At 42.9% G+C, this 144,179-nt stretch overlaps 1 protein-coding gene across 2 annotated transcripts; it reads left to right on the forward strand.

The window, feature by feature from the left end:
• Nucleotides 1–55,113: 55,113 nt before the first annotated feature.
• LOC140494079 (ATP-sensitive inward rectifier potassium channel 1-like) lies at nucleotides 55,114–114,326 on the forward strand. 2 transcript variants are annotated; one of them, XM_072593016.1, is made up of 2 exons: nucleotides 55,114–55,126; nucleotides 112,525–114,326. In XM_072593016.1, exon 2 carries the CDS (start codon nucleotides 112,549–112,551, stop codon nucleotides 113,656–113,658), a length of 1,110 nt encoding a protein of 369 aa, XP_072449117.1. In that variant the 5' UTR covers nucleotides 55,114–55,126; nucleotides 112,525–112,548; the 3' UTR covers nucleotides 113,659–114,326. The 2 variants fall into 2 exon arrangements, with proteins under 2 accessions (XP_072449117.1, XP_072449116.1); XM_072593015.1 differs by lacking the exon at nucleotides 55,114–55,126 and adding an exon at nucleotides 83,947–83,988.
• The last annotated feature ends 29,853 nt before the right edge of the window (nucleotides 114,327–144,179 follow it).

The raw sequence follows: 144,179 nt of genomic DNA on the forward strand, positions 1-144,179 counted from the left end.
ACTGATTTGGCCAATGGGTGGAGCTCATGAGTCAAGTGACTGACTTCTGACGATCAGTGCAAATGATAGAGAGGGAAACTATACAGGAGAAAGTGAGGACTGCAGATGCTGGAGATCAGAGCTGAAAATGTGTTGCTGGAAAAGCGCAGCAGGTCAGGCAGCATCCAGCATCCAGGGAAACTATACAATTTGCTTTGAAGTCCAAGATGTTTTAAGTCATGTGCATAAACTGGTTGAATTTAGAACTCTCTCTGTATGACTCTGAGCTAAATAAGATATACAGAAACACACTTTAAGCACTTCATACCATCATCACTGGCCAAGTGTCCTATTCAATGGGCAAAGTAAAAGCAGATTGGGAGCACTTTGTGGATGGCTCTATTCAATGAACGATATTGTCCACCATGCTACTGCTGCTCTGACACTGCTGTTAGACCACTGTTCCGATGAGGTGGAAGTGGGTACTGCAGATGCTGGAGATTAGAGTCAAGGTTAGAATGGTGCTGGAAAAGCACAGCAGATCAGGCAGCAGCAATAGATCAGGAAAATCAACGATTCGGGCAAAAACCCTTACCGATGAGTCTCAGCTGACACTTGAGAAGCAGGAATTGAGCTGTCAGCTGGGAATGTTGCTACCTTCAGAACTTAACATGGAAAGTAATAATTCCAAATCATAACCACTGCTTCAACTATTGACAAATAATGATGACAAGTGATGATGTCTTTTATACTTCTTCTAGATCCATTTTTTGTTTCTTTAAAGCTTTTTTTAAAGATTTTAAAGGTTTTGGGGATATGGTGTGAAAGGGAGAATATCAACTTGAGATAGAGAATCAGCCATAATGAACAACAGAGGAGGCTTGAAGGGACGAATGGTGTTCCAAGTTTTTATCTTTTTCTTTACTTGGTCCATATCCACTGCTTTTGCCTTGCACCATCATCTTGCTGCTGTTTTACCTCTTCTGCCTTTCATTCCATCATAGACATTAGCTCCACTCCTCCCCTTCTATGGAGTTGCTAAAAACCTGCTCATTACTACTTTTCCCAATTCTGATGAAACGTTATCGACTTAAGATATTAATTTTGTTTCTCTCTTCAAAGATTCTGTCAAAACCTGCTGAGGACTTCCAGTATTTTCCATTTCTATTTCAGTTAGCCAGCACCACTGTATTTTGTTTTATCCTATAATCTCTTGTTCCTGATTAGCGATTGCTCTGATGCTCACAATGAGCCTGAATGATGAATGCCCCCTGAACTGAACAAATATTTAATTCTGAGTCCTCCACTAAACTATGATAAACTGCTGCAACTTTAACTTCAAAAGGTTACAATGTATTGGATTATGAGGGGAATCTATAGGGTAAACAAGACATTGAACAATTGAAACTTTTCTGATCTCTTTGACTTGTGTCCAATATGGTCTTCACCTGTCTTCAATGGATTGAGGCAAAACACCTCCAAAAGAATAGCAGCCCCCAAGAAAATCCAAAGGAATTGCTCCAGAGTTAGACCAAGCCCTCAGCAAGTGTCATTGTTCTGAGTAGTTCTCCCTCCTTCTCCTTGAAACAGGAGAATACAGGAACAGCATGTCCGGAACACAATATTGCTGGAATTTCTTCAGGGTCCCACCTCTGTTCCAGCACAATTGAAATGCCTGAAATCTAGTCCTGGATTAATAGGCCTATAATTCCAGCTTTATCTCTCTTAGCTTTCTGATACAACACCGTGATACTGGAAATTTTCCAATCCAAGGGCACATTTCCTGAATCTAAGGCATTCTAGAACATCCTGCTGAAAACATTTGCAATTCCTTTACCCACTGTCACATCCAGGAGACTTGTCTATCTTTAATCTCACTTCTCCACATTGCATTTTCAAACTTATATTAAATATAGCTTTAATTTATTTCCCCTCTTTTCTCTGGTACCAATAATCCTTTCCTCTATTATAAGGCTTTGTATAGTGAGTCGGAGGTTACCATGAAGGACTCTCCATCTCAACCTCATCCATCACCACAGGTTATATCACCATCAGTCACCTCTCACTAATGAGAGAGCAGCCACTGGTCCAGTAGGACTATGATGACTTTACCATTATTTAGTAAAGTCTGTCACTTTTGAGCGTCTACTCACATTTTTATTCAAACAGTGCTGGTGATTGACAATTATTCTGCCTTCTCTGGACCTTAGCTAAATTTAAAACCTAGCTTCATGAATTATCCTTGTCAAAGTGTAGTGTGTACATGTCATAAAGGCAGGAAGTATTGTGACAGTGGAGGTTTGACGTGAACCTGAGGACGCTGTGGGAAATCGAGGGCTATGTGGTGCAGGATGGGACGAGGGACAAGTGGGAGAATCCTCATGTGGAACACATATCCAACTTGGACCAAATGGCCTATTTCTGAGCTGCAGATGCTGTGCAATTATAATTCCAAGTTTAGCACAGCTGGGGGCAGGGAGGTTTAATTTAAATGTTACACACACTTTACATTCTCAAATACCACAGAGTCTACATTCCACCCAGATAATTGCATTTGCACCAGTTGCATAGATTGACCGGCTTAATCCAGTTAAAAATTTTGCCAAGCAGCTGTTTGATTATAAAGGTGGACATCGTGTCAATTAGACTTTTTGAAGCACATTTTTCAGAATTAAAACTTGCGATTTAATTGAATCAAAATGCCTCACTGCTACATAAAGGCACTGGGGAAGCTTCTTTGTTGTTTAGTAACCAAATGAAGTGCAGGCTGATAATCTGTGAATATGAGGAACATTGTTACGTACTAGGTACCAATGTTCTGACCCCCTGAAATGATAATTCAATGAAGCTGATTATTCACCCACACTATCACTGCTTTCCTGATAGAACTCACAACCCTCCAGCCATTTCAATCTGACTCGTTTAATTACATTGAAATTAAACTCAGTGCTCACTGTATTTTGACAATTAACCAAGAATAACCTCTGTAAGTTCAGAAATTGTAGAGCGACTTCAAGTTCAAACACAGGCGTAATGGGCACCCCACTGCAATCTGGGTACTGTTAGCTGATCTTGACAGCTGTCAGAACCTCTCAACCCTACAAACAAGAAACAAAGCTTCGGCCTTTGAGCCTACTCCCCCATTCAATAAGGTAGAGGCTGATCTGATTTTAACCTCAATGCGACATAACTGTTTATCCTCAGTAATATTTTATCCCCCTGGTCATCACAAATCTCTGCCTTAGAGATATTTAAGGTTCCGCATCCACTACCTTTTGAAGAAAGAGATTCCAGTCCTCTCAACCATTAGAGAAAATATATTCCCTCACCTCTGTTTTAAATGGGGATCTTTTGTTTTTAAACTCTGACCCCAAGTTCTAAATTCTTCCACAAGAAGAAATATCCTTTCCACATCTACCCGGTGAAGTCCTCTCAGGATCTTATGTTTTGATTAAGCTGGCACGGTGGCTCAGTGGTTAGCACGGCTGCCTCACAGCACCAGGCTCCCAGGCTCGATTCCAGCCTCGGGCAACTGTCTGTGTGGAGTTTGCACATTCTCCCTGTGTCTGTGCGGGTGTCCTCCGGGTGCTCTGGTTTCCTCCCACAGTCCAAAGATGTGCAGGTCAGGTGGATTGACCATACTGTTAGGTGCATTAGTCAGCTGGAAATGGGTTTGGGTGGATTACTCTTTGGAGGTGTCGGTGTGGACTGGTTGGGCCAAAGGGCTGTTTCCACACTGTAGGGAATCTAGTCATCTAAGTCACTTATGACTCTTCTAAACTCCAGAGATACAGACCTAGCCCTGTCTAGCCTTTCCTCACAAGGCAACCCTCTCATTCCAGGTGTTAGTCTAGTAAACCACCTCTGAACTGCTTTTACCCTGTGGTAAGTACTGTGACCTGCACTGTACACTGTACTCCAGATGTGGTCTCACCAATCCCTGTGTTACTGAAGAATAACTCTCTACTCTTGCACTCAATTCCCTTTTCAGTAAACCATAATATTCTATACCTATCTTTATGTAATCAACAGATTTCATTTTTGTATCTTTAGTTTCTTCATTCAGATCATGTATATGTATTCATGGATCTCCTGTGAGGTTGCCCTATGTGTTAGTCTGCAGCGCACACAGTTACTATTCCAGTTTCTTAGGATGCTCGGCTTCTATGGTAGTCTCACTGTTTAAATATGGCTGGGTTGGAGTGTCAGTGTTCACCTCTACTTGTAATGTTATCATTTGAGTAGAAGCAAAATAGGTTTTGAACATTCTTCTGAACTTACATTCTTTCAGACAATTCAGAGAGTTAGGTAGAGAGCTAAAAAGCAGGACTAGCAGGGCAGTAAACTCAGGATTACCTAGCGGTGCCACGGGCTACTGAGGCTAGGAGCAAAGAGAGAGTACAGTTGAACATAGGCCACGGATCTGGTGTAGGAGGGAGACCTTTAGATATATGGATCATTGGGATACCTTCTGGGGGGGGGGACACCAATATCCTGGGCAGGAGGTTTGCTAGAGCTCTATGGGAGGGTTTAAACCAGTGTGGCAGGGCGTGGGAACCAGAACAACAGGTCATTAACTTCAGTGACTGGGGACAAACGTGAGATTGAGATATTCATAACACAGAGTAAAAGCAGACAGAGAGAAGTCACGGGGTTCAGAGGGACTGGAGGTCTGGGGAGCATTTACTTCAATGCAAGAACTTGTAAGAAAGATGAACGAAGAGCATGGGTTGCTGCATGGAATGATGATGTTATTGCCGTTACGGAGTCATGCTTAACAGAGGGACAGGACTGGCAGCTTAACATTTCAGGATATCAATGTTTTAGGTGGGACAGAAACAGAAACAGAAACAAAAGGGGAGGGGGAGTTACTTTGCTGGTTAGGGATCACATCACAGCTGTGTTGAGGGAGGACACATTGGAGGGATCTTACAGTGATGGTGGAGCTCAGGAATAGGAAGGGTAAAATCACAATATTAGGAGTTTTCTGTTGACCTCCCAACAGCCCGCGGGAGATAGAGGGCAGATAATGTAGTCTGATACTGGAAAGATATGAAAAAAGTAGGGTAGTTATGGTGGGTGACATCAAGTTTCCTCTTATTGACCGAGACTCAAATAGAGCCAGGGGCTCGGATGGAGAACAATTTGTTAGATATGTCTAGGAGGGCTTTTTAAGACAGTACGTTGACAATACAACCAGAGAAGAGGCCATTCTAGACTTGGTATTAGGGAATGAGGCAGGACAGGTGATGTTTCAATAAGAGAGAATTTTAGGCTTAGTCTCCATAACTCCATTAGATTTTGAGTAGTCGTGGACAAGAACAAGAGTGGCCCTTGGGTGAGGGTAGTTAAATGGGCAAAGGGCCAATTACATCCAAATTAGACAGGAACTGGGGGAAGTTGATTGGGAGCAGTTATTTGAGGTCAATTTTATGTCTAGCATGTGGGAGGCTTTTAAAGACCAGTTAATTAAAGTGCAGGACATCCATATCTATGCAAAACTGTAGGACAGGAATCGCAGGATTCAGGAACCATGGATGACAAGGGAAATTGTAAGCTTAATGAAAAGGGAAAAGGAAGCATAAGATAGGTCTAAGCAGCTGTAAAATGATGAAGCCCTTAAGGAAAATAGAGAAAATAGGAAGGAGCTTAATTGTGGAATTAGGAAGACTACAGGGGCCATGAAATGTCTTTAGCAAACAGGGTCAAGGAGAATCCCAAAATGTTTTATGCATATATTAGAAGAACAAGGATAGCAAGGGAAAGATTATGCCCTGTCATGGACAAAGGAGGGAAGTTCTGCGTGGAGCAACAGGAAGTGAGAGAGATCCTTCGTGAGTGTTTTGTATTGGTACTCACCAAGGAGAAGGACATGACTGATTATGAAATCAGCGATGAGTGTGTGTAAATACTCTAGAGAATGTCAATATATTAAAGGAGGAAGTTTTAGATATCCTAAATTGCATTAAGCTAGACAAGTCCCCAGGACCAGATGAGATCCATCCCAAGTTACTGAGAGAGGCAAGGGAAGAAGTACCTGGGGCATTAGCAGGTAGCTTCACATCCTCTTTGACCACAGGCAATGTTCCAGATTAACCAGTGTTGTTCCCTTGTTTAAGAGAGGAAGCAGGGATAATCCAGAAAATTATAGGCCAGTGAGTGTGATGTCTGTGCTGGGAAAGCTTTGGAGAAGCGATTCGGTGAATTCTTATTTGCAGATTTGTATTTGCAGATATAATCTGTAGGCAAACAGTCCGTGTGACATTTTATAAATTCCTACTTTGGAAATAGAACCAGTCTGACTCAAGGTTGGGATACAGACTGACTCTCACCTCACACCTTTAATCCATTGTCTGAGCTGAGATGTCACTTTGTTTTTATACTGATAAAACCTTAAGTTACCTCAGGCCTGAGACTTGAAAGAAGTTCTGGGATTTACGCATTAATCAATCAAAACCTGCAACCTAATTCTATGATCTTTTTATGACCCTGCTCCACTAGTTACCTGATGAAGGAGTAGCGCTCCAAAGGCTTGTACTTTGAAGTAAACCTATTGGACTGTAACCTGGTGTTGTGTGATTTTTAACTTTGTCCACCCCAATCCAACACCTTCATATCTTGGTCAGGAAGGGTGTTTTTCAGATTGGAGACTGGTACAAAATGGTCTTCCACAGAGTCTTAGGTCCTCTGTTGTTTGTAGTATATATAAATGATCTGGAGGAAAATGTGGGTGGTCTGATTAGTAAGGTTGCAGATGACACAAAGTTTGGTGGTGTTGCTGATAGTGCTGACAATTGTGAAAGAATATAACAAAACATAGAAAGAGTCATAGAGTCATGGAGTAATACAGCATGTAATACAGCTTTTGTACCCTTTGGCTTAAACTGGTTCATGCTGATCACTTAGCTAGTTGCAGTTGTCCACATTTGGTTCATACCCCTGTGAACTCTTCCCAACCATGTACCCATCCAAGTATTTTTAAAATGTTGCTGTCATACTTGCCTAAATTACTTTCTCTGGCAGCCCAATCCATATGTGCACCACTCTCTGCATGAAAAAGTTGCCCCTCAAGTCCTTCTTAAATCTTTCCCTCACCTGAAACCTATGTCCTCTAGTTTTCAATTCTCTATCCCTGGAAAAAAAAACCTATGTACATCCATCTTATCTATGTCCATTATGATTTTATACACCTCAATAAGGTCATCCCTCATTCTCCTATGTTCCAAGGAATAAAGTCCTAACTTGCCCAACCTCTCTCTGTAACTCAGGCCTACTAGTCCTGGCAACATCCTCATAAATCTTCTTTGCACTCTTTCGAGCTTAACTATGTCTTTCCTATAACATGGTGGCGAAAACTGTTCACAATACTCAAAGTGCAGCCTCACCAATGACATATACAACTGTAATATAACATCCTAACTCCTATACCCAATGCCTTGATCGATGAAGGCTAGCATACTAAATGCCTTCTTCACCAGCCTGTCTACCTGTGATGCTGCTTTCAACGAACTATGTATTTGTACTCCTCGGTCCCTCTGTTCCTCAACACTGCTCAGGAACTTACCATTTACTATATAGGTCCTTTCAATACTTTCTAAAGTGCAACACCTCACACCTATCTGTATTGAATTGCTGACTTGGGCTCAGAAATGGCAGATGGAGTTTAATCCAGACAAATGTGAGGTGATGCATTTTGCAGGATCACATTTAGGTGTAAGTTATACTGTAAATGGCAGAACCCTTAGGAACATCATCATAGACATGGATCTGTGCATGCAGGTTCACAGTTCCATAAAGCAACACAGATGGCCAAGGTGATTAAGCAAGCAGATGGCATGCTTACTTTCGTCGGCCAGAGCATGGAGTACAAGAGTTGGCAAACCATATTGCAGCTATATAAAACCCTTGTTAGCCTGCATTTGGGGTACTGTGTGCTGTTGTGGTCAACACACTATCAGAAAGATGTGGAAGCTTTGGAGAGAGTGCAGAGAAGTTTCACAGGATGTTGCCTGGTCTCGAGGGCATTGGCTATGAGGAAAGATTAAAAAGACTAGGATTGTTTTCACTGGAAAGACGGTGGCTGAGGGGAGAGTTGATAGAGGTCTACAAAATTATAAAAAGTCAGAGGCTTTTTCCCAGGGCTGAAGTTTAATTTACAAGAGGGCACAGGTTCAAGGTGAAAAGGGGGAAAGTTGAAGGGAGATGTGTGAGGAATGTTTTCCACTTAGAGAGTGGTAGGAGCCTGGGACACACTGCCAGAAGAGATGGTGGAAGCAGGCATCTGAATGGTTACATGAATAGGGAGGGAATAGAGGGATATGGACTGAACGAGGGCAGAAGGTTTGTTTTTTAGTTTAGTTAGGGCATAATGATCAACAGAGGCTTGGAGGGCCGAAGGGCCTGTTTCTGTCTGTACTTCTCTTTTGCTTTTTCTGTTCTTCTTTTTCCTTTTAAAAAAAGGAGATAGTTACTAAGAGTTGTGAGGGAAATAGAAAATGCTGGAAGCAGACAATAAGTGAGTCAGTATCCATGCAGAGATAAACAGAGATACTCATTCAGGTTGGTGACCTGTTAATAGTAAAGGGCATTCTACCTGCCAAGTGTATCCAGCCTTTTAGAGTTCAGCATTGCCAGTTTTTATTTTGCTTGCTGTAAGAGTCAGAGTTAAGAGGTCTTGTTGTGAATTGGGTAACATCCCTGCCTCTGAGCCGAGAGTTCCATGTTCAAATTCCACCACAGGCATTGACTAAAGGAAGGTCCATTCATAATGTGGCCAAGCAAATTGAGGTGGATGTGATTGAGTGGATTGTGAATTCTTCCAATGCACACCAATAGCAGGTGCTAAGAGTAGAAGAGATTCCTGGTCAGTCTCATGATGCACAGAGTATTAGCGTGTCTACCATCACTATTCAAAGCTCCAGGCTACAACATGCATGTATGTTACCACAGCAGCACAGACTCCCTGAGCAACGTTCATCATCAGCCAGTGGAGGGATGCTGTGTGATTCCTAGAGTCCAACCTTGTGCTCCCTCTGTGAAATGGGGTGAAAGTAGGGAAAATGGGAGCAGGTACCCTATTCTCTACCTCTTAGATTATTGAAACTATTTTCAGACTGTCCACCAATGCCCTCCCAGTCATCAGTATGGCTGGATAAATTGGTTATTATCCTGTCTAATCCAATCCTCCTAGTTTCCCACAAGGTGGGATAATTGATGTATGTCTGGGAGCTTCGATTATGTTGATTGAGTTCACATCCACGACAGATGGTCTCTCCTGATATATTGAGGATAACCAGTGGAGATCCTGAAGGGTCCGTGTTTGGTGAACTCACATGGCTGAAAGAAGCCTATTCAGGTCAGTTTTAGTGTTTGAATTTCCAACATCCTGGAAAGAGGAAAGGATTGATTTGTTGTATCAGTTTATCTATCTTTTACAGCATAAAAGACAAATAGGTTTTAAATACCTGACTCAACAGAGATGTCCTATTCCAGGTATCATACAGTTTTTATAGATTGGGGAACAGGTGGGTTTTAATGCTTGCAAAGTAGATGTAATGATATCTTTCAGGAAAACAGGGAAAGAACCTACTTACAATGAAGAGATAACCAGCAACAAAGTGGCACAGCAAAAGGATTTTGTTGTGCAATTACTGAACATTGGGAGTCTGAAGCTATTATTAGCAAAGACCTCACATTCCTGATCATATCTCAAGTAGATGAGGATCAAAATTGAAACAGCTTTAGATTAGATTCCCTACAGTGTGGAAACAGGCCCTTCGACCCAACAAGTCCACACCGACCCTCCGAAGAGTAACCCACCCAGACCCATTCCCCTACGTTTACCCCTGAATAATGCACCTAACACTAAGGACAATTTAGCATGGCCAATTCACCTGACCTGCACATCTTTGGACTGTGGGAGGAAACCAGAACCCCCAGAGGAAACCCACACAGACACAGGGAGAATGTGCAAACTCCACAAAGACAGTTGCCTGAGGATGGAATTGAATCTGGGTACCTGGTGCTGTGAGGCAGCAGTGCTAACCACTGTGCCACCGTGCCACCCATAAAGCTAATTTAGATGTTGATTAGGAAAGTTAAAAACTACAAATATTTCAAACTTGGTTTAATGTAGGACAAAGAGATTCTCAGAGTGGGAGATGGGATGGCAGTCCTGCCATGTTCTAAGTTAAGGTGGTGCTGGAAAAGCACAGCAGTTCAGGCAGCATCCGAGGAGCAGGAAAATTGATGTTTCGAGCAATTGGGAGCAATATCATATCATATCCTATACCAGTATCATTGTATCCGTTGCTCCCGATGCGGTCTCCTCTACATTGGGGAGACTTGACACCTCCTAGTAGAGCGCTTTAGAGAACATCTCTTGGACACCCGCACCAATCAACTACACCACCCTGAGGCCCAACATTTCAACTCCCCCTCCCACTCTGCCGAGGACATGGAGGTCCTGGGCCTCCTTCACCGCCGCTCCCTCACCACCAGACGCCTGGAGGAAAGACGCCTCATCTTCCGCCTCGGAACACTTCAACCCCAGGGCATTCAATGTGGACTTCACCAGTTTCCTCATCTCCCCTTCCCCTACCTCACCCTAGTTCTAAACTTCCAGCTCAGCACTGTCCCCATGACTTGTCCTACCTGCCTATCTCCTTTTCCACCTACCCACTCCACCCTCCTCCCTGACCTATCACCTCCATCCCCACCCCCATTCACCTATTGTACTCTATGCTATTTTCTCCCCACCCCCACCCTCCTCTCATTTATCTCTCCACCCTGCAGGCACTCTGCCTCTATTCCTGATGAAGGGCTTTTGCCTGAAACATCGATTTTCCTGCTCCTCGGATGCTGCCTGAACTGCTGTGCTTTTCCAGCACCACTTTAATCTAGAATCTGGTTTCCAGCATCTGCAGCCCTTGTTTTTGCCTGGTCCTGCTATGTCCCCCAGAAATAGTATGGTCTACTGTCACCCCAGGATCACTCCCCCATCCCACTTTCCCCTAACCTCCACTCCTGCCTCTCACACTCCCAACTTGTCAGAAGCAGCAGCAACTCAATACGTGTCACTCATAATCACACACCTTCCTGTTTATGAGCTTGATGGAGATGTGACCATTATCTCAAATTGCCTCTTAGCATGGATACAGATGATTAACCAGTGATTTTGTACTGGTCAATCTAATTCACTGGTCAGTGTGCTCCACTGGATGCTCTGTATTCTGCACTTGTATTATCATCTCATATGGTCTGGAGGGACACATAAGATGGGATGGAAGGAGGAAATAGGTGATGGATATATGGATGAAGGGTTCATTGGAAGTGAGTTGGTCACATATATACAATGCGTTAGTACTTAGCAGACTGTGAGTTCTTTGGAATCAGGCTAACTGAAAGAAAGATCTCACATAAACATGTGGACTTGAATTCTGTTTAAATACTGTTATCTTTTGGAGTATGACAAATGATTAGCGTAGGCAAAAGTGGGTACTGCAGGCACTGGAGATTAGAACCCAGATTAGAGTGGTGCTGGAAAAGCACAGTGGGTCAGGCAGCATCCGAGGAGCAGGAAAATCGATCTTTTGGGCAAAAGCCCTTCATCATGACCAGTGGCTTCCATTGGTGAATATACTTCAGTGGTCAGTGAATTGCCCTGATGTGCTCCAATGGTCAGTGTGTTTCATGGATGGATATTGTGTGTCAGTGTGTGTGACGATGGCAAATTGATCAGGTTTCATTGTTTTTATTTCTTCTATTGGTCTGGACTTTATGGACACTGGTGTGTATGGGTGGGGGAGGGGACACAGTGGTAGTAATGGGGTGGGCTGTATTGTCCACCACCCCCCACACTTTAAGTTCCAATATAAAGTGATCAATCTTTAAAACTCCTACCCTGTATTGCTATTACACAGAGAGTGGACTTAAAAAGCCAAGAGTGAGACTGCACCTTACAAGCGGAAGCAAATCCAGACCTCAAGAGCTGCTGAACCAACCTGATTAACCGATAGCTCTTGCAGTCACTGTGGTTGATGGCTCAAGTTTCTTATCTGTTAATGTGTGTAATATATACCGCAGCTGAAGGGTTCTGCTGAATCAGCTATCTTGGAGTTTATGTACAAAAACAACTGCAGAATGTTGCATGTCTTGATGCCAACTCACTGTCTCACTGACAGGCCTGTGCGATCTAGAATCTGGAGCATAGTACAACTTTTGTCCCCGTTCTTTAATAAAAATGTCTCCTTTTTTAATAGCTATGCACAAGAATGTACAGTATACAGGTCTCTTGTCTATATTCATTCAGATAATTCCTTGGTGAATGCAAGACGCAATCTGATCTCATTCTCATACAGTTGTCATGACTTGATGGGGTCAGTTCACTCTGTGGTTTGCTGTCTGCCATTGTGATGGAAGTCTATCATTTGTCATAAATGATGTTGAGGTATCTGAGGTTAATGATTTTTCATTTATTTCTGTGCATGGTTTGAGCATTGTTCATTACCATGTCAGGGAGGAAGTGAGGATTGCAGCTGCTATTGTGCTTTCCCAGCAACACACTTTTGATTTTCATTATCAAGTCAGATGACTTCGTCTCGACACAATGACATGTAGTATTTTTTCATGAATCTATGTGCGTGTATGTAAATCTTGAATTTGTATGATTTGTCCTGCATCAGGTTTGGCTAACTGTCTTAGAGACAAAAAAACCCTGCCGATGTTAGAATCCAAAGGAGACAAACAGGAGGCTGGAAGAGCATAGCAAGACAGGCAGCATTGGGAGGTGGAGAAGTCAACATTTTGGGTATTAACTTTTCTTTTAGTTAGGGTGAGCTACAGATAAAGAAAGAGAGGGGAGTAGAATGGTGAGGTAATGATAAGTGGATAGAGGTAGTGAGTACGGCCTGATTGATTAATGGGATGGATGAATCCGGTTGGTAGCTGGAAGGAAGGGTCAGTCAGTGGAATGGAAGGGAAGAGGTGGGGCTGAAAAAGGAGCTGGGGGATGGGTGGGAAGGTTAGCTTTCTGCCTGCTTGTCAATCGTGCTTTTGTACCTCTTTACCAGCAATGAGTTGGGAACATAAAGATGGACTGTGAGAGAGTGGGAGGGAAAACATGTATGGATCTGTCTCTCAAACATCGGAGCAGCTGGTGCGCGCAAAACATTTCCTAAACCATTACTGATATAATACAGCGATCTAAAAAACCCGGCAAGTCATTTTACATTTAAGGATCATTGATTTTACATATGGACAATGCGTTCTCTGACAAAGGCAAAGCACCTATGGGTGATAGAAATCTGAAACAGAGAATGCTGGAGAAACTCAACAGGTCTGGTGACATTAGTGGAGAGAAAAACACTCAACTTTTCCAGCCTGGTATGACTCTTCTTCAGGATATGTTCAGTGACACTGTGCGACTGAGGTTAATGAGAAGAAGAGGTCATTGGTAGAGCACGCAGTTTCCTGCACATATCTTTGTAGGGTGCACTAGTGTACTGAGAATCTTCAATGGCCTCAATTTGTTGAGCTACACCAAGCATTCTGAATATTTCTGTCACCAACTGCTGCATGAGTGAGAACTTTAATTTTCATATCAAAGGGAATTTAGTGAATTAGTCAGTCATGAGAATGTAAACATGGATTTATATGGAAAATATTACTCATAATCTTACACCTTTCTTGAAAATAGCAGCCAGCAGTCCTCAGTCATCTCAAGGGGATGGCCTTTAGTCAGAAGCTCCCAGTACAGTAAGGTAAAGGCAGCCTCTAATGCCAGACTAGGGGCTTAGGCATGATCAATCAAATACTATGCCTTATTGTGGACTGTTTTCTTCCTGCAATAACAGAGCTGCAGGTTTTCAGGCAGATGAAAATGAATGGCACAGCTATTATCTTTGGTGCAGGTGGTAAGGAGACCTGAGTGAGTGAGTAGGCAAGACAGAGGGCAAACAGAGTCACTGGTGTCAGGGGTTTGGATAGATGGAGTGAGTGTGTGAGGGACAATGTTGCAGACAATAGTGAGTTTGTTAGAATAATGAATCTTGGTGGGAGGTAGGAACAGTAGCAGAGACAGAGTAAGTTCAGATCAGTCATTTGTCCAGTCTTGCATCGCAATCCTTTTTCACCAGGAACCACAATACCCAGCAAGTGTTGGTGGGGAGCCTGCAGCTACAAAGACATGAAGAGAATAATTTGAGTACTGCTAAAAAAATATACTCTGTGTTGAACATTTTCATTTTTCACTTATCGGGACAATTCACAAGAATACCAATTCGAGGAGAAAATCAACATTTTGTTCACTGCATAAGAGAGGAGTGCTGATTAGGTAACAATAGATTTCGGGTCATCCAAGATGGAGGATGGAGAAAAAATTGGCTTTAAAAGCTGCTCCTTTTTTGAGGTATTTTCAGTGTTGGATATGATTTCCTCTATTTCTAGCTGCTGCATTATTTTGGAACTTTTGAAAAGAAAAGTGAACAAACGGAGAAGTAAAGCTGCACAGCTGTCTGACCCAACTGTTTGGTTTCAAGTATTCTGGACATAGGAGGTTGTCTAAGCAAACAGCGAAATTCACAGCTTACTTTGGAAAAGCCTACATAGGGGAGCTCATACCTGGGGAGCAGCTAAGTGGCTAGTTTTAAAGTGTAGCCTCACTTTTTTTTGTAAATCTACAATAGTGAGTGGAGTGGGTTCTTTTTAGATTATATGTTCTTACAGACATCTGTCTCTTGATTCAACTTTTTCATAAAGTATAAAACATGCCTACTAAGTAACATGAAGCAATGTTTTTAGAGCATTAAGACTGTGCTATTTTCTGGATCTGTAGATTGTTAAGGTACAAAGATGGCCTTTAATAGAGTGACATGCTGTTCCTGTTGGAGATATAGGGTGAGTTTCTGTGTTACTGATGATTATGTTTGCAGTAAGTGTGTTTGGTAGCGAATCATATCAGATTGCATGGATCAGTTAGAATGACAGTTAGAGACAATGAGGAATTTACAGGAGCTAGAGCGTGTGATGGATGGCAGTTACAGGAAGGGAGAAAAACCGCAGATACAGTCAGGTAGATGGGTTACCTCCAGGAAAGGTAGGAGAGAGAGGCAGGTAGTGCAGGAGTCTCCTGTGGCTATCCCCATCTCAAACAGGTATGCTGTTTTGGAAAAGGTATGTGGTGATGGACTCTCAGGGGAGTGTAGCACTGACAGCCAGGTTTCTGGTACCGAGATTGGGTCTAATGTAATGAGGGGTGCGTCAGATTTCAAGTGATTGTTTGTGACAGAGAACTCTCTCATCAGAGGCACAGACAGACATTTCTGTGGCCGACAGCGAGACATCAGAATGGTGTCAGGATTCTGGTGCCAGAATGGTGCCAGGATCAAGGATACCTCGGAAATGGTGCAGAATATTCTCAAAAGGAAGAGGGATCAGCAGGAGTTTATTGTACACATTGGAACGAATGACATAGGAAGAGAAAAGGACAAGATTCTGAGGAGAGAATATAGGAAGTTAAGCAGGAATTTAAAAAGGAGGTCCTCAAGGGTAGTAATATCTGGATTACTCCCGGTGCCATGAGCTAATAAGGGTAGAAATAGGAAAGACAAATGGATGGCTGAAGATCTGGTTCAGATGAGAAAGATTCACATTTTTGGATTATTGGACTCTCTTCTGAGTAGAAGTGACCTGTATGAGAAAGTCAAGTAATTACAGCTGTACTTGGAGACAATATACCTTTGAATACATCCAGGGAAGGGATTTGGTTGGAACTGAGGAATAAGAAAGGGATCATCACCTTATTGCGATTGTACTACGGACACTCCAATAGTCAGCTGGAAATTGAGAAATTCTGTTAGTTCTATTAATTTTAAAATCTAAAAGTTAAATTTCTAAATTGGAGGAAGGTCAATTTTGAGATTATTGGGCAACAACTTTCAAAAATTGGTGGGGCAGATGTTCGCAGGTAAAGCAACAACTGAATAACGGGCAGCCTTCAAAACTGAGATAACGAGACTGTAGAGGCAGAATGTTAGGGTGAAGGGCAAGGCTGGTAGGTGTAGGGAATGCTGGATGACTAGAGAAGTTGAGGTGTTGGTCAAGAATAAGAAGGAAGCATATGTCAGGTATACATAGCAAAGATCAAGTGAATCCCTAGAAGAGTATAGAGGCAGTAGGAGTGTACTTAAGAAGGAAATCAGGAAGGCAGAAAGGAGACATGAGATAGCTTTGGCAAATAGGGTTAAGGAGAATCCAAAGGGATTCCACAAATACATTGAGGACAAAGAGTATGGAAGATATACAATGTGGGGAAATAAATAGTGACATCCTGAAAAATGTCCATATTGCAGAGGAGGAGGTGCTGGACGTCTTAAAATGCATAAAGTTGGATATGTCCCCAGGACCTGATCAGGTGTACCCTAGAACTCTGTGGGAAGCAAAGGAAAGTGATTGCTGGGCGTTTTGCTGAGATATTTGTTTCATCGGTAGCCACAGGTGAGGTGCGAAAAGACTGGAGGTTGGCTAACATGTTGCTACTATTTAAGAAAGATGGTAAGGAAAAGCCAGGGAACTACAGACTGGTGAGCCTTATATCATGATGGGCAAGTTGTTGGAGGGAATCCTGAGGGGCTGGATTTATATGCATTTGAAAAGGAAAGGACTGATTAGGGATAGTCAACATGGCTTTGCACATGGGAAATCGTGTCTCACAAACTTGATTGAGGTTTTTGAAGAAGTAACAAGGAGGATTGATGAGGGAAGAGTGGTGGATGTGATCTATGTGGATTTCAGTTAGGTGTTTGACAAGGTTTCTCATGATAGACTGGTTGACAAGATTAGATCTCACGGACCACACGGAGAACTAGCCATTTAGATGCAGAACTGGCTTAAAGGTAAAAAATAGAGGGTGGTGGTGGAGGGTTGCTTTTCAAACTGGAGGTCTGTGACCAGCAGTGTGCCATAAGGATCGGTGTTGGGTTCATTGCTTTTTATCATTTATATAAATTATTTGGATGCAAATACAGGAGGTATAGTTAGTAAGTTTTCAGATGATATCAAAATTGGAGGCTAGATTAGATTACATTACAGCATGGAAACAGGCCCTTCGGCCCAACAAGTCCACACCGACCTGCCGAAGCACAACCCACCCATGCCCCTACATTTACCCCTTAGCTAACACTATAGGCAATTTAGCATGGCCGATTCACCTAACCTGCACATCTTTGGACTGTGGGAGGAAACCGGAGCACCCGGAGGAAACCCACGCAGACACACCGGGAGAACGTGGAAACTCCACACAGTCAGTTGCCTGAGGTGGGAATTGAACCCAGGTCTCAGGCACTGTGAGGCAGCAGTGCTAACCACTGTGCGACCGTGCCCCCCACTCTGTAGTGGACAGTGAAGAAGGTTACCTCAAAATACAATGGGACCTTGATCAGATAGGCCAATGGATCGAGGACTGGCAGATGGAATTTAATGTGGACAAATGTGAGGTGGTGCATTTTGGAAAGGCAAATCAGGGCAGGACTTATACACTTCACGCTAAGGTCCTAGGGAGTGTTGCTGAACAAAGAGACCTTGAAATGCAAGTTCATAGTTCCTTTAAAGTCGCAGTTGGACAGGATAGTGAAGAAGGAGTTTGGTATAGAAACATAGAAACATAGAAAATAGGTACAGGAGTAGGCCATTCAGCCCTCTGAGTCTGCATCACCATTCAAAATGATCATGGCTGATCATGCAATCTCAGTATCTCGTGCCCATCCTCTCCCCAGATTCATTGATCCTTTTAGTTACAAGGGTCATATCCAGCTCACCTTTGAATACATCTAACAAATTGGCCCAAACAACTTCCTGTGGGAGAGAATTTCACAGGTTCACAACTCTCTGAGAGAAGAATGCTTCCTCATCTCAGTCCTGAATGGCTTACCCCTTACTATTAGACTGTGACCAATTGTTCTGGACTTCCCCAACATTGGGAACATTCTTCCCTCATCTAGCCTATCCAGTCTCATCAGGATTTTATATGCTTCTATGAGAGCACCCCTCATTCTTCCACATTGCAGCAGATACAAGCCCAGTCAATCCAATCTTTCCTCATTTATCAGTCCTGCTGTCCCCGGAATCAGTCTGGTGAACCTTCACTGGACTCCCTCAATATCAAGAATGTCCTTCCTCAGACTAGGAGACCAAAAATGCACACAGTACTAAGATGTGGCCTCACCAAGGCCCTGTATAACTGCAGTAAGACATCCCTACTCTGAAACTCAAATCCTCTTGCTAAGAAGCAGAACATGCTATTAACTTTCCTCACTGCCTGCTACACCTGCATGCCAGCCTTCAGTGACTGTTCCACCATGACATTCAGGTCATGTTGCACCTCACCTAAACTGCCACCATTCAGATAATAATCTGTCCTCCTGTTTTTGTGACCAAAGTGGATAACCTCACATTTATCCACATTATATTGCATCTGTCAAGTATTTGCCCACTCAGCCAGTCTGTCCAAGTCACCCTGCAGCCTCTTAGCATCCTCCTCACAGCACACACTGCCATCCAGTTTAGTGTCATCTACAAATTTGTAAATATTGCAATCAAATCCTTCGTCCAAATCGTTAATGTACATTGTGAACAGCTGAGATCCCAACACTGAACCCTGCGGCACCCCCCTCGTCACTGCCTGCCACTCCGAAAAAGACCTGTTTATTCCAACTCTCTGCTTTCTGTCTGCCAACCAGTTCTCTATCCATGTCAATACATTACTTCTAATGCCATGTTTAACTACCTTGTTTGTTGGATATGGTACAGGAGATTTTAAGATTAAACCTTCATGTCCAGCTCAAGGCACCATGAGCATTGACAGATTTCTCTAAGGAGTACTTGTCGATCAACTAAGACAGCCTGGTGACAGGGGCACTCTATTCGGCAAAGTTCTCTCAATGGGTTATTTGTGTCTGGAGATACATTTTCTTCATTCACTTGTTGGATGTGGGCTGAACCAATCATCGCACACCCCCAGATGCCCTTGAGAAGGTGGTGAACCGTTTCTGGCCATGAGGCCCAATGCCGTTAGTGATGGAATTCCAGGATTCTGACTCAGTGAATCTGATGGAACAGGAAGAATCAGGAATCGGGATAGGAAATACAGGTTCTGGTGTTCATATGTATCTGCTGCCTTTGTCCTTCTGGATGGAAGTTGTCATGGGTATTGTTTGAGGATCTTTGGTGAGGTTCTGTCGTGCATCTTGTAGATAGTACACACTACTGCTTCTGAGTGTTGGTGGTGGATGAAATGGATGCTTGTGGGTGCGGAACCAATCCAGTGGGCTGTTTTGTCCTGGATGGTGTCAAGTTTCTTGAGTGTTATTGGAGCTGCATCCATGCAGGTACCTAAGGAGTATTCCACCCACATTCCAGAATTGTGCCTTGTGGATGATGGAAGGTTTTGGGGATTTAGGTCATGAGTTATTCGCTGCAGTATTCCTACCCTCTAACCTGTTGTCGTAGCCACTGTGTTTTGTGGTAACTGAGTCCAGTTGTGTATCCAGTCAATGATAGCCCCCAGGAAGTTGCTAAGCAGGGGATTCATAATGGTAACATGATTGAATGTCAAGTGGTGGTGGTTAGATTGTCTCTTGTCCCTACTTCTGATGAGATGGCGGAGGGAAGATTAATTGATCAAGCAGCTGAAGATAGTACAGCCTAGGACAATACCCTGAGGAACTCCTGCAGAGATGCCCTGGCGCTGAAATGACTGACCTCCAATGACCAGAGCCATCTTCATATTTGCCAGGTATGACTTCAACAAGCTTGCCCCTGATTCCCATTGATTCCAGTTCCACTAGGGATCATTGATGCCACGCTTTGGCAAATGTTGCTTTGATGTCGGGGCAGTCACTCTGAACTCACTTCTGGAATTCAGCTCTTTTGTCGATGTTTGAAGCAAGACTGTAATGAAATCAGGAGCTTGTGTGGCCCTGGTGAAATCCAAAATGGGCATCACTGAGCAGGTTATTGCTGAGCAAGTGCTGCTTGATAGCTCTGTTGATGACACCTTCCATCATTTTATTGATAATTGAGAGAAGACTTATGGACAGTAATTAGCTGGGTTGGATTTATCCTGCTTTTCACAGGCAATTTTCCATATTGTTGGGTAGATGCCAGTGTTGTATCTGAACTGGAAGAGCTTGGCTGGAGGATTTCTCAGACACAAGTCTTCAGTACTGTTGCTGGAATATTGTCAGGCCCATTGACTTTGGGTGCCTCCACCCATTTCTTCGAATCATGTTGAATGAATCAAATTGACTGAAAACTGGTCTCTGTAATGCTGGGGACCACTGGAGGCACTTCTGGTTGAAGATCACTACAAATGCTCACCCTTTTCTTTTGCACTGATGTGCTGGGCTCTTGCATCATTGAGAATGGGGATATTTGTGGAGGTCCTCCTCCATTGAGTTATTTAGTTGTCCACCACCAATCATGATTGGATGTGGCAGGACTGCAGAGCTTATATCTGATGTGTTGTTTGTGGAATTGCTGCTTATCTGTTTGGCATGCAAGGGGTCTTATTTGGTAGCTTCAACAGATTAACATCTCATTTGTAGGTTTGCCTGGTGCCAATCCTGACATGCTCTCCTGCACTCTCCATTGAACCATGGTTGATTCTCTGACTTGATGATAGTGGTTGAATGGAGATATATCAGACCATGACATTGTATTGGAATACACTTCAGCACCTCATGGATGCCCAGTCTTGAATTGCTAGATCTGTTTAGTCTGTCCCATTTATCACAACGATAGTACCACGTAACATGATAGAGGGTATTCTCAATATCTCAGAGAAAATCTTGCCTTCAGCATATTGTTTGTGTATATTGATTGCCCAGGCTATCCCAACAGCCTTGATGAGATCTCGGTAAAGTGGCAGGTGATTTTCCCACCAGCCCAACACAATATCATTGGGACAGCCGATGAGTCAGGGAGCAGAAGCAACATTCAAGGCTAACTACACCAACCATACTTTCTCCCAGCTCATCAATGTCACAGATAGTGAGTGAGCCATCAGTCCAAGAAGTTTGGCCTCACTACTATACCTTCAAGAGGATTGACAATGCATACTGATTGATGGGATAAAGTGACATTGATGGGTCTGAATATTATGCGCTGAAGATTGTGGCCCAAGTGTGTCAGTCGAAAGGAAGATCTCTTGACATTGCCTCTCAGGTGCAGCATTGAATCCAGACCTTGGTGAGGGAGGTTGGTTTTGGCGAAGTGAATGAGGCTGAGGTGGTGAAATTGCTTGAATCTCGCAAAGAGGAATTAGCCACGGTAAAAAGTATGCAGCTCAAGAACCAATAAGCTGAAGTGATACAACGTTGAAGCATGACCATCCACTTGTGTTTTGATAAAGAAACATCTGGCAAGAGCTTACCAGCTCATGGATGAGTTGATGTAAATCATCAAGGAGAATAACACAAAGAATGCAGTGTCAGAGTAGAGAGAGAGATCAAAAATACCATTTACTGTTACAAGGTGATCGCCCAGTTAGGGCACAAAAGGATCTGATCAACAGACCTTGGGTACATTTTTCAAGGCTGTTGATGACTCTGGACCTTCATCAGATTAACTCTACCTTGCTGTTGCTAACTGTATTCTATTCAGTTGTATCTTCAAGAGATCTTCAAAATTCAGTAACAAGAATGACAGTGCAACCACAAAATCTCTCTCTCTCAAAGCCACAATGCCCAGTGGCAGGGTGTCTAGATTACTTAAAGCGACCTCTGCTGACATTTTTCACTTAATTCACTCATATGAGGAAAGGCTGAGGCACTTGGGGCTGTTTTCATTGGAGAAAAGAACGTTTGGGGTGACTTGATGGAGGTGTACAAGATGATTAGGGGTTTAGATAGGGTTGACCATGAGAACCTTTTTCCACGTATGGAGTCAGCTATTACAAGGGGGCATAGCTTTAAATTAAGGGGGGGTAGGTCTAGGACAGATGTTAGGGGTAGATTCTTTACTCAGCGAGTCGTGAATTCATGGAATGCCCTGCCAGTAGCAGTGGTGGACTCTCCCTCTTTATGGGCATTTAAACGGGCATTGGATAGGCATATGGAGGATAGTGGGCTAGTGTAGGTTAGGTGGGCTTGGATCGGCGCAACATCGAGGGCCAAAGGGCCTGTACTGCGCTGTATTTTTCTATGTTCTATGTTCTATGTTCTATGGGATATGGGTGTGATTGGCTGGTCAGGATTCATTGCCTGGCCCTACATGTCCTTGAGCAGGTATTGATGAGCTACCTTCTTGAATTGCTGTAGTCCATGTGCTGTAGGTAGACCCACATTGTCATTTGGGGACGGAATGTGGCGTGTTCCAAAATGTCAAGCATGTCTGGAAACTCATGCAGATTTTTCAAAATGGGAATATGTCGATTTGGGAAGGCACCAACTCAGAGTGACAGTGACCTCCCAAGCAACACCTGGCCACATATGGAAACTTACAGGTTGTATGTTGGATTTATTAACTAACTCAGAACCCATCAGCTGGAAAGGAAATGTGTCGTTCTTGAGTAAGGAACTTCTTTAGAGAGACTGGTGAATGTTGTCCAGCTTGAATTTCTACAGTATTTTTATTACATTCATCCGTTTCTTTTCAATTGCAAGTTATTTCGCACAGAAAGCACAGTACTGCACATGCATGGCTGAGTATTTCAAATTGCACATAGTTTTGTTTGGACCAACATTGCTCCTGGGAAACTAACTGTGCCTTTAACATTGGTTGCTATGGAAAATCACATTTTGCTCAAAATCTTTTCACTTAAGTCACAATTTTCAGGAAAACAACCTCAAATGCAAGTGAGGCTACCCTATATGAAAATAGGGAGATTAATCTCTGGTTATGTAGCGCACCAGTGAGATAACATCGGGAGCATTGTGTGTAGTGTCGGTCTCCTTATTTAAGGACAGATGTAAATTTATTGAAAGTTACTCGAGAGTGGGTTTACTCGACTAATACCTGCAATTGGTGAGTTGTTTTAGTTGATATCAAAGCTGAAGATGAGGAAAGCTGACAAGACGGAAGCCCACAATGAGGTGCAGCTATGAACAGAACATCTACGAGAGGGAGTAGCTGTAGATGGAGCACATACATGCAAATACAAGGGAGTTATTCTCAGATTTGGCTGAGGATCCCATAACAGTCCATCATTGACTGAGGTCAGCTCCTGAGGAAGACTCCATCCCACAAAATGGTTGATAAGTAACACTGGTAATTTTAACTGTCACTGATCATAGTTCCTGTTTGACTGCAAACATGACCAGGTACAACCTGTGACTAGTGAAGAAGCAGGTTTCAACATCCCACTGAAGATACGGGCAACCCTCAACCTCTTGATGATGGCTCAAAGCAGATGAGGCCCACCCATTCCACCAGTCGAAAATGAGGAACAACTCAAATTGTAACTGTGGTCATCCCAGTTGGACAATATTCCACAGACAGAGCTTCTATCCTGAGAGAGCCTGTTGTGGTGGCAATACAGCCATTCACAACACATCAGCTGCAACCAAAGAATTGTCATGGAGTTATAACTGCATCTCCAGTTACATGAAATATGCACATCATAATTATGAGCCAGAATATAGTATTGGCAGTAGACCAGAGGTATATCAATACTGAAGTGTAACAAAGTGGAAAAAGAACCAACTTCACTGTTTGTACAAATGGTAAAGTTGCTGTCCTCATTTGACCCACGATATAATCTTACAGGAGCAACACGAAATCGAAGCACTTCTTGAGAAACATCAGAAAATGTAACAGTTGAATATGATCAATAAGAAATCTCTTTATTTTGCCTCAAGGGAAAGAATTTCTATTCAGCTTTATCATGAAATATTTAATGTTTCACCAAACTGAAAATGTTAGAGTGACATTGAAGCAATGGAAAGTGATATAATAACTGCTGTCTTTGACCCTCATGATGAACTCTTCAGAGTGTGAACATACATTGAGGACATGATGGTAATGTAAATTTTGATCCAGAGGATTTTGAGAGAGGCAGTGAAGTTGCACAGAATCAGTGGTAGAAATCAAACGCCCCAAAATTTTCAATCTTATTGAAGTAGAGTCAAGCCGGGTAAAGGAAATCAAATGAAAATAAATTAATTGTGAAAAGAAATATTTTTGACAAATATGATTCATATGTTTAACCATTTTAAGTGAGTTTAGGCATTTTTGTTATACATTTTTTGTATTAAAATTGTTATTCAACATAGCTTTGGAAAAGAAAATAGTGAAGTAAGTTGCTGAAGGAGATAAAAATGCTTTGATTCACCGTACTCTTACCTCTGTTATTTTGGTTGGTATTCTTCTGGGGTGTGTTATTGATTACTTTATGTTACAATCCCAGCTAGCTTTACTATTGTAGAGGTCAGATCACAGATTGAAAGCTGGTTTGATTGATTTTTAAAAAAAATTCACATAGTGCTCTCTCACTGATATGCAAGCTCACAATGAAGGCAATAACAGCACCTCTTCTTCCTCAGGTGGCTTAGGAGGTTTGGCATGTCCATAAGGACCCACACCAACATTTACAGATGCACCATGGAAAACATTCCATCCTGGTGCAAAACAGCTTGGTATGTCAACTGCTCTGTCCAGGACCTTAAGAAACAACATAACAGAAAGTTGTGTGCATAGCCCAGACGAGCACAAAAGCCAACCTCCCACCCATAACATTTCTCATTGCTGCGGAAAGACTACCAACATCACCCTGGTAAGTCTCTCTTCCAACCTCTTCTGTCAGGCAGAAAACACGGAAGCTTGAACAGATGCACCAACAGGTCCAAGAACAGCTTCTTCCCTGCTGTTATTAGACTGCTGAATGGACCTCTTTAACTTCAAATAACATTGATCTTGCTTTGTACACCTCCTGTGCAGTCATAATCTAGTATGCCTCACTTTGTCTACGCTCCCCATGATCTGTGTGTCCTTAATTGCTATGATCTGCCTGTTACTGCTCACAAAACAAATTAAATCAATTCTGCAGATTTCATCTTAACAATAAAAGAAGTACACCACTCAGAAGAAAAGAAGATAAAATAGAATAAAATTATTGCATATAACACAAGTTAAACATTTAAAATACAGTAAAAATACAATTTCACCTATCCCACCACCATCACTTTAGGGACTCTATTGTGTCTCTAGAGGGACTCTAACACTATAAAGAGTTCATTTTCACTCCTATCATTTTAACTTGCTTCTTTCAATTCCTCATCTTGAGAACTTGAAGACCTCCTCCTTGATTAACTACACAAAACAGTTTAGACTTTCTTGGCTTTGAATAATCTCTTTTGGTTTCTAACCCAAATGCTTGTAGTCTGGAACTTTCAACTAAACCGCTTATGCTATTTCCTGCCAGTTATAAACCATTTCCTTTCTTCAGCAGAAACAGCAGCCTCTACAATCTGAAATCAAAGCTTTCCAAACTGTCAACATTTCCTCTTACAAAAAAAACCTGATCCTTTTAAACAAAAAGTAAGTGAATGTTTCTCAATGTTTGCTCTGTCTACTCATAAAATTCTCCCAATACAGACAGTTGCCATGATCATTCCAGGGACTCTCTCTTGCTCATATTGATTTAAAAAAATCATAGCTCCAGAAACAATGTCAGGTTAATCATTGAAGCCCCCCACATACATAGACTAAAATTCACATGGACTACTTTAACACTGAAACTCTAAATATCTTATAAATCATGCACGTTACATCACAAATATTTAAAAACATTTTCTTTGTGATTTTTTTAAAGGTTCATCGCTTGGTTCTATTGGTTTGTGACAGGTTGCTTAAAATAAATTATATGATCAAGCTCGAAGGTCATTTGTTTCATTCATCTGTTTGCTATACCTCATTAAAATCATTGTGATACAATCATGGCATTGTAACCCAAAGATCAGGTGGGTTTGCATCAATTGCAATGAAAAGGTATCGAAGTTTCAAACCTGAAATCAATTTGTCTCAAACTTGTTGACTTACAGTTTTGACCTTCTTCTGGCACAGTGGTAATGTTCCTACCCCCAGATCAGGAGGCCTAGGTTCAAGTCTCACCTGTAACAGGGATACATAATAACATCTCTGAACAGTTTGATTAGAAAAATAGGTTAACTTACAGTTTTAAACAGAGTTGGGATGGATTGGGGGCAATCAACTAATTGCCATGAGTTGGTTACTAACTTAAACATTTTAATGAAGCCATGTGCTTCACATATTAGTTTCAATTTAAAGATTGCTGTGGCCAACCAGTTTTCTGATCTCAGAAATGTGAAGTACTAAAGGGAACGAAGATACACAATGGAGGTGATAAAAGTCTTTACAGCTTATGGACCAGTAGGAGAAGGAATGCTTCTTGCCTTTATCTTGAAGCTCATCTTCTTCCCTCCCCATTATCAGACCTCCTGCCCTGTGACCTATAAACTCTGAGCAGTAATGCCCCACATCACAGTCTCCCACTCTATACCCACCCTGATCCTCGCAATCCTTACTTTAGCCACAGACTATTTACATACCCCTGAGTTAAGACCTTTATACCACATTCCCCATCTGATAGGGAGATATGCCTGTCAATCTGACAGCTGTCCAGATTGAGGAACCTGTTGAAATGGAGTGGAGTCCAAACTTTGGATCAGAGCCTCCCTTCTCTGCCTGGAAATCCCTCCTCAGTAAAGGTTGGGATCGATGTGTGTTATTTCAGGGTCCTCAAAGAGAATTGAACATGGATTTTTGCATACAGGTCGGTCCTTGTTGCTCTATAAGTACTCCATTGCCCCTCCCCCCAATAGAAGGTTATTATGGTTATATTTTGGAGGCTGATCTAGCACCTCCTAAACGTTTGTCATTGTTTGTTGTTTGGCCAATATGGACTTGGAATCCAGCATCACCTCACTCTAAACATTTCTCCTCCTTGTTTTTAAATCCCTCCATGGCCTTATGGCTACCTATTGTTGTCACCTCATTCAGCTTCACAACTCTCTGAGATGATGAATTCCTAAAATCCTGCCTTTTTGAGCATTCCCAATTTTAATCATGACATCAGCAGCAGCTCTGTCTTAAGCTCTGGAATTCCTGACTCGAGCTATCTGCCAGATAACCTATTTTTCCTCCTTTAAGATGGTCCTTCTGTGAAAAAAAGCCTTGACCCAATGATACTGAGGGCCATTCTTCATAGACCCCTTCTAACCCAATTGATATTTGAATCTGTTCATGGGATGTGGGTGTCACTAGCTGAGTCAGCATTTATTGCCCATCCCAAGTCGACATTGAGAAAGTGAGCTGCCTTCTTGAACCTCTGCAGTCCATTTTGTAGACCAACAATGCCACTGGGGAGGAAGTTCCAGGATTTTGACCCAGTAACACTGAAGGAATGGTGATAGTTTTCCACTGTCAGGATGATAAGTGGATTAAAGAGGGAATTTAGAGCTTGGAATAGTTTTCTTATACTTGCTGTATTGCCAACCTACTTCACACAAATTAAATAAGTTAAAATATGAACTGTCACTTTCAATTATTTTGATATGTATATACCCGGTTGAAATTAAACTACTGGGCATCTGTGTAAATGTTGACTATTGTATTCATTTGACAGCTAAAGTTGTGGAACCTTCATGCATGTTTTGGTTGTCCTCAGTCTCCATTATTCAGTGTAGATTATATATTCAGTATTTGCCATTTTTATGGAATCAAATATGTCATATACAATTGCTTCTGACCAAGGCTTTATCCTTGCTTTGCATGGCTTGTTCCTTGCATGGATTGGCCCTCATAAACTGTTGACCAAAATTTTCAGAATTAGCACACCAAATTAGCCCATTCTCCTTCTCTCTATGCTTCTGAAAGCACCATTGTTGTGAATGGCGAATGAATAAATATAAATGAAAGCTGATAATGACCCGGTGGACACTGCCAACTCATGGACTTAAAAAGTGGAGCGAGATTTTCAGACAGGGAGGCAGAGGACAACAGCCAATGATTCACTTCACTTCCTCCTTCCCATGATTCTGAGCTCCACAAGACAGTCACTGTTTGAGAAATATTAGGAAGACCGAAGCATAACTTTTCTGATTGAGCTTGCTAGCTCATCAGTCTCACATTGTATTACTATTGGCCACTAAAATTAGTTTGGAACATTTCTTGGAACTGTTCCCATTTTGCTCCTGTTACCTCTTCTTAAGTTCCGCCATAATCTTCGTTGGCTGACCTTGCTTGATTTTTGGGAGGGGTCAGCTTTATTTACATTATGTGATGAACTCCTGAGGACTGGTTCTAGCATTAATCCTGTGGAGCACTTACACATCAGTCTGGTACAATTAGGAATCACAGATAGGGGTAATATGATGGAAACAGATGCAGAGGAGGTGATGGCATTGTGGTAATGCCTTAGGGCTAACAATCCAGCACCTCATGCTAACGTTCGGGGGACATAGGTTTGAATTTCACCGCAATGATAACATTTGAATTAATTTAAAATGTATTCTAATGGTAGCCATGCAACCCCTGTTAATTACTGTAATACCTTTTAGGGTAAGAAATCTGTGATCCTTAACTGGTTTGGCCTCCATATGACTCCAGACCCACAACAATGTGATTGACACTTAACCACCCTCTGGACAATGTCTGAACTAGCAATACTGATATCCCATGGAGAACTATAAAAAAAACTCAAAGGTCGTGATTATTTCTAAAGTATATTTCATTGTTTGCAAATGCAGGTTGACGAACAAGGAGATTGGGAAGAAAGTGTAAGGGCTAGAAACCAAAAAATGAGTAAAAGAGACAAAGGTTCAGAGATTGTCTGACGTCTGACTGAGGTACAGCATACTCTGAACACACTTAGCGATGTCAGTGCCAGCACTTCTGCATATTGCTCTGAAGCTGTATCATACCAGACAGCACTCCCAACCCTGGCTTGGGAAACAGCTGGCTACAGAACAGAGCACAGTTTCAAGGAAGGTGTTGCTGGTGAATTAGGGGATTGGGGTGTTGGTCCAGGAGTTTCTGTGGTTGAGGACTGAGTTTGAGTGTGGGGTTTGAGTTTGACCTAGTACCAAAGGGATCTGATTTTAGTTCTTGGTCCCAGGTTAGTAACAGATGCATTGTATGTTTCAAGTGAGCACCCTGTTGCATTGCACCCTCTCCAAATATGTGTCATACCGCTGATGTGGACAGACTGCATGCAATTTGTGTGTCATGTAGGATCCTTAGTACAAGATAAACGAGCAACTTGGAAAAAGTAGGCTGAACAAGTGTAACTGCAAGACTCAGGACTTGAGCCAATGGAATGATTGCAAAAACCTGCCTCCCTACCATGTAGAGGCAGTTGAAGTGGACAGAGTGAAGGCTGTCACAGGGACAGGTAGATGCCATTCAGCACCTCAAACCTATTCCAGCATTCAGAATATTTCCAATCTGTATCTTAACTCCACTGACCCATCTTGGCTCCAAAAATAGACTTCATACTCAAAGATCTATGAATTTTTGTGTTGTACAGATCCTCTGCAGGGTTCAGGATAATAATTCCTTCAGGATAATAATTCCAGATACTTTGTTTATCCATTCATGGCTGGACCAGCATTTATTGCTTGTCCCTAGTTGGCCTTGAGAAGGTGGTGATGAATTGCCTTCTGGAACCACTGCAGTCCATGTGCTGTAGGTTGACCCACAATGCCCTTTGGGAGGGTATTCCAGGATTTTAATCTAGTGACATTGAAAGAACAGACAATATATTTCCGAGTCAGGATGGTGAATGTCTTAGAGGGGAACTGGCAGTTGGCGGTCTTCCCATGTATCTGTTGCCTTTATGCTTCCAAGGCAGTGTTTGTGGATTTGGAAGGTGCTGTCTGTGGATCTTTGGTGAATTTTCACTGTCCCAAATGTGAAAAAGAGCTTTCTGACATAGTGCTCCTTCATGAATGGGTTTTTTTTTTAATGTCATGCCCAGGAATTCTCCCCAGAGTAAACTCGGCACTTGTTTCATTACAGGTGGGCGTGCTGTAGGTAATTTTCATCGGATGTGTTTAGGCAATTAATGGGGTGCTTAGATTTGAATCTAAAGCTAGAGTTAGAGAACCACTGTATGGTTATAGCATCAAAGAAGGCCATTCAGCTTCTTATGTTCATGTTAGTTTTCCATAAGAGAAAAATATCTGGCAGCACCTCCCTGACTCTTCTGTGTAGAATTGCAAATGTATAGAATCATTGATCATTGGCATCATCTGGGCACAGTACAAAATACCATCCTGAAATTAATGTCAGCACTCAAGATAAAACCCCAAGGCTTGTTTAACAGCTGATTGCCAGTTAACTTACCTGATTTTTTTTAAAAAGAGGCTACATTGCATTTTGTTGGCTAGCACTTGTTACCTAACATTTCACATATTAATCAAAGGGATGCTCACCGTTTCTATGATACTGAGCAACATTTATTCAGAATTATTCATAATCTCTCTGAAGACTGTCTACAAAAATCAGAGTGCTGTGCAACCTAACAGGAATCACAAGGTGAAAGGGAGTGATCAGTCCTCGACATTTCTTGTAAAATGGACCCTTGGTCTGGATGAGGAATGGGAGAAATTAGGTCATTAGTTCATGAGGGCGGTTGCTTTGCTCCTTCTCCAAAATTAGCCCAGAACATCATCCTTCTCAGGACCACTTCTGGTGCTGCGACCAAGAAACTGCTCACCTTGTTACGCAATCCCTGAGGCCTCCTGAAACCTGATGTTGGTTTCATTCTACATTTCCCCAGGAAGATCGGAAATACTGCTCCACAAACATGGACTGAAGCAATATCTGAAAGGTTACCTTACAGGTTTGAATCTTTCAGCAAACTTAAGTAGTGTCAATCTATAACTCTGGTGAATTGTGTGTTAAATTTGGACTTCTATAACCAGGCATACCTTATTAGTACTGACCTAGTTTAGTGATCACAATTTGATCAAAATAAAACATTGCTAAGTCTGAGTGGTGTTGGTGAGGTAATGTAGACACTGTTTTAATTTCAAACTCTCCAGCATATTCTCTCTGGATAACCTACTCAGAGTCGGGAGTGTAAAAACTGCAGTGTTCCTGTTCCCTCATCGAATGTTCGAATCACAACACGAGATGAGACAAGTCAGTTTCCCTCACTGAGCTTTAAGGTGACATTAATCATCCCCTCAGAATGAGCCTGATTAACACATCAGTAAAGTGATAAAATGTAGGATAGAACATTCTTCTGGTGATTTGCAAAGATTATACACTCTATCAACTGTTGGATAATGTAGTGATCTAAAAATGGGTTGAAAAATTGCCAGCATAAGTATCACCAAGCAATGTCATAGAAGAATCCCTATAGTGTGAAAGTAGGCCATTTGGCCCATCAAGTTCACACTAACCCTCCAAACCCAACCCAGACCCATCCCTCTGCCCTATGCCTGCATTTCCCATGGCTAATCCACCTAGCCAACACATCCCTCGACAGTATGGCAATTGTGTATGGCCAACCCACCTAAGCTGGACATCAGTAGACAATGGCAGGAAACCAGAGCACCCAGAGGAAACCCACACAGATACAGAGAGAGCATGCAAACTCCATACAGTCACCAAGAGGGGAATCAAACCCAGGCCCCTGCTGCTGTGAGGCAGTAGGGCTAACCACAGAGCCACCATGACACACTATAATTTATATTGCAGAAAACCATCAAGGTTCCTTTGTGAACCTCACAACCACTTCCATTGGAATACCATTCAGTTGCCCTCAAAGCCAGTCACTATCCTGACGTAAAAGAATGTTGTCATTCATTCGCTGCCATTAGGTCAAAATCCTGGAACTCCCTTCCTATTGGCTTTGGTGACCTACCTACATTAAATTGCCTGCAGTGGTTCAAGAAGCAGTTCCTCACCAGATTCCCAAGGGCAACTAAGGACAGACAATGAATACTGACCCCAGCCGGTAATGACCACATCATATGAATGAATTTAGATGAAAAGTCAAGACAAAATAAAAGAGTACTGGGGATACAGCAGAAGAATGGGGATGGCCAGATTGCTCTGGTGAGAGTAAGCATGGTTTCAGTGGGCTGAATGGCTTCTTTCTACATCCTATAAGCTAGATGTAGGGAGGTGATTGATAAATTAACCAAGCTGAGAAAGGATAAAAAGATGAGTTTCATTTGTGAATAGCAAAAGAAGTTCGGAAAGAGATGCCAGAAGAATTATTACAATTACTCATAAATTCATGAGAAAATGTAATAATTAGTCAGCAGAGTGGCAGGTAGTGAATGTTCATATTTTTTAGATGACAGAGAACAAATCCAGGGAAAGGTTGATCAATTAGTTTATTGTTGGTTGCAGGAATGACAATAGAATGTTTGTCAAAGAAGTGATTGGGAAACATCCAGGAACTGAAAATATAATGAAAAGTTGTTTCACAGATTTCTAAAGTGAATGTTATACATCACTAATGTTATTGAAGTTTTGAAGAAGTAACAGGAAGAGTAGACTCAGATAATATGGATGTTGGATGACTGGAGAACCAAAAGGCCAAGTCCACTGATGTCCACTCAAGGATAGATTTCCTGATTTTCCACAATCAGAGGGGGATTGTTCAGTGGTTAGCACTGCTGCCTCATAGCATCAGGGACCTGGGTTTGATTCCAGCCTCGGGCAACTGTCTGTGTGGAGTTTGCACATTCTCCCTGTGTCTGCGTGGGTTTCCTCCAGGTGCTTCAGTTTCCTCCCACAATCCAAAGATGTGCAGGTTAGGTGAATTGGCCATGCTTAATTGCCCATAGTGTTCAGGGATGTGTAGGCTAGATGCATTAGTCAGGGGAAATAGGGTAGGGGAATCGGTCTGGGTGGGAAACTCTTCGGAGGGTCAGTGTGAACTTGATGGGCCTAATAGCCTGTTTCCACACTGTAGGGATTCTATGATTATGAATAAAGCACTCGAGAGCAAACCGATAATTCAAAACAATGTGGAATCAGTGGAGAAATTACAGGAAGGAAAGGTAAGCAGGTTTCAAAACAATATGAAGTGTAGGGATTAAGAGTTGTTATTCAGACTGACAAAGGTGGGAAGTAGCACAACATCAGAATCAGGGCTAACATTATTATCTATTATTTGTACAAACTCCACATAGACAGTCAACGAAGGGTGAGATTAAACCCAAGTCCCTGGCCCTGAGAGGCAGCAGTGCTAACTACTGAGCCACCATGCTGTCCCCATTGTGGGAAATTAGGAAATCTATCCTTGAGCAGCCATCAGTGGACTTGGCCAACATTAGATCAGCCCTCCTGTTTCAGCAGGCACTTCAGCAGCTGCTAGATATAGTCGAGCTTGTGAGTTCCTGGGCCTTCAATTTGGTCAAGAGGGAGTGATCACCATTCTTTCGGCCGACGTACTCTGCTCCGAGTTGGTAACCATCTCTGAGCTTAAGGATGTGGCAGGTAGGTGCTTCCTCATAGCAGATGTTATGTACAGGAGCGCTCCCCTGAGACTAATTACTGTGTATGGCCCAGTGGTAAACTGTGAGTAATTGGCCGTCCGGTAGCAGCTCCCTCCATGGCTGGCGATATCTAGGCTGGTCATTCTGACCAGAGACTTCAACTGCATCGCCGATTACAGATGGACGATCTGGCGGGGCTGACAGCAAACTGGGCAGCACATCCATATTCCTGTTGGAAACGGCTAAAGTCAGCAAGCTGCATGATGTCTTCAGCACCCCTGCAGATGGACCACAATGTAGATACACCTGGCCATGGTCAGATGGGTCTATCATTCAAGGATAGACTTTCTATTTGTGTCCTGCGAGTTCTTGGTCAGATCCACAAACATTGAATCAGTATTCTTCTCTCACCCACTGCCTCCTGCTGGCCAACTGTCACCAAGAGGATAACCAGCAGGTCAGCAAGGGAAAGTGGAAGCTAAATGTGAAACTATTGACCTCTGAAAACATTGAGGAGCACAAAAGGGATTGTGTAGTGTGGAGAATTGTGAAACTCCTCCTTGAGTGCCTAATGAATTGGTGAGAAGCAGATAATCAAGAGGTTCTTTATTCTCAAAGGTGTTCAGAATGTGAGAGAGAGAGACAGGGAGAGAGAGAGAGAGAGAGGGATGGAGAAAACTGTCAAAACTCCAAAAGACCATACAGAATCTATTCGTGCTGCAGCCGATGGGGGTCAATGTCATGGGAGATCTCCAGGAATTGAAGAGCCAGCAAACCTTGTTGTTTGCTTCGGAGGTCTCCCAAATAATTTCGCCAGAGTCTGGACCATGGATAAGATGTGCTCATGTTTCTTTTTCCAGAAGGTGCAGAAGGAGAGCTCTGATCAGAAACCTGAAGGAGGAACATGGCTCAGTAAAGTCATCTCAGTCTGACATACTGAGCAAATCCTTTTATGCCAGTCAGTATGACAGGAAGCCCACTGACAGCACAACCTCCCAGTTGTTCCTGCCCTCCGTCACGAAGGTCTTAGATGACAGCACATAGGAGAGCCTGGACCAGCTGCTATCTCTGCATGAGCTGACCAAGGTCCTTGAGTCCTTAGAAAAGAATAACATTTTCTAAAGAGATAACTTACCAGCCGAGCTGGATTCTGCTCTGTGAGATTTCATTGGCCAGGACCTGCTGGAGGTGCATGTCAATATGTTTCTGGCAATTACCATGAGCGAATCCATGAGGAAAGACATCATCACCCTCATCTACAAGCAAAAGGGGGAGAGGAAGGAAATAAGAAATTGGTGCCCAATTTCACTGTTGAATGTGGATGACTAAATCCTGTCTAAGGCCAACAGGGTCAGGTCTGCTCTGGGATCAGTGATTCACCTTGACCAAACCTGTGCTGTACCAGACAGGAAAATGTCAGAGAGCCTCACGCTCCTCAGGGATACCATCACCTATGCTTGGACACCTACCTCATCAGCTTGGACCAGCAGAAAGCCTTTGACAGGATATTGCACACCTACATGTGGGATGTGATCTCTAAAATGGGCTTTGGGGAGGGAATCCATAATTGGAACCGACTGTTTTAATCAACATCGTTAGTGCAGTCTCAATCAATGGATGTGAATCAGAAAGCGTCCTATCAGATTCAGAGTCAGGTAGGGCTGCCCAATCTCTGCTGCTTTGTTTGTGTGTTGTACAGAACCTTTTGGTGAGTCCATCAGGAAGGATATGAGCCTGAGAGGAGTGACTATTCCAGGCAACAGAGACCTGCAGGTCACAGCCTCCCTGTACCAGGATGACGTTGCCATTTTCTGCTCTGATCCACGGTCAGTGTATGGTCACGAGCATCTGCAGCCATCTGAACTGACCTCGGGGTGCAAAGTAGATCGAAGCAAGAGTAAGGCCATGTTCTTTGTGAACTGGGCTGACTGATCCTTTACTCCCTTCACCATCAGAACAGATTCCCTGAAGGTGCTGGGAATATGGTTCAGAGGAGCTGGGGTATGCATGAAAACTTGGGAGGAATGTATTGCCAAGGTGAGGCAAAAACTGGGCTGATAGGAGCACTGCTCCCTCTCCATTGCTGGTCATAAATGAGGCACTCTCGGTAATGTTGTATGTGGTTTAGATCTGGTCCATTTCAGGCACCTCCTGCCCTCTGTGTAAAAAAACCTTTTCTTGCACATCTCCTTTAAACTTTTCTCCCTCTCACCTTAAACCTATGCTCCCTAATAATTGACATTTCTACTCTATCCATGCCTCTCATAATTTTGTGTACTTCTGTCAGGTCATCCCTCAGCTTCTGAAGCTCTAATGAATACAATCCAAGTTTGTGAAAACTCGCCTTATAGCTAGTATACCCCAATCCAGACAACATCCTGGTAAACTTCTTCTGCGTCATCTTCAAAGCTTCCACATTGTTCCTATAGTGTGACAATCAGAACTGCATACAAAACTCCAAATGTGGCCTAACTAAAGTTTTATACAGCTGTGACAGGCCTTGCCAACTTTTGTACTGAAGGAGATAAGCAGACTGTATGGGCAGTAATGGGGTTCAGTGGTTAGCACTTTTGCCTCATAGTGCAAGGGCCGATTCCTGCCTCCGGTGACTGTGGAATTCTCACATTCTCCCCATGTCACCATGGGTTTCCTACTACAATCCAAAAGAAGTGCAGGCCAGGTGAATTGGTCCAGCTAAGTTGCCCATAGTGTTAGGTGCATTGGTCAGGAGTAAATATAGGGTAGGGGAATGCATCTGGGTGGGTTACTCTTCGGAGGGTCAGTGTGGACTTGTTGGGCCGCAGGGTCTATTTCCATACTGTAGGGAATCTAATGTAATCATTGCATATCAGCACCACCTCTTGCTTGGGGTCATGCTTGGCCAACACCGTAGTTGATGATAGCTGCTATTTTCACTTCGCTAAAGGCTATATCTTGGCTCCGTGACTGTTTCCAAGGCTGACCCTTTCTCAATAGCAGGTGTAAGGGTACCAAGATGGAGGCCAGGTTGTGGATGGATTTTCTGTAATAATTCAGCAATCCAAGGAAAGACCAAAGCTTTTATACCGTTGATCACCCTCACTTTATTTTCTAATGGGTGTAACATGGTTTTGTGGACTCTGTAGTACAAGTGAGTCACTTGGAGTGCCTAGGACACACATTTCCCCTGTTAAGGCATACGCCTGCCTGGGAAAAACATTTAAATGCTATTTCCAATTTCTCTAAACGCTCTTTCTTGGTCTTCCTAGTAATTAGCATGTCGTCCAGATAAATGGTAACTTGGCGTAGACCTTGTAAAATGTTCTTCATTGCCACTGGAAAAGGACACTGGTTAATGACATCTCAAAAGGCAGTCTTCTATATTGGTACAAGGTCTTGTGTAAACTTAAGAGTTGAAGTTCAAAGCGAATTTTATTAAAGACTGATTCTGCAATCACTAATCATTGACTTATAAGCATTGACTTCCATGAGAACTGGGCGGCCATTTAACCAGACATTTATTTTGATTGGTTCTGATTTGGATGTTGCTAAGCAATTTAACTGTTCCAAACCACATGTAGGTGGACTTTTCAGGGTGTGCACTCTTGTGGATACTGGCCTACGAATTCTCTTACAGCAGTCCTGACTCCGCATATCAGTACCTACCACAATTGCTTCTCTGAATCCTAAAGAACATTTTAGCCCTTTGGTCAAGGCTTGGCTTTATTTTGGGGTTTTGCCGTGGGTTGACTGATGGTGCCTCTGCTCAAGAAATGTCCTCTGTGAAGCTCTGTGATTGCCTACACCCAAGTAGTGTTCCCCAAGTTCAATTGGACAGGTGAGGGCATTTACTTCCACTGGGGTGCCCTGTAGCTCACATGTTCCACTTGCCACATTTTCTAATGACAAAGGTAGCCATGGTGCCTGCTTGAAGTCCAGTTGGGCTTCAGCTAGTAGGTACTTTTGCATGGTTATGCTATTAATCCCACTCTTGTCACCATTGAAATAACTGCACAGAGGTCATATCCTGTCACCAAGTTACCTTTATTTACACAAGCACAGTCTATGGACTCTGACTAGCTAGCTCAGTGCCAGGCCCAAGAGTGAGGAGAATCTCTGAGACTCTTGTTCATATCAGTCAGCCAGGGCTTCCTGAATGGCCCAGGTTAACAGCCCCAATCAGGGAACTCAGACTCAATGAGATCCACCTCGCCAACCTCTTCCCAGTCACTTGCCATGCGCTTATAAAATGGCATGTTGCTTTCAATATTCTGGCTTCATTTCATGTCATCCTGCAGCTACATCTTTGTCATGGCTATCTGATCAATCTTAGGTATTTCTACTGGCTTTATCACTGCAGCCTGTCTATTTCATGTATTATGCAACTCACATGAACACCAATGTCAGCATGGTTCAGGTAGCGACAATCCCAATGGATAGAGATCCTACTTTCCCCAGTACTTTTCCCAGGCTTCCTGTACAATTGTGCCACAGTCTGTTGCGTTATCTTCCCTCCAGCACTCAACTTCAAACCTGGTGGACAATTGTAAAGGTTGAGACTGCTACCATATGGGTTCCCTTAATTGTCTGACTTGCGGTTACATTCACCTGTACACATCCATTGACCACACTAGCAGATCCCACCCTAAGGGGTGTTATTGCGCCTATACAGAGCATCCTGGCACATGTTCCCCACCCTGCTGAGTCACAAGCTTAGACTCTAGCTCATTAACTTTAAGTTAAAGCTCTTCTAGCTGCAAACACTTACTGCAGATACTTGTGCCCTGACTCACACTCGTATCCAAGAGCTCCCATTTGCTGCAGCCGTGACACATCATCTGTTTCATCTTTACATTTTAAAATGAACTATTTAGTTCTTTTATACAACTTTTGAAATATGTCTATTTACTTTGCTGCTAGTATCTATAGAAATTTAAAATTTAGGTACATGTAGAGAACAAACCAGATACCAATAGCTTCTTCCATTGCAGCGGAGTGAGATTTAATTTACTCCAGCAGCACGGTGGTTTAATGGTGAGCACAGCTGCCTCACAGGGCCAGCAAATAAGGTTCAAATCCACCCTCAGGTGACTGTCTGTGTAGAGTTTGCACATTCTCCCTGTGACTGCATGGATTTCATTTGGGTGCTCTGGTTTTCTTCTAAGTCCAAAGATGAGCAGGTTAGATGGATTGGTCATGCTGAATTGCCCATTGTGTCCAGGAATGTCCAGGCTAGATGGATTAGCCATGGAAAAATTCAGAGTTATGGGGATAAGGTAGAGGGTGTAGGTCTGAGTGGGATGCTCTTTGGATGGTTGGTGTGACTAGATGAGCCAAATGGCCTGCTTCTGCAGTGTAAAGATTCTGTGAATTTTTAGAGGGTGCAAAAGTTTGGGAAAAACACAAGCAAAGAGGAAAAATGTTGCCACAGCTCATCTAATTCCTCTCATGACCAAAGACCCAGCACTCAGTTCAAAACCACACTGTGTACTAAGTCACACTGCAATGGCTGCCTTTGTATGCATCCAAAACAAAAGAGCTAGCTGACACTAGTTACAGAAGAAATGGTTGTTTTCTTCAATTATCTAACTTAAACTTGCTCTTCCAGCAGAAACCTTGAAATTTAAATTGAGATCGTAGATTTCAGTTGAGTGTTAAACACAAACAAAAATTAGATTTTTACAAGGAATTTTTCTTTACAAAAGAGTATATCTTGAACAAAAATTCTATTGCTCACCAGTTGATAGCAATCAGATATTCATGGCTTCTCTACTATCATCTCAATCACAGATAAGGCTATCTCTGATCAATTCCCTGTATCCTTCTCCACTCATGGTCCCTAACTACTCCCAACTCTTTCATTCTAAATCCATTCAGGAAAGTCTCCTCCCCACTGCTTGTATGTGTTTTTATACGCCTTAGGTCTAATAGCTGATGATATTCTGTTAAGACAAAACATAGAAGAAGGTATATGAGAGTATGAAGCACTGATTAAAGCACTTGAAATGTATTTTAGTTCAAAACATCCTGTAAACCATATAGCTGTGGAGAGACTGGGAGGGAAATTGTTACGTGCTACATCACAGGACACTTGACTTTGGCCTGGTTCTTGGGTTTTTGTCACTGTGATATTATTATAGGTTAGCATTTAGCTAACTAAGCTGTGGAATCCTTCGCACAACCTCTCTGCATTCTTGCCTTTTTCCTCTCTTAAGCTTTCTTTTCTTGATATGGAAAGATGGTACAGAACTACTTTAGTTCCTGTACATGTAAATAAAAAAAATGAAGTATATTTCTGGAATAAAATGCATTGTTTTTTAACACCATTCCCCAAGTTTTGATTTAATCGTATTTTCAAATGTGGCTTGTCTGATAGCACTCCTGTACATTACCTTGTAATGCTTTACCATGTTAAAAGGGTTATATATAAATGTATGAACAAATGAATTAGATACAGGAGTAGGCCATTTGATCACTGACGCCTGCTCCATAATTGAATAAAATCACAACTAATTATTCGCAGCCTTGACTCCATTTTCCTGCCAATCTTTGGATCCTTTGTTTTCATGAATCTCTTCAAAATGTGCCTTAAAAACATTTCCCCAGTTGGATTCTGGGGAAGAGCATTCCACGTGATTCTCTCAGAGGGAAAAAAAACTACTCAACTTTATTTTAAATTGTAAGCCAATCATGTTCAAATTGTGTTCCCGGGTTCTAGTCCCTCTCTCAGAGGCAAACTTCTTTTCACTACACACACTGTCAAGTCCTCTCGGGATCTTGTGTATTTCAATAGAATTGCGCCACATTCTTTGAAACCTCAACCAATGCAGGCCCAGCCTATCTAACCTTTCATCATTTGATAACTGCCCCAACTCAGAAATCAGGGTGAACATTTTTTGAATAGTTTCTCACTGTTTCTTAAGAAGTTCCTTTCTTAACTGAGGAGACCAAAACTGGACAGAGTACTCCCAGATATAGAGGTTACAATGAAGGTTCCATCTTTCAACCTCACCCCTTGCCTGAGGCATGGTGACCCTCAGATTAATGTCACCTCCAGTCGTCTCTCTCTTGTCAGAGAGCAGCCTATGGTCCTCTGTGTCTCTGCTAACTTTCACATGCAACAGTAGCAAAGCATCCCATACTTTTACAAATTGAGGTTTCTGATTTGGCATTGGTTATTTCCATCCAGGCTGTGGTTAATATTTCAACTTGTAAACTGCATTGCAGATTTAAGGTTTGGAGGGGAATTATAGTGTGCCAAATCTCGGAGGTGCCTAGCTCCTGTGTGGTTCTCATCACTTTGGTATTATTATAGTTGTCTAGTTAATCTTGTGGTTAATGGTGATTCAATGATAGTTAAATGAATGGGTTTTTCTTGTCTCAAATGATAATTACTCAGACCCACGTGATAGACAAGAATCTGTAACTTGTCATGTTGGCTTGGATGTTTTCCAGAACCTTCCAGAGCCTAGAATGTGTACCTCATCATCAGAATCTTCACAAATGGAGCTAAGTACAGTGGTCTCATTACTGAAGCATCCACTCTGAGCTTATAACTAAGGGAAGGTCTCAGATGAAGCAACCAAAATTGTTCATCCCAATTAATCTGCTCCAAAGAACTCCAATATTATTGATTTATGATGAGTGACAAGTGGACTCCAATCATCAATCCCAACATCAAGTAAGACTGAGCTGCATCCCACTTGGCTCAGTGTTGCTCTGTTCCAGAGATCAGCAGCAATCTTTTCTGGGTTTCTACTCTTGTGCTCAAGTTTAAAAATCTATTCATCCATTCTCTTCAAAGAAAGGAATGGAAGTTTGATGGAATTGCACATTTTTAAAAAATAATGCCTCATTATTGGCAGAGATGCCGCTTTGCTAATTAGCCTCTAGCACAGATCTTTCTTATATACTGTTCTTCCCTTTCAGTAAGTTTACACAGTCAGTGCTGACCCTAATTAGACCTTAGATCCGTAACATTGCCGGACACTGGATTTGGAAGCTATTTAGTATACTGGAATGTCCTTGGACTAAGCAAATGACCAGGTTATTGCAAAAGTATTTCCAGTCTTCAAAATGCAAATACCATCATTGTGAAAATGAAGTGTGGCTTTGAATGCTTTCTACTCACTGCTCCACACGTTCTGTGAGCAAATGTAGCAATCAAATTAAATTAAATCCTGTTAACCTTCACCCCTGATGGTGTTAACTAAACAACGGCCATACCTGGCACTGATTCAGGAACAAATTCGTGGAAAAACTTTATTTTCATAACAGGTACCACTTAGAGAGCACCACAGGACGTTGGTAAAGAGACATTGGTTTAGTTAAAAGATTAATAAGATGGTAATGTGCAAATTCTTGTTGTTGATTTAACAACATTGTTTTCAAATGTTTTTTGATTAATTTGCATATAAACTTAGAACTAGCCAGTTGAGACCAAACCCAGATATATAAAAGGTGAATGCTTGAGTCTAATTCTGGGTGTTCCTAGCAACCCAGCATGCAAGACATTTGCAGAAGTAACATGTGAAGGTGCCCTTTCATTGCTGGTTATCAGAGACTCCTCAATTCTTTCATTTCACAGAGGTAAGAAATGCTTTAACCATGAAAACCGATTGCTGGTAAGTTGAAAAAAATGTTGCTGTTTACTTACCTTGAAATAAAGGGTTGAAGAAAGTTCAATTAAAATAGATTAGAAGAAATCTCTGTGAGTGACTTATACGACATTGGTGACAATAGGCTGGGTAAGATTCCAAAAAGAAAGTGGGAACATAATTCTTTGAAGGGCTGCCTGTGACAGGAGTCTCTACACTGAATCCATCAGCTCTTAGAATGATTAGAATGAAACACTTGCAAAGGTTGCTTGGTGCAGAGATTTAAACCTTGCTGACTTTATATTTCCAGAGCTGCTCCCTCCTGTTATATATTTATTTGAGTTTATCTGGAGTGTGGGAGCAGGTGGGGGTTGGGCTGGGTCGAAGCAGCATCAACATCCGTTGGGATTTGAGTCAGAGTCCCTGCAGACCTTATCTCCTTATTGCTATGAGGGAAACCTAGGCTGCTATCTAGGGAGCATGATTGATCCCTTCCCCAGCTCCTGGCTGTGTGCTGTTCCCAGTGAGATATTGCTTTTCCAGGAGGTAACGCTGCATAGTGCTGATGCACACATAACGACGAAGGTATGTAATACTTCACAGTTGCTGGCATAGCAACATGGCATGAATTCAGGCCAAGCTACTCCTCATCCTGCTGCAATTGTGCTTTTCAAAAAAAATGACTTTTTCTCCCCCCTCAAATTATTTCAGTCAAGAGTGTGGTTAATCACTCAGCTAGAATCGGTTTACATTCGTTCTGCTTTCCTTTGGCACATTTTCTGTTAGTCCTGAATGGCTTGTCACTTTTCAAACATTTAGATTTATAAGCTATTTTTCTGATGTTGTAACCCTGTCAAAATGCACATGGGTTTGGATAGTGAGTGATTTCCTGACCATTGTAAACTATCCTTCAATCGTGGGGTCTACACTCCGACTGCATTTCAGACCGTAGTTAAGGTGTGCAAAAGCTCCCAGTTGTAAAGTGTAATGTCAGACTTCATTAGAGAATTTTCCTTATGTTCCCCTGGCTTTGTGGTCATTTTTAGCAGAATTTGCTTTTCTGAGACAGGGGTTCAGATTGGGATGTTCAGCCAGACAGCCTGCTCCTCTGGCTGCGCTGACGGCATTGGGATAGGACTGGGCTAGCCTGTGAAACTTGCTCCATTCCCCACCAAGGCTTTGGCAAAAGTCTTACCCTATACATGAGCACCAGCCACTGGGTGAATGCTCAGTGGTTTTGCAGCACTGGGATGTATCAGCAAGTAACGGGGTTAGTCATCAAACTAGAACCAGCAACGATGATGCATTGTATTTCAGGAAGTGACTCTAAACATATGAACATATCGTGTTCATGAACAACGGACCTTCATATTGACTACACTCCATAAAGGAGGAGAAAGGGCGGACTGCAGATGCTGGAGATCAGAGTCGGGAGTGTGGTGCAGGAAAAGCACAGCAGGTCAGGCAGCATCCAATGAGCCCTTCACTATCTTTGAGAGCTCTATCCAACTCTTTCTTAAATGAATCCAGAGACTGGGCCTCCACTGCCCTCTGGGGCAGAGCATTCCACACAGCCACCACTCTCTAGGTGAAGATGTTTCTCCTCATCTCTGACCTAAATGGTCTACCCCGTATTTTTAAGCTGTGTCCTCTGGTTTGGCACTCACCTATCAGCGGAAACATGTTTCCTGCCTCCAGAGTGTCCAATCCTTTCATAATCTTATATGTCTCAATCAGATCCCCTCTTAGTCTTCTAAACTCAAGGGTATACAAGCCCAGTCGCTTCAGTCTTTCAGTGTAAGGTAATCCCGCCATTCCAGGAATTGACCTCGTGAACCTCCGCTGCACTCCCTCAATAGCCAGAATGTCTTTCCTCAAATTTGGAGACCAGAACTGCACACAGTACTCCAGGTGTGGTCTCACCAGGGCCCTCTACAGCTGCAGAAGCACCTCTTTGCTTCTATACTCAATTCCTCTTGTTATGAAGGCCAGCATGCTATTAGCCTTCTTCACTACCTGCTGTACCTGCATGCTTACCTTCATTGACTGGTGTACAAGAACACTCAGATCTCTCTGTCCTGCCCCTTTACCTAAATTGATTCCATTGAGGTAGTAATCTGCCTTCCTGTTCTTGCCACCAAAGTGGATAACCATTCATTTATCCACATTAAACTGCATCTGCCATGCATCTGACCACTCACCTAACTTGTCCAGGTCACCCTGTAATCTCCTAACATCCTCATCACATTTCACCCTGCCACCCAGCTTCGTATCATCGGCAAATTTGCTAATGTTATTGCTGTTACTATATTCTATATCATTAACATATATTGTAAGAAGCTGCGGTCCCAGTACTGATCCCTGCAGTACCCCACACTGGTCACTGCCTGCCCTTCCGAAATGGAGCCGTTTGCCACTACCCTTTGTTTCCTTTCAGCCAACCAATTTTCAATCCAATCTAGTACTTTGCCCTTAATACCATGCGCCCCAATTTTACTCACTAACCTCCTATGTGGGACTTTATCAAGAGCTTTCTGTAAGTCCAGGTACACTACATCTACTGGATCTCCCTCATCCATCTTCAGAGTTACATCCTCAAAAAATTCAAGAAGATTAGTCAAGCATGATTTCCCCTTCATAAATCCATGCTGACTCTGTCAAATCCTGTTACTACTATCCAGATGTGCCGTAATTTCATCCTTTATAATCGACTCCAGCATCTTTCTCAGCATGTTCTCTCAAATCTCCCCCCTCACCTCCATCCAAGGCCCCAAAAGATCTTTCCACATCTGACAGAAATTTATCTGTACTTCCACGCATGTTTTCTACTGTATCTGTTGCACCCGCTGTGGTCTCCACTGCATCAAAGAGATAGGATGCCAACTTGTGGATCGTTTCAGAGAACATCTCTGAGATACCCACACCAATCAACCCCACCATCCCTTGGCTGAACACTTTAACTCCCCTCTCATTCCACTAAGGACATGCAGGTCCTGGACCACCTCAATCGCCAAACCCTAACCATCCAACGCCTGGAAGAAGAATGCCTCATCTTCTGCCTTGGGACCCTACAACCGCAAGAATCAATGTGGATTTCACCAGTTTCCTCATTTCCCCTCCCCTCCTTATCCTAGTCCCAAGCCTCCAACTTGGCACCGCCCCCTTGAATGGTCCAGTATGTCCAACTTCTTTCCTTTCCACCCATCCGCTCCACCCTCCCATCCGACCTATCACTTCCACCAGCACTTTCATATACCTATGATATTCCCAACTACCTTCCCCCAACCCCACCCTCCTCCCATTTGTCTCTCAGTCCCCCAGCCCACAAGCCTCATTCCTGATGAAGGACTAATGCCTGAAATGTCGATTTTCCTGCTCCTCGGATATTGCCTGACCTCCTGTGCTTTTCCAGCACTACACTACACACCATAAGGAACTGAATAGATCAACAAAAAGGCTTTTTTTCAAGACAAATTGTAGATATATTGCAGAGAAAGAAGAAAATTGCATTTATTTTGCATATTCCATGACCCTGGGGTATCCCAGAAGACCATAAGATTTAGGAGAAGAATTAGCTTATTTCACCCATCAAATCTGGTCTACCATAGATCACAGCTGATATGTTTCTCAACCTCATTCTCCTGCCTTTTCCCAGAAATTCTCTTACCATCAAATAAATTATCTATCTCTGTTTTAAATGCACGGAATGACTTGGCCTCCACAGACTTCTGCAGCAATGAGTTCCACAGATTCTAGCATTTCTCCTCATCTCAGTTATAAAACGTTGTCATTTCACTCTGAATCTGTGCCCTCGGGTCCAAGTCTCTCCCATTAGTGGAAACATTTTCCCCATAGCCACTCTATCCAGGCCTCTCAGTATTCTGTAAAAGTTTCGATCAGATATGCCCTCATCCTTCCAAACTCCATTGAGTACAGACCCAGAATCCTGACCTACTCCTTATATGACAAACCCATTCATTCTCAGTATCATTCTTGTGAACCTCCTCCAGATTCCCTCCAATGCCAGTCCATCATTCCTTACATACGGGTCCCAAAACTGCTTACAATATTCCATACGTGGTCAGACAAGAGACTTATACAACCTCAGCAATATACCTCTTCCCTTAAATTCCAGCCTAGAACATCCCAAAGCATCTTGCAACCCATGAAGTATTTTTTTGAGGTGTACCCATTGTTATAATGTTGGAAACACAGTAATCAATTTGTGCACAGCAAGCTCCCACAAAAGTAATGTGACAATGATCAATGATCTCTGTGTTTTTGTGATCATGGTTCAAGGATGAATATCATCCAGGACACTGGGGAGAAATTTGTTCATTCCTTTTGAATATTGCTTTGGGACCTTTCAGCCTTCCAAAAGATCAGCATTCTCTTTACCCTTTTCAACAAGAACTGAGGCCGTTGTCTAAAAACAAGCTTAATTGTTATCAAGACTCACTTGAGATTTTAAGAACAAAGGCACTCACCCTTTCCAATCCTCGACTTTGCCTATCCCTTTACTCCATGACTTAGAGGAGAAAGTGAGGACTGCAGATGCTGGAGATGCAGAGCTGAAAATGTGTTGCTGGAAAAGCGCAGCAGGTCAGGCAGCATCCAAGGAGCAGGAGAATCGACGTTTCGGGCATCAGCCCTTCTTCAATAACTTAGATTAAGGATTGCTGATATGAGTGAGCAAGTCTGTCAAGAAGCATTGTTTTAAAGTTGGGAAATAATCCCAATATTTAGTGACTCAACTTTAAGTATCGTAGACTTGGTCACAGCACAAAAGGATACCTTTTGGTCCATTGTGTTTATTTCGGTTTTCAGGAACAGAAACTCAGCTAGTCCTGAGCTTCTGCCTTTTCCCTGTAACCCTGCACTTAGCCTCCCTGTAGGGAATTATTTAATTCTCTTTCATAAACCTGAGTGAATCTACTCCAGCACATTTTCAGGCAGTGCATTTCCGATTTATTTTCACTTAGTACTTTTCCCTTAGATGGTTTTCTCTTTTAGTGTGTGTTCACAGTCTGACTTACATCAGCTACACAACAGAAATGAGATACATAAATTCCGTTGCTTCAGTGAGGACTCAGACCATTGTTGCCTTTGGTTTATTTTTTATTCATTGACAGGATTGAGAGTGTTGTTGGCTGGGCCAGCATTTATTGTCCATCTTTAGTGGTCTTTGAGAAGGTAGTGGTGAGGTGCCTTCTTGATCTAGTGCAATCTGGTGAGCAGAAGCAGCCACAATGCTGTTAGGGAGGGAGTTCCAGAAGGATGACCCAGTAACACTGAATGAAGGGTGATATATTTCCAAATCAGGATGATAAGTTACTTGGAGAAAAATTTGAAAATGGTGGCATACCCATTTATCTGCTGCCCTTGTCCTTCTAGATGGCAGTGCTCATTGTGGGTTTTGAAGGTATCGTCTAAGGAATCATAGTATGTTATTTTGCCATGCCACCTTATACTGGTATTTTCTATTCTTGACCCTTCCACCAATGGGAACAATTCCTCTCAAGCTATTCTATTCAGATTCCTAAAATCATGAGGGGGATAGATAGGATAAATAGACAAGGTCTCTTCCGTGGGGTGGGAGAGTCCAGAACTAGAGGACATAGATTTAGGATGAGAGGGGAAAGATATAAAAGGGACCTAAGGGGCAACTTTTTCACACAGAGGGTGTACGTGTATGGAATGAGCTGCCAGAGAAGTGGTGGAGGCAGGTACAATTGCAACGTTTAAGAGGAATTTGAATGGGTATATGAATAGGAAGGGTTTGTAGGGATATGGGCCGGGTGCTGGCAGGTGGGACTAGATTGGGTTGGGATATCTGGTCGGCATGGACGGGTTGGACTGAAGGGTCTGTTTCCATGCTGCACATCTCCATGACTCTATAAAAGGAATTATCCTATAATCTATTCACATCAGTAGAATTAATCATCCCTGGAACCATTCTCTTCATTTCTGAACCCTCTCTGATGCATTCCCATTCATGTGCAATACTCAAAACTGGAAATAATGCTCCGGTTCAGACCAACATTTCAACATTTACATAACTTCCTCACTTCTCAACTTCTACTGTTAAAGCCAGAAAAAAATCACAATGCCTTATTAACTGCTTTTTCCACCTGTCCCATTAACTTTAATGATTTACGAATGTACTTCCTATATCCCTCTGTTCCTGTGTTCATTTTGCAATTGCAATCTTTCTTTGAGACCAACAATGGTCTGCAAAATATTTCACGTCAAAATACTGTCTGCCTTGCAACAATATTGATTAATTCCAGATTTCTAATTATTTTTTCACCAAAGACTTTAACAGAATCATGCTGGAAAAATGCCGCATAAAGCTGGCCATGTGTAAAAACAGGTCTCGGGTCATAAATATAAATGTTGTCATGAGTCTAATCTTGTGACTTGTTTGTAGTCATAGGTTATGATGGTCTAATTGGGAATTGTTTCTCCCTGAGTTCAAAAGGCAGGTTTACCTCTCGGGCTCAATATTATTTGAGGAATAAACATTCCTTAAAATCTGCCTCTTGTAATTTCAGCATTTATATTGAAGAGAACAGGAGCGCCAGCTTGCTCCATGACAATGTGCCTACTTAGGATTTGAATTTCATAACAACATTCAAACTGCTCCTTTGCTGTGTTTAAGTTTGCATTATGACATATCCATTGGGGTCAGATGGTTCAAAAACTGAATGTTATCATTTTCTCCCTCGTCAACCTCATATTCTTTAATTCACTTGACAGGTCTTCTAAAATCTTTTAATTCCAATCCATTTCAAGCACAAAGAATGTCTTTAAAATTATGATTTATCAAGCAATTGTCCTTGTGCCTATGTGTCATTTTTGCTGCACTTCACCAATTTCATCATCTCATCTCCTCATTCCATGCTAACTCCCTTATGCCATTGAAATCCCCTTTGTTCCATTTCATCCCCCACCCACTCTTGCCATTCCCTTGCCTTGTCTCAAACCCAGCCCATCCCATCCCTCATTGATACAGTTTGCAGAAGGGGTAACATTGTTTTGGGCTCTCCCCACACAATCAACTCCACTGCCAATTGTTGGAAGCCACTGATGCATCATGTGTTCCTGTTCTCAGCATGGCTGTGGTAACCCCGGAGCAACTGCGTGTCTGCATAGCTTAGAGGCAGTGTATGCCAGATACCACCCACAAACAGAGGTGTCTCTTGCAATGATCAATCTGGACCCACAAAACTGAGTATTTATTAGATGTTACCTCCTGTTTTTTCTACTGAAATGAATCACTTCATATTTCTCGGCATTAGATTCCATTGGTTGTATGCCCTGTTTGTTTCACCAGCCTGACTCTGTCCTCTTGAAGTCTATCAGTATCCTGTTCAGAGTTTGCAATACCTCCAAGAATGGTGTCATGTGCCATTTAAAATTGTGCCCTGTAAATGTAAATCACAGCCTAGGTCTATCAATATGGATCAAGAAAAACAGGTGCTAATTCTGAACCCTGGAAAACCCCATTATATACCATCCTATAAAACAACCTTTGCATCCTTTCTGTTTCTGTCACGGAGCTAATTTTGTACTTATGCGGCCACTGTTCCACTTTTCAATCAGCTCTCATTTGCTGACAAGCTTGTGATGAGGCACTTGATTCAATGATTTTTGAAAACAAACATACGTGTTGTACATCTACTGTACATGTTCTCCCAACCAACCCTCTTTATCCTCATTAATAAAAAATATCCAATTAGTAAAACACAATTTGTCCTGAACAAATCAATGCTGACTTTCGATAATAAGACCACATTTGTCCAGGTGATGGTCAACTTTGTCCCTGATTATAATTTCCACAATGTATTGCACACCTGAAGCTGCTGGGATTATTATTGGAAGCACATTAGCTTTCGGAGCAACGCTCCTTCATCAGATGATTGTGACAGTGATTGTGACAATCACCTGATGAAGGAGCATCACTTCCAATTAAACCTGTTGAACTATAACCTGGTGTTGTGTGGTTTTTAACTTTGTACACCCCAGTCCAACACTGGCATCTCCAAATCATGGGTTTATTATTGTTCTTTTTTGAACAAAGATGGAACATTTACAACTTATGAATCCTCTGGTGGTGCATTTGTATCTGAGGAGGATTGGATGAGCAACAGAGCTGTAGAGAGAATGAGCCAGTTGACCACGGCCAGTTGACCCTGAGTGGTACAGGAGGCCATTCAAGAAGTGGGAGCAAAAAGGCAAGTGGTAGTTGTAGGGGATTCTCTAATTAGGGGAACATATAGTATCCTTTGTAAGCAGCATAGAGAGTCCCACATGGTATGTTGCCTGCCCAGTGCAGGATGTGGGACATCTCTGATCTGCTTGAAAGGATATTGGAGAGGGAGGGGGAGAATCCAGTTGTTGTGATCCACATTGAAACAAACAACATAGGCAAGACTAGGAAAGAGGAACTGTTTAGGGATTATCAGGAACTAGGAACTAAATTGAAGAACAGGTCTCAAAGATTATAATCACTGGATTACTGGCCAAGCCATGTGCAAATTGGCATAGGGACATGAGAGTGAGGGAAGTAAGCACATGGCTAAAAGAATGGTGTGGGAAAGAGGTGTTTCTTTTCATGGGGCACTGCCATTAATATTGGAACAAGAGGGATCTTTACCTTTGGGACGGTCTCCATCTGAACCAAGCTGAGGCCAGTGTTCTAATGAAAAGGATAAATAAGGTGGTCAACAGGACTTGAAACTAAGGAGTGTGCGTGCGTGTGTGTGTGTGTGTGGCGGTGGGTGGGTGAGAGGAACGGGGGAGAGGAGGGAAGGGGTAAAACTCCAAAAAACACATCAGTATCCTTTGGCAAAGGGAACTCTGTGATCAGTTTTGGGCCCCGTATCTAAGGAAGGATGTGCTGGCATTGGAGGGGATCCATAGAAAGTTCACAAGAACGATATTGAGAATAAAGGGTTTGTCATGTGAGGAGTGGTTGAGGACTCTGGGTCTGTACTCAATGGAGTTTCGAAGGCATAGCTCATTGAAACTTACAGAATACTGAGAGACCTAGATAGCATGGACATGGAGAATGTGTTTCGACCAGTAGGAGAAACTAGGACCTGAGGGCACACCCTCAGAGTGAAGGGATAACCCTTTCGAACTGAAATGGGGAGGAATTTCTTCAGACAGGGTGTTGTGAATGTGTGGAAGTCATTGCCGCAGAGTGCTGTGGAAATCAATTCACTGAGTGTATTTAAGGCAGACCTACATAGTTTCTTGATGAGCAAGGGGATCACGGGTTATGGAGAGAAGGCAGGAGATTGGGGATGAGAAACATATTGGTCATCATTGAATGACACAGCAGACTCAATGGGCTGATTGGCCTGATTCTGTTCCCTATGTGTTGAGGTTATATGGAACCACCTGTACAAACCTAGTCTAACCAAAGATGTGATTCAAGTCCCAGACAGTATGGCTAATGCTTATACTATCAGGGCAATACAAATTGGGCAATAAATAAATTTTGCCTCAATTTTACTTTGCCCTGCAGGTCCCTTCCTGGTCAATTCCCAACAGCTCCCTGTTTCCCAGCAGAGAGTTTGAGATATTTATTTTGTTTTCAAATAAATCCAGGGTCTATCCTGGCCATCTTCCTAAGCCCCTCACCTCACTCACAATCTCTGTTCCATTGAATTGCTTCATTCCTGTAGATCCATTCCACACACACTGGCTGTCTTAATCACAACTCCCATTCTCTGCCTTGTCACTTTCCTCCTTTTCAACACTTTTAAAATAAAATTAGCAAGCTCATCCAGTGCAGTTTTGGATTTCATCTCCCCTCTCCTTTCTGCTTGACATTGGCTTTCATTTGTGTTATGAAGTGTTTGCAATGTTGTTCAATATGTGAGATGTGTATATGTACATCTGCAGTTTTGATACTTCTGAGTCATCTGCAAATTGGATTTTGTTACAGGAAGAATGATTCTTCATATTATTTATGACTAAAGTGAACAGCAGGGAGCCCGCAGCAGACTCCTCTTCCAGACCAGCCTCATATTTTCCTTATCTCCTACTGTCTATGCTCAAGCCAAGTTCCAAACTAATGTACATATTTGTCACCTGGTCCAAACATTATTGAAGATTACATGCCAAACATCATCAAGTCCCTCTAAAGACTGAATTTGTTTATTCACACCTATTCCTACCATGAGGCGCTCGTGTCTTTGAAGATTTGTCTTTCATAAGTGTTGTTTGGCATCTTCAACACATTTTGTCACTGTTATATTGAAATTGAAAGGGTCATATCTTACTACATTTCTGAATATGTGATTACAAGAACCTTCCTTTAGATCTCAAGTACAGTCGTTGAGTTCCTAAAAAGTGAGAACTGGAGTTTCACTTCATCTCTCAACTCAGTTCCTTGGGGATTCTGTGGGTTGGTCCCATCTGGTGCAGTTGCTTAGTAGACTGTGAAATTATACAGTGTGACTGTTACCATGTGAGCACTTATACCTCCTTCCATAAAGTAATTAACAAAGAAATATAGATGAATATGTTAACCATTAGTGTGCTCAACTTGGAAGCTGTAATGCTCCTGATCATTCTTAATGGTTGACATCATTGTTTGTTATTGGTCTCTGAGTCAGTTTACATTGCATTGACAAAATGATGTTTAAACTCCAAATAAGATCGCAACTGGGCAGCATGGTGGCACAGTGGTTAGCACTGCTGCCTCACAGCACCAGAGACCCGGGTTCAATTCCTGCCTCAGGCGACTGACTGTGTGGAGTTTGCATGTTCTCCCCGTGTCTGTGTGGGTTTGCTCCGGTTTCCTACCACAGTCCAAAAATGTGCAGGTTATGTGAATTGGCTGTGTTAAATTGCCTGTAGTGGTGGGTGTGTTGCAGGACAGTTTGGGCTGAAGGGCCTGTTTCCATGCTGTAAGTAATCTAATCTAAAAACCCTTTGAAAAGTTTTATCGCCATATCATTCTACTCCTTTCTCCTGTTTATCCAGCCTTTCCTTAAATACATCAATGCTATAGGCTTTCACAATTGTTTGTAAACACAAAACCACACTCTCGTCAAAGAACTTTCTTCTGAATTCCTCATTGGATTGGTTTGTGACCTCCTTGTACTCACAGTCCCCACTTCTAACCATCCCACGAATGGAAACATTGTCTCTGCATCTACCCTGTCAAACATTTCCCTCAGTATTAGCACAAGCAAAAACAAAGATTGCTGGAAAAGCTCAGCAGGTCTGGCTGCATTTGTGGAGAGAAATCAGAGTTATTATTCAAGGTCCAGTGACTCTTCCTCAGAATTCCTTCAGTATTCTTTTTTTGGGAGAATAGAACTTTTTTAACCTCTCTGATACACATAACAGCTATGTATTATTGAATTATACAATACAGCTATTGTATTATTCAATGAAAATTCCTCAATGTCTCAAGCTTTTTATACAACTGTGGGAAAACTGTTCACAATACCCAATGGATGGTCTAGCTAAAGTTTGACATAAATTTAAAATAACCTCTCTGCTTTTTAAATTGACTTCACCAGAAGTGAACCTCAAAACTTGGTTTCCATTAGAAATTTCCCAACCAACCTTTGTCATTATTGCCGCTAACTTGGGTATCAGTCCCCTCAGGTTCCTATAGCGATGAGGAGGAGGTCTTTTTTTTCTCTCAGAAGTTGGTGAAACTGTGGAAGTCTTTACTGCAGATTGCTCTTGAGGTTGGGTCATTAAGGATGCCTAAGGATGGCTCAGTGGTTAGCACTGCTGCCTCACAGCACCACGGATGCGGGTTCAATTTCAGCCTTGGGCTGTGTGCAGTTTGCACATTCTCCCCGTGTCTGCATGGGTTTCCTCCCCGTGTCTGCATGGGTTTCCTCCTACTTAGTGGGCGGCACGGTGGCACAGTGGTTAGCACTGCTGCCTCACAGCGCCAGAGATCCGGGTTCAATTCCCGCCTCAGGCGACTGACTGTGTGGAGTTTGCACATTCTCCCCGTGTCTGCGTGGGTTTCCTCCGGGTGCTCCGGTTTCCTCCCACAGTCCAAAGATGTGCAGGTCAGGTGAATTGGCCATACTAAATTGCCCGTAGTGTTAGGTAAGGGGTAGATGTAGATGTAGATGTAGGGGTATGGGTGGGTTACGCTTCGGCGGGGTGGTGTGGACTTGTTGGGCCGAAGGGCCTGTTTCCACACTGTAAGGAATCTAAGTTAAAAGATGTGCAGGTTAGTTGAATTGACCATGCTAAATTGCCCACTGTGTTCAGGAATGTGTAGGTTAAGTGCATTAGTCAGGGTGAATATAGGGTCTGGGTGAGTTACTTTTTGGAGGGTTAGTGTGGATTTGTTGGGCCAAGCTGTCTGTTTCCACACTGTAGGTATTCTATGAACAGAGATAGACAGATTTTTAATCAATAAAGGAATAAAGGGTTATGGGAAAAAGGTAAGAAAGAGTATTATCAGATTAGCCACAAACTCATTGAATTGTGGAAAGGAGTTGATGGGCTGAATGTCCTACTTCAGCTCCTACAGCTTATTATCTTAAAGTTATCTCCTACTCCACTAATTTCCAAGAAGTTTTATTTTCATTTGTCACTGGATGTGGGCTAGGTAAGCATTTATTGCACAGTGTGAATTGCTCTTGAGAAAATGGTACAGAATTATATTTTTGAACTGTTGCAGTCCAGCTGTTGTATGTACACACATAGTGTTATTAGCACCAGGATTTTAACAAGTGACACTGAAGGCATAATGATATTGTTTCAAGTTAGTTTGGAGTGTGACTTGAGCTTGCATTTAATGTTTCTTGCATCTGTTGCCCTTGTTATAGATAAAGATAGAGCTGGCAGGTTTGGTAGTTGTTTTCAAAAGAACTTTGGCAGGCTGCTGTCGTGCAACACATATTGTCACTGTGCACTGCTGATGAGGGCAAGGAATGTTTCAGTTAGTGGATGAATTGCCGAGGTGGACTGCATTGTTGTATGTGGTGTCAAACGTCTTGAATATTTTGGAGCTACACTCATCTAGTGAAGTGTACAGCACTGTATCACAGTTATGATGTGACCCTTCTAGATGGTGGACAGGGGCTGTGGCAGTTAGAGGTGAGTTAATTTCACAAGAATATCCAGCCTCAGGTCTGTCCTTGTTGCCACAGTGTTTACATGGCTAGTCCAGTTTAGTTTCTGTTCAATGGCAACCTTGATTTCTTGTTAGTGGGGCATTCAGCAACGATCATGTGTTTCAATACAAAGGAAATGATTGGATTCTGTCTTATTGGAGATGGTCATTGCCGAGCAGATATGCAAGTCATTTGTCAGCTCAAGTTTGAATATTACCTGTTATAGACATAGCTAGCCTTAGCATCTAATGTGTTGCAAATATATTGCACACTGTCAGTCTAAGTTGGTGGGATGGAGAGTGCTATGGGAATTAAGAGGAAGGATGGAAAGTGAATGGATGGTGTAAATGGGAGAAAATGATGAGGGGGGTCGAGAGAAAAATTAAGAAATATGAGCCTTAGTCTTTCACAAAAAATTCATGCATTTGAATTTTTGATACGTTTTGAAATATATTTACAAAATGAATTGTACTAAGTCACAGAATACGTGTTAGGCACTTCTGATGAACACCTAAACATTTCTTAACAGAGGTTTAATAATGAAAGGCATGCAATATTTGACTGACATGTTTTTACTTGATAGCTGTAGTATAGAACACAGTACCTGATTCAGTCCCTGATTCCTGTTCCACTGTAGTTGTTCCAAGTAGATCATAGTTGATCAACGCCTTCTATATGCCCGAGTTCTGTAAACTTTAATATTACTGCGTAACCAAATCTACCCTCTTGCTGTCTAATTAATAAATGCAAGAGCATCATTTGTAACAGCTACAGTTAGAGTGTTCTGGAGTTAAAAGGCTTGGTTTGCAATGTCCCAACACAAAGAATATCTAATAATGTGTGTTACATCTCTCGGTAAATGTAATGCATGAGGTGAGCTGAGCTTACAATGTCCCTTATGGTTAAATCTGGCTGTTATTCAAGCCTAGGCTCCAATTTTAGTGGACTGACCTTGTTTGCGTTGTGCATGTGATACTTGGTGAAACAGGTTTGGGGCTGAATATTGATTTTCAGATTTTGCTGACCGGCAGTGGGTGTGGCCTAGCAGGATATAATATTGTATTTACAGGATTTCATCTTTGGGAGCCAGTGTTTAAGGAAACAATTGCACTACGGCCAAGTGACACTTCCTGAAATTGTCTTAGGTTAAAAATCACACAAAATCAGGTTATAGTCCAACAGGTTTATTTGGAAGCACTAGCTTTCGGAACACTGCTCCTCCATCTGGTGGTTGTGAAGTATAAAGATTGTAGGACACAGAATTTGTAGCAAAAGTTTACAGTGTGATGTAATTAAAATTATATATTGATAAAGACCTGGGTTGTTTGTTAAGTCTCTCATCTTTTAGAATGGGCATGTTGGTTTCAGTTCTTTCATATGTAAATTACAAAGCTTAAAGTTACATTCTCAAGTGAACTTTAACAATAGATGAAGGTGTGAGGTGCCCTGTGTGAGACTGTCTGTACCCGTGAGTACACCTGTGAACTAAACACATTGATCAGGACTTTGGATCCAGGCCTTCAGAGCTCCCACCACACCCTCATCCCACGAATTTCTCACATTGGCGACTTCTACTACCTTCTGAAGATACACATAGCCAACACACCAGGATGCCCCATCATATCAAGCAAAGGGACTCTGTGTAAGTCTGGCTATGTTGAAGGAATATTGAAACCCATTGTACAGGGGATCCCCAGCTTCTGTTGTGATACTACAGATTTCTTCCAGAAACTCAATACTCACGGATCAGTCGAACAGGGAACATTCCTCGTCACAATGGACATTTCAGCACTCCACACCAGCATCCCTGACAATGATGACATCACGGCAACAGCCTCAGTACTCAACAACAACAGTTGGAAATCTCTGAGCAATGTCCTACAACTCATCCACTTTATCCTCGAGCACAACATTTTCACCTTTGCCTATCGGACCAACAGATGCCACGTCAGATGCCATATCACTTGCCCTTCGCTCCTCCCTAGAACATCTTGATACCAAGAACATCTATGTAAGAATCCTACTCATTGACTACAGTTCAGCCTTCAACACCATTATCCCCTCGAGACTGATTACTAAAACTTAGTAATCTCGGGCTAAGTCCCACTCTTCTGAAACTGGATCCTCAGTTTCCTGACCCACTGGCCACAATCAGGTCAAAAAAGCCAACCTAAGTTAAAATACTGATGATTTAGAGGTGCTGGTGTTGGACTGGGATGTACAAAGTTAAAAATCACACAACACCAGGTTATCGTCCAACAGGTTTAATTGGAAGCACTAGCTTTCAGAGCACCGCTCCTTCATCAGGTGGTTGTGGAGGACACAGTTGTAAGACACAGAATTTATAGCAAAGGTTTACAGTGTGGTGTAACTGAAATTATACATTGAAAAATACCTTGATTGTTTGTTGAGTCTTTCACCTGTTTGAATATCATGATAGTTTCACTTCTTTCATGTGTAAATCACAAAACATTTTTTTAAAAGTTGCATTCTCAGGTTAACTGTAACAGGATACTGATTAGGAATGATCAGCCATGATCATATTGAATGGCGGTGCAGGCTCGAAGGGCAGAATGGCCTACTCCTGCATCTATTGTCTATTGTCTATTGTCTAATTGGTGCTATCTAGACAATATGTTGAAAATGTTAGCCCCCTGTGTTTTCTGTCTATGCCATGATGTTTAGATTGATTCTAATCTAAAAAGTGAGATAACGGAGTTTTACATGAATTCATGCAGTTTTTGAGTGAAGTACAATGTAACTCTGCAAGTACAAATTCACCCCACAAACGCAAATGTATATGTGTGCATGTGAGTCTTTGGGTGTGTGTGTCTGTCTGTCTGGGTTGGGGGGTTTGGAGTGTGAGAGAGAGTATATATGTGTGTGTATGTGAGTGTAGAGTTTCTAAATCTGTGAGGGGGTGCATGTGTCTGGGTGGGGGGTTGTGGGGGGGTTGTGAGTGTCTGTGAGAGAGAGTGTATATGTGTGTGTGTGAGTGTAGAGTGGTTTAAGTCTCTGAGAGGATACATGTGTAAGGGTGTGTGTGAGTGTCTGTGTGCGTGTCTGTGTATATGTCTGTCTGTGTGTATGTGTGTGTATAAGAGTGTGTGTGTGTGTGTGTGTGTGTGTTTGTGGGGAGGGGAGGAAAGGGAAGGGAAGGCAAAATTCCAAGTAAAACCCCAAATTGCCAGTGGGAAGCAAAGCAGCAGATTAACATCTATGGGAGTGAATTCAACTGCATGGGAAAATTATTTTAAGAATGAAAGGAGAGATTATTAAAGCTTCCAGAACACAAAATAGGACAGAGTATTTGGAAAGAGTTAGGAATCAAACTTTATGCATAATGGGTAAATGAAAGACAATGAGACGAGGGACAGTCAATACAGGACTGAAGGTGTTGTAGCTGAATGCGTGCAGTTTATGAAATAAAGTAAATGAGGTTGTGGTGCAGATCGAAATTGGCAGGTATAACGTGGTGGGCTTCACAGAGACGTGCCTGCAAAGGGATTGCGACTGGAAGCTGAATATCCAAGGATATACATCCTATTGATAAGACAAGCAGGTGGGCAGAGAGGGTGGGGTTGCCTTATTAGTAAGGAATGAAATGAAATTAATAGCAAGGAACAAAGTAGGGTCAGATGATGTAGATTCTGTGTGGATAGAGTTGAGGAATCACAAAGATAAAAAATCCATCATGGGAGTTATGTACAGGCTGCCAAACAGTGGTCAGGATTTGGAAAACAAAATACAGAGATAGAAAAGGAGTGTAAGAAAGGCCAGATTACAGTGCTCATGGGGGATTCCAATATGCAGGTGGACTGGGAAAACCAGGTTGGTAGTGGATCATAGGAAAAGGAATTTGTGGAATGTCTATGAATGACTTTTTGGAGCAGCTTGTGATGGAGCCCATTAGGGAACAGCCAATTCTGGATTTAGTGTTGTGCAATGCGAGAGACTTGATAAGGGAGCTTAAGGTGAAAGAACCCTTCAGAAGCAGTGACCATAATATGATTAATTTACTCTGCAATTTGAGAGGGAGAAGCTGGAATCAATTTAACTGTACTACAACTGAATAAAGGCAGCTACAGAGGCATGAGGGAGGAGTTGACCAGAATTGACTGGGAGAGGAACCCAGCAGAAAAGACAGTGGATCAAGCAACGGCAGGATTTTTTGGAAGTAATTTGAGAGACACAGCAAAACATTATCCCTTGGAAGGGAGGATGAGGCAACAATGGCTGACCAGGGAAGTCTGGAACAGCATAAAAGCAAAAGAGAAACATTTAATGTGGCATAGAGCAGTGGGAAGCTGGAGACTGGGAAGCCTACAAAGACCAATAAAGACAATTAAAAAAAAGGAAGAAGATTAAATATGATGATAAGAAAGTCAATAATATTAAAGAAAAATGCAAGAATTTCTTTCGATATAAAGAACAAAAGAGAGGCAAAAGTGGGCATTGTACTGCTGGAAAATAACACTGGAGAGATAATAATGGGGAACAAGGAAATGGCTGAGGAACTGAATAAGTACTTTGTATCAATCATCACAGTGAAAGACATGAGTAAGATCCCAAAAATTCAAGATAGTTGGGGGGAGAGGGGAGTATGGTGACCATCACCAAGGAGAAGATGCTAGGAAAACCGAAAGATCTGAAGGCAGATACATCACCAGGACCAGATGGTCTACATCCCAGAGTTCTGAAGGAGATAGCTGAAGAAATAATGGAGGTGTTAGTGGTGATCTTTCAGGAATCACTGGAGTCAGGGTGGGACCCAGAGGCCTGGAAAATCACTAATGTAAAGCCCCTGCTTAAGAAGGGAGTAAGACAAAAGATGGGAAATTATAAGCTTATTAACCTGTCATTGGTAAGATTTTGTGAAGGATGAGATTTCTGAATATTTGGTAAATGGTGAAATAAAGCAAAGTCACCATAGTTTTATCAAGGGGAGGTCATGCCTGACAAATCTGTTAGAATTCTTTGAGGAGGTAATGAGCAGGTTAGACCAAAGAGAGCCAATGAATGTTATTTATCTGAACTTCCAGGAGGCTGCTGAACAAGATAAGGGTCCATGGTATCAGAGGCAAGGTGCTAGCATGGCTAGATGTCTGTGTCTGGCTGTCTGGCAGAAAACAGAGAGTGGGGATAAATGGATCCTTCTCAAGATGGCAGCTGGTGACAAGTGGGGTTCTACAATGGTCAATGTCGGGATCACAACTTTTCACCTTATACATTAACGATCTGGCTGAAGAAATGGAGAGCATTCTGACTAAGTTTACAGATGATACAAAGATAGATGGAGGAACAGGTAGCCATGAGGAGGCAGGGAGGCTAAAGAAGGATTTAGATAGGTTAGGAGATTGGGCAAAGAAGTGCAAGACAGAATGCAATGTGGAAATGTGTTAGGTCATGCACTTTGTAGGAATAATAGAGGCATGGACTATTTTCTAAGCAGGGAGAAAATTCAGAAATCAGAGGTGCAAAGGGACTTGGGAGTCCTAGTCTGGCTTTCTCTTAAGGTAAACTTGCAGGTTGATTCAGACATTAAGAATGCAAATACAATGTTGGCATTATTTTGAAAGGACTAGCACATAAAAACAGAGATGTACTTCTGAGGCTTTATAAAGCTCTGGTCAGATCACATTTAGAGTACTGTGAGCAATTTTGGGCTCCATACCTCAGGAAGCATGTACTGGCCCTGTAACAGGTCCAGGGGAGATTCTCAAGAATGATCCCAGGAATGAAAGGCTTATCATGTGAGGACTCTGGGTCTATTCTTGACAGAATTTAGAAAGATGAGGGAGGATCTAATTGCAACATACAGAATACTGAACAGCCTGGACAGAGTGGTCATTGGGAAGATGTTTCCATTGGTAGGAGAGAATAGGACCCAGGGGCACAGCCTTAGAGTAAAGGGAAGACCCTTTAGAATGGAGATAAGGAGAAACATCTTCAGCCAGAAGGTGGGGAATCTATGGAATTCATTGCCACAGAAGGCTGTGAAGGCCAAATATATTTAAGACAGTGATGGATAGGTTCTTGATTGCCAAGGGAATAAGGATTATGGGGAGAAAGTGGGAGAATAGGGTTGAGAAATATATCAGCACATTTGAATGGCGGACCAGACTCAATGGGTCAAAAGGCCTAATTTCTGCTCCTATGTTTGTCACAGTCCTCAGACCTCTACCATGATGGTGACCCCTCAAGCTCACTTCAATAAACACGCCTTGTTGAATGCAATTCTACATAGTACACAAGAAACAATCAAATTCAGACAGACGTCACAAAACCTTTCTGAATTCAGACAAAGTGAATACATCTGAACAATTGTTTCATTGTTCACTCTTACTAACCCTTTCTCTGTTGAGATCTTCACAGCAGGGCAAAATGCTTCCTTGCAGAGTCTTGTCACTTTTATAAGAATGGTTGAGCTGATATTACCTCAGCAAAATCTCAACTCGTCGGACTTAACTTTCTTTAATGAGATGTCAGTGCTTCCCCAATCCTAATAGCCCTTGAGGAGGTGGTGGTATGCTCTACATTGAGCCACAAAGAAACAGAACATGGTGAGGTCTGTTGAGGTGAGGTGGTGAAGGAAGAATAATTCAATATTATGCAGTTGAAGAGAGCTTCTCCACAAGTCTGTTGCTGAGCATCTAAAATACAGACTGGTGTAGTAAATACCATCAAGAATCATCATCCCAGTGGATTATGTTATGCTATTCCCCTAAAACTGTCTATACCCGAGAAGAAAACATTTGCAGATTAATGAGGAATGACTAGAGGAGTGGAATTAATTGTTGGTTTGTTAATTGGTCACTCTTTCAGAAAGCAGCACAGGCAAATGAACTGAATGAAGCCTGTTGTGAGTTGTATTAATTGTTGGAAGGGGCTGTAGGACGTGGTGCAAACACTTTCTCTTGGCCCAATCATCAATTAAGTGACATTTCACACCTATTCATGGGGGATATCTCAGGAATTAACATGCTCCAAGTATACATTTGTACTTTGCTATTTTGCTTTCAGTCTCAAATGACTGTGTGCATTCTCATCCTGTTTAACCTGCTTGAGCTGGAGTCTAGTTCATGTTGTTAGGATCTGTAGAGAAAAAAAACCACTTGAATCTAAGCTTTTAGATTTTTAATTAGTTGGACATGATTGAATGGCTGGTTGTCTCTGTATTACCTGAATTGTGACAATACATATGGGGTCAAGAACGAAAAACATACTTTATTTCAGAGATAGGTATTGGAAGTAAACAGCTTAAATCTTTGAGCTCTTGCTAGACACAGAGTAGACTCAAGTAAGGGGACCATCGTTTGGTAGTCCAACATACAGCATGAAACTGAATATAAAGTACAGTACCTTCAGTAAGACATTATCCTTTATGGATTGAAATGTGATTGACGTGATATCATTTTTGTAAGAAGAAACCCAAGTTACCTTGCATTTATCCTTGCTCTAACTACCGACATCAATTCAGCTCCATTTAAAAAAAAATCTTTTTAACTCTTTAGGAAGTCTGACCAATAGCACCACTGCGTTCACCAAAAGTAGGGCAAGGGGCAGATCCCAAAAGCAATCAAATCCCGTTATTCAAATCTCATTCTGTTGGCAACGACTAGGATCAGACAACCGAGCCAACCTGCCCACCTTATTGAGTTTAAGTTACTATGGTGACATCTGCTTTTGGCTGAAAGTAGGGAATAGTGAAGTGGAGACTCTAACTATATTTCCATCACCCAGGAATCTCTCCCAGTCCTATTGCCAGTCATTGATGTGCTCTGCAAGGATTCGCAGTTAATATTCAATCTGTTTCAGTGCATTTTGAATGCACTTTCCTTAGCCATTAGGTCCTAGAATGGGACTTGAAATGGGGACCACTGATGCAGAAGCACGGATGCTACCCACTACCCTCCCAAATATTTCATTTGTCTTTCATATTATTACTTTTGCTGGGTCATTGTTTAACTGATTAAAGTATGTAGACGCCTAAATCTTTCTTTTCCTCCACAGCTTCATGCCTTTCAAACAATACATATTCAAATTTATCCTCCTTATGTTCAAAATAGATGACATCCCATTTTCCCATACTGAACTACATCTGCTTCAGTTTTTTTAAAATCAAATTCTACCCTTTTGCAGCTACCTGCACTTTGTCAGTTTTACATATTTGTCACCTAACCTGCCATTCATAAATTTCAAACAAGTCACAATTAATTGAGAAAATTGTAACACATTCTACAAAACTGCACCAACATACGATCACCGCCTGGATTTTAGTGTTTTGCAGTTCAGGCTTCATTTCTTAGCATTTATTTATCCAACCAGTTCTGTTTCTGGTTCAGCTTAGTGTTGCTGGTCTATGTTAGCCAGGAGGGAGTGGGGTTCTCCAAATGCATACTGAAGCGCAGGAACTCCCCACCCACTGTGGGGAGCAGAATTCCAATAACCAGAATGATACAAAGGCATATAGACTTGATGTGAGGAAGCACTTCTCAAACAAAGTGCAGTGAAAATCTAAAATTTACTTCTGAAAATTGAGATTAAATGGAATTTTTAGGCTTGTCTTATGCAGAGAGGTTGACTAAGCTCGGACATTCTCTCTAGAGAGAAGGAAACGAGGTGACCTGATCGAGGTATACAAGGTAATGAGAGGCATGGATAGAGTCAATAGCTCGAGACCTTTGCCCAGGGCAGGATTGACTGACAGGAGGGGTCATAGTCTTAAGATATTAGGAGAAAGGTATAGGGGAGACGTCAGAGGAAGGTTCTTTACGCAGAGAGTTGTGAATGCATGGAATGCGTTGCCAGTGGTGGTGGGGGAAGCAAAGTCATTGGGGACATTTAACCGACTGCTGGACATGCACATGGATAGCAGTGAGTTGAGGGGTGCATAGTTTAGGTTATTTTATTTTACATTAGGATTAATCCCCGTGGGCCAAAGGGCCCTGTGCTGTGCTGTACTTTTCTATGTTCGATGTTGTATGAAATTTTATTTGACAAGTGTATCAAGAGATATGAGCTTCACTGGAGACTGACAAACTATAGTTTATAAGCATGAATGACATTCTAAAGGCTAAAGACTGTGAAATTTATTCACAGCAGAAACATTTGCATGAGTAATGGGCAAAATATTGAAATCAAGGACTCGAAATAAAATTATAATAACCCAGTAAGTGTCCAAAATTCACAGCCACAATTTTGGAAGAAGCTAGCTTCAGTCTGCCAAATAATGCTGTAAAGTTCAATGATATTGAGGAGCTTAAAATTCCTGGCTCCACAGTGGAACTGAGAAAGTCTTATTGAGGCAGGAATTCCAGCAAGACACCTGGCACCAGAGTTCCACTTGGATTCTTGTCATAGTCAAGTCATGCAGGCGGAGTACTGTATGCCACAGAAATAGTCGCTGAGGCTATAAGGATGCTGCCTCTGGAAACTCCAGCAGGACTTGGTCAGGGTCTCCCAGTGAGCACAATACAAGGTTGAACCTATGTACAGACCAATTCAATGACAGAAATGGGGACATGCTGAGGCTATTCCAGACGAAACCAAGCAACACCTTTAGCTCTCAAAATATGCCCTCATTGGCATAGTTGTTCAAAACGACCTCTAGATATCCCACAGTGGTCAAGATCCTGGAATCTGCATTTCCACAGTCATATTTAAACAAGAGATACATTTATGTTTGATGGATTGCTTCATAGATTTGGGAGAAGATTTGTAGCTAGGGTGCTCGTTGTTGTGATTCTGTTTGCCGAGCTGGGAATTTGTGTTGCAGACGTTTCGTCCCCTGTCTAGGTGACATCCTCAATGCTTGGGAGCCTCCTCTGAAGCGCTTCTGTGATCTTTCCTCCGGCATTTGTAGTGGTTTGAATCTGCCGCTTCTGGTTGTCAGTTCCAGCTGTCCGTTGCAGTGGCCAGTATATTGGGTCCAGATCGATATGCTTATTGATTTGAATCAGTGGATGAGTGCCATGCCTCTAGGAATTCCCTGGCTGTTCTCTGTTTGGCTTGTCCGATAATAGTAGTGTTGTCCCAGTCAAACTCATGTTGCTTGTCATCTGAGTGCTTCATAGATTTAAGGCTTTCGGACTTGTCTGAGGAGGTGGATAATGAATTGGTTGAAAGAGTAGAAGCCATGGCCATTAGTTAGGGGAGAGGTGGAAGACTTCACTTGAGTGAGTGATCCCAGGGGCATTCATGATTCAGTTCACACCAAAAAAAAAAACAGTACAGGTCTTTGGAAAATGGAAGGTTTGACAAAATGATGGATGGCTGACAACTCTAACGAAAATCTGCTTGTGCTACGGAGCGTATAGAATTATCCTTTGTCTTCTCATTGAAAAGCTAATGGAAACATTGAAAATTTCCATGTTTAAAGTGCAACAAATAATGCTTCAAATGTTTGGATCAATGCCCAGGTTGCAGTGACCAGAAAGGTGACCTCAGAAAGGTCAGAGATATAATTTTACCTCTAATTCCCACGTTCCCTGCCTCTCTCTTTCTCGTTGATCATCCGGAATTTGTCAACAGTAGAGCCCAGAGTTTTTGTACTTCAAATTCAACCAAGACATTGGCCGTTGTGAGAGATCATGGGAACCCACATTCACAAAGGAGATGTCAACAGAGGTAGGTCATGCAGGCCTTTGAACAGCCCCAGTATTCATGGGTGATCCACACTTCAACTCCATTTACCTGCAATTGCTTCATTTCATCAATATCAATTGCTATTTGACTTGAATATCTCCACTGAGATATTAGCCACAGCCTTTTGGGGGACTTCAGTTTTAGATTTCCATTGCATTTTTTTCCCCCAAGACTAAGACAGCCTTTGGGAAGTTTGGTGACTAAGACTGAATTCAGTCCAGATTGTGAGGTCTAAGCAACTGAAGCTGCCTGCTGTTCATATTCCAGTCCTTTGGGATAAGACTCAAGTCTGTACAGGCAAAGAGCTTGTACAGACAATGAGTTTTTACATACACCAAAATCCCTTCGCTCCTTCAGCATAAGGGGAGGAGAGAAACTTCTCAGAAAAGTCGTGAGTTGAATGATCGTTGAGCAGCTGCTGCTTGTGACTGTTTCAACTCAGTAATTCCGAAAAATTTAATTTCTCAACTAGTTTGGATAAAGGAACTATTTCTAGGCAGAGGAGAAGAAATTTGTAAGAGTAAGGAATCTCCAGATTAACTTATTAGTACAAGAATAATATTAATGTAAGTTAAAATAAATGATGTTAAGTAAAGTAACTTAAAACAGTAAGGTAAGGTGAAGCAGGGCTGCTCGGTTAGGCTTGTGGCATGAGCTTCAACAGTGGCTAAAGTGACTGAGGCAAAAAACTATGTGCATAACACATTCAGAAAGTTGGTTGGAACATAGTCAGGGAGATAGGGAATGGTGACTGCCAGGCAGATCAAGAGAAACAGGCATATAGTGCAGAAGTCCCACTGATTAACTGATTTCTGTTCTAGATACCAGTGATGGCAATGGCTACTTGAAGGAATGTACTATGAATCAAATCCATGGCATTATGCGTGGCCCAGCTGTGCAGGTTGGGATAAAGAAGAATGGAAGGGAATTATTAACAGGAGACTCATTTAAATAGGAGTTAGGAGGAATGTTTTTGCAATGGACACTGTGATTCCAGAATGGATTTTGCATCATGGTTCTGGGGTCAGGAATGCCACAGAATGGCTACAGGACATACTTCAAATGATGGTGAATAGCCAGAGGCTGTAGTCCATGATGGCGCTAACAATGTAGATAGGAAAGCAGATGTGGTCCTGCAATTGTGAGAGCAGTATGGTGGCTCAATGGTTAGCACTGCTGTCTCATAGAGCCAGGGAACGGGGTTTGATTTCACCCTTGGGTGATTGTCTACGTGGAGTTTGCGTATGCTCCTTGTCTGCGTGGGTTTGCTCTGGTTTCCTCCCACAGTCTAAAGATATGCAGTTTTGGTGGATTGGCCATGCTAAATTGTCCCACAGCATCCAGGGATGTGCAGACTAGGTGGATTAGCTATGGGGAATGCAGAGTTACAGAGATAGGGTAAGGGTGGTGGGACTGGCTGGGATGCTCTTCAGACTCAATGGGCTGAATGGCCTGCTTCCAAGTGTAGGGATTCTATGATGCAATGTAGGGAGCTAGGTAGAAGATTCACAAACAGGATCTCAAATGTACTAATCTCTAAATGACTCACAGTGCCACTTCTGAGTGCAGAAATATGAGGAAAGGGCAGATCAATATGTGGATGGAACGATGGCACAGGAGGCCTTCTTGTGATGGAATGGTTGTGGCCCTACTCCTGGACCGGGAGGCTCGGATTCAAGTCCCATCTTGAGATGTGTAATAAGATCATTCCAGGGGAGTGTAACAGGATCTCCGAACAGGTTGGTTTGAAAAATTGGTTAGATTCCTGAGACTCTGAGACTGTCTCTGGGGAAGGTGGCACCTGTACAAGCCAGGTGGGATGCAACTGAAATGAGTTGGGACTGAGTTTCGTTTGGTGGGTTTTGCTAGTGCCTTTGGGAGGCCTATAAACAAATTCAGCAGGAGTATCGGAATCAAGTGAGAATATTAGAAAATGATAGATTACTTACAGTGTGGAAACAGGCCCTTCGGCCCAACAAGTCCACACCGCCCCGCCGAAGCGCAACCCACCCATACCCCTACAATCTACCCCTTACCTAACACTACGGGCAATTTAGCATGGCCAATTCACCTGCCCTGCACATCTTTGGACTGTGGGAGGAAACCGGAGCAAACCCACACAGACACGGGGAGAACGTGCAAACTCCACACAATCAGTCACCTGAGGCTGGAATCGAACCCGGGTCTCTGGCGCTGTGAGGCAGCAGTGCTAACCACTGTGCCACCATGCCGCCCACATAGAGGTTGTTGAAAATGCTGGGAGAGGCAGACAGCATGAGAGCGTAAATTGCAAATTCGTAGGTGGTGTTGGAGTGAAAGAGAAAGTACTGATGGTTAAATCATGATTACACTGCATGTCTGTGAATGCATAGAGCATATTTAATAAGACTGGGGAGACATAGGTACAGATCATCTTCTGGGTTTATGATGTGGTAATTCCAGAGACCACAGTCAAGAATGGGTTGGGCTGGATGTTAAGTATTCCTGTCTACAAGGTCTTTATTAAAATTAGGCAAGTAATAAAGAGGAGGAGCAGAGAAAGTTTTGATTAAGGAGAGCACTACAATTCGGGGGAAAGAGGATGTTTCAGAATGTTTAAGGACAGAATTGGTTTAGCTGGAGGAATAAGAAAGGTGTGTTGAGTTGCTGGGCATAATTTTGGACCATCAGCTGGTGGAAAAGAGATACAGGGACAAATCAAAGTTTGGGAGAAGATTTATAGCTCGGGTGCTCGTTGTTGTGGTTCTGTTCGCCGAGCTGGGAATTTGTCTTGCAAACGTTTTGTCCCCTGTCTAGGTGACATCCTCAGTGCTTGGGAGCCTCCTGTGAAGCGCTTCTGTGCTGTTTCCTCCGGCATTTATAGTGGCACTATAAATTTATAGCCACTATAAATGCCGGAGGAAACAGCACAGAAGCGCTTCACAGGAGGCTCCCAAGCACTGAGGATGTCACCTAGACAGGGGACGAAACGTTAGCAAGACAAATTCCCAGCTCGGCGAACAGAACCACAACAACAGGGACAAATCTCAAGGAAATAACAGAGAAATGTAAACATCATAGATTAGTGACAATAGTGGACTTTATTTAACCATATCAAGGAACACTGGAACTGGAGTAGGCCATTCAGCCCTTTGAGTTTGCCCTGTTATTCAATTTATTTTATTTTTCAGGCTGGAAGGAGATTTGTAACGAAGGTCTACAGGGGTCAATTTGGGACCCTTATTTTTCCTGAAACATTTATATATGATCTAGATCTATGGGCAGCACGGTGGCTCGGTGGTTAGCATTGGTTTGATTCCAGCCTCGGGTGACTGACTGTGTGGAGTTTACACATTCTCCCCATGTCTGCATGGGTTTCTTCTGGGTGCTCTGGTTTCCTCCCACATTCCAAAAATGTGCAGGTTAGGCCATACTAAATTGTCCATCATGTTCAGGTTAGGTGCATTACTCAGGGGTAAATGTAGGGTAATAGGGTAGGGAATTGGGTCTGGGTGGGTTACTCTTTGGACTTGATGGCCTATTTCCACACTGTAGGGATTCTATGATCTTGTTGTGCAGGGGTCAATTTTAAAGTTTGTGGATGATGCAAAACTTGGGAGAATTGTAAACTGTGAGGAGGGCAGTGTAAACTTCAAAGTGGAGGGGGTGAACAGGTTTTAGATGAAGCTCAATGTCAAGATGTGTGAAGTGATACACTTTGGCACAAAGAACATGAAGAAACCGTATGAAATAAGGGTTACTGTTCTCAATGTTGTTGTCGGAGCAGAGACCAAGGTGTACTGGTACATCAGTCATTCAAGGTGTCAGGATAACTGAAAGCTGTTAATAAATCATTTTAAGCTTAAACACAGGCAGAACATCCAAGAGCAGAGATGTTATGATGTACCTATACAAGACACTGTTTAGACTTCAGATTAAGTATTGTCCTAGTAATTGGGAATGAAGGGCTCCTTCCTGATGAAGGGCTTCTGCCCACAATGTTGATTTTCCTGCTCCTCGGATGCTGCCTGACCTGCTGTGCATAGAACATAGAACATAGAACATAGAACAATACAGCGCAGTACAGGCCCTTCGGCCCTCGATGTTGCGCCGATCAAAGCCCACCTAACCTACACTAACCCACTATCCTCCATATACCTATCCAATGCCCGCTTAAATACCCATAAAGAGGGAGAGTCCACTACTGCTACTGGCAGGGCATTCCATGATCTTACGACTCGCTGAGTGAAGAACCTACCCCTAACATCAGTCCTATATCTACCCCCCCTTAATTTAAAGCTATGCCCCCTTGTAATAGCTGACTCCATACGCGGAAAAAGGTTCTCACTGTCAACCCTATCTAACCCCCTAATCATCTTGTACACCTCTATCAAATCACCCCTAAACCTTCTTTTCTCCAAAGAAAACAACCCCAAGTGCCTCAGCCTTTCCTCATAGGATCTTCCTACCATACCAGGCAACATCCTGGTAAACCTCCTCTGCACCCGTTCTTGTGCCTCCACATCCTTCCTATAGTATGGCGACCAAAACTGCACACAATATTCCAGAAGCGGCCGCACCAGAGTCTTATACAACTGCAGCATTACCTCAGGACTCCGGAACTCAATTCCTCTACCAATAAAAGCCAGTACGCCATATGCCTTCTTCACTGCACTATTTACCTGGGTGGCAACTTTCAGAGATCTGTGTACATGGACACCAAGATCCCTCTGCTCTTCCACACTACCAAGTAGTCTACCATTAGCCCAGTAATCCATCTTTTTATTACTCTTACCAAAGTGAATCACTTCACACTTAGCTACATTGAACTCCATTTGCCACCTTTCTGCCCAGCTCTGCAGCTTCTCTATATCCCGCTGTAACCTGCCATATCCTTCCTCACTGTCTACAACTCCTCCGACTTTCGTATCATCCGCAAACTTGCTCACCCAACCTTCTAACCCTTCCTCCAGGTCATTTATAAAAATGACAAACAGCAATGGTCCCAAAACAGATCCTTGCGGAACACCACTAGTGACGGCACTCCAAGATGAATCTTTGCCATCAACTACTACCCTCTGTCTTCTTCCAGAGAGCCAATTCCTAATCCAAACCTCCAACTCACCCTCAATGCCATATCTCTGTATTTTCTGCAGTAGCCTACCATGGGGGACCTTATCAAACGCCTTACTAAAATCCATATATACTACATCTACCGCTTTCCCCTCATCTACCTCCTTCGTCACCTTCTCAAAGAATTCAATAAGGTTTGTGAGGCACGACCTGCCCTTCACAAAACCATGCTGACTATCCTTGATCACATCATTCTTATCCAGATGTGCATAAATCCTATCCCTTATAATTCTCTCTAAGACTTTGCCCACAACAGAAGTGAGACTCACTGGCCTATAGTTACTAGGATTATCCCTACTCCCCTTCTTGAACAAGGGAACCACGTTTGCTAGCCTCCAGTCCTCTGGCACTACTCCTGTAGACAAAGAGGACACAAAAATCAAGGCCAATGGCTCTGCAATCTCCTCCCTTGCTTCCCAGAGAATCCTAGGATAAATGCAATCAGGCCCAGGGGACTTATCTATTTTCACCCTTGCCAGAATTTCCAACACCTCTTCTCCATCTGTGCATTTCTAGCGCCACTCTAATCTCCAGCATCTAGAGTCATAGAGTCATAGAGATGTACAGCATGGAAAAAGACCCTTCGGTCCAACCCGTCCATGCCGACCAGATATCCCAACCCAATCTAGTCCCACCTGCCAGCACCCGGCCCATATGCCTCCAAAGCCTTCCTATTCATATACCCATCCAAATGCCTCTTAAATGTTTCAATTGTACCAGCATCCACCACTTCCTCTGGCAGCTCATTCCATACATGTACCACCCTCTGTGTTAAAAAGTTGCCCCTTAGGTCTCTTTTATATTTTTCCCCTCACACCCTAAACCTATGCCCTCTAGTTCTGGACTCCCCAACCAGTGCTACACTACAGGAAGGATGTAAATGCATTGAAGAGAGTATGGAGAAAGCTTTTAAGAATATCCCAAAGATGAGACATCACAATTATAAGGCTGCAGTGGAGAGGTTGAGAACAACAATGACATCCAGGGAGAGTGACAATATTTGAGCTCTAGCACTAATCCTGTGCGTGATTTTGGAGAACCATTGATAGTTTTACATTCATAGGTTCATCAAGGCTTCCCATGTCTGTGGATGCATTTACTTTTAAAATTCACCGTGTTAGTATTTTGGTACTTGCCATTTAGTCAATATTATCGGAGGTTCTAGTGATTGCTTCAACCATTGCATTTGTACCGAAGGCTTTATCAACCTGTCAGGAATGCTTCATACTTGCATTCAACCTCCTGTAGCTTTCTGACACTAGAAGTCTTCAGTTTGTCCAGCAATGTTTTTCCATGGGGTGAATGCGATCACCAAAATCAACAATTCCATTTGCTAGCATCCCATTTAAAAATCACAGAAGGAGCCCTTTTCTTTGTATCTGCTCTCAAAGTGGTCTATAGTTTCTGTAGACTTTTGTTTATTTGAATTCTGCTCAATGAATATGGAAGTTTAAATTGACCTTGAATTGGTTTTCTAATGTATCCCATGCTCTTCAAACATTTTTAATTCTTCTGTTACAATTCCCTATGTGTTGACTCTGTGTAGGCCTTCATTCTCAATTAGGCGAAAGTGAGGACTGCAGATGCTGGAGATTAGAGTGGCGCTAGAAATGCACAGCAGGTCAGGCAGCATCCGAGGACCAGGAAAATCGACGTTGTGGGCAGGACCCCTTCATCAGGAAGGAGCCCTTCATTCCCAATTGCTAAGCAACCATTAATGTCTTGGTTTTCTGCATCAGGCACACCTGAATCTGTTTGGAGCACCATCTCTGTTCACTATGTCATGCTAATGGCTTAATAGTCACCGTTCAGACTGTAGCATTGCAACATTGCATACACACAACACACGGAATCCTTAATTTTTAAAGGAAGTGATGCAGTGGTAGTGCCCCTATCCCTTGACCAGAGAGGTTAGACTAGATTACTTACAGTGTGGAAACAGGCCCTTCGGCCCAACAAGTCCACACCGACCCTCCGAAAAGCAACCTACCCAGACACCTCACCTAACACTACGGGCAATTTAGCATGGCCAATTCACCTAACCTGCACATCTTTGGACTGTGGGAGGCAACCGGAGGAAACCCACGCAGACACTGGGAGAATGCGCAAACTCCACACAGACAGTTGCCTGAGGCAGGAATTGAACCCAGGTCTCTGGCACTGTGAGGCAGCAGTGCTAACCACTGTGCCACCACGCCGCCCACAGTTTTCTTTGAATTGGTTTTCTAATGTGTCCACGTTTTTCGAGCCTTTTTAATTCATCAATTACAAATCCCTATGTGTTGACTCTGTGTATAGACCTTCATTCCCAATTAGGCGAAAGTAAGGACTGCAGAGGCCTGGGTTCAAGTCCCACCTGATCCAGAGGTGTGTAATAACTTCTCAGAACAGGTTGATTACAAAGAACAAAGAAAATTACGCTACAGGAACAGGCCCATCGGCCCTCCAAGCCTGCACCGATCCAGACCCTCTAATCTAAACCTGTCGCCTATTTTCTAATGATCTGTATCCCTCTGCTCCCTTGTCTAGGTACATCTTAAATGACACTACTGTGCCTGCCTCTAGCATCTCCTCTGGCAACACATTCCAGGCACCCACCACTCTCTGTGTAAAGAACTTTCCCTTAAACCTTTCCCTTCTCACGTGACCCATAGTAATTGAGTCACCCACTTTGGGGAAACTCCTTCCAGCTATCCACCCTGTCTGCACCCTTCATGATTTTGTAGGCCTCAATCAGGTTCCCCCCTCAAGCTCTGTTTTTCAAATGAAAATAATCCTAATCTACTCAACCTCTCTGCATATCTAATGCCCTCCATACCAGGCAACATCCTGGTGAACCTCTTCTGCTCCCTCTCCAAAGCGTCCACATCCTTTTAGTAATGTGGCGAACAGATCTGTACGCAGTATTCCAAATGTGGCTGAACCAAAGTCCTATAAAACTGTAAGATGACCTGCCAACTCTTGTACTCAATACCCCGCCCGATGAAGAAAGCATGCCGTATAACTTCTTGACCACTGTATCGGCCTGCATTGCCACCTGCACAATACAATGGACCGAAACACCCAGATCTCTCTGTACATCAGTTTTTCCCGGGGCTTTTCCATTTACTGTATAGTTCGCTCTGAACAGGATCTTCCAAAATGTATCACCTCACATTTGCCCAGATTGAATTCCACCTGCTATTTCTCCATCCAATTCTCCAATTTATCTATATTCAACTGCATTCTCTGACAATCCCTTTCACTATCTGCAATTCACTACTCTTAAGCTTATCCATAAGTAAATTAAAACTTATAGAATTATGGTAATTGGAGGCCACCTTTGATACAAATTTGTGAGGCGGAATCTCTATCGGTAAATATGGCTTTGGGTCATGCTTTTCATCACAATTGAGAGATACATGGTAAAATTCAGACCATGTTCCAGTTCCAGGAGCAGCACATAGCTGTTCAGAACTGTAACATCACCCTTCCTTATCCAACACAGCCATATTTGCTTTCTTTATCATTTCTTAATATTGGGTAATTAAGAATTGCAAAATCTCACTCAGGCCTTGTTTGTCATAAAGCCTGAAATACCCTAGTTTTCTGCCTTGGAAAAGAAATACTCCAAGTATCATCATTCTGAGAGAGTGTGGGGTGGAAGTGGGGAGGAGGAGGAATTCGCATGGCTGACCTTGGAAGTCATTTGAACTGCTACAAGGGAGTACCACAACAGTTGGCTAAATGACCTGCCTTGGTGTTTTTGTACATTGACTTTTGTTCTTGTGTTTGATGTTAGTGTCTCCAGCATATACCTCTCAAATACCCTCAACCACAACACCACTTCTCTATACACCATCTATGCCAGCTCATGCCCCAAACACTCACATCCCTGTGGTCCTCCTCATTCTCTAGGCCTACCCTTGCCTTGCCTGCTACAAGCCTGACCTCACAGACTCTCATTCCAACCCAGCCGCTCTGCCCTAAACCATGACCATTCCTAACCCTTTTGCTAACTTTGTGCCAACTCTGCACTGATACAAACATGGTACTGCCCTTTCTGTAGTGAATGTAATGAGATCAGCCAGCTGGAAATCATAGAATATGAGTTCAATGATTGGGGCTGTTAATCTGGTCCAATCAGGAACATCTGGCTGATATGAAAGGATGAATGTCAGAGATAGAACATAGAACATTACAGTGCAGTACAGGCCCTTCGGCCCTCGATGTTGCGCCGACCTGTCATACCAATCTGAAGCCCATCTAACCTACACTATTCCATGTACGTCCATATGCTTGTAATATGATGACTTAAATGTACTTAAAGTTGGCGAATCTACTATCGTTGCAGGCAAAGCGTTCCATACCCTTGCTACTCTCTGAGTAAAGAAACTACCTCTGACATCTGTCCTATATCTATCACCCCTCAATTTAAAGCTATGCCCCCTCGTGCTCACTGTCACCATACTTGGAAAAAGGTTCTCCCTGTCCACCCTATCTAACCCTCTGATTATCTTATATGTCTCTATTAAGTCACCTCTCAACCTTCTTCTCTCTAATGAAAACAGCCTCAGTCCCTCAGCCTTTCTTCGTAAGACCTTCCCTCCATACCAGGCAACATCCTAATAAATCTCCTCTGCATCCTTCTTATAATGCGGTGACCAGAACTGTACACAATACTCCAAGTGCGGCCGCACCAGAGTTTTGTACAGCTGTAGCATAACCCGTGCAATGAAGGAAAGTGATCACTCTATTGACCTGCGTTGCCATATCCAGGGTACAATGGACCTGAACACCCATATCTCTCTGTACATCAATTTTCCCCAGGGCTTTTCCATTTACTGTATAGTTTGCTCTGGATCTTCCAAAACGTATCACCTCACATTTGCCCGGGCTGAACTCGATCTGCTATTTCTCGGCCCAACACTCCAATTTATCTCTATTCTGCCGTATTCTCTGGCAGTCTCCTTCACTATCTGCTACTCCAACAATCTTAGTGTCATCTGCAAACTTGCTAATCAGACCACCTATACCTTCCTCCAGATCATTTATGTATATCACAAACAATAGTGGTCCCAACACGGATCCCTGTGGAATACCACTGGTCACAATTCTCAATTTTGAGAAACTTCCTTCCACTACTACTCTGTCCCCTGCTGCCCAGCCAGTTCTCTATGCATCTAACTAGTACACCCTGGACCCCATGTGACTTCAGTTTCTCCATCAGCCTACCACAGGCAACCTTATCAAAGAGCTGATTGAAGTCCATGTATATGTCATCTATAGAGACCTTCCCTCAACAATCAACTTTGTCACTTCCTTAAAGTATTCCATTAAGTTGGTAAGACATGACCTTCCCGGCACAAAACCATGTTGCCTATCACTGATAAGCCCATTTTCTTCCAAATGGGAATAGAACCCATCCCTCAGTTTCTTCCCCAGCAGCTTCCCTACCACTGAACTCAGGCTCACCGGTCTATAATTACCTGGAATATCCCTGCTACCCTTCTTAAACAAGGGACAATTCTCTAGTCCTCCAGGACCTCACTTATGTTCAAGGATGCTGCAAAGATACCTGTTAAAGAGTCAGCTATTTCCTCTCTCGTTTCCCTCAGTAACCTGGGGTAGATCCCATCCGGACCTGGGGACTTGTCTACCGTAATAATTTTTAGAATACTCAACACTTCCTCCCTCCTTCTGCCGACTTGACCTAGAGTAATCGAACATCTATTCCTAACCTCAACGTCCATCATGTCCCTCTCCTTGGTGAATACCAATGCAAAGTACTCAGTAAGAATCTCACCCATTTTCTCTGACTCCACGCATAACTTTCCTCCTTTGTCCTTGAGGGGTATTTAGTTGCCAATCCTTTCTCTAGTTACCTTCTTGCTCCTTATATACGAATAAAAGGCTTTGGGGTTTTCTTTAACCCTGTTTGGTAAAGATATTTCATGACTCCTTTTAGCCCTCTTAATTTCTCGTTTCAGATTGGCCCTACTTTCCTGATATTCTTCCAAAGCTTTGTCTGTTTTCAGTTGCCTAGACCATACGTATGCTTCCTTTTTCCTTTTAGCTAGTTTCACAATTTCACCTGTCATCCATGGTACCCTAATCTTTCCATTTCTAACCCTCATTTTCACAGGGACATATCTCTCCTGCACTCTAATCAACTTCTCTTTAAAAACCTTCTACATATCAAATGTGGATTTATGTTCAAACAGCTGCTCCCAATTTACATTCCCCAGCTCCTGCTGAATTTTACTATCGTTGGTCTTCCTCCAAATTAGCACTCTTCCTTTCTGACCACTCTCCTCTTTGTCCACGAGTATTCTAAAACTTACGGAATTGTGATCAGTATTCCCAAAGTAATCCCCTATTGAAATTTCACCCACCTGACCGGGCTCATTTCCCAACACCAGGGCCAGTATGGCCCCTTCCCAAGTTGGAGTATTTACATACTGCTCTAGAAAACCCTACTGGATGCTCCTCACAAATTTTGTTTCATCTAGACATCTAACACAAAGTGAATCCCAGTTGGGAAAATTAAAATCTCCTATCACGACCACCCTGTTGCTCCTACATCTTTCTATGATCTCTCTACATATTTGTACCCCTTTCTCACATTGGCCTGTAGTACAGCCCCAACATTGTTACTGCACCCTTCCTATTTCTGAGCTATGCCCATATTGTCTCATTGCCCAAGTCCTCCATAGTGCCCTCCTTCAGCACAGCTGAGATATTCTCTCTGACCAGTAATGCAACTCCTCCCTCCCTTTTACCTCCCTCTCTAACCTGCCTGAAGCATCAATATCCTGGGCGGCACGGTGGCACAGTGGTTAGCACTGCTGCCTCACAGCCCCGGAGACCCGGGTTCAATTCCCGCCTCAGGCGACTGACTGTGTGGAGTTTGCACGTTCTCCCCGTGTCTGCGTGGGTTTCCTCCGGGTGCTCCGGTTTCCTCCCACAGTCCAAAGATGTGCAGGTCAGGTGAATTGGCCATGCTAAATTGCCCGTAGTGTTAGGTAAGGGGTAGATGTAGATCTCGATGTAGATGTAGGGGTATGGGTGGGTTACGCTTCGGCGGGGCGGTGTGGACTTGTTGGGCCGAAGGGCCTGTTTCCACACTGTAGGTAATCTAATCTAATCTAATCCTGGGCGATTTAGTTGTCAATCATGCCCTTCCCTCGACCGAGTCTCAGTAATAGCAAAATTAGGAACAGCAAGTAAGAGCAAGATTAGGAACAAGGTTAAAAAAAAGGCAATGTAAACATACAATAGCAGAGCAGCATCTCTGAGAGAAGAAAGGGACAGAAGGATGGAAGGGTAAGGTAGGGGCTTTGAGGGAGTTTCAGGGGGTGATGATGATGAGGAAGGGGTCAAGGGGAAAGAGGGATGAAGAGGGTGAGGATTGGAGAGTGTTAGCAAAATGAGGGGTGAGGAGAGTGAGAGCAATATGGAGCATGAGTGTTGTGCAGTGTGAGGAAAGTGAGGGCTTGAGGAAAGTGAGGGAGTGAGGGGTATGAAGACAATGAGGTATCATGGAGAATGAAGGTGTGTGAGAGTGTGAGACAAGGAGGTGTACGGAGGGTGGGGATGATGTGGGGTGTGAAGAGAGTGAGGAGGGTGGGCGCATATGGGAAGGGTGAAGAGGCTGTGAAGAGATTGTTCAGGATGTGTGTGGAGGGTCAGTGGATGTAAGGACAGTGAGGGAGGTGTGGGTGGTGTGGAGATGACGAGGTGGGAATGGTGAAGGGGGTGAGAACAGTGATAATGGTGAGGGAGGTGTGAGGATGACAGGATGGGGCTGGTGGAGGGGTTGAGGACAGCGAGGAGGATGAGGGAGGTGAGGGAAGTGAGGGGATAGGAATGATTGAAGAGGTGAAGACAGTGAGGGAAGTTAGGGGAATGAGGGAGGTATGAAGATGAGGGGCTGGGGCTGGGGATGGTGGAGGACAGTGTGGACAGTGAGGAGAGTGAGGGAGGTGTGAAGATGAGGAGGTGAGATGGGTGAGGGAATGAGGACAGTGAGGAGGATTAGGGAGGTGAGGAGATGAGGGACTGGGGATGGTGGAGGGATGAGGACAATGAAGAGAGTGAGGGAAGTGAGGAAATGAGGGAATGAGATGACAGAGTGGGTCAGGAGAGTAAGGACAGTGAGGAGAGTGAGGGATGTGTAAAGACGAGGGGGTGGGTTGGTCAAGGGGGTAAGGAGAAGGAGGTGCGAAGATGAAGGGGTGAGGAGAAGGAGGTGTGAAAATGAGCGGTTGAAGAGAGGGAGGTGTGAAGATGAGGGGGTGGGATGGTGGAGGGGGGGTGTTGAGGTGGACGGAGTGGCTTTGGGGAGAGCTGTCACTCAGCAGGATGCCCTCTCCCCCAGTGTCATGGAGCTGCGAGCTGTGTATGGGAAGCCAGTGCTGAATCAGTGAGCTGGTGCTAATGACGCATGGCCTTGTAGAAGGCAGTCTCAGATCTCACAGCACAGCTACGTCTGCATTGCCTGTAGCAGCCAAGGTCACATTAACTTCATCTTTATGTTTCTGAAACTTTCCAGGTTTCCACAGGTAATGTCAGCCACATGACAAATTTCTCTTGTGCGCTCCTACAAAAGCGAGGTCACTGAAGTGAAATACATTCCGAAGAATGATTAAGCTTTTTATATAAAATCTGAACAGAAATGCTGGAAAACTCATCAGGTTCCCAGTGCCTGTGGAGAAGGAAACAGAGTTAATGTTTTGAATCCAATCTCCTATTTCCGATCTCCAACATCCTCAGTAGTTTAATTATAGTTTTTTTTACATAATTCTGTCCTGTCAGAGAATAGCAGGATAAGAGGGAATTGCTGGATTTTCCACAGTCCAGGGAGTCAGCAGCGTGTCTATGTGAAAACAACAGTTACAGATCACGGCGTGTCAGACAGTATCATGGAGGGAGAGCAAGCCCAACGTTTCGAGTCTAGATGACTCTTTGTCGGAGCTGAAGTGAAATGTGCAGGGACAGCATTTACGCAATAGTTTGGGGGAGGGGTGGAGGTACTGGGTCTAGGGTGCTGGTGGAGAAAACATGTTAGAAGCTTCCATGAAGTGATCAGAATGTGAGAATGGCAGAGCAATGGTGTGTCTCCTGCCAGACAAGAAATGACAGTAACTGGGATGGGGGGAGGGGAGGACATTATAACAAGTTAGAAGAAAGGGAAGAAGTGGTTCACAATTTAAGGGTGTTAAACTTAATATTAAATCCAGAAGGCTACAAAGTGCCTAGCCTGAAGATGAGATGTTGTTTCTCCAGGCTGTGCTATGGTTCACTGGAGCATTATAGCATGTCGAGGACAGACGGGTGGGCATGTGAGCAGGACGCTGTGTTCAAACGACCAGCTATGGGAAGGTCAGGGTCATGCTTGCAGATGGACAGGAGGTGTTCTGCAAAGCAGTCACCCAGTCTGCATTTGGTTTCTCCAATGTAGAGTAGGCCATATTGGGTGCAGTGAATGCGATACACAAGATTGGAGGAGAGACAGGTGAAATGCTGCTTCACCTGGAAAGCCTGTTCAGGCCCTTGGATGGTGAGCAGGGAGGAGGTAAGCAGGAGAAGGACTTGTACCTTCTGCGGTTACATGTGAAGGTGCTGTGGGAAGGGCCCTGTCAAACGCAGTGGCTGGGAAACCATAGTCAGAGAAGAAGCAACCATGTTAGCAGCTCTGTTTGGAAGGTGGCATCATCTGAACAAATGTGACATAGGTAAAAGAACTGGGAGAATGAGATGGAATCTTTGCAGGATATGGGGTGTTACAAGCTATAATGAAGGTAGCTGTGGGAGTCAGTGACTTTGTAGTGGATGGCAGTGGGTGGTTTATTCCTGAAACGGAGACATAGATATCAAAGAAAGGAAGGGAAGTGTCGGAAATGGATGATGTGAAAATTATAGTCTATGTGAGACCCTTATTGAAACTCGAAGATATTCAGGGATAGGAGAGGATTCCATTCCTTCAGAATCCAGCTTGTGTTGGACCACCCACAGAATATCGTGAATGCTGCAGTCCAGGGAACTTCCCATAGCTCTCTTCCTCCTCTCAACCAAACAAAATCTGCCTACCCCTTCACTGTCGATCTATAATCAACCTGTGTCATTAGGTTAGTCTCAATTCCATATGTTTTCATTTTTACAAATTACGTTTCGTTCAGTAACTTCTGAAAACATTAACACAATCTTTTGACAGTCTCTTGCCCACTATATTAATGGCTCTGTCAAGTAAGAGATTCAATAATCAGTCAGATTTGACCTATCTTTACAAATCCTTGCTGACCCAAATAACTTATATTTGGGCTAGGTACTGAATCACTGTGCCTCTGAAAGTAATTTTCCAGCAATTGTCCTATCATTGTCATTAAACTGACAAGTCTGTACTTTTCCTATTTCTGATTTCTTAAAAAAGTTGAGGTGACATTTTCAATTCTCTCATTCACATTAACATTTCTGTATCTAGGAGCTTCGAAAAAGTCTGGCTAACAAACCAGCATTTCTTTAGCTGCTTCTTTTAGTATTCTGTGGTTTGAAGCCATTAACTTCAAGAGGTTTCCTTATCTTAAGTTCCATTATACATTTCATTACTATTTTTTCTTATTTCAAATCTATTAAGTTCTCTCTCTCAAGTCTCATCTCCAGAAAGAATCTCAGACTTCACCTGCCAAACTAATTTTCTGAGTATGGGAAATGTTATTGTGTCTTTGACTGCCTTTTATCTGCATTCCAGCTCTCAGGAACAGAATTACTACAAGATCAACAAACCCAGTTTAAATATTGACCTACGAGATGATAAGTAATGCAATCTAGTGCCAACATCTTTGACTTTTAAGCAACTCATAATTGTTAATTTCCTTCCTTCCCTTTCTCTTAACTTCTACTTTGTATGCTTGAGTCTATAATAGGTTTGAGCAGCAATTCGCCCGTAGTTGAGGATTTTGTTAATAAACCTTTGATGGTACCTTAAAGACTTTTTACTGTGGGCTCATTTCTAGGATTAAAACTCAAAAACGTAGGCTTTGGGGAATATGTCTTGGCCTACTTCAGTAAGTAATGGGATAAAAAGGGAAATTGTTACATCAAGCAATATCTCATTATATTGGGCATAAGGAGAGTAAAGCAATCCTAATGTAAATTTGCCCCATTCCTCTATTGTCTGCGACATCAGGAAGCAGTTTTCCTGAATCACATTCAGGCCTATGGGTTCCGATACTTAAAGAGAATAATGGGAGTATTCTCTGTTATGAGCAAAAGCTCATATTGTGGAGTAGTACAGCTGGCTTTTACCACTTTCAGTGTTTCAGTTTCTTTATTTACTTACTTTAACCCCCATTTACTGCTGAGCCCGACAATCTCTACAAATGAATACCTTTTCTTTTGCTTTAATACCTTACAGTTTCTTCCTTTCTGTTCACTATGTCCTGGTGCATAACGTGGCTCAGTGGTTTATTCAGTCCCATTCCAGAGACTTAAGCACATAGTGTAGTCTAACATTTCAGTGTAGTGCTGAGTAAGTGCAGAACTGTCAGAGGGTTAGTACTGAGGGAGTGCTGCACTGGTGCAGCGTAAATACTGAGGGAGTGCTGCACTGTCAGAGATGTCATTTTTCAGATTAAATGTTAAACTATGATCCCATCTGATCTTTCTGGTGAAAACAAAATCACATGTTACTGTTTATTGAGATATTCTGATGATACCAGTAAAATGTGCCATACCCAACTCAAAATGTTCACTCTGCTTCTCTCTCTACAGCTGTTGCCAGACTTGCTGAATTTCTGCAGCATTTTCTGTGTTTGTTTCAGATATTCAGCATCGACAGTATTTTGCTTTTATTTTTATCAATGTGTCAGCCCTCAGCACTGAAGACGGGTACACTCCCACTCTCCATAACCAATGTAAACCTATTTAACCTATAATTTTCCTCTTGTGAGCAATCTATCACTATCTAGTTTTCTGCTACATTTCTTTCTGAAGAAAAATTACAACAAGAGCCACTGCTGTCTCCTCACCAACTTCCTTCAGTAATCCAGATTTGGTTCCGTTGTCACAATTAGCAACTTGCACAAATCTGTACAGTCTCTTCCAGAATCATAGATTTGACTAATTGAATCTGCACTGACCCTCTGAAGTGCATCCCACACAAAACAACCCCTACCCTATATCTCTGCATTTCCTATGGCTAACCTACACATTCCTGGAGATTATGGGCAATGTAGCAAGGCCAATCCACCTAACCTACACCTTCCTGGAGACTATGGGCAATGTAGCAAGGCCAATCCACCTAATCTACGCATCTTTGGACTCTGGGAGGAAGCTAGGGCATCTGAAGGAAACCCACACAGACACAGGGAGAATGTGCAAATGCCACCCAGTCATCAAACACAGGCCCCTGGTGCTGTGAAGTAGCAATGTTAACCACTGAGCAACTGTGCCACATATTGAAAAGTTGTAAGGAGATCACCTCAACATTGATCTGAGGTCAATGAAATAATAACAGGCATTGAACTGGATTTGAGGTATTGTCATTCCACTCAGATTCCAGAGAAATCCCCTTGAGGGTTGGTGCCAGAGGAGCTTTAAAGAAATTAGATTAATTTAAAAGTCCTTTTATCGCTGTCCTGCCAGGAGCTGACTATGGGGGTCAGCAGATGAAGAGGGCATTGCTTCTGTAAACCATTAAACCATGGAAAGGAGCATTCCGTGTGTGGGAATGATAGAAACAGGCATAGTCAGAGTTCTGTGGGTGAGCTCCGCTTCACACTAGAAGGGATGGGACCCCTTCAGGTGAGCCTTTGTTTTCAATATGTTTGAATTATTTTAATCCGGTTTTAATTATACATTTTCTGCATTTGTTTAATCTCAACCATGGCAATAATGATTGTTCTGGAAATCCATGTAACGTGTTGGAGCTGACACCCTCTGCTTTATAACAAACTCTCTGTACTCTGGGCTCTTAAACTGTGGCATGTGCCCCGGATTAGAACAAGCGCAGCAGATTAAACTCACAGCTTCCACAGTGCGAACCATCAGCTTGGGTGCTGCAGCCCTGGGAAAGGGTCAGCCCTGCGGACAGGAAGGAGAAACACGGTATGTGGGACTCAGGGCTGGTTATCGCTCTTTCTGACTCTTCCACTTGACTTTTCTCTTAGCCTTGTTTGGTCATCATCAATAATAAGAAAATAATGAGCTTTACAAAATGTATCAGATTGATCTCAAGTTTTAGAGATATGTCTCTGTGTGTTTATACCCATGAATGTCTCTGTTGACCACTGATCATGGTTGTGATTCTGTGTGTTTATATTTATGTTTATACCCATGGTCAGTAGATGTGTTACTATGAAATAGTGTAACTGATTTTCCTTTCATTTGTTCAGTTCTCAAACTCAAAGAAGGAAATAGAGGGTTTGAGACTGATTTCACTTAGTGTTTATTCCCTTTAGAGTATGGCCTAGGTTTCTGAAGTGTGTAGAGAGAGGTCGGGGTTGTAATTATTTTTCAAATGAGATGGAACAAAGCTTAAATTGTCTCCCAGCTCACTCACTCACCAGGAACCGGTGACCACCTATACTGAGGATAGTCCAGACCAACCTGGAAGAGTTGACCAATTCTAAATATCGAATCATTAAATGGCACTAAGGAGGCCATTCTGCTTGTCAAGACTGTACTGGCTGTCTGCAAGAACTAATCAAATATTCCCACTCCCTCACCTTTTCCCTTAGCACAAGCACACTTTGGAAACATTGATTGACTCCGTATCCATCACACTATCAGGGAGTCCTTCCTGAACCAAACCACTCACTGCATAAAAAATACTTCATTTATGTTATTTTTATCAAGTACCTTAAACCATATCTTTTCTTCCAGTTCCTCCTGCTAAAGGGAACAATTTTTATTGATCTGCTCTGCCTAGAGCTCCCATGATCTTAAAAAAGTGTTGATCAAATCTGCTATCCTTGGAGAATAAGCCAAGCTTGTTTCCATGTAACTGAGGTCACTGATCCCTGCAATCTCTCTCATAAAGCCTTTCTGAACCCTACCCCGACCTTCTTCTGAAAATGTAGGGCCCAGAGTTAGAGATAACTCTCCAGGTGAGGTCATATCAAGTCATAGAGATTTATTACAATGTTCTTGCTCTTGCACTCTGTGCCCTTATTTATAAACCCAGTATCCTGAATGCCTTTTTTAACAACTTTCTCAACCTCCCCGAACACCTTCAACAATTTACGCACATATATTCCAGGCTCCTCTGCCCAACTGCCCTTTTAGCATTGCACCCTTTATTTTATATTGTCCTTCCATCCAAACAAAATGTATCACTTCACATTTTTTTCTGCATTAAATGTTTGCTCATTCTAAATACTTAAGAACTGTAGGACTAATGAAATGTTACAGCATGGAAAAGATATTGCTGCCTAATATGGCTGCACTATCTGAGTAAACTGACCACCCATTCTAACCTCACTTATCAGTATCTGGTCTGTAGCCTTGCAGGTTCCAACACATCAGCTGCAGGTCCACCTCAATTATCAAAATTAGGCAACAAATTCCAGACACTCACCACCCTCTGCGTGAAAGAGTAGGTTCTTATGTAACCTCTAATCATTTGAACGATCACCTTACATTCCTAGGTGATAGACCTTTCCGCTAGGGATTACAGGGTTTCCTGTCCACTCTGTCTAACCCCTTCCTTAGTTTGTACTTGCTGTAATTATGTTTTACAATTTTTTTTTCAATTGAGTCACCCCTCAGCCACCTTTGTTTCTAAGAAAGACAACATTAGTCTATCCAATCTTTCCTCATAGCTGTAATTTTCTGGTGACATTCTTGTAAATTTCCTCTATATTCAACCTGAGGCAATCATGGTTCATCCTGTAATGTGGTGACCAAAACTGTATACAAAACTCTGGCCGTAGATAACCAGAATCTTACATTCTTATTTTGTATTCAATACCTCACCCAATGAAGATAGCCATCCCATATTCCTTCATTACAATTTTATCTAGCTGTTCCATCATCTTTAGGAATCCATGGGCATTCAATCCAAGGTCTTTCTCAGTTCCTCGACCTCTCTCAGTATCCCCTGTTTAATGTGTGTTCCTTTGGTTTTATTTGCTCATCCCAAATATTATAACCTGACACTTCTCCGGATTAAATTTAATTTACTACTTTTCCACTAACTCTACAAGTCCAATGATATCATCCTGAAGATGACAGCTGTCTTGTCGTTATCAGTAACCCTGCCAATCTTCAGATTTCCCATTCACACCTCTGCAGTTTGAGTCTAATTCATTAATACACATCACAGACAGAAAAGGATTCAACAGCTCTGTCAAACATCACTGGAAACCATTTTCCATTTGCAAAACAATCTGTCAATTCCTTGATTCCAGCCTTTGAGCCACATTCAGATCCAACTTGTTCCACTTCACTGCACCACTTAAGCTTTGTCCTTTCTGACCAGTCTACCATGTAGGGGCTTGTGAAATGCCTTACTAAATCCATGTAGACAACATGTGCTACACTACCCTCATCAATCCTCCTTGTTACTTGCTCAAAAAAACTCTATTAAATTAATAAAATTTGACCTTGCCTGAATAAAACCATGCTGACTATCCCTGATGAATCTATGTCTTTCCAAGTAACAATTACTCCTCTCCCTCAGTATTGATTTCGCTAATTTGCTACCACTGAAGTCAGGCTGATGGAACCAAAACTATTTAGTTCAAATCTTGCACCCTTTTTGAATAATGATATAATGTTTATAGATCTCCAATCCTATGGCACATGGCCTGTATCTGGTGAGGATTGGAAAGTGATCCCCAGAGCATGATCATTTTCTCCCTGGTTTCCTCTAATGGCTGAGGGTGCAATCCATTCAACCCTGGAGACTAATCCACATTGATGCTCCACTTCTTGCCTTTACAATATGCTCATTTTATCCAATATTTCACACTCACCTACTTCAACAAGAGGATCTTCCCCATTCTTGTCCTTTGTGAAGACAGAGAGAAAGTACTCATTGAAAATGTGTCCACATCATATGCATCTATGTATAAGTTATTATGTGTCTCTGATTAGCCCAATCCCTCCTTAATCATTCTTGAAGTACTGATGAAACATCTTTGGAGTTTCATTAATGTTACCGAGTCATATTTTAACCTTCCTCTCTTTTCTTTTTTAATTTCCTTTTTCATTTCACACTTATACTTTCTTTACTCCTTAACTTCCTAAAGTATTAATTTTTTTGTGAGATTGTCATAAGCTCTATTTTCTAATTGATCTTTTTTGGTATGCTTTTGGATATCCAGGGACTCTAGTTTTGGTGGTGCCACCTTTTGTCTTTATGGTGATGTGTCTATACTGTGCACAGAAAATCCCTTGCTTTTTAAAGCATCCTAATAATTTGTCACTGACCTTCCTTTAAGTAAAGCAAATGCTTTCACCAGATCATCTCTTAGCTTTGGAAAGTTGTCTTCCCCAATTTAGAAGTTGTACACTATTCGATTGCTGTTCATTTCAACCATGTGGCTAAATCTAACTATATCATAATTACTATCCCACTAAAAATAGTCACCCACTATTTCTTCATCCACTTCTCTAACATCATTTCCTAAAACTGAATGTAGAATTGCACCTCCCTCTCATTAAGTTTATTATGTTCTTTTGAATGCCATTCAAGAATTTTGTACCCTCCGTGCCTTTCACACTGTTTACGTTCCAGTTATGTTCCAGGGCAATAAAGTTTCCATCTATTAATGCCTATTGACATGGCAAGCAGAAATTTGCCAACATTGTCTATCATCTCTTGAAGCCTATGCCTCTTCTCAATGCAGCTTACATTACTTCTAAGTTTTGTCTCATTTGCAAACTTTGAAACTGCACCTTGTTTACCAAATCTAGTTCATTAAGACATATCACCAAAGGTAGTGGTCCGAGTACTGACCTCTGAGGTATCTCACTGTGTACCTGTTTCCAATATTCAACAAAGGACTACCAAGGCTCTGCTTTTCTTGTCACTCAAACAGCACTGTGTCTGTGTCGCTACTCTTTCCGTTATTCTATAGGCTTCAATTTCATTGGCAAGTTTATCATGTGACACTTTAGCAAATGCCTTTTTGAAGTCTACATCAACTACATCACCATTATCAATCCTCTGTGTTACTTCATTAAAACTCAAACAAGTTGGTAAACACTAAATGCCATTAACGAACCTATGCTAGTTTGTTGAATCTGCACTCATTGAAGTTAATGTTAATTTTATCCTGGATAAATCTTTCTAAAATCCTTCCCAACATTAAAATTAAACTAACTATCCTGTAATTGTATGATTTATTAATTGAACAAGATGATAACATTTGCAATTTGATCATCCCCTGGCACTGTTCCTCTATTGATCGGCAATTGGGACATGATGCCCAATGATTCCTCAATTTTGATTCTTATTTCCCTTACATCTGCCAATGTATCTTAACGGGTCCTGGTGACTTATAAACTTTACGTAAAGCCTGCCTACTGCCCCACTTGTACAACTTGAGCCCACCTTGTGTGTGAACTACATTCTCTTTTACAATGATTTTAACAGCACCTGCTTCGTCATAATGCCACAAGAAATAGAACTGGGAGTAGGCCATTCAGTCCATTCAGCCTCTTCCACAATTCCATAATTTCATTGCTGATCCAATTCCTGAGTGTCCCCCTTAACTCTGAAATCCCTTTTCAAATGAAAATCTGTCTAATTCAGCTTAAATACACTCAATGGTTCTGCCTCCACTATTCTGTTACAAAGCCAAACAACCCTCTGAGAGAAAGAAAATACTTCACAGTTGCTTTTTAAATAGGAGGCAACTTATTTGGAAGCTGTGCTTCCTAGTTCTAGATTGCCCCATGAGTATAAACATGCTCTTTCCATCTACCCTAAAACATTCACTTACAATGTGATCTATTTCAATAAATCTCATTTTACTAGACTCTAACGAGTAAGGAAAGATCCAATCTACATTCTCTCCATTTATGTAATATCCTGCTTTTCTATTCTACCTGCTAAAGTGGACAAACCCACACTGGTCCACGACATATTGTTTTGTGCTTACTGATTTAATCTATTTATAGCCCTTTGCAGCCACTGTTTCTCCCCCTGACAATTTTTTTTCCTCCCTATCTTTGTATTATCAGCAAAACGTGGCTACAATATAGTCAGTTCCTTCATCTAAATAACTAATCTCGATCGTAAATTGCTAAGGGTCTAGGACTGACCCCTGTGCTACTTCACTAAATCCAATTTGCCAACTTGAAAATGACTCTAAAACTGAAATTGCTGGAGAAACTCAGCAGGGTCTGGCAGCATCTTTGGAGAAAGAAACAGAATTAACAGAGACCCTTCTCTGGAACTAGAAGCAGCTCGGAAAAAGTGGAAAAGGTGCTGAATGTGCAAGATGGCAGGTGGAGGTGACGAGTGAGCAGACACGTGGAGATGGAGCCCAGAGAGGGAAAATAATAGTTAGGCAGACAAACTAACTTCATCAATGACGATGATTCTACATTCCACTGGGGCAAAGAATTCCAAAGGCCACCAATCTAAGTGAAGAAATTACTGCTCATCTCAGTTCTAACTGGCTTACCCCTTGTGCTGAGATTGAATTCCCCTGATCCTGGATCCCACTACCAGGGGAAAATCCTCTCTGCACCTTCTCTGTCTACACCTTCCTAAGTTTCTATGAGATTAACCTTTCATTCTTCTAGACTCCAGAGAATACACGCCCAGTTTCCACACTCTGGATAGTGCCACCATCTCAGGATTAAGTCTGGTGAACCTTCGCTGTACTCTCTCTGTGGTAAATACACCCTTCCTTAGGCAAGGGAACCAGAACTGCACACAATGTTCCAGGTGTGGTTTATCCAGTGTTTTAAACAAATGAAGCAAGATTACTTTTGCCCTGTAGTCAAATTGTCTTGTGGTAAAGGCTAATATAAAAATTGCTTCCCAACATTGCTCGCTGTATCTACATGCTCACTTTCAGTGAATTATGAATAACAACAGCCTTAGACACCAAGGTGCATTTGAGCATTCAATAATTTCCTATATTACGTCACTCAAGTACTCTGCACCTTCATTCCCTCGCCAAAGTGGAAAACCTCACAATTAGCCACATCTATTGCATCTGTCACATTCTTAGTCACTCACTCAGCCTACCCAAATCCTCAGGAAGTCTTTTATTTCTTTGGTTCATTCATGGGATCTGGGCATGTTTGGCTAGGCCAGCATTTATTATCAGTCCCTAATTACTCTGAGGGGAGTTAAAAGTCAGTGGGTGGCACGGTGGCTCAGTGGTTAGCACTGCTGCCTCACAGCACCAAGGTCTCAGGTTTGATTCAAGCTTAGAGCAACTGTCTGTGTGGAGTTTGCACGTTCTCCCCGTGTCTGCGTGGGTTTCCTCTGGGTGTTCGGGTTTCCTCCCACAGTCCAAATATGTGCAGGCTGGGTGAATTGGTCATGCTAAATTGCCCATAGTGTTTAGGTGCATTAGTCAGAGGGAAGTGGGTCTGGGCCGGTTACTCTTCGGCTACTGGTTGGACCGAAGGGCCTATTTCTACACTGTAGGGAATCTAATCAATCACACTACTGTGGGTCTGGAGTCATGTCGAGGCCAAACCAGGTGCATTTCTTCCCTTAACAAAAAACTAATTAGACATAAGAACAAGATGGATTTTTCTGACAATCAATCACAGTTTCCTGATCATCTTAATTCGAGATAATTATATTGAATTCAAATTCCACCATCTGGCAAGATTCAAATCCAGGTCTGGGTCTTGGATTAGTAGTCTATATTAATCGATAAGGTAATACCACTCGACCATTGCCTCTCCATCCTCTTTGTAGCCTTCTCACTCCTAACATTTCCACTCAGTTTTATATCAACTGCAAAACTGGAAACATTACAATGACGTCCCACATCCAGATCATTGATTCAAACAGCTCGACCTAAACTCTGATTCTTATGATACCTCACTGATCACAGCCTGCCAAGTGAGAATGAACTATTCAGTGCTACTCTCTGCTTTCTGCCAATGGATCAATCCTCAATCCATGCATGTAATTCTCCAATCCTCAAAGAGTTCCAACATTTTGACCCAGGAATGGTGAAGGAACATTAATAAAGTTGCAACTCAGGATGGTGTGTAACTTGGACAGGAACTCGTAGCTGGTGTTGTCTCCATGCTTCTGCTGTTCTTGTTCTTCTGCATGATAAAGATTGAAGGTTTGGAAGCTTATTTCAAAGGAGCCTCAGCAAGTCGCTGAAGATCATCTTGTAAACATTGCTGTCACTGTGTGTTGGTGAGAGATGAAGTTGTTGTTGAAGCTTATGGATGGGGTGATCACCAAGCAGCTGCTTGTTTTCCTGAATGTTGTTGAGCTTCCTGTGTATTTTAATGTCGCCTCCTCCGTGGTTGGTTTTAGAATGTATTGTGGAGACAGTGAGGAGCAGCTGCTGGAGAGTCACCTCGAATAGAGAGTTTTGCTGGAAAAAGCACAGCACGTCAGGCAGCATCAGAGGAGGAGGGGAGTCAATGTTTCAGGTCAGAACCTTTCATCAAGACTGAGACGGGAAGGGGGATGCAAAATTAGTAGAGGGAGAGGGGTGTGGCTGGGGATAGCACAACAATAGGTGGAGCAGGTAGAGGTGGCTGTGATTAGTCAGTGGGAAGGGTGGAGCGAATAGGTGGGAAGGAAGATTGACAGGTTAGGTCAGATCAAGGGGGCGGGGTGGAGAGGGATGACTGGGCCTTGGGATGAGCTGGGAGGTGGGGAGATTTGGAAGCTGGTGAATTTTATGTTAAGGCTGTATGGTTTTAAGATCCTGAGGCGGAGGATGAGATGTTCTTCATTCAGTTTGTGTGTGGCTTTGTGTTGACAGTGGAGGAGGCCCAGAATGGACATGTCATCAGGGGTGTGGGAGGGGGAGTTGAAATAGATGGCAACTGGAAGGGGAGAGGGTTGATTGGAGCGTATAGACCATAAATGTTCCCTGAATCACTCTGCTAGTTTGCTTTCAGTCTCTTTGATGGAGAGGAGACCACATAGGGAGCAATGGATGCAATTAATCAGGTTAGAAGAAACATAGGTGAATCTTTGCTGGATTGGAATGATTCTTTGGGGCCTTGGATAGAGGTGAGAGATGAGGTGTGGGGCAGGATTTGCACCTCTGCAGCTGCAGGGAAACATTTCGGGTATGGACGGGGCATTGGTGGGGAGTGTAGACCTGATGAGGAAGTCGCAGAGGGAATGGCCCAGTGAAAAGAGGATGGAGTGGGGAAGGAAGGTGACAGATGGCAGAAGTGGTGAAGGATGGCATATTGGACTTGGAGATTAGTGGGTTGGAATGTGAGGGGCAAGAGGACTCAAACCTTGTTGTGGTTGAGGGGGAGGGTTGTTTGAGGGCAAAGGTATGGGAAATGGAGGAGGGCATTGTTGATCATGGGGTGGGGAAATTCCGGTCCTTGAAGAAGGAAGAAAGTACTGTTCTAAGCAACTATTCCAAATACACTCAATGGCCTCTTCTGTCCCACTCCTTTTGACAATTTCATTCATTCTATCTACATTGGTATTAATCATAGAATCCCTACATTGTGGAAACAGGCCATTAAGCCCAACAAGTCCACACCGACCCTCCGAAGAGTATCCACCCAGACCCATTCCCCTACCCTATTACTTTATATTTTCCCTGACTAGGGCACCTAACCTATACATCCCTGGACACTATGGGCAATTTAGCATGGCAAATTCACATAACCTGCATAACTTTGGTTTGCGGAAAGAAACCAAAGCATCCAGAGGAAACCCATGCAGACACAGGGAGGATGTGCAAGCTCTCCACAGACGGTCACCCAAGGTTGGAATTGAACCTGGTCCCTGACACTGTGAGGCAGCAGTGCTAACCACTGAGCCTCCATGTCACCCTTCCATTATGCTTTCTATTATTTATTGATTGATACTTTGCCCTGTTCTAGCCACTGCCAGGGGCTATAAAACGTGCCCCTACATCATTTCCTTTCTAACTAGTTAGCTCCATCCAGACTGATTCGACATTTAGATACGCTGAAATAAGATTATTTCTCATAACTGTACTGATCTCATTCTTCATTATCAAAGGCACCACCATCTTTTCCATAATTCCCCATTTCTGAAATGTCAAATATCCTTGAAAATTGAATCCGCGAGTTTGGTCACTTTGCAACCATGTCTCTGTCAACCTTGTTATTTCCAACTCATTTCTTTCAATATGTGCCATCTATTCGTATTTATGTTTTCATACTTTATGTTATTACAAATGGATAAAGTGCTTTTAATCTGTCTTTTCCATTTTTCCTTTTTCTAATAAATGATCTTGATGCACCATATGCTTGCACATTCTGTGCCCTCCTTTCACCCTCTGGTTATCATTGCCCATATTGTTACCCTGCAATATTGCTCTGTCCTTTATCTTTAACCTTCCAGATCTGCCTACATGCGAACCCTCTGACTAATATTTACCAGAATATTGCCAGGAATGGAGGGTTGGAGTTATAAGGAGACGTTGGATCAGCTGGGACTTTCTTCACTGGAGCGTAGGAGATTGAGGAGTGACCTTATAGTGGTTCATAAAATCATGAGAGGCATAGATAAAAGGAATTGCAAATGTCTTTTCCCCATGGTAGGGACGTTCAAAACTAGAGGACATAATTTTAAGGTGAGAGAAGAAAGCTTTAGAAGGCACCTGAGGGGCAATATTTTCACAGTGGGTGGTTTGTATGTGGAATGAACTAGACCATAAGACCTTAAGACAAAGGAGCAGAAATTAGGCCATTCAGCCCATCAAGTCTGCTCCGCCATTCAATCATGGCTTCAATAAGTTTTTCAACCCCATTCTCCCACTTTCTCCCTGTAACCCTTAATCCCCTTGACAACCAAGTACCTATTTATTTCTGTCTGAAATATACTCCATGACATGGCCTCCACTGCATTCTGTGGCAATGAACTCCATAGATTCCCCACTCTCTGGCTGAAGAAGTTTCTCCTTAGCTCCATTCTAAAGGGTCTTCCTCTTACTGTCAGGCTGTGACCCCGGGTCCTAGTCTCTCCTGCCAATAGAATCATCTTCCTGACGTCCACTCTGTCCAGGCCATTCAGTATTCTGTAAGTTTCAATTAGATATGCCCTCATCCTTCCAAATTTTGAGTATAGACCTAGAGTCATCAAACGTTCCTTATATGTTAAGCCTTTCATTCCTGGGATCATTTTAGTGAATCTCCTCTGGAACCAGTCCAGGGACAGTACATCATTCCTGAGGTATGGGGCCCAAATTGCTCACAATACTCTAAATGTGGTCTGACCAGAGCTGTATAAAGTCTCAAAAGTACATCCCCACTTTTATATTGTGGTCCTCACAAAATAAATGCCATCATTGTATCTACCTTGCTAACTATCAACTCAACCTGAAAGTTTACGTTAAGAAAATCCTGGAATAGGACTCCCAAGTCCCTTTGCACTTCCAATTTCTGAATTTTCTCCCCATTTAGAAAATAGTCCATGTCTCTATTCTTCTTACCAAACTGCATGACCTCACACTTTCCCACGTTGTATTCCATCTGCCACTACTTTGCCCACTTTCCTAATCTGTCTAAATCCTCTGCAGCCTCCCTGCCTCCTCAATGCTACCTGTTCCTTTACCTATCTTTGTATCATCTGCAAACTTAGCCAGAGTGCTCTCCGTTCCTACAACCAGATCATTAATATATAAGGTGAAAAGTTGTGATTCCAACACTGACCCCTGTGGAACATCGCTAGTCACTGGCTTCCAACCTGAGAAGGACCCGTTTATCCCCACTCTGTTTTCTGCCAGACAGCCAATCCTCTATCCATTCTAGTACCTTGCCTCTAACATGAAGGGCTCTTAGCAGCCTCCTGTGCAGCACCTTATCAAAGCCTTCTTGAAGTCCAGGTGGATAACATCCATTGGCTCTTCTTGGTCTAACCTGCTCATCATGTCCTTAAAGAACTTTAACAGATTTGTCAGGCATGACCTTCCCTTGATGAAACCATGCTGACTTTGCCCTATTTTACCACGCACTTCCAAGTATTCAGAAATCTCATCCTCTACAATGGACTCCAAAATCTTACCAATGACCAAGGTTAGACTAATTGGCCTACAATTTCCTGCTTTTTGCCCTTACTCCCTTCATAAGCAGGGGGGGTTACATTAGCAATTTTCCAGTTTGCTGGGACCCTCCCTGACTCCAGTGATTCCTGAAAGATCACCACTAATACCTCCACTATCTCTTCAGCGAACTCCTTCAGAACTCTGGGGTGTAATCCATCTGGTCCAGGTGATTTATCCACCTTCAAACCTTTCAGTTTTTCTAGTATCTTCTCCTTAGTGATGGCTGTCTTACTCCCCTCTGCCCTGCAACTCTCTTGAACTTTTAGGATATTACTCGTGTCTTCCACTGCGGAGACTGATGCAGAGTACTTATTCAGTTGCTACACCATTTCTTTGTTCTCCATTACTGCTTCTCCAGTATAATTTTGCAGCAGCCTAATGTCCAATTTTGCGTCTCTTTTGTTGTTTACATATCTAAAGAAACTCAAACAATCTTCTTTGATATTACTGGCTAGCTTACCCCCATATTTAACTTTCTGCCTCCTAATTTGTTTTTCCTTATTCTTTGTTGGTCTTTGTAGGCTTCCCAATTCTCTGGCTTTCCACTGCCCTTCGCCACATTATATGCTTTCTGTTTTGCTGTTATGCTGTCCTTGACTTCCCTAGTCAGCCATGGTTGCCTTATCCTCCCTTTACAAAGGACAAAGAAATTTACAGTGCAGGAACAGGCCCTTCGGCCCTCCAAGCCTGCGCTGATCCTTATCCTCATCCTTATCTAAACCTGTCATCTATTTTTCTAAGGATCTGTATCCCTCTGCTCCCTGCCCATTCATGTATCTGTTTAGGTACATGTTAAATGACCCTATCGTTCTTGACCTTATCATCTTCACTGGCAACGTGTTCCAGGCACCCAACACCCTCTGCATAAAGAACTTTCCATGTATACCTCCCCTAAACATTTTCCCTCTCACTTTGAACACGTGACCCCTAGAAATTGAGTCCTCTACTCTGGGAAAAAGTTTCTTGCTATCCACCCTGTCTATACTTCTCATGATTTTGTAGACCTCAGTCAGGTCCCCCCTCTACCTCCTTCTTTCCAATGAAAATAATCCTAATCTACTCATCCTCTTCTCATAGCTAGCACCCTCCATACCAGGCAACATCCTGGTGAACCTCCTCTGCACCCTCTCCAAAGCATCCACATCCTTTTGGTAATGTGGCAACCAGAATTGTATGCAGTATTCCAAATAGGGCCGGACCAAAGTCCGATACAACTGTAACATAACCAGCCAACTGTTGTATTCAATACTCCATCCAATGAAGGAAAGCATGCCTTATGCCTTCTTGACCACTCTACTGACCTGCGTTGCCAACTTCAGGGATCAATGGACCTGAAACCCCAGATCTCTCTGTACATCAATTTTCCCCAGGGCGTTTCCATTTACTGTATAGTTTGCTCTGGAATTGCATCTTCCAAAACGCATCACCTTGCATTTGTCCGGATTGAACTTCATATGCTATTTCTCTGCCCAGCTCCCCAATCTATTTATATTCTGCAGTGTTCTCTGTCAGTCCACTTCACTCTCTGCTACTCCACTAACCTTCGTGTCATCTGCAAACTTGCTAATGAGGCAACCTACACCTTCCTCCAAATCATTTATGTATATCACAAACAACAGTGGTCCCAGCACCTTCCCTGTGGGACACCACTGGTCACAGGTCTCCATTTTGATAAATGGCCTTCCACTACTACTCTCTGTCTCCTGTTACCCAACCAGTTCTCTTTCCACCTAGATAGAATACCCTGGATCCCATGCGACTTCGCCTTCTTCATCAGCCTACCTTCTGGAACCTTATCAAATATCTGATTAAAGTCCATCTACATCACTTGCCTCATCAATGAACTTTGTCACCTCTTCAAAGAATTCTATTAGGTTTGTAAGACATAACCTTCCCTGTAGAAAACCATACTGCCTATCTCTAATTATACCCATTTGGAAGAAAATGGGCTTATATCTTATCCCTCAGTATCTTCTCCAGCAACTTCCCTACCACTGACATCAGGCTCACAGGTCTGTAATTACCTGAATTATCCCCGCTACCCTTCTCAAATTAACAATTCTCCTGTCCTCTGGGACGTCTCCCGTTTTCAAGGATGTTACAAAGATATCTGTTAAGGCCCCAGCTATTTCCTCTCTCGTTTCCCTTTGTAACCTGGGATAGATCACAGCTGGTCCTGGGGATTTGTCCGCCTTAATGCCTTTTTTAATACACGATACTTCCTTCCTCCTTATGCGGGCTTGACCTAGAGTAATCGAACATCTATCCCTAAACTCAACATCCATCATGTCCCACTCCTTGGTAAATACCGACGCAAAGTACTCGTTAAGAATCTCACTCATTTTCTGTGACTCCACACATATCCTTCCTCCTTTGTCCTTGAGTGGGCCAACCCTTTCCTTTGTTACCCACTTGCTCCTTAAAATGAATAAAAGGATTTGGGGTTTTCATTAATCCTGCTTGCTAATGATATCTCATGACCCCTTTTAAATCCTTGTTTCAGATTGATCCTATATTCCCAATATTCTTCCAAAGCTCCATCTGACTTCAGTCGCTTAGACCTTATGTATGCCTCTTAGTATGCTTCTTTTTCCGAGGGATGAATTTTTGCTGTGTCTCCTGAATTATTCCCAGAAACCCCTGCCATTGCTGTTCTACTACGTTTCCTGCTAGGCTCCTCTCCCAGTCAATTCTACTCAGCTCCTCCCTCATACCTCTGTAGTTACTTTTATTCAATCGAAATGCTGTTATATCGGATTCCACTTTCTCCCTTTAAAATTGCAGAGTAAATTCTATCATAATACCCTCACTGCTTCCTAAGGGTTCTTTCACCTTAAGCTTCCTTATCAAGTCTGCCTCATTGTGCAACACCAAGTCCAGAATTGTCTGTTCCCTAGTGGGGTCCACCACAACGTGCTCTAAAAAATCATTCGCAGACATTTCACAAATTCCTTTTCTTGCCATCTGGGGAGGTGGTGTATGCAAATACCGTTACATTGAAAAGTTATGAATAGGAACGGTTTACAGGGATATGAGCCAAACACAGGTACGTGGGAATAGTTTAGTTTGGGAAACCTGATCAGCATGGAGGAAAGGTCAGCCTCTGTGCTGCACGACTCTATAACTTTGAATAGACAACTCCAAAAACGAGGCTACCAGTCTGTTGCTCTTGATGCTCGCTTTGTGTCGGCCAAAGTTGGTGCTTGCCTTTCCATAGGATACGCTGATTTCTTCATCAAGAGAGAGGTCACCTGTCACTGCAGATCCTGCACTTCAGACACTTAAAACAGATCAAGACCAATATCTGGCGACATGAGTTCAAATCCCAACACAGATGCTTCTTCATGAAAGCTTCGGGGTTACCATTACTGAGATGAATTTTCAATTTCAGATTTTTAAAAATAAATTGAATTTAAATTCCATGAGCTGCCATGGGAGGGCATTTGAACCCCTGCACACAGGCCGCTGGATCACCAGGTCAGTGATATTCCCATGACACCACTCTCTCCTGACTGAAAACTGGCCTGTAATGTAATCATGTCACTGTCTTAGCTTAGACTGAGAGGGCTGCATTGAGTTAGATTGAGCCAGGTCTCAGTCCCATCTTCATTCACACCCTCACTTTCGAGCAAGGGTCACACAAAAGTGACTAGAAGTGTGTCTTCTCAGCCAGCTGGCCACCTCCAGCTCCATGTCACCTGCTCTAGATTCCATTCTGAGATCAGCCGTCACCGTGAAGCATCTCTCGTTCAACAGGGAACAGCCAGCGATGAATCTCTCAATGATCTCGGGTATCTGAACAGCCCACTGCAGTGATGGTTTATTTCTGTTTGCTGTGTAATAACAGCCAGGCTACAGACCCCACAATTGTAGGAAATGTGTTTGTAGTGACCTATTTACTGGGCTAGTCTGCAACAAACCTTCTGCTCAGCTTTGGTTTGACCAAATGTGGAGTTTCTCTCTGACTTCTTTTACAAACTCCTTCATTATCTCCTTTCTGCTGCTAGGTATGCTATTATTGCAGGCAATTGGACTGGTGCTCACTCCGAATGACTCTCTTTCAGTCTCACACATAAGCTTATTGAAGGGCATCAGATCTCTTAATCACAAGGAGCTATCTTTTAGATTAATGCCTCTGCAATTGAGGACATGCCATTGCCAAGAGCACACAAGGAATGGGTATATAATAACTGAAAGAGATGCAGAGGATGAAAAGACAGAGATCAAGATGGACAAATATCCCATCTTGCAAGTATGGTCTGAGTATAGAGGGACTAACAGTAAAAACGAAGGGACTAATAAGTAAAAAAGTACGGATGCATTTGTATAAATATTGATCAGGTCACAGTACTAGTTCTAAGTGCACTTTTAGCTGTCTTACACAAAAGGTACCAAATTAATATGACATTTAGTGATGATTAGAAATGCCGGCCTTGCCAATAATATCCATGTGTCATGAAAAAATTTAAAAAGCAGATGAACAGTTAAGTTTCATGAGGATGATGCCAGGTATTGGAGTCGTTAATTATCACAAGATCTGTGGATGACTTCATTAAAGCAGAGAAAGCTGATGCAGAATTAATGGCAATAATTTGTTGGCTTTGAATTATTGATAAACAGTCCTGGACCACTTCCTTTGAATGCAGTTGGAGAAGAAGTATCATCCTTTTGAAAAAGTGTCGAAGAGATTGAGCACCGAGTTGTAGAGAAGTTGTAGAGAAGGGTTCGGTGCTGGGGCCCCAGCTGTTCGCATTATATATTAATGATTTGGATGAGGGAACCGGGGGCATTCTAGCGAAGTTTGCCGATGATACGAAGTTAGGTGGACAGGCAGGTAGTACTGAGGAAGTGGGGAGGCTACAGAAGGATCTAGACAGGTTGGGAGAGTGGTCCAGGAAATGGCTGATGGAATTTAACGTGAGCAAGTGCGAGGTCTTGCACTTTGGCAAAAAGAATAAAAGCATGGACTACTTTCTAAATGGTGAGAAAATTAATAAAGCCAAAGCACAAAGGGATCTGGGAGTGCTAGTCGAGGATTCTCTAAAGGTAAACATGCAGGTTGAGTCCGTGATTAAGAAAGCGAATGCAATGTTGTCTCTTATCTCAAGAGGGTTGGAATATAAAAGCAGAGATGTACTACTAAGACTTTATAAAGCTCTGGTTAGGCCCCATTTGGAGTACTGTGTCCAGTTTTGGTCCCCACACCTCAGGAAGGACATACTGGCACTGGAACGTGTCCAGCGGAGATTCACACGGATGATCCCTGGAATGACAGGTCTAGCATATGAGGAACGGCTGAGGATACTGGGATTGTATTCATTGGAGTTTAGAAGATTAAGGGGAGACTTAATAGAGACGTACAAAATAATACATGGCTTGGAAAAGGTGGATGCTAGGAAATTGTTTCCGTTAGACGAGGAAACGAGGACCCGTGGACACAGCCTTAGAATTAGAGGGGGTAAATTCAGAACAGAAATGCGGAGACATTTCTTCAGCCAGAGAGTGGTGGGCCTGTGGAATTCATTGCCACGGAGTGCAGTGGAAGCCGGGACGCTAAATGTCTTCAAGGCCGAGATTGATAGATTCTTGTTGTCTTGAGGAATTAAGGGCTACGGGGAGAACGCTGGTAAGTGGAGCTGAAATGCGCATCAGCCATGATAGAATGGCGGAGTGGACTCGATGGGCCGAATGGCCTTACTTCCACTCCTATGTCTTATGGTCTTATGGTCTTTTTGTGATAGAGTTGTTGACATGTTTCACTGCTAGGAATGGTCAAGATGGCCGCCATTGCATCAGGTTCTTAAATTAAAGATGGCGAACCATGGGGAGAGAGTGGGGTCGGCAATTTGATTTGGATTGTCCTGACAAAGAACTGGAACTTATAGCAGGTGCTTAATGGCCTTTCCCTGTGCTGATGTAAACTGTGGTTCAATAATGGAGCATCACTTTGTGTGATTACGTGCTCATGTGGGTGGAGACAGCCCACTGATCCCACAGCATCTCCCTGATGACTCTTGTGGCCTCACAATGCAATACATCGTAAATCCACTTTTGAAGCAGCTCTCGATGGTTGAGCAGAGGCTTCAAGCACCACTTTAAAGGCCCCGTGCTTTGTTCTAACAGCCTCCTTCTATACGCAATTACCGTCACAGGACCATGTGGCTGGTTGGATTAGTGCCTAACAGACTCCACGTCCAGGCTGTTAACCATTTCAGCAACACAAGTTTCAAAGAGGAAATCATTGATTGCACCCCATCTCTTGTTGAGCTGATTTTTGAGGGATGGATGACCACCTCTGGTACTAAGAGATCACTGGGACCTCTCCTCTGAATAGGCTGCAGTTATTTTCCCAGGAGTGTTGGAGGCTGAGGGGCGACCTTTAGATTAGATTACTTACAGTGTGGAAACAGGCCCTTCGGCCCAACAAGTCCACACCGCCCCGCCGAAGCATAACCCACCCATACCCCTACATCTACATTTACCCCTTACCTAACACTATGGGCAATTTAGCATGGCCAATTCACCTGGCCTGCACATCTTTGGACTGTGGGAGGAAACCCACGCAGACACGGGGAGAATGTGCAAACTCCACACAGTCAGTCGCCTGAGGCGGGAATTGAACCCGGGTCTCAGGCGCTGTGAGGGAGCAGTGCTAACCACTGTGCCACCGTGCCGCCCACGGTGTAATAACCTTATAGAGGTTTATAAAATCATGAGGGGCATGAATAGGATAAATAGACAAGGTCTTTTCCTTGGGGTGGGGGAGTCCAAAACTAAAGGGCATAGATTTAGGGTAAGAGGGGAAAGATATAAAAGAGACCTCGGGGCAACCTTTTCACCCCAGAGGATGGGGTGAGTATGGAATGAGCTGCCAGAGGAAGTGGTGGAGGCTGGTACAACTACAACATTTAAAAAGCATCTGGATGGGTATATGAATAAGAAGGGTTTATAGGGATATGGGCCAAATGCTGGCAAATGGGACTAGATTAATTTAGGATATCTGGTTGGCGTGGACGAGTTGAACAGAGGTTCTGTTTCTATGCTGAGCATCTCTATGACTCTATGACCTGTTTGCTTTTTATTATGTGGGTTGATGCTATGCTATGAATTTGGGTTTAAGACAGACTAGTCAAGGAGAAGGCTAAATAAAAAACTGACTCCACATTTAGTTGTCAAACTAACCTAATTTATCAAACTAAATATTCATGTACTTGGTAATTGCAGCTATTCCAGGCTCTGATCTTATAGTCACATTAGGTAAGGATTAATCTATCTTCTTCATGTGTTCATGAAGTCTGTTCCTGTGTGTCTTCCTATCCAAACTATTAAAGTGTCTTGATGTTCTGCCATGAGTTCCTGGCCTACCCACATTGTGCTATTTATCCACAGTGATGTGCAGCTCCGTGACATGGCCGAACTGGTCCTCACCCTTAACAATTTCTCCTTCGAATCCTCCCACTTCCTCCAGACCAAAGGGATAGCCATGGGCACACGTATGGGCCCCAGCTATGCCTGTCTCTTTGTTGGCTATGTAGAACAGTCCATCTTCCATAATTACACCGGCACCACACTCCACCTCTTCCTCTGCAACATTGATGACTGCATTGGCGCCACCTCGTGCTCCCTTGAGGAAGTTGAGCAATTCATCAACTTCACCAACATATTCCACGCTGACCTTAAATTTACCTGGACCATCTCTGACACCTCCCTCCCCTTCCTGGACCTCTCCATTTCCATTAGTGACGACCGACTTGACACCAACATTTTTTACAAACCCACCGACTCCCATAGCTACCTGGATTACACCTCTTCTCACCCTACCTCTTGCAAAAATGCCATCCTGTATTCCCAATTCCTCCGCCTCCGCCATATCTGCTCCCAGGAGGACCAGTTCCACCACGGAACACACCAGATGGCTTCCTTCTTTAGAAACCGCAATTTCCCTTCCCACGTGGCTAAAGATGCCCTCCACCGCATCTCGTCCACATCCCGCACCTCCGCCCTCAGACCCCACCCCTCCAACAGTAACAAGGACAGAACGCCCCTGGTGCTCACCTTCCGCCCTACCAACCTTCGCATAAACCAAATCATCCACCGACATTTCCACCACCTCCAAACGGACCCCACCACCAGAGATATATTTCCCTCCCCACCCTTTCCATCTTCCGCAAAGACCATTCCCTCCGTGACTACCTGGTCAGATCCATGCCCCTCTACAACCCACCCTCCCATTCTGGCACTTTCCCCTGCCACCGCAGGAATTGCAAAACCTGCGCCCACACCTCCTCCCTCACCTCCATCCAAGGCCATAAAGGAGCCTTCCACATCCATCAAAGTTTTACCTGCACATCCACCAATATTATTTATTGTATCCGTTGCTCCTGATGCGGTCTCCTCATGGGGAGACTGGATGCCTCTAGCAGAGCGCTTTTAGGGAACATCTCTGGGAAACCCGCACCAATCAACCACACTGCCCTGTGGCCCAACATTTCAATTCCCCCTCCCACTCTGCCGAGGACATGGAGGTCCTGGGCCTCCTTCACAGCCACTCCCTCACCACCCGACGCCTGGAGGAAGAACGCCTCATCTTCCGCCTCGGAACACTTCAACCACAGGGCATCAATGTGGACTACACCAGTTTCCTCATTTCCCTTTCTCCCACCTCACCCCAGTTCCAAACTTCCAGCTCAGCACTGTCCCCATGACTTGTCCTACCTGTCTATCTTCTTTTCCACCTATCTGCTCTGCCCTCCTCCCTGGCCTATCACCTTCATCCCCTCCCCCACTCACCCATTGTACTCTATGCTACTTTCTTCCCACCCCCACCCTCCTCTCATTTATCTCTCCACCCTTCAGGCTCTCTGCCTGTATTCCTGATGAAGAGCTTTTGCCTGAAACGTCGATTTTACTGCTCCTCAGATGCTGCCTGATCTGCTGTGCTTTTCTAGCACCACTAATGTGTCACATAAGCTGGTGACTTTACACAATAATCAGGGAGCCTGATTTGTGGGCGGCACGGTGGCACAGTAGTTAGCACTGCTGCCTCACAGCGGCCAGAGACCCGGGTTCAATTCCCGCCTCAGGCGACTGACTGTGTGGAGTTTGCACATTCTCCCCGTGTCTGTGTGGGTTTCCTCTGGGTGCTCCGGTTTCCTCCCACAGTCCAAAGATGTGCAGGTCAGGTGAATTGGCCATGCTAAATTGTCCATTGTGTTAGGTAAGGGGCAGATGTAGGGGTGTGGGTGGGTTGCGGGGCGGTGTGGACTTTTTTTTTAGATTAGATTACTTACAGTGTGGAAACAGGCCCTTCGGCCCAACAAGTCCACACCGTAAGACTTGTTGGGCCGAAGGGCCTGTTTCCACACTGTAAGTAATCTAATCTAAAAAGAACAGTGAACACCATGTTATGGGCTGTATATTGACAAGTATGGTCTTCCGATTTCCTTGACCACTTCTTGATGTTGAAGCTCATTGAAATTTATAAAAGTTGCAGAGTTGTGAGTTGCACAGAACTCCTACTGTTTATAATCAATGTGTGAGGAATTAAAAAGATGCATCAGTAATTGGAAAAAATCATTGGATACAGTCTGGAGCAGCTGAGCATCATATTGTGAGTGAAAATTATTCTCTTGGATCATTTTTGTGATATACAGAAATACAATTGTGGTACCTTCCAGTCTCCAGTGCACCTATTATAGATTCTTGACTAATAAAGGGTGAGCAGGCAGGGAAATGATGTTCAGACCACAATCAGATTAGACACGATCATATTGAATGATGGAGGTAAAAACAATGACTGCAGATGCTGGAAACCAGAGTCTAGATTAGAGTGGTGCTGGAAAAGCACAGCAGGTCAGGCAGCACCCGAGGAGCAGTAAAATCGACGATCCGGGCAAAAGCCCTTCATCAGGAATACAGTAATATTGAATGATGGAGCAAACTCAATGGGCTCCTGCTCCTATTTCTTATGTTCCAGACAGGAATAGAGTGGGCAAATTGAAATGGGGAGCTGATAAGGCTAGGTATTTACTGGTAGCAAAGTTTTCCTATGGCCAGGTGTCCCACATTATCCCTTGCTGAATGGTTCTCCAAAAGTCAGCAAATGTAATACCGGGGAAGGTCTCATTGTAGTTTGAGGTTTTCACACAATCTGGCAGGTGTGACAGGTTCTGTAAAACCCTGTGAAGCTTTTTGGCCAGTAACAGTGCTGGCTGATGTGAGATGGGTTTTGTGCATATTGACATTCCCAGTGTTCGGAATCTAATGCGTTCACTCGGGTCAGGGTTAGGACTGCTGTCAGTGTTAGGGTTAGGATCAGTGTTAGGGCTAGGGTCAGGATCAGGTTTATGGTTAGGATTAACATATGGATTAGTGTTGGGGTTACGGTTAAGGTCAGGGTTAGGTTTAAGGTTAAGTTTAGGGTTAGGATTAGGGTTAGGATTAGGGCTAGGTTTAATTATATATTTTGGGTAATGGTTAAGTTTAGGTTTCGGGTTAGAGTTAGATTTAAGGTTATGTTCAACATTAGGGTTAGGGTAAAGATTAGGTTTCAGGTTCAGCTGAGCTACAGCCCAGTCCGTGGCTGCAGGTCAGTGAGGAGCCCTCTATTCCCCTAGAAACTCCTCATTTCTAATTTAGTAGCATCCCGGGCTGTTTCAACCTCGGCCTCAGCAATTTCAGCTCACGTTTAAAACAGTGGGTCAGCTGCTTGAGTTGCTCCTGATTGCCTTGTGGGGAACTTCTCAAATCTGGAAAAGGTATTGGATAACTGGACTGGAAGGCCACCTCAGCCTGTATGGACCATGTGACCACTCTTTCAGGGCAAATCCCAGCTATTGGCGCAACATCGAGGGTCGAAAGACCTGTACTGCGCTGTAATGTTCTCCAGTTGTTCAATCGCCCTGATCTGAAAGGGCTCCTCAGAGACCATTGGGATGTTATTATCTTTATTTCCACCAGTTCACCAGCAAGAAGCAAATCAACAGCATCCACCAGCAGACTGGGGTTAACCTGCACACTGTTTGGTCCCAACACAAGGTCATGCTCCAGATTTACCCAGTAAAAGTGGGATTGGCCTGTATCTCCTTTCAATCCCTCAGCATGAGCTGCACTCTTAGGTGTTAGGGCCAGGCCTTCATCCCACTGTAGAGTTTGTCCAGCCCCAGTATCCCTCAGAACCACTGTAGGCTTACTCATTTCACCCTGGAAATTGTGATCACCCTGCTTTTCGATACAAGAGCTCCCAAGAATTTATTTAACCTCATCTGCACACTCAGCACTGCCTTTACAGGGAGTTACAGCTGCACGCACAGCCAAATCCTGCCCTGCTATGCTTCCTGACTGACTCCTGTTATCACTTACAGAGTATATGTGCCTGGAGATGAACCTCAGAGCATGTCTGCTTAAGGAAGATCAGCCTTTTGAATTTGTTTCCAAGTTCCTTATGACATCTCAGGCTAACTACTTTAACATAGACTGGGATAGTTTGGCTCCAATTTTCATTTTGTATGCCTGCAAAAATATAATATATATTAATATATTATATTAATATATAAAGATAATGTTCTGATGCACATCCTTTGAAACTCACAAAATGGTGGCTCAGTTGTTAGCACTACTACCTCACAATGACTGGAACCCGAGAGGTTCAGTACACAATTCTTTGAAATTTGCTTCACATGTAGACAGGATGGTTAAGAAGGTGTTTAGCATGCTTGCCTTCATTGCTTAGACTTTTGAGTCTAAGAGTTCGGACGCCTTGTTGAAGTTGTACATGACATTGGTGAGGCAGTTCGAGTTGCCTAGTTATAGGAAACTGGAGCGGGTTCAGAAAATATTTACCAGGATGTTGCCAGAATGGAGGGTTTGAGATATAAAAATAGACTGGAAAGGCTGGGACCTTTCTCACTGGAGCATTCGAGGGTGAGAGGCGACCGTATAGAGGTTTATCAAATTATGAGGGGCCTAGATAAGGTGAATGACAAGAGTCTTTTCCCTCAGGTGGGGGTGGGGGGTCGGGGTGGGGGGAGGTGAGGGATCAAAACCAGGTGGCATATTTTCAAAGTGAGAGGAGAAAGATTTAAAAAGGATGTGAGTGGCAACTTTTTTATACAGAGAGTGATTCTTGTGTAGAATGAACTACCAGAGGAAAGTTAAAAATCACACAGCACCAGGTTATAATCCAACAGGTTTTGTTGGAAGCACATTAGCTTTTGGAGCATCGCTCCTTCATCAGGTGATAGTGGAGGGCTCAAAAGCGACACTCCGAAAGCTAGTGTGCTTCCAATTAAACCTGTTGGACTATAATCTGGTGCTGTGTGATTTTTAACTTTGTACACCCCAGTCCAACACCGGCATCTCCAAATCATGACTACCAGAGGAAGTAATGGATGCAGATGAAGTTACACTTAAAAGACTTTTGAATTAGTTAATGCATAGGGAAGATATGCACCAATTTAAGGCTAGTGGGGCTAGTTCACTAAACATCCCGATCATGTGAGATAGCATGTGAGATAGCCCCCAGGCACTGTCAATATCATTCCACCCACGACCTGCTGTTACTCTTTACCTTTAAATCTGAGCGTAAGCATTGGCAATCTTTGGAACTCTCTCTGCCAGTTTGATTTGGAAGCTCCCTCTCTGAATATAACTGAGAGTGATATAGACAGGCTTTTCCTTGTCCCTCAGGGGATAGTGGGTTGTGGGGTAGAGTTAAGACAAGTCCCAGGAGTTGCCTGATATATTCTCGCTTCTATTTCTTATGGTTTTATGTTCTTATATTGCTTGTCGTAATTGATGGGATATGGGTTGGTGAATTCTTCAGTCAGCAAAGTTAATATCAATACAAACACATGACTGCAGCCATTCGGGCCCTCACATTGGACCCACTATTAACATAAGATCATGGAGGATCTAATTGTGACCTCAATTCCAAACTTTCCTACATCCTCAAATACAGTCATTGACTCCCTTGTTAGACAGGAACCCACCCACTTCTGTGTTGGAGATGTTTAATGACCCTGCCTTACTGTTCTCTCACCAGAGAAGGGAGTTCCCCAGACTAACAATACTTTGTAAAAAAATGTTCTCCTCTCTATCTTAAATGGGCGAACAATTATTTGAAATGTTACCCCCGAATCATAGAGTTATACAGCATGGACAAAGTTAAAAATCACATAATAGTCATGTTATAGTCCAACAGGTTTATTTGGAAGCACTAGCTTTTGGGGCACTGCCTCTTCATCAGGTGTGAAACAAGACCCTACTGCCCAACTCAACCATGATAGCCAGGTTTGAACTACATGTATCTTTCCAAATGTCCTTTAAATGTTATAATTGTACCTGCCTCTACACTACCTCTCATGGTTTGTTCCATATATGTACCACCCTCCGAGTGAAAAACTTGTCCGTCAGGTCCCTTTTAAATCTTTCCTCTCTCAACATAAACCTATGCCCTCTAGTTTTGGACTCCCCTGCCCTGGGGAAAAGCCCTTGGCTATTTACCTTATCTATGCTCCTCATGATTTTACAGATCTCTATGAGGTCACCCCTCAGCCTCCGACAGTCCAGGGATAAAAGTCCCAATCGATCCAGCCTCTCTTTTTAACTCAAACCCTTCAGTCTCAGTAGAATACTTGCAAATCTTTATCACACCCTTTTCAGTTCCCATTGTCTTCCACAAACGGTAACATCTTTTCAGTATCTACCCTGTTAATTCCCCTCAGCAGTTTCAATAAGATCACCCAATAGTCTTCTAAATTTCTGGGGCACAGGCCCAGCCTCTCTTACATTTGCTCCTAAGATCTGGAAAGGTCCCATTGGATTACAACTCGACAGATGGAACTTGGTTATTCAAGAAAGGAGGGAAACAGAAAGGCAAAAACCTACAGACTGGTTAGCCTAACATCAGTCATAGGGAATTCACTGGTATTCATTATCATGGAAGTTGTCGTGGAGCACATAAACTAATTCACTGCAACCAGGCAGTGTCAACATGGTTTTGTGAAAGGAAAATTGTACTCGTCTAATTTAATTTGAGTTATTTGAGTTATTCACTAATCATATCCTGATCCAATGATTGTTGACATGATGAACTGTAAATTTATGTTGACAATACCAACCCCAGCTACCATAACATCAAACAAAAGCAAATGCTGGAAATCCAAAATCAAAAAGAAAGTGCTGGATAAAATAGAAAATAGGAGCAGCAGTAGGCTATTTGGTCCTGTTTTATCATTCAATGTGATTACGTCTGGTCATCTTATTCAGTCCCTTGTTCCTGTTTTCTCCCCATACCAACCCTAAGAGCTAGATTCAACTTCTTGAAAGAATTAAATGTTTTAGCGTAAGTCACTTTCTGTGGCAGAGAAGTTCACAGGCTCACCACACTCTGGGTGAAGAAATGTCTGGTTATCTCAGTGTGACTCTCCCTTAGAACTCTAGCACTTTCTGTTTTCAGACCATGACATTAGATGGACGGAACAGTCAAATATGGCCAAGTCTGGACAAGAAGGACTAAGCACAAGTTAAGTAGAAATGGCACCACTGATGCAAAAAAGCTACAGCAATGAATGCAAGCATCAATGCAAGAGGGTTCACTTCCTAGCAAAACTTCTCACGATAGTTGAAGGAAGACCTGTTCCTTCCTAAAGTTCGTTAAGTCTCGATTGCTGCCAGCAATCAGCCAAACTCCTGAAACGCGGGGAGATAGATTTTATTACGCAAGCTTATCAAGAGCTGTTGAGCAAAGAAGGAAAGAAAGGAGTTGAGGGATTGATTCACTAGATTTACTGGTTTAGTGCAGCACACGCAAGGATAAAATAGACTCTTCCTGATCCCATGTTCAAATGCAAGGCTTCCAATTTTTCTCCTCCACCCCAGTCCCAAATCTAAACTACTTAACCCTAAACCCCAGTTAAGTTGTAATTTCTGTCTCCTCTTTATAAACTTGAATTGATATTCTCGTGTGTTTAACTCTGACTCTGATGATATAATTTATAGAGTACTGTTCCTGCTCCAGGGTGCAGTTTTACTTGTGAGGGTATAAACCAGCATGGGTACTTAGGACTGGTTTCATGACTCTCAATCCCATTGATGATGCCTCATAAAATTACCCAATAAAAACAGGCAACATATTAGATTAGATTTCCTACAATATGGAAACAGACTATTCGGCCCAACAAGTCCACACCGACCCTCCAAAGAGTAACCCACCCAGACCCACTCCCCCACCCTACATTTGCGAATGCACCTAACACTATGGGCAATTTAGCATGGCCAATTTACCTGACCTGCATATCTTTGGATTGTGGGAGCACCCGGAGGAAACCTACGCAGACATGGGGAGAATTTGCAAACTCCACACAGACAGTCACCCAAGGTGGGAATTGAACCCAGGTGCTATGAGGCTGCAGTGCTAACCACTGAGCCACTGTGCCACCCCCGTAAACACTTTGTTTTAAAAACTGAGGTAACCCATTTGACTCTCCTTTTTGTATTCCCATCACTTTGTACCAATCACTCTCAAAACTGAGGGTATCTTTTTCAGCTGTAGAGACAATGAAAATATTTTTGAAGAATCTAATTATTCAGTCCCTGTTGTCCACTGTGGAAGCATGGCCAGGTGGATCTCATTGACTATGAGATCCTTGATTGGGGTTGTTAACCTAGCCAATCAGGGAGCCCTGGCTGACAAATATAAACAGGGGATTCAGAAGATTTCCTCAGTCTAGACATTGACTCTGAGCTGGCCGATCACAGCCTGTGCACTGTGCATGTGTAAATAAAGGGCAACTTGGTGATTGATATCAGTCTCTGTGCAGTTATTGTGTCCAATCAGATTAACACTCAGTTGAATTTTTACCTCACACTATGTGAAATGTTCCCTTTACCAAGCCTCCTTTGACACGATCTTCCAAACTAATAACCCCCCATTAGCTAGAACAGCAAAACCAGTGCCTACACCCTCCTCTCCAAGTCACACACCAGCCTTGCTGTTTAAATTGATTGGAATTTCTTCAGTCTCCCAAGTTCAGAGTTCTGGAACTTCTTCCTTGACTGTGAGTACATCTGCATTAGAGAGACTGTAGTGGTTCCAGCCTGCAACTGTTTGTACCCATGACAAGGGCAATTACGGATGGGCAATAAGAACTGAACTTACCATCAAAATCCACAATTCATGAATTAATTTTAGAAAAAAAACTCCTCTTTATTTCTTTTTTCAATATTAGGCTTGTCCTCCTATATCTAGGATCACCAATATGAGTCAGATCTGTGGTTTAAGTAACATGTACCTAACTCAAAGCTAGAGTTTGTGCAATTGGCCTTCCATTAGAACTACAACTATCACTGAGACTAATGTTGTCCTTGTCTCAGGCTGGGCCTGAATATCTCCATGTTCTTTCTAAACGTGGACTTATTGTACCCGGTGTGGTCTATATCAGGGAGACAGGACACCTTCTTGCAGACTGTTTCAGAGAACATCTCTGGGATACCCCCACCCATCAACACTTTAACACCCCCTCCCACTCCTTCAAGGACATGCAGATCCTGGGCCTCCTCCACCACCAAACCATTACCACCTGATGCCTGGAGGAAGAACGCCTCATTTTCTGCCTTAGGACCCTGTGACCACACGGGAAAAATGGGGATTTCAACAGCTTCCTCATTTCCCCTCCCCCCACATTATCCCAGTCCAAGCCTACCATTCGGCACCACCCTTCAGACCTGTCCATCACTCTCCCCCCTGACCTATCACCTTCTCCCTCACCTTCATCCACCTTTCTCAGCTTCCCTCCCATTTATCTCTCAGCCCCAGCCCACAAGCCCCTGATGAAGGGTTTATGCCCGAAACGTTGATTCTCCTGCTCCTTGGATATTGCTTGGTGTACTGTGCTTTCCCAGCAACACACTCTAGACTCTAAACTTGTTGTGTCCCATTTATCCTTTAATGACCCTTTATCTAGTGAATAAATAACTGTGGGGCTCTCAATTGGAAAAACCAAGTGAAGGCTAATTTAATTCTGCAGCTATTCTATGAGTCAAACTCCTGAACGCTTTATTTAACCTTCACACTTAGCTTGAAAGATGCCCAATGACCAAGCAAAATTTCTCTCTTTTATCATCATGATTTGTCAGGTTAGTGCTAACTAGTAGTTGAAAATTAACAGATGTTTATCTGCTTTGCGGCAATATGCAATCTTGTTATTTTCTTAAACACTTACGGATATTTCCTGTGGACTACTCAATTAACCATATATCCAGGTTGAAGCCTTTGAAAGACATTATGGTGTTTGCTTTGATTTCAGAAAAGGTGATAAAACCCAGTTTCCTCTTCAGTTTTGTGATTGGAATGTGTTGGGAGGGTCCTCAGAGCTCGCTGGAGGATAAATAATGGAGTTTAATGTATTCTTTGGCATTGTCTTCACAGATTAACAGGTATTTTTTCTGCGGAATGTTCAAATACCTCCGCAGGAGATTCACTCGAAACCTAACAGAGCACAATCGTCAGAGAGCTCGTCTCGTCTCCAAGGATGGGAGGTGTAACATCGAATTCGGAAACGTCAAGGAGCATTCACGGATTGGCTTCCTTGTGGATATTTGGACAACTGTCCTTGACCTCAAATGGAGATATCAGATGACCATCTTTATTTCAGCTTTCCTCGGAAGTTGGTTTCTCTTTGGTTTATTGTGGTACGCAGTTGCTTACATGCATAAGGACCTTCCTGAATTTTCACCCACTGATACCCATATGCCTTGTGTTCAGAATCTTAATGGGCTGACATCTGCCTTTCTCTTCTCACTGGAGACTCAGGTCACGATTGGTTATGGGTTCAGATGTGTGACGGAACAGTGTGGTGAAGCCATCTTCCTCCTGGTGACTCAATCCATCCTTGGTGTCATCATTAATTCCTTCATGTGCGGTGCCATCCTGGCCAAGATCTCTCGACCAAAGAAACATGCCAAAACCATCACCTTCAGCAAAACCGCTGTCATCAGCAAACGTGGGGGAAAACTGTGTCTCCTGATCCGAGTAGCCAACCTCAGGAAAAGCCTTCTGATTAGCAGCCACATTTATGGAAAGCTTTTGAAAACCACAGTGACTCTCGAGGGCGAGACCATTATTATGGATCAAGTCAACATTGATTTTATTGTTGATGCAGGGAATGAGAATCTATTTTTCATATCTCCTCTCACTATCTATCACATTATTGACAAGACCAGTCCCTTCTATGAGATGTCAGCCGAGACCATCAAGCAGCAAGACTTTGAGTTGGTAGTGTTCCTGGATGGCACCATAGAGGCTACCAGCGCCACCTGCCAGGTGAGAACATCTTACATCCCAGACGAAGTCTTCTGGGGCTATAGATTTGCCCCCATTGTCTCCAAATCAAAAGAAGGGAAGTACAGAGTTGATTTCTCCAACTTTGGTAAGACTGTTCAGGTCGATACTCCACACTGTGCCCATTGTCTGCAGGCAGAGAGGGAGGCCAAACGCAATGAGAAGAAAGCATACGACAACCCTGTATTCCAACTCAATGAAGTCAATGAAACCAAAATGTAAACATTAATTTCACATCTCAATTAATGTGTATTTGGTACTTATATCTCCAAGCTTCTAGTAAAATGAAATATGTCATTTTTATGATGGACATTCACTCATAATAGGAGGAAGCTTTAGATAACACCAAGCCAGGATTGTGGTAGGATGAACAGTCTCAGTCCAGTTGTGACATAGGGAGGGTCGTTCTCACTCCAGGTGTGACACATAGAAGGATAGTTTCACTCCAGGTTTAACACACAGGGACAGTCTCAGTCTAAGTGTGACACCCACAAGGACAGACTCAGTCCAGGTGTGACACACACAGGAACAATCTCAGTTCAAGTGTGACACACACAGGGACAGTCTCAATCCAGGTGTGACACACACAGGAACAATCTCAGTTCAAGTGTGACACACACACGGACAGTCTCAGTCCAGGTGTGACACACACAGGGACAGTCTCAGTCCAGGTATGACATACACAGGGACAGTCTCAGTTTAAGTGTGACACCCTCAGGGACAGTCTCAGTCCAGGTGTGACACACACAGAGACAGACTCAGTCCAGGTGTGACACACGCAGGGACAGTCTCATTCTAGGTGTGACACACACAGAAACAGACTCAGTCCAGGTGTGACACCCTCAGGGACAGTCTCAGTCCAGGTGTGACACACACAGAGACAGACTCAGTCCAGGTGTGACACACACAGGCACAGTCTCATTCTAGGTGTGACACACACAGAAACAGACTCAGTCCAGGTGTGACACACACAGAGACAGACTCAGTCCAGGTGTGACACACACAGGCGCAGTCTCATTCTAGGTGTGACACATACAGAAACAGACTCAGTCCAGGTGTGACACACACAGAGACAGACTCAGTCTAGTGTGACACACACAGAGACAGACTCAGTCTAGGTGTGACATGCACAGGGACAGTCTCAGTCCAGGTGTGACACACACACAGGGACAGTCTCAGTCCAGGTGTGAAACAGGAAGGGACAATGTTATGGACCAGACCAGACCCTTTCAAAATATATTAATAAGGAAACTTAGACTTTATTTTTTTCTTATTTTGAAGGTAAATATCAGGTGCTGTATTCCACATGCAATATGATTGATTAAACTACTCGACATTAATCAAAACACAATTTATTCAAACACTATTGTTAAAATATAACAAAAGAAAGAAGAATTTAGAATAATTTAACTCTATTGGAAAACTTAATAAAGTAAGAGATACAGAAACTATTACAAATTAATTATTCCAATATAGTAATGTCCCATAAACACATTATTGACAAGAAGGCAAATTTAGAAAACTAATTTTATTCCACATGCAATCCATCAACGTAGGAAGAGAATTCCCAGCTTTTGCCTGTATTTGAGAGAGGGAATAAAAAGATTCAATTTCTTCAAGACCCAACAGCAACTGCTGAAAACTAACTAAAAATCCTTGATCTGCGAGTGCTTAACCACGCTCACTCAGGCTGCTTCTATTGTTGCAACTTTTAAAATCAACTCTAAGGCATCACAAGTTAATCTTCTCAGAGTCTGTTTGTCACCTGTCACCAATCCCTTTCCAAAAGAAACCAGGAAAGACACAAGACTTAAAGTCATAGCATTGTCATAACTTCCCCCCCAAACAAAATGAACCAACAATATACAAAAACAGCTTCATTTTTAAAAACCCTTAGTCTTACTCCATTAGGACACTACAATGCATATGGATTAAATTGACTGTAAGTGTGCAAACCTTTATTATAAGTCTGTTTCAGTCTATTATTTTCCTGCCACTGAACACCTCTGTCTTACTTCATCCAAGTTGAGACAGTGCATTGGTCATTACCTTTTCTTTCCTGCAACTTGTAAAGTTTTCAAATTGAATGGTTGCAATAATAAGCTCTATCTAAACAGTCTGGAATCTTTGTCCTTAAATTTCTCCAAAACCTTTAAGGGGTTATGACTAGTATATACATTCATCTCAGACACAATACTGGTAATATAAATCCTGAAATGTAACACCGACACCAAGCTCAATGTTTCCTTCTTAATTGTAGAATATTTCTGTTAAGATTATTCAATTTTATGGAAGAATACCCAACAGGTATTTCTATCTTCTCATCGTCTTCTTGTAAGAGTACAGCACCGACACCCACATCATTCATATCGATAGTCATCTTGAATGTCTTTGTGTAATTAGGTGGGGCTAACACTGGGACAGCTTTCAGCCTGTCAAATACCTTCTGACATTCCCCCATCCTCTGAAGTTTTTTGCACTTCTTCAGTAAGTCAGTCAGTGGCCCAACCACACTGTTAAAATTCCATCATGAACCTCTGATAAAAAGTACTCAATCCCAGGAATCATAGTACTGCCCTCTTTGTTGATGATGCGGTAAACTCTCCAATAATCTTTGTTTTCATACTCCATAGGGCCATCTGTCCGTGACCAAAGACACGGCCCAGGAATGTGACTTGAGCTTTTGCGAACTGACTCTTAGCCAGGTTTATCATCAAGCCTGCCTCCCGAATTTGATCGAACAATTCCGATAGATGCTGTAAATGTTCCATCCATGTTTGACTAAAAATCACCTGGTTGTTGATGTACATCTTACAAGTAGTTAATCCAGAAATAACTTTATTGATCAGTTTTTGAAATGTGTGCTGGTGCATTCTTTATACCAAATGGCATGACTTTAAAATGGTACAGTCCATTTGGTGTCACAAAAGCCGGAATTTCCTTTGCACTTTTGGATAAAGGTATCTGCCCAGTATCCTCTGACTAAGTCCAACTTTGAAATTTAAGTTGCTTGCCCCATCTTCTCAATACAGTCTTCCAAACATGGAATGGATATTATTTAGATTTTGTCATTGCACTGACTTTACAATAGGCCACACACAATCGTTGGGTACCATCTGGTTTTAGTACCATAACTGTGGGTGAGCTCCAGTCACTGCAGCTCACTTCAATTAAGTTGTCTTTGAGATTGCGTTCAAACTCTGTTTTCATCTGGAAGGTAGCTCAATAATTTATCCCAACTTTTGAGAGCTTCCTCATTGTCCAATTTAATTTGAGAAATGTCCAATTCAGAATCATCTGAACTTGATTCTTCTCTCTATGTTGTAAGAAATAACACTTTTGCTTTCTTTCCCAATCAAAACACTCTTTGAGCAGTGTCACATGAAACACCCCGTGAGATTTCCTTCTTAGCAAATAATTTACCTCACTCAGTTTCCTTTTGGTTTGTAAGGTCCACTAAATCTTGCTTTTCACCTACCACTGGAAGTAACACTAGCACCTAAGTTCCACTAACAAAATTACAAATTTTTGATTTCTTGTCTACTTCCTGTTTCATCACATGCTGTGCTAATTTTAAACACTGTTGAGCCAATTCCCCTGCTCAATTTAATCTTTTCCTAAGATTTGACAATTAGAATCCAAACGTGTGGTCCCTGAACTCTGACTCACCAATTTTTCTTCAGTGGTCATCTCACCTCATGCCCTAAAGCTAATCCAAACAGACTGTATTTGGTATGTTTATTTGATGCACCTTTAATTGCTAAACGTACAAGTGGAATTCTTTTATCCCCATCCTCTGGATGGCCTTGACTATCAGCCCTCAGCATGGTCTTTATTGTTTGATGCTACCATGCTAATGCTTGCTGTGATTCTGGATGGTACATAATGGATTTGGTTTGTTTGATTTCTAAATGGTTACTGCAGGTGCTGTGATTTAGATTTTTCAGAAAGAACAGAGAAAATGGTAAATGAGGGGTATAGTGTGGCATTGTTAGTCAAGGATAGTATTACGGTGGCAGAAAGGGCATTTGAGGACTCCTCTACTGAGGTAGTATGGGCTGAAATTAGAAACAGGAAAGGAGAGGTTACCCTGTTGGGAATTTTCGATAGGTCTCCAAATAGTTTTACAGATGTAGAAGATAGGATAGCAAAGGTGATTCTCGATAGGAGCAAGAGTGACAGGGTAGCTGTTATGGGGGTTTTAACTTTCCAAATATTGACTGGGAATACTTTGGTTCAAGTACTTTAGATGGGTCAGTTTTTGTCCAATGTGTGCAGGAGGGTTTCCTGACACAGAATGTAGACAGGTCAACAAGGGGGGAGGCCACTTTAGATTTGGTACTGGGTAATGAACCCGGCCAGGTGTTAGATTTGGAGATAGGTGAGCACTTTGGTGATAGTGACCACAATTCGCTTATGTTTACTTTTGCGATGGAAAGGGATATGTATATACCGCAGGCAAGAGTTATAGCTGGGGGAAAGGCAATTAGGCAAGATTTGGGATACATAGGATGGGCAAGGAAATGGCAGTGGGTGGCACAATTGAAATGTGGAGCTTATTCAAGGACCAGCTATTGCGGATCCTTGATAAGTATGTACCTGTCAGACAGGGAGGTAGTTGTCGAGGGTGGGAGCTGTGGTTTACTAAAGAAGTTGAATGTCTTGTCAAGAGGATGAAGAAGGCTTATGTTGAGAGATGATGGCCCAGTTAGGGCACTTGTGAGTTACAGGTTAGCCAGGACGGACCTAAAGAGAGAGCTAAGAAAAGCCAGGGGGGGACATGAGAAGTTGTTGGTGGATAGGATCAAGAAAAAACCTAAGGTTTTCTATCGGTATATCAAGACTAAACGAATGACTAGAGTAAGATGGGGGCCAATCAAGGATAGCAGTGGGAAGCTGTGCATAGAGTCAAAGGAGATAGGGGAAGCACTAAATGAATACTTTTTGTCAGTATTCACAAAGGAAAAAGACAACGTTATCGAGGAGAATACTGAGATAAAGGCTACCACACAAGATGGGATTGAGGTTCACAAAGAGGAGGGCTTAGAAATTGTGGAAAGTGTGAAAATAGATAAAATGGGATTTATCCTAGGATTCTCTGGGAAGCCAGGGAGGAGATTGCTGAGTCTTTGGCTTTGACCTTTATGTCGTCATTGTCTACAGGAATAGTGGCAGAAGACTGGAGGATAGCAAGTGTTGTTCCTTTGTTCAAGAAGGGAATTAGAGATAACCCTGGAAATTACAGACCTGTGAGCCTTACTTTGGTTGTGGATAAAGTGTTGGAAAGGGTTATAAGAGATAGGATTTATAAAAATCTAGAAAGGAATCATTTGATTCAGGATAGTCGGTACAGTTGTGTGAAAGATCGGTCATGCCTCACAAACCTGATTGAGTTCTTTGAAAAGGTGACCAAACAGGTGGGTGTAGGTAAAATGGTTGATGTGGTGTATGTGGATTTCAGTAAAGCATTAGATAAGGTTCCCCATAGCCAGCTATTGTACAAAATATAGAAGCATGGGATTGAGGGTGATTTAGTGGTTTGGATCAGAAATTGGAGAGCTGAAAGAAGACAGAGGGTAGTGGTTAATCAGAAATATTCATCCTGGCGTTCAGTTACTGGTGGTGTACCACAAGGATCTGTTTTGGGTCCACTGTTGTTTGTCATTTTTATAAATGACCTAGATGATGGCGTAGAAGGATGGGTTAGTAAATTTGTGGATGACACTGAGGTTGATACAGTTGTGGATAGTGACAAAGGATGTTATAGATTACAGAGGGACATAGATAAGCTGCAGAGCTGGGCTGAGAGGTGGCAAATGGAATTTAATGTGGAAAAGTGTGAGGTGATTCACTTTGGAAGGAGTAACAGGAATGCAGAATACTGGGTTAATGATAAAATTCTTGGTACTGTAGCTGAGCAGAGAGATCTTGGTGTCCAGGTACATAGATCCTTGAAAGTTGCCACCCAGGTTGATCGGGCTGTTAAGAAGGCATACAGTGTGTTAGTTTTTACTGGTAGAGGGATTGAGATTCCGACCAATTAGGTCATGCTGCAGCTGTACAAAATTCTGGTGTGGCCACACTTGGGAGTATTGCGTACAGTTCTGGTCACTGCATAATAGGAAGGATGTGGAAGATTTGGAAAGGGTTCAGAGGAGATTTATTAGGATGTTGCCTGGTATGGAAGGAAGGTCTTATGAAGAAAGGCTGAGGGACTTGAGGCTGTTTTCGTTAGAGAGAAGAAGGTTGTGAGGTGACTTAGTTGAGACATATAAGATAATCAGAGGGTTAGATAGGGTGGACAGTGGGAGCCATTTTCCTCGAATGGTGATGGCTAGCACGAGGGGACATAACTTTAAATTGAGGGGTGATAGATAGAGGACTGATGTCACAGGTAGTTTCTTTTCTTGGAGAGTAGTAGGGGCATGGAATGCACTGCCTGCAGCAGTAGTAGACTTGCCAACTTCAAGGACAAATAAATGGTCATTGGATAGACATATGGATGAGGATAGAATAGTGTGCTTCAGATTGGTTTCACAGGTTGGTGCAACATTGAGGGTCGAAGGGCTGTAATGTATTGTGCTGTAATGTTCTATGTCCTATGTTCTATGTTCTAAACTATCCATAATTTCCTTGAACAATTTTGATGTAAAATTTGATCCTTGATCTGATTGTATCTCTGTTGGTAGTCTGTATCTAATGAAAAATTTGAGTAACTCTTCTCCAATCCTTTTATCCATGATACAGTGCAAAAGAATGGGCTCTGGAAATCTAGTGGACACATCCATTATTTTCAACAAATATTGATTTTCGCTTTTTGATTTAGGTAAGGTTACCATGCAAACAATTAAGATCCTGGTAAAAAATGTCCCTCAAATGCGGTAATAGGTATTACGGGTATTGTTGTTATCACTGCCTGAGGTTTTCCAGTTACCTGGCACTTGTGATATGTCTGTCAATATTCAACCACATCCTTAAGCAATCCAGGACAATAAATGTGTTTTTGCATTTTGGCTTGAGATTTCCTTACTCCCAAAAGACCTCCGAATGGCTGCAGCACCTCTTTTCTATAACCCACTGGTAACACAACTTTCTGAACTTCTGCCTATTCTCATCTGTCTGAATATGTGATGGTTTTCATTTTATCATCAAGAAGTCATTTTTAAGGGAGTAACATTCTGTGATTTATTCAGATTATACTTCTGTATACACTTTTTGATACAACTACTTTAGTTTTGCATCTTTCCATTGTAATTAATTTCTCTGAACAAAAAATATCCACTTTGCCCTCCACCTGTTCTTATTTTTTCTCAACCATTTGATCAAACATTGTCTCTGATAATTCTACTTCAACTTCCTTATCTTTGATTTCTCCTTCTTCGGCCTGTGACTTTTTGACCTTGTTATCGCACAGTCATGAAAAATCCAAGGATATACCTCCTGTAATACCTCAATTGCCTGATTTTCCACTACTAGGCATCACTCCCATCTGTGATCCAACGATATGATTACTGCGGATAAATGTATTCCTGGAACTGAGAACTTCTCTATGACTCCTACCACCCCTTCATCACATTTCACTGGACTTTCCAACCTCACTTTATATAATGGAACATTGCTCTTCTCACCATGAGTTCCTCATATTACCACCATTTCTGGCAATACTCCTTCTGAGTTACATATCTCCTTATCTCCCACCATTGAAAATTGACATGTTCCCATAGCTCTTAAATTTTTAATTTCTTTACCTGCTCCTCTAGGTATATTCGAGTAAATCTTATCCTCGCAAATAAATTCTTTAAAGAGATCTGGCACTATTTTCTCAACTAGTCCCTGACCAGGTTGTATATTTTGGTGCAGCTTTTTAGCTTCCACTGGACTTCCCTTAAGCACTTCAGCAAACCTCCTGACTTCTCCTGGTTTCCCCACATCTGTCTTCCCAGTGCTTTTGCTAAATCACCAACATTGCAACTCCATCTGACCTACTGACCTACTTTATTGCAGTGAAAACATCTCAGCTTTTTTACTTCTCATGGGTTTCCTTTTTACTTTGTCGTAAACTATCTTTACTGTCTTCAATGAGATCAACAGATCAAAATTGATATCAGATGCCACATTTTGATTTATGCATCAGCTCATAACCATCTGCCATTTCTACTGCTAATCTTGCAGTCTTGTGCAAGATTAGCAGTAGAATATCCATGTGCATGTCTAGCAGTCACTTACATGTCCCTAATGACTCTGCTTCCACCATCACTGCTGGTGATGCATTCCATGCATTCACAACTATCTGCATAAAGAACCTACCTCTGACGTCTCCTCTATACCTTTCTCTTAATATTTTACAACTATGACCCCTTGTACCAGTCAATCCTGCCCTGGGAAAAAGTCTATGGTTATTGACTCTATCTATTCCACTCATTATCTTTTTTTTTTTTTAGATTAGATTACTTACAGTGTGGAAACAGGCCCTTCGGCCCAACAAGTCCACACCGCCCCGCCGAAGCGTAACCCACCCATACCCCTACATCTACATTTACCCCTTACCTAACACTATGGGCAATTGAGCATGGCCAATTCACCTGGCCTGCACATTTTTGGACTGTGGGAGGAAACCGGAGCACCCGGAGGAAACCCACGCAGACACAGGGAGAACGTGCAAACTCCACACAGTCAGTCGCCTGAGGCGGGAATTGAACCCGGGTCTCAGGCGCTGTGAGGCAGCAGTGCTAACCACTGTGCCACTGTGCCGCCCACTTTTTCTTTTAATATGCGAACTGTGAATCTTCTTCACTTTACATCTACACTTTATATCTGTCAATGCTGCCCTTGTATACCTTGTTTATAAAAATCAACTTTGCTGACTACAGACGTAAGACTGACTGGTCTGTAATTGCCAGGGCTTTGCCTATTACCCTTCTTGAAAAGAGGAGCAACATTCGCCTCCTTCTAATCCTCCGGTACGACTCCCATGGAGAGTGAGGAGGCAAATATCCTCGTCAGTAGCTTAGCGACCTCCTTTCTCACTTCCTGGAGCAGCCTGGGATAAATCTGGTCTGGCCCTGGGGACTTATCCATCTTAATGTTTTCCAAAATTTCCAGCACATCAACTCATCAATCTTGATCTGGTCAAGCCTGTATCCCAGCTCCTCAAAGTTTTCATCCACAACAAGGCCCCTTTCCTTGGTGAAAACCAAAGCAAAAAAACTCATTTAGGGCTTCCCCTATCTGCTCAGACTCCACGCACGAGTTCCCTCCGTTATCCCTGATGGGTCCTACCTTCTCCCTGATCATTCTCTTATTTTTCACATATGAGTAAAATGCCTTTGTGTTCTCCCTAATCCTTCATGCCAAGCCTTTTTTATGCCCCCTCCTGGCTCTCCTCAGTCCATTTCTGAGCTCCTTTCTAGTAAGCCTGTAATCTTCTAAAGCTGTGCTAGATCCTTGCTTCCTCCACCTTACGTAAGTTGCTTTTTTCCTTTTGCGAGAGGCTGCTCCATTCTCGTCATCCAAGGTTCCTTAATCTTACCCCTTCTTACTTGTCTCAGAGGAACAAATCTGTGCATCACTCGCAACAACTGCTCCTTAAATAGTCTCCACATGTCTGCTGTGCCCTTTCTGTGGAACAATTGCTCCCAGTCTGTATTTCCCAACTCCTATCTGATAGTGTCATAATTTCCTTTTCCCCAATTAAATATCCTCCCTTGGTAACTGCTCCTTTCCCTCTCCAAGGCTATGGTAAATGTAAGGCAGTTGTGGTCACTATCACCAAAGTATTCTCCCACCACGAGATCTGACACCTGTCCTGGCTCATTGCCAAGCACCAAATCCAAAATGGCCTCTCCCCTTGTCGGTCTGTCTACATTCTGAGTAAGGAAACCCTCCTGAATACACTCGACAAAAATGGCTCAATCCAAACCATCTGCACTTAGGAAGTTCCAGTCGATATTGGGAAAGTTGAAATCACTCATAACAACAACTCTACTACTTTTGCATTTTTCCAGAATCTGCCCGCCTATGAGATCTTCAATCTCTCTACTGCTATTAGGTGGTCTGTAGAAAACACCCAGTGCAGTGGCTGTTCCCTTGCTGTTCCTAACTTCCACCCATACTGACTCAGTAGACAAACCTTCCTCAACAACTTTTGTTTCTGTAGCTGTGATGCACTCTCTGATTAGCAATGCTACACCCCCTCCTCGTTTTCCACCCTCCCTGCTCTTTGTAAACATTTTAAATACTGGAACATCACCAATCATTCCTGCCCCAGTGAAACCCATGTCTCTGTTATGGCCACAACATCATAGCCGCAAGTACTGATCCATGCTCGAAGTTTGTCACTCTTATTTCGGGCACTCCTTGCGTTAAAGCAGACACACTTTAACTGATCCCTTTGTTTCATCACGTGAGAAACCTTCTCGATGGATTCATTACATCCTGTCACTGCCCCATTTGCAACTGTCCCGCTCTCAGACATATGCCTCTTAAACCCTCCCAAATCACACGAGCAAATCTACCACTGTGGACATTTGTGCCCTTCCAGTTCAGGTGCAACCCATCCTTCATGCACAGGTCCCACCTTCCCCAGAAGGTATCCCAATGGTCTAGGTATCTGAAGCTCTCCCTCTTGCACTAGCCTCGCAGCCACATGTTAAGCTGCATTTGCTGACTGTTCCTCATCTCACTGTCTCATGGCACCGGTAGAAAACCCGAGCTCACTACTCTACTCGTCCTGCTCTTCAACTTCCAACCTAACTCTCTGTAGTCACTTTTCAGATCCTCAGTCCCTTTCCTGGCTACATCATTGGTGAAGCTGAAAATGTGTTGTTGGAAAAGCGCAGCAGGTCAGGCAGCTTCCAAGGAACAGGAGAATGGACGTTTCGGGCATAAGCCTTTCATCTTTGGTGCCAATATGTTCCCTTCAGAATCCTGTAAACCCGATCTGCGACATCCCGGACCCTGGCACCGGGGAGGCAACATACCTTCCGGGCGTCCTGTTCCTGACCACAAAATCTCCTGTCAATCCGTCTAACTATTGAGTCCCCTACCACTAGCGCTTTTCTATTTTCCCCCTTCCCCTTCTGGGCCTCAGTGCCAGGCTCAGTGCCAGAAACCTGACAACTATGGCTTTCTCCTGGTAGGCTGTCCCCACCAGCAGTATCCAAAACGGTATACTTATTGCTGAGGGGAACAGCCACAGGGGATCCCTGCTCTGACCGTCGGTTCCCTTTCCTCCCCCTGACTGTAACCCAGCTGTCCTTATCCTGTGTCTGGGGAGTGACCACCTTCCTGTACATCGTCTCAATTTCTCCCTCAGCCTCCCAGATGATCCGTAGTTCATCCAGCTCCACCTCCAGTTCCCTCACTTGGTTTTCGAGGAGCTGGAGTCAGGTGCACTTCCCGCAGATGTAGTCGGCAGAGACACGTGAAGTGTCTCTCACCTGCCACATTCTGCAGGAGGAACATGCAACTGCCCTAACATCCATATTCTGCTACTCTGAAGGCCTGCACAGGACTAAACAAGGGAAGAGAAGTAAAAAAAAATGAGAAACCTGAAAACTTACCAAGTTTACAGACTCTTAGTAAGGTTAGAGGAGGGGGTTGGGAGGGTGTCCCTATGGTGAAGGGTCTCGGGTTTAGATCTCACCCACTTTAAACCTTCCCAGCGGTCCTTTGCTCCTCCCTTGCACCTCTCAGCGCCTGAGGTAAGTATGAACTGAGGTAACGGTTATACTCTGATATGTTTGACTAGGGTTCTTCCTGAGATTCCTGAAATGTCAGTAGGTTTCTGGTATGAGCTCAGATGCACTTAAGATGGCATTTATCCCTCATTACGTTCCCAGGTCCTACTCTGATCATGATGCAAATACTTCACTCGTTCTATTGACCAACTTTATTTGAATCACCAATACCTTAATGGTCACCAGCCATTTCATTTGTTCAGCCACTTTCTCAAATGATTATTCTTCTTGTCAAACTTAAGCAATGCTTGGACATATTGAAACAGGTCCCCACCTTTGGCTCCAATGGGTTTTTATCACTATCCTCATTAAGCCAACCTTCTCCCACCACCTCTGCCCTTTTAAGTCTACTTGCCTTTCTCATCATCTACTTTTGAAGTTTAACCTCTCTCTCTTTCTGTTTTTCTTCGCTCTTTTTCTGCTTTCTTCCTTTTTTTTTCTCTTCCTCCCTTTCTTCTCTCTCTTTCTTCTGCTAGAGCCTTTCTTTGTTCATGGAATGTCCTGCCAGTAGCAGTAGTGGACTCTCCCTCTTTATGGGTATTTAAGCGGGCATTGGATAGGTATATGGAGGATAGTGGGTTAGTGTAGGTTAGGTGGGCTTTGATCGGCGCAACATCGAGGGCCGAAGGGCCTGTACTGCGCTGTATTCTTCTATGTTCTATGTTCTATGTTCTATGTTCTCCTTTTCTTTTTGCTCTGCTTTTAATAATAACTCAACTTGTTTCATTTCCTTTTCTCTTTCTTTTTGTTCTGCTGGGGCTCTACTTTCCTTTTCTTTTGCCTCTAATTCAAGCTGCTTCATTTACAATTGAATTTCAGCTGTTTGCAAAGATTCCGACTGCATTTCCAGCAATCGTAAATGTCTAGCCATTGCTGCAATTACCCTCCTTTTTGCATGGACAAAGGCAACCCCAGCTCCAGTTGGTCTGCCAGTTTGCTCACTTTCTGTAAAACCCCTAAAATGACTTCTTCCAGCCACAGGAAACTCTTAAGTGACTAAAAGAGACATTACTACACAAGGCACACCTGGTTTAAACCAACCGAACTCAACACCTGAAACAAAAGACATTAACACTCACCACTTGCTGATTTTGACTCTAATAATCCTAAACCCAACCCTGGAATTAGAGATGTTGATCCCATCAAGACCCCTCAGTTTGTTATGGACTAGACCAGACCCCCTCAAAATATATTAAGAATGTAGTCAAGTCCCTTTTTTCTTATTTTATAGGTAAATGTCAGGAGCTGTATTCCAGATGCAATTTTAATGGCCAAACTGCTTGACGTTTAACAGAACACAATTTATTGAAACACTGTAGTTAAATTACAATAAAAGAAAGAAGAACTTGGAATAACTTAACACTATTGAAAATTTAACAGAATAATATATATGGAAACTATTACTAATTAACTCTTCCAGTATAATAACATGCCATAAACACACTGTTGGCAAGAAGGCAAAGTCAGAAAATAATTTTTTCTCACATGCAATCTAGTAGCAAGGAAGAGAACCCCCAGTTCTTGGCTGCAATCAAGAGAGGGAAAAATAGCTTCCATTTCTTCAAGGCCCTAGTATCAGCTACTGAAAACTAACTTGAAATCCTGGTTCTGTGAGAGCTTGAACACATCCACTAAGGCTGCTTCTATTGTTCAAACTTAAAAAAAAAACTCCAAGGCCTCACAAGTTGTTTATCTCCTCATAGTCTGTTCGGCATCTGTCTCCCAATCTCTCTCTAAAAGAACCCATGACAAAACACATCTCTTAACACTGCAGTATCATTCCAACAGTCTCTGTCCAAGTATGATACAAAGATGAACAATTTCAGTCCAGATGTGACACAGGGAGAGACATTCTCAGTCCAGGTGTAACACACTCAGGGATGGAGAATCTCAGTCCACGATTGAAAGGCAAAAGATAGTCTGAGTCAAGTTGTGACACAGGGATGTGTAAAAAGCTTTACTTCTCAATAATAAGCTAACTGCATGACGAAGGTCTCTAAATTAGCTCCAATGCTGATGAGGTGCTGAGTGAAGCTCTCTCTATGTCACCTCAAGAACAGATCATTCATGTTAATTTTGGGAGCCTGACTCAAAGCTCTTTGTGCAGTGAGTATTGGTCACTTTGTAACAAAGTTTTGAAATGTTTGCAATGTTGTGTTGGGGCCCAGTATTGACTCTTCCAGACTCTACACAAAGCTAGTGTGCAAAAGGCAAACTCATCAGATTGATACAGTTTCATGCCCTCGTCTCCACACAGGAGTTTCTATTTAACAATACTTCCCGTCTCTGTCATCATCCAACAATATTGTGCCAATTTTCACACCTCTTAATTTTTCTCATTCTCTCCCTCAACTCCAGTCACAGAAACTGCCATCTTTTACCTCTCCTGTGCAAGATTGGGTTTCATTCCAGTCTTCACTTCACATTCACTTCGTTGACACAATCTGACAGTTCACGGGTTTTGCAAACTCATCAATCATTTCACTCTGCCACTCCATTCACATCTCTCACTTTGAAAGCTTTTGCCCTGATTGTGTTCTGAACTTGGAGAGTTGAGGCTGGGTTGCTTTGATGGGGTATTGTTATTACCGTGGTGATTGAAATATCCACTTTTAATAATGTGCATATTTAGGTACAATTTCAAAAATATTTCATGTTCAAATGAGAACAATTTTAATATCAAGAGTATTTTTGAAAAAAAATCTAACTGTGTGAATGGAGCAGTTGGGGATGCTATATTATTTTTGAGAGTATAACCTTTAATAAAAAAAGTTATAATTCTGCAATAAATCTCCAGAGTCTTCTTTTAAAAGGTGGTAAGTTCGCAGATTGGTCTCTGAGTGAGCAATCACACTCACAGGGGCATTAGTTGGAGATTTAGAAAACATTTTGATAAGATGTTGGTATTGTTTGCCAGGCCAAGCCAGAAGGGTTTTGCATGGCCATCTTACGGGCCATTTGCGAGTCAACCACATTGATGATGGTCTGGAGTCACATGTAGGCCAAGCCAGATGGGGATTGCAGATTTCCATCTCTGAAGGACATTAGTGAACCAGATGAGTTTTTATGATATCTGCTAATAGTTTTATGGTCTTTGGCTGAGACTAGCACTATATTCCAGCTTTCATTCATTAAGTTTAAATTCCATTGGCTGCCATAGTGGGATTTGAACCTGTATCTCCAGTACTTTAGCCTGAACCTCTGGATTATTTGCACATTTATATTGCAACCTTCCCCATTAGCTAAGGATACAGCCTATATCTCTCTTTGTTTCCCGATAAAGGATTGGTGAATTTGTTATTATTTTATTTGTTAACCATTTGCAATAGAGTCAAAATGCAATTGTTTGATGTTAATCTTGAGGATAATTGCCCACAAAAAGCTGTAATTCTCTAATTCAGGAATTTCTCTACATTGGTTTAGATCTGTCACCAAATCCAGGGACATCTGAAATGGAATATAACATCAGATTTCAGGGCCAGTGAAGATGTTTATATATAAATAATTGCAAAGTTAGAACACTTTTCCAACTCAATCAATGTGGTGCAAAGTTTAGAGGGGTTTTAAATTACGTTAACAGTATTGGATTGAATATTCTCATCAAAACTTAATTATAATGGAGATTGCAGTCAGGCTCAATAGCACAACTTCTCATAGAATCCCTACAGTGTAGAAGCAGGCCATTCAGCCCATTAAGTCCACATTGACACTTTGAAGAACATCCCACTCAGACCTACCTTTTACCCTGCAAATCCCATGGCTAATCCACCTAACCTGCACATCTTTGGACTGCGGGAGGAAACCCATGCAGTCACGGGGAGGATGTGCAAACTCAATCCAATATGAGGCTGGAATTAAACCCAGGTCCCTGGTGTTGTGAGGCAGTAGTGCTAACCACTGAGCCACTGTGCCTCTTGTGGAAGAGTGCTGACTTCCTCTTAGCAACTTTGGGATTCCTGCTTGATTTTGTACTTGATCAAACTCCAGAAATTGCTTTCACAGAATCACACAATTGTTATTGTGCAGAAGGATGCCATTGGCCCTTTGTACCTATACCAACTTTATTATGATTATCGAGTGTCAATCTCCTGCCCCTACCCAACATTACTGCACACATTACCATCCAAAAAGTAAAGGTTTTTAGTTTTAGTGGAGTCAGTGTGGACAGTTGTGTTGTGACCATGAATCCAGCAGTGCTGCCTCGTGTTAACCATAGGCTGGGAGGCTGTATTATGACACTTTCTGTACACAGCATAGGGCAGCACAGTGGCTCAGTGGTTAGCACTGCTACCTCACAACAACAGGGATCAGGTTCAATTCCAAACTTAAGTGACTGTCTGTGTGGAGTTTGCATGTTCTCCCTGTGTCTGCGTGGGTTTCCTCTGGTGCTCTGGTTTCCTCCCACAGTCCAAAGATGTGCAGGTTAGGTGGATTGGCCATGGTAAATTGCCCTTTGTGCCTAGGAATGTGCAGGCTAGGTGGATCAGAGATGCAGAGCTATAGGGTGGGGAGATAGGTGTGGGTGGGGTGTTGTTCAGAGGGGCAGTTTGGGCTTGAGGGGCTGAATGGCTTACTTCCCCACTGTATGGATTCTATGATTCTCCCTTTCGTGTAAGGCAGCAAGACTGAATGTAGGCAATCTGAAATGATGCAACAAAGTATATGGGAATTGGTTCAGTGAATGCGGAGGGGCCATCTTCTTTATCACTCCTGACACAAGTGTTGGGAAGTAAGATTTGTCCAGTTCTGGGAGCGTTGAATAGACCAATCAACAAGTTGTAGCTGAGGTGCTTTTGACTTGCTTGAGCTGCATGCAGTTGGTAGAAACACTGCACTGAGTGACTGCTGAGGTTTGGATGGTTATTGGGAGGAGTAGCAGTGTCTTCTCTCGGGATAGGGGCAGTAGTTATTTTGGGACTTGCTCTGCAACATGGGCAGAACATACAGAGGAGAAGGCAGAGTAAAGATGACAGGACCAGGGGAGTTCTGCCCTGAGCTGAGCATCTGGAAGTATATTTCCTCAATTGGGATGACCCAGGAGTAGTGCCTCAGGAGATCTTGCTTCACAAAGGAGTTTGTCATAACCAGAGCACTTCCTTCCCAATGACCGAGCATCTTAAACCAGAATGAAGATTGCTCTCCGAGAGGTTGTGAAGATCATTATCATCCACTCTCTCTGTGCAATGGGATCCTTTCAGATGGAAAAAGGTAATATTAGCAAAGGGTTGCAATACCCTATTCACTATACTACCAGAAACACAGAAACATACCAATTCGGAGCAAGTGGAGGCCACTTGGCTCTTTGAACCTGCTTTGCCATTTGATATGTTTCCAGCTGATGTCTATCTTAACATCATATTCCACTTTCTCCCCAAATCCCTTCATACCATTTTATATTGGAAAATGTACAAATCTCTTCTTTGAATATACTCACTGAGTTGTCTTCCACAGCGTGCTACGTTAGCAAATTCCACAGGTTGACCCATCTCAGAAGAAATGCTTCCTCATTTCAATTCTATATGGCCTATTCCATAATCCATATTCTGATTCTAAACTCCGCAACCCAGGGGAAACATTGTCCTTGCATCTAATCTGTTCAGCTTTGTCAGAACTTCACCTGTTTCAATCAGATCCTCACTCATTCTTTTAAACCTCTACTGAATACAGGCCCAGTCAGACTACAGTTCTGCCATCCCCAGTAGCAGCCTAGTGAACCTTCCCTGCACTCCCTCTATAGTTAGTGGATCCTTTCTTAGGTAAGGAGATCAAAACTGCATGCAATACTCCTGGTATGGTCCCACCAAGATCCAGTATAACTGCTATAAGACAACCTGATTCTGAACTCAGATCCCCTTGCAATGAAAGCCAATGTACCTTTTGCCTTTCTAATTGCTTGCCTATTTACTTGAATGGACTGGTGTACAAGGACACCCAGATGCTTTTGTATGTTCATAGTTCCCAATATATTACCATTGAAACAATTCTCTTCCTTTCTGTTTTTTCACACCGAAGTAGATAAGTTCACATTTAGCCAAGTTTATACTGCATCTGTCACGTGTTTTCTGACACAACCAACTTGTTTTGATTGCCCTGAAGCTTCCTGGTATTCACTACTCATCCAGTTTTGCGTCGCCACTAAACTTGAAGATATTACTCTTCGGTCCCTCATCCAGGTAATTTATATATCAGGAATAGCTGGGGCCTGAGCATTGATCCCTGTGACACACCACTAGTTACCACCTGCCACCTGCTACACTCGCAGTTTCTGGCCTGGCAGCCGATTGCCTAAGTATTACCCTCAATCCTGTGTGCTTGCACTTTGCTCACTATCCTCTTGTGTCGGACCTTATCAAAAGGCTTCTTGAAATCCAAATGCTCACATCCAATGATTCCCCTTTATCAACTGTACTGGTTACATCCTCAAAACAATCCAGCAGGTTGGTTAATCATGATTTCCCTTTCATAAACCCATCCTGCCTTTATCTAATCCTATTAATACTTTTCAAGTGTTCTGTTATCATGTCTTTTATAATCAAGTCGAGCACTTTTACCATGGCTGGTATGAGGCAAACTGGGCCGAAGTTCCCTGTGTCGAGAGTGTGGTGCCTGAAAAGCACAGCAGGTCAGGCAGCATCCGAGGAGCAAGAGAATCGATGTTTCGGGCAAAAGCCCTTCATCAGGAATGAGGCTTGTGAGCCAAAGGGGTGGAGAAATAAATGGGAGGGAGGGGTGGGTCTGGGGGGAAGGTAGCAGAGAGTGTGATAGGTAGGTGGGGTAATGGTGATAGGTTGGAGAGCAAGGTGGAGTTGATGGGTGGGAAGGAAGATGGACAGGTAGGAAAATTCATGAGGGCTGGGCCGAGTTGGAAGGTTGGAACTGGGATAAGGTGGGGGAAGGGGGAATCAGGAAACTGGTGAAATCCACATTGATGCCGTGTGGTCGGAGAGTCCCAAGGCGGAAGATGAGGCATGCTTCCTCTAGGCGTCGGGTGGTTAGGGAAGGGTGATGGAAGAGGCCCAGGACCTGCATGTCCTTGGCAGAGTGGAACGGGGTGTTGAAGTGTTCGGCCACGGGGTGGTTGGTGTGGATGTCCCGAGATCCTCTCTGAAGCGCTCTGCAAGTCGGCGTCCTGTCTCTCCAATGTACAGGAGACCTCACTGGAGCAACAGATACAGTAAATATCATGTGTGGAAGTGCAGGTGAAACTTTGATGGATGTAGAAGGCTCCTAGGGGTCTTTCTCTGTTACTTAGCTCCCTCTATTGTTAAATAATGGGATTACATTTATAGCGAGAACTGTTCCAGAATCTGGAGAATTTTGGAAGATGACCATTCATTATTTTCAGGGTCACTTCCTTTAGTGCTCTGGGATGTAGATTATCAGGCCCTAGTGATTTGTCAGCTTTTAACTCTATTAATTGCTCAAATACTTTTTGTTTTACAAATACTGATTTCCATTCCTCCCTCTAATGAGTTCCTTTGATTCCTGACACTTCTTGGGGAAATTGTTTATGTCTTCAGCTGTGAAGACAAGAGAACCAAGTTTGATTCTTCTGCCATTTCTTTATCCACCTTTAACTTCCCTGTAATTCTCTATAATTTCTCTGTGTTCTGACTATAAAGCACTGAAGGTAAAATAGTAAGCATACAGGAGGACTTTTCCTCTTCCGGGACAAGGGAGTATCAGGATGAAAAAAGGAGGTAGACAAAATATGGGGAAATTATAGACCGGTTAGCTTAACTTCAGAAGTGGAGAAAATGCTTGAATCTATCACCAAGGAAGAAATAGAAAGACATCGAGACGGAAATTGTCCTGTTGGCCAGATGCAGCATGTGTTCATGAAAGGCAGAACATGTAGAACTAATCTACTAGAATTCTATGAAGACATTACAAGTACAGGGAACAACAGGGACCCAGTGGATGTGGTGTATCTGGATTTTCAAAAGGCATTTGACGAGGTGCCGCACAAAAGGCTACTGCATAAGATAGAGGTGCATGCATTCCCGGGCAATGTATTAGTATGGATAGTGGATTGATTAACCACCAGGAAGCAAATAGTGGGGATAAGTGAGGGCTTAACTGGCTGGCAATCAGTGATGAGTGGTTTGCCTCAGGGGTCAGTGTTGGGACCACAATTATTCACAATTTACGTAGATGATTAGGAGTTACGGACCACGCGTAGTGTGTCGAAGTCTGCGGATGAGTGGTGGGGCAAAGTGTGCAGAGGACTGTGAAACACTGCAGAGGGATATGGATAGTTGAAGTGAGTGGGCAAAAGTCTGTTAGATGGAATACAATGTTAATAAATGTGAAGTCATCCTTGTTGGTAGGAGTAATAGTAAAAAGGACTATTATTTGAACAGGAAAAAAATTGCAGCAAGCTGCTGTGCAGAGGGTCCTGGGTATCCTTGTGCATGATTCACAGAAGGTTGGTCTGCAGGTAACACAAGTAATTTGGAAGGTAAATGGAATTTTGTCCTTCATTGCGAAAGGGGTTGAGTTTAAAAGCAGAGAGATAATGTTACAACTGTACATGGTGCTGATGAGACCACACATGGAGTACTGTGTGCAGCTTTGGTCTTCTTACTTAAGAAAGGATGTGCTGGCACTAGAGGGGGTGCAGAGAAGGTTCACTTGGTTGATTCTGGAGTTGAGGAGGTTGGCTTATACAGAGAGGCTGAGTAGACTGGGATTATATTCATTGGAATTCAGAAGAATAAGGGAAGATCTTATAGAAACATATAAAATTATGAAGGGAATAGATAAGAGATAAGAGCGGGTTTCCACTGGCAGGTGAAACTGGAACAAGATTGCATAGCCTCAAAATTAGGGGGAATCAGATTTAGGACGGAATTGAGAAGGAACTTCTTCATACAGAGGGCTGTGAATCTGTGAAATTCCCTGCCCATTAAAATAGTGGAGGCTTCCTCATTGAATGTTTTTAAAGCGAAGAGAGATAAGTTTTTGAACAGTAAAGGAATTACAGGTTATGGTGAGAGGACAGACAAATGGAGCTGAGACCACAAAAAGATCAGCGATGATCTTATTGAATGGCGGAGCAGGCTGAAAGGGTCAGATAGCCTACCCCTGCTCCTAGTTCTTATGTTCTATGTTCTTATGAAAGGGCACTTGGACTCAGTAGGGTAGAGGTTTCTTGCTGTTGGGTAATATCTATGTCCTAGATGTGTCTCTGAGTGCCCTCCCAGTCAATGAAGAGATAAAGACCAACCTCCTGGGTTATCACCCAGTGTGGGGTCAATCTGTGAACACAACAAAAAAATTGTCTTGATGAACGACCGCGATCCTTGCAGTGCCTATGATGCTACTATTCAGGGCCAGTCCTCAATACTGACCAACAAAATAGTGTTTTGTAACAAGGGATGCTCCTCCCACACCCATGTCCTAACACTGACCTCCATCTGCCACAGGAGATTAGTGAAAGCTTTGGAATCTCCCATAACACACTGAGGCACCATGCTGGGGAGTCGAGCTACACAATCTACTGCTCAGGTCACTGTGGGGAACCTCCGCTGTGCAGGCCTGAGCTGGGCTCCTTGTGTGTGCTGCTGTGCTATAGGCACAGAAGCTGAGGGAAGTATTGAAATCAATGTAAGGATAGTCTATAGCAGCCAGGCAGCAGTGGCAATAAGGGCAGATCCTTGTCTTTACATTCAACTAGGCCCATTTTAAGACACTGAGTATAAAGTGACAAAAACGCTGATACCTCAGCAACTGCTCCCTGATATAACAGTGATCTCTCCTTGATCCAGAAGTGACCTCTCCCGGATACAGAATTGATTTGTCCACCCTGTTGGAACTTGTGTTGTAGATGTGAGGGTAATGTTGACCCTGCGATCAAATGTCTATAACCGTTTTTGAAACTTGAGGTATGGGTTCAGCAGGAGACTGAGCTGAGTGTGTATGTCATTGGTAAAACAAAGTCACCTCAGGCATGAGTCTGTTTGAAAGCTGGAGTTGTCTTGGGGCTGTTCTCTTGTCACCTGTCCATAAACCCCAGCAGGTCATTCAGCCCCTTGGTGCTTTTTGCACCCTGACTCTGTGTTTTCTTTGTAACTGCACCGGAATTTATAAATGAGTCTCTATTTCTGGTGGGAGAGACCAAACGGCACAATCCTGGAGAGGGAACCCTCCTGTCTGTTGATTGTTGTGTGGTGCCCATTCATCCGTTGTTGTAGCCTTTGCTCGGTTTCCCCAATGTACCATCCCCAATGCACATGTACCATGTACCATGCAGGCAAGGATGCCCGGAGGCATGGTACATTGGGAAAACCGAGCAAAGGCTACGACAACGGATGAATGGGCACTGCACAACAATCAATTGACAGGAGTGTTCCCTCCCAGTTGGGGAACACTTCAGTGGTCCAGGACATTCACCCTCGGACCTTCGGGTGACCATCCTCCAAGGTGGACTTTGGGACAGGCAGCAGAGAAAAGTGGCCGAGCAGAGACTGATAGCTAAGTTCGGTAACCACAGGGAGGGCCTCAACTGGGACCTTGGGTTCATGTCACATTACAGGTAATCACCATTGCACTATACACACACACACACACACGCACACGCACACACACTGGCAATCCTATACACACATACACACAGACACACATATACCCAGATGCGCACACAGACACCCACACGCACCCTTACAGACACACACACTCCCACACTCACACATGCACCCCCTCACAGACTTAAGACACTCTGCATTCACTACACACGCACATACACTTTCTCACACTCACAAACCCCAACCCAGACAGACAGACAGACATACACACACAGACAGACACAGACCCACATGCACACATATATTTTGTGGAGTGAATTTGTACTTGCAGAGTTACATTGCAGTTTACTCAAAACTGCATGCATTCATGTAGAACTCTGAGCTCAAAAACTGCATGAATTTATGTAAAACTCCGTTATCTCACTTTTTAGATTAGAATCAATCTAAACATTATGGCATAGACAGAGAACACAGGGGGCCAACACCTTCAACATAATGTCTAGCTATCACCATTGTTAACAGCTAACCCGAGAATGCAACTTTTTAAAAAATAGGTTTTGTGATTTACACATGAAAGAAGTGAAACTATCACTGTATTCTAACAGATGAAAGGCTTAACAGACAATCAATTTTTCAATGTATAATTTCAGTTACATCACACTGTAAATTCTTGCTATAAATTCTGTGTTAGGATTGAGCCCTCCATTATCACCTGAAGAAGGGGCATTACTCCGAAAGTTAGTGTGCTTCCAATTAAACCTGTTGGACTATAACCTGATGTTGTGTGATTTTTAACCTGGTAGAATTTAGCATTTGGAGTCAGAAACAACTGAGTAAAGCTTAAATAAGGGCAATTGCAAAGGAATGAGAGCTGAAACACTGGAGTGGTCTGGGAAATTAGTTTCACAGCAAATACAGATGAGGAACAATGAAAGATACATCTCAGTGGGAACGGATTATAGGAAGTAAATAAAACATGGTTAACCAGGGAAGTTAGGGATTATATCAGATTAAAACAAACAAAATACATGCAATATGGCAAAGATTGGCGATAAGCCTGAAGGTCTGAAAGTTTTAAAAACAAAGGATAACCAAAAACAAAAATAAAAGAGGAGGGAAATGTTGAGGGTAAATTTGCAAATAGCATCAAGATGCACAGCAAGAGCTTCTTTAAATGTATGAAAAGAAAGCGAAAGACCAAAGTGAACACAGCTCCCTTAGAGACTGAGGCTGGGAAAATAATAATGCATCAATCTTCACTGTAGAAGACGTGATAATTCAAAATTACTAAATGTTCATAAACATCACGAGAGAAAACTATTGTGGCTAATGATTCAAAAAATCCTCTGGACCCGATAGGTTGCATCCCAGGAAATATTAAAGGAAATATTAAAGGAAATATTAGGGAGGCGATGGTCCAGTGGTATTGCTGCTGGACTGTTAATTTAGGAATCCAGGTAATTTTCTTGCAACCTGGATTCGAATCCCACCATGGCAGGTAGTGGAATTTGAATTCAATAAAACAAAATCTGAGAATTAAGAGTTTAGTGACAACCATGAAGCCGTTATTGAGTGTCAGGAAAAACCTGTCTGGTTCATTAACGTCCTTTAGGGAAGGAAGCTGCCATCCTTATCTGGTCTGGCCTACATGTGACTCCAGACTCACAGCAATGGGGTTGACTCTAAACTACCCTCTGGATAATTAGGGGATGGACAATAAATACTAGCCAGCAATATCTTGTAAATGAATAAATAAAAACTGCAGAAGTCGTGCATGCATTGGTAATAGTGTTTCAAGACTTTTTAGATTCTGAAAAAGAAATGAGGATTGGAAAACTGTCAATGTACCACCTTTATTTACAAACGGAGGATACAAGGAACAGGTGACCATCGATCAGTTAGCTTCGTATGTGTCATTGAGAAAATGTTACAGTCTATTATAAAGAATGCAATCATAAAGGATTTAGAAATATACAGTATAGCTGAAAATGTGTTGCTGGAAAAGAGCAGCAGGTCAGGCAGCATCCAAGGAGCAGGAGAATCGATGTTTTGGGCCCTTTTTCAGGAGCCTTTCTCCTCGAAGCATCTGCAGTCCTCACTTTCTCCTAGAAATATACAGTATAGTCAAGCCGGGTCAGTGTGCATTGATAAAGTGGAAATTATGCTGGGCAAATTTAATAGAATTCTTTAGGGAATTAACAAGCAGGATAGATAATGGGAAACTGTGGACATAATATATTTGGGTTTTCAAAAGATGTTTGATAAGGGACCATATATGAGGCTACTTAATAAGATGTGAAGCGTTGGATTGGGGGTAGTATATTCACATAAACAAGAAGGATAGGCTATCTAATAGAGGACAAAGTGTTGGCATTAAGGAAGCATTTTCAGAATGGTGCCTGTTAACTACTGGAGTGCCACAGGGAGCAGTGGGGTGGGGGTGGGGGGTTGGGGGGGTGTCACAATTATTTCCAATTCATCTTAGTGACTTGCCAGGTTTGAGGGTGACACAAATGTTAGTAGAATACAAAGAGTCTGTAGAGAGATATTGACAAATTAAGTGAGTGGGCAAAGAAGATGGCAGATGGAATGCCATGCGGGAAAATGTGAGGTTATGCACTTAGGCAGGTAGAAGAGGAGCGAAGCATGGTTTAAATGAAGAAAGACTGCAGAAATCTACAGAACAGGAAGATTTGGGAGACCTTATCCATGAAAAATAAAAACAACATCCAGCTTCAGTTGGTAACAGGGAAAGTATGTGGGCATGCAGTGTTAAAATAGAGAGATAGTCAGCCCACTGCTGGAATACTGTGATCAGTTTTTGTCCCCTTATCTACGGAAAGATATATTGGCATTGGAGACAGACCAGAGAACCTGGAGGCTGGATAGAATGTCTGATGAGGGCAGGTTGACTCGAGTCCTTGGATACTGTGCCGGAGCTGCTGTGCTTTTCCAGCACCACTCCAATCTAAACTCTGGTTTCCAGCATCTGTAGTCCTCACTTTTGCCTAGCTGATTTTAACCTTACTGCGAATCCTCTTGCAAGGATGCCTACCTTGAAGAAATTCTCCTCTTCTCTCCATAAGAATCTCAGTGAGTCTCTCTCTCACTGCAACCCCCAGGTCATCTCCTCTGCCCTGCACCTCCATCTCCACCCCCATGCACCTACTGTACTCTTTGCTACCTTCTCCCCGGCCCCACCACCCCCATTTGTCTCTTCACCCTGGAGGCTCCCTGCCTCCATTCCTGATGAAGGCCTTTTGCCCGAAAAGTCGATTTTCCTGCTCCACCGATGCTGCCTGACCTGCTGTGCTTTTCCAGCACCACTCTGATCTAAACTCTGGCTTCCAGCATCTGCAGTCCTCACTTTTGCCTCGATTGAGCCTGGGAAGATTAAGTTGTAAGTTTGCTCGCTCAGCTGGGAGAATTGTTCTCAGATGTTTCGTCACCATGCTGGTATCATCATCAGTGAGTCTCCGATGATGCGCTGGTGTTCTACCCTGCTTGCTATTTATCTGTCTTGGTCTGTTGTGGTGGGTGATATCAGTTTTGGTTCTTTTTCTGAGAGGTTGGTTAATGGGGTCCAAATCGACATGTTTGTTCATGGAGTTCCGGTTTGAATGTCAGGTGTCACAAGGTTACTCCATGTTTTTTTCTAAAAGCCATTCCTGGCTCAAGGAGACGTTGTCCTTGACTTTTTTCACAGGGGCAATAAACTGGGCCGAATTCTAATCAGTCTGGTTTGGTACAGTGATGAAAAGGATTTTGAGATGCCTTTTTGTTTATATGTAAACAGATAAGACTTCAGGCCAAAGTGGCTATGCTTTGGAAGTGACCTGTATAAAGAGAGGTCAGTTCTCTAGCTGAGCTGAGCTGAGCAGTTTTTAGTTCAGTCTTGAGCTGGGAAGTTCAACAGGGAGCTGTGTGGAAACTCTCTTTCTCTCTTTCTGCCCTTTAACTTCAACCTGTAAGCATGTGTTCCATTTCTACTGGATTTTAAAGGGAGTTTGCTTATTGGGACTGTTGTGTGTATTTGGAACAGCATCATTCAGTTCAGCTGGATAGGTTGAGTTTTGTAGGGGTTCTTTACTCTGTTCTTTGTGTTTCATTGTGTAATTTTGAGAATAACTTTTTTAGCTGTTTCAAAATCTAGTAATCAACTTTGCTATCCTATTGTGGATAATTTTCACTGGACATTCACCGAAACAAATTGTAAAGGTAAGTTTTGGGCTGCCTGCTTAAGAATGTTTTGAGTGGTTTGGCCTAGTCCATAGCACAGGCCTCTAGGAATTCCTGAGGGTGTCTTTGTTTAGCCTGTTCCAGTCGAACTGGTGCCCCTTATCATCTGTGTGTATGGATACTAGTGATAGTTGGTCATGGCTTTTGGTGGCTGGTTGGTGCTCATGTATCCTGGTGGCTAGTTTCCTGCCCGTCTGCCCAAAGTAATGTTTGTTGCAGTCATTGCAGGGTGTGTTGTATATGAAGTTCATTCTGCTAGTTATTGGTACAGGGTCCTGTAAATTCATCAGGAGCTGCTGCAGTGCGGTGGTAGGTTTGTGGGCTACCATGATACCTAGGGGCTGGATCCAGGGACATACTTATTCAGGAACATTGGGTACCGGATAAGCACAGTCTGCCAACTCCTACATAACAGACCTAAACAGGAAGACACAACAGAAACTATAGTCTACCTGCCATACATTAAAGACAATTGGAGATGATGACCAGACTCCTCTAGCCCATAGGCATCATGGTAGCCCACAAACCTACCACCGCACTTAAACAGCTTCTGATAAATTTAAAGGTGCCCATACCAATAACCAGGAGAACAAATGTAATATACAAAATACCGTGCTAGGACTGCAATGTTACATTGGACAGATGGGCAGGAAACTAGTCACCAGTATACATGAGCACCAACTAGCCACGAATTATCGCTAGTATCCTTACACACTGATGAAGACGGACACCAGTTCGACCAGGACAATACATCCATCCTGGGACAGGCCAAACGGAGATACGCATGGGAATCCCTAGAGGCCTAGCATTCAAACTGGAACTCCATTAACAAATATCAATTTAGAGCCCCTTTACCAACCTCTCAGAAACAGAACAAGAAGAGATATTCCCCACCACAGCAGACAAAGACAGATAACTAGCAAGCAGGACAGAACACCAGCGTATCATTGGAGACTCACTGATGACTTTACCTAGCATGGTGATGAAACATCTGAGAACAAATCTACTAGCTCAGCAAGCAAACTTACAACATGATCAACAACCTGAGCTACAAATCTCCTCCAAACTCTGGTAAGATTGCATTGGAACAAGGAAGAATGAAAGGAGACCTTATTGAAACATACAAGATGATGAGGAGACTTAACAAGGGGAATGTCACCTTGCGTGAGAGTCTCGGATCAGAGGGCATAATATCAAAATAAGGGGCTCACCTATTTAAGTTGAAGATGTGGAAGGCAGTGCATCTGTGAAATCTTGTATCACAGAGGGCTGCAGAGGTTGAGTGTTTATGTGTATTCAAGGCTGAGATAGACTGATTTTAATCAATAAGGGAATCAAGAGTTATGGGGAAAAGGCAAGAAAGTGGAGTTGAGCATTATCAGGTTAGCCATGATCTTATCGATTGGCATATCAGACACAATGGGCTAAATGGCTCCTGCCTCTGAGGTCTTCTGACCTCACACACAGATAATAAAAAAATGTCTGATGTTGAAATCTTTTAACTTTCCAACAGCTGATGGTTAACATTGAATCAATTTAAAGGGAGACTTTTGATAATTATCTTGTTAAAAAATAAAATACAAAATCGGTACTTTGAAAAATACCCAAGGTATTTATTAAATATTCACTTTGGATTTGCTTTCCAGAATTTTATCCTTGACACTGGAAGATATAAACTTTGGGGCAGTGAAAAAGCTGAAGTTGTTTACACAATACCACCTGGGGGCGACATTGTATTGCAATTGAAATGTGGAGCTTCTTCAAGGAACAGCTACTGCGTGTCCTTGATAAATATATACCTGTCAGACAGGAAGGAAATGGTCAAGCCAGGGAGTCTTGGCTTACGAAAGAAGTTTAATCTCTTGTCAAGAGGAAGAAGAAGGCTGATGTTAGGAAGAGATGGAAACGCTCAGTTAGGGCGCTTGAGAGTTACAGGTCAGCCGGGAAAGACCTAAAGAGAGAGCTAAGAAGACCCTTTGGTGGATAGGATCAGGGAAAACTCCAAAGCTTTCTATAGGTATATCAGGAATAAAAGAATGACTAAAGTAAGATGATGGCCAATAAAGGACAGTGATAGGAAGTTGATCATGGAGGCCGACAAGATAGGGGAAACATGAAATGAATATTTTTCGTCAGTATTCACATTGGAAAAAGACATGTGATGACAAACTTTGAAAGATACTGGCATCTTTGAGTGCTCCAGGATGTAAGTATCGTGGGTTTCATGCACTCACCTGAAGTCTTTTCTGGTCATAGATGATCTGAACATCTAGGGAGTGGAACCTTTTCTAATTGATAGGCATGTAGTTGCTGAAAGGGTACTCTGTGCACTGTGCTTCGGAAATTGGCTGCCCTTTCTAGCCTTGAGAAGCCAGCAAAGCCAACTGCCCTGACCATCTGACTCCTTATGTCCAAGAGATACACTCATTGTAAACTGGTGCATTTTAGCATCCATCTCGTTGAGCGGTTCAAGAGTGGCTGACTAGGAAATTCTATACAGATCCCCACTCGCTCCTGGAAATGTTCCTTTTCCATAAATGTTAAAGGCCACTGTTACCTGCAAGGACACTGGAATGGGATTCTGTCCTGATCCTGCCCTGTGGGTGCCCTTCCAGCAGCTGGCAAATGTAGGATACAACATCCCAGGACATCCCAAAGCATCTTTGGTCATACCTGTCTGTCAGTTACTGCTAGCTCCATCAGTTTCATCCAATGCTTGTTGACAATGTTGCTCCTGGTCTTGGATACAACACCTTTTCAGAGTCTACAGTTTGGACCACAGTCAGTGGCAGTTGTTACTGGAGTGACCGTCACATCGAGATCCACCAAACTGACCAGAAGAATGACAGGGTTGGCCAGTGCCAATCTGCTGTCAGTTCCAGATCTGTGAACACACTAATTTCATAAGTACAGTTACCTTTCTTTTTGAGTTTTGACCTGAAATCCTGCTTTATTTTACCCCATTGATAAATTCTTCATTGAGAAATGTTCTCCTGGTGACCCTGACCCAAGCAGTGGGTGTAACATGAAGAGTTCCATCCTGGTTGGCAAGCTCCTTGGTTAGTCAGAGCATAAGGAACCACAGGGTTCTAAAAGGTTAATCAGGAGCAAGAAACTGGAGGCTGAGAGAAATTTCATTTGAAATGTAAAAATTAGTTAGGGTCAATTTCAACAGGTATTTGAAAAGGAAAAGAGTAAGTGAAATGGCTGTTGGTTCTTTAGAGATTAAAAATTGGTAGTGAACAGTCGATCATAAGGAAATGGCAGGTGAATAGCATCTGCCTTCACTACATAGAAAGCAAAACATGCCTTCGAGTAATAGCTATAAATCAGGAGGTGGAAGGAAGAGAGGAACTTACAAATTACAATTACAAGGGAAGTGGTAAACTGATGAAAGAGCTAACCAATGGACTCTTGGATTGACAAGTCTTTGGGTCTCGATTAACTTCCTCAGAGAGCCTTAAAAGAGATTGCCAATGAGGTAGAGAATTCCAAAATTCCTTTGACTCAAGAAACATTCCATTGGACTGGAAAGCAACAAATACACCACTTTTATTCAGTTCAGGGGCGGCACGGTGGCTCAGTGGTTAGCACTGCTGCCTCACAGCAACAGGTTTGATTTCAGCCTCGAGTGATTGTCTATGTGGAATTTGCACATTCTCCCTGTGTCTGCGTGGGTTTCCTCCGGGTGCTCCGGTTTCCTCCCAAGTGAATTGGCCTTGCTAAATTGCCCGTAGTGTTAGGTGCATTAGTCAGAGGGAATTGGGTCTGGGTGGGTTACTCTTCGGAGGGTTGGTGCGGACTTGTTGGGCCGAAGGGCCTGTTTCTGCACTGTAGGGAATCTAATCTAAGGCAAGGAGGCAGAAAACAGGAGACTATCGGCCAGTTAGCTTGATGCCTGTCATTGGTAGGTGTCAGGATCAATAATTCAAGAGATGGTAACCGTTTACTTCAACAAGCTCAAGATGACTGAGAAAGCAGACATAGTTTTCCCAAAAGAAGATGGTATTTATTGACAGTGGATAAATGGAAGCCTTGTGGATATATTATATTCTATTTCATGAAGGCATTTGATAAGACACCATATAAAGTAGGAAAAGGCATTGGGTGGGGTAGTGTATTAGCATGGAAAGAAGATTGGTTGGTTGGTAGAAAACAGACCGTTACGTATAAATGAATCTTTGTGGGATTGGCAGGATGTGATGAGTGGAGTCCCACTGGGGTGTGTGCTGGAGCCTCA

This window comes from Chiloscyllium punctatum, chromosome 23 (genome assembly GCF_047496795.1).
Source record: "Chiloscyllium punctatum isolate Juve2018m chromosome 23, sChiPun1.3, whole genome shotgun sequence".
Classification (NCBI taxonomy): domain Eukaryota; kingdom Metazoa; phylum Chordata; class Chondrichthyes; order Orectolobiformes; family Hemiscylliidae; genus Chiloscyllium; species Chiloscyllium punctatum.

Bases quoted from the DNA above. Each gene is read 5' to 3' on its own strand.
- LOC140494079 (XM_072593016.1), top strand. From the start codon at position 112,549: ATGTTCAAATACCTCCGCAGGAGATTCACTCGAAACCTAACAGAGCAC.